The sequence below is a fragment of the Tamandua tetradactyla genome, chromosome 21 (assembly GCF_023851605.1).
Source record: "Tamandua tetradactyla isolate mTamTet1 chromosome 21, mTamTet1.pri, whole genome shotgun sequence".
In the NCBI taxonomy this organism is placed as follows: domain Eukaryota; kingdom Metazoa; phylum Chordata; class Mammalia; order Pilosa; family Myrmecophagidae; genus Tamandua; species Tamandua tetradactyla.
The window spans coordinates 37,886,044-38,025,185 of NC_135347.1; the positions used below are offsets into that span (position 1 = coordinate 37,886,044).

The window sequence follows — 139,142 nt, forward strand, 5'->3', positions numbered from 1 at the left end:
TGTGCATAATCTCATTTATTGTGAGAACATAAAAAAAATGACCAGTAAGCATTTTTCTGTTATAAAATCCACCAAATCTAATTTTACTGTAATGCTTCTCCTAGACAAAATTTTCCCAAATGTCATTTTCTGTGTATATAGATTTATAATACTAGATACAGGCCACCCTGAAAATGGGCATCATTTTATTAAACCCTAGAATTGACACATGACTACCCATACTCACCACTGTTTTATTTCCTGTTTTTGGGTTAACCTAATGATAAATTTTATTTCATTTGGCCCTTTAAAATTTTCATAAGTTGTTTCTTTACTTGTACACAGAATTGCGTCCATAGCAGTTCATAAAAATTATGAAAGCTTGATCTATTTCTCTTCTTTTTGCCAGGAGCAATTGGTGACAAATAAAATAAGGTCGAAATCTTAACCATGGCTCTTTCACCAGCAGAGGAACCTGAGGCCGTATCTCTATTATCTGTGTGTTCTCAAAATTTAAAATACCAAGAATGACTGGGGAAAATTTTTAAGGCAGGAGATTCTCTTTGGCTATTGGACATGCCAGTGCATTGGCACCTGGAGGCCCAAACTAGATCTGCTTTTGTCACAAACTGTGTGACGAAAGGTATGAGCTAAGTAAGAGGGAGGAAAAAGACAGGCTGCCTTCCACTGAGGCTGGGAGATGAGCATGGGCCATTAAGAGGGAGAACCAACCCGAAGAGGAGATTTGAAGTTGAACAGGTCGTTCAGAACCTGCAGGAGAAAGGAATACTGAAGAAAACATGGAATCCGGTTTAAAATGAACAGAACAAAACAGCTGCATTCCGTGTCAAGGCATCCAAGGGCGGTAACCTAGGTGGACATTGTCATTGAGGCTCTATATGGAATTGTTGATTAATTTTGGAATTGAGAATGTGGTTTTCAACCACTGGACCAGACTGATACTGCTGAAAGCTGGACTCACCAGGTCATCAATGCCATCTGGAAAGGAATGTTTATGCTACTTCTTTTTTTTTTATTTTTCAAGAAGAACTTTGGTCTTGGGTTGTTTTTATTGCATTTAAGTGGAATATTTTTGTATTTGATATCTCTTTCTTGATATGTAAAATATCTGAACCATGATCTCAAAGAACTTAAAACCCTTTTCAATGCCCCTCAAAAATATAGCCTAGTCCTCAGTTGTTTATGGTATTGGGACACAGTGGGTATGGAATATTTCAAACCTGGAAATGCTTGAGAGCTCAGATCTAGGAGGAATCTGAAAAATGGGATCTCCTAAATTGTTATCAAACTGAGATGGGGAAAGAATCAGGCAGAGCCCCGAGGATGAACAGTTAAGAGAGATGGACACTTACTACTCATTAATTTGGTAGATTCTTCTCCAAGGTACAGTCAGATGGAGAGAGTAAATAATGTCCATTTCTAAATGTGTCTATAAAGTACAGGAAATACACTAAACCCTGTTATCAGGTAGCTTTTGCTGTATGACAAACCACTCAAAACCTGTTGCCTTAAAACAACAACCGTTTAGTTAGTCCACGATTCCGTGGGTTGGCAATTTGAGTTGGGTCCAGTTGGGCAGCTGTTTTGGTCACTTTTTGGGTCTTCCCTGGGGATGGCTGGTCTGGGGAGGTGGCTCAACTGGGCAGTTCCACATGGTCTTTCTCTCTCTTCAGCAGACTCACCCGGGTGTGTTAAAGAGGTATGCAACGTCTGTTAATGCCTGCGCTTGGATTTCACATGGTGTCACATCTGACATAGTGTAGTGACCAAATTAAGTCCCAAAGCCAGGTCAAAATAGACTTCACCTTTTGATGGGAGAAGCTGCAGAAAATCATGGCCATTCTCTGCAATCCACATTTCTTCTCCTGAGCATTTCTCAACCCCTAGCCCAATTTTCTGCTGTCATATCCCCCCACATTTGAAATCAGATGCACTCCTTGAGTAGGGACTGTGTTGGTTTTCCACGTGACCTGAATAATGAGGAGTCCGTTGAGATAGGGGATTTCAGGGAGAACGTGCCTGAACCTCAGCGTGAAAGGGCTTCAGAGGTAGAAAAGACATTCAGATGCAGAAAGGAATACGGAGTGAGCATCCTCTTATACTGGGCTCATTTTCTGTGGAAGATAAATCATGCAGGAAAGCGGTGGAGTGAAAATATATAATGGTAGCGGTGTTTCTGACGAACTCGTAAATGTATGTACCTTTTCTGAAAGCCTTAAAGATGGGCCAATGTTTTTTCTAGTCCCGGTACTGATCACACTGTTAACAGGTAAACTTTTGCAAGGGATACTGCCCACAACTCCTGTATTTGTGATGTAAAATTTATTGGCTAAAATAACTGAAAAAGAATCATAGAGCTGAGTGCAGAAATGCCTGGGTACAATAGTTAAATTAAGTCATCCGTTAGGCTGTCTCTCTCAGTTCTGTTTCACTGTGTTGAATTTATCCTTGACCCGGGTCATGTGGCCCATCTCGGAGCTGCTGAGGCCCAGGGGGTTGAGACAGGGCTCACATAACTTGTACTGAGATAGGAGAGAGGATTCCCCAGAGGAAAATCAAGCTATTGTTCTTAGAAAAGGGGGGGAATAGAGTCTAAGGCAAGGTAAAATAACAACCCCACAATGTACCATGGCAAATTGGAGTTTGAATTGAGTGTTCTTGGTTATGCATTCTTTCTATATTTTAGAAGAGTTTTCTTTTAAGCTTACTCAAGGCAGGTCCCAGGACTCATTTATCACTGAGCTTCACCCCTAACTTTCAGCATCTAGCTTATTATACTGTATGCACTAAGGACTCCACTTTTGTTTATGTCATTTGATTGTTTCTTATGAGTCAAATTTCCCTGTTGGTTATGGAGAGAATTTTATAAGTAGTGTTTAAAATGAATTTCCATGGAAATTCTCTGGAATGCTGAAGTGAGGATAAATTACATCCAGGTTGTATCTCTCTCTTCCAAGAGGGGTCAGGGACACAACGAAATAGATGCCTATCTGGGTACAAGAAACATCCTTTATGACAATTCAGAAAATGCCATTTGCTTACTGCCCAATAGGAAGTTGGGATGTAAAGACAGAGATCACCAGATTGTTGTGTTCTGGCCCAGTTTTTGGCAGCAGAGAATCTCCTGGAAGGAGTACATGTTTTTGTTAATTCCCTTAGGACTACCTGACAAAATTTAAATGACTTTTTTTTTCTTTCTGGGGGCAGATTTTTCTTGATGTCCTGATCTTATTTTTTATGCAAATGTCCTAAGAAAAAGCCTGATCATAAAACCATTTCTTCCTTTTGCTTCAAAGTCTGATCAGCTGCGAGGATGCATCAAGGAAGGGAAGTTTGTGGGAATGGCAATTATCGAATAGTAGCATTTAAATACATCCTTATTTTATGGGTTGTGTTTAGATTCCACTTCCTTACACTGTCGATTTTATTAGTACTTAAAACTATGATTTAATTTCCCTGTTTCTTGGCAAGTAAAGAGTGGAATCTTAACTTAGCCTGATTACTTTTTTTTCCCCACTGCATTTAATATTTGAAGTGATTATTTCAATTTCATTAAAAAAAAGAAAACAGAACAAAAAACATGATATCATTTCCCTAGCGTATGTGAACCTCTTATTTGGCTCTCTTTTAGGGAAGGATGGACAGTCTTCTACTGCAGAGTCTGAGTTGCTGACCTTGTTTGGAGTAAACCCTTAGCGGTTCCTCTCAGAGATCCTTTCTTATGGTTCAGAAATAATAGGGCAGTGGCTTGATTCCTGCCTTGTCCCCTTGCAGGTAGAGGACATGACAACATGTTTTCCAAATTTCAGAAAGAAGAGAACAGTAGTATTTGTTTCCTATTGCTGCTTGTGACAGGTTGGAGTTATGTACCCCTGAAGAGCATGTTCTGAATCTTATCCCCTCATGTGGGGGTTAACACGTTGTAAGTAGGACTTCCGACAAGGGAACTTCAGGTAAGGTGTGGTGCAGCTGAACCAGAATGGGTCTTCCTGCTACTACTGGGGGCCTTATGGAGGAGGCCACAGAGGGAGAGAGCCACAGGAGAGGCAAGAAGCTGGAAGTCAGTGGAACGCAGAAGAGAAAGGAGAAGATGCCGCCCCATGCATTGCCATATGATAGGACAGCCAAGGACCACAGATGGCCAGTAGCCAGCCCCAGAATGCCACAGTCTTCATGGATAAACAGCACCTTGGCTGCTGCCTTGGTGTGAGACATCTCCTTGCCTCAAACTGTGAAAACTCAGATATTCCCATTGTTTAAGCCAAACTATTGCATGGTATTTGTTTTAGCATCTGGGAAACTAATTCATCACTGAAACAAATGACCACAAACTTAGGAGCCAAAAACAACACAAATTTATCCCCATATTCTGGAGGTCAGAAGTCCAGAATGAGTTTTACCAGGGTCATTTCAAGGTGTTGGCAGGGCTGTGCAGCCCCTGGACGCCCTAGGGGAGAATCCAAGTCCTTGCCTTTTCCAGCATCTTCAGATGCATTCCTTGTATCCTTTGGCTCGTGGCCCCTTCCTCTGTCTTCAAAGCCAGCTGTGAAGCACCTTCTTTCCCTGACTGCGTCTCTCTGCTCTGTCTGCTTCTGCTACACGGCCTTCATCTCTTCTGTGACCAACTCTCTCCCTTTCCCTCCATCTTATACTGACACTGGCGATTCCAGTTTGGGCCACCTGGATAATCCAGGAAGGTCTTTCCATTTCATTTAATGTAATCACAGCAGCAAAGTCCCTTTTTACTCTATAAGTTGACATGCACAGGCTCTGGGGATTGAGCCTGGGTAATTTAGGGGGCTGCTGTTCAGTCTACCACAACAATCTTTCAGCCTCCCTAAGAATGTAGTAGGGAATGAGTCGTGTCGTGTTGAGAGGTTTTTTTTTCTCTCTATTTTTTAGCTTTTGTGAAATGTTAGAATACAAAAATAATTGTTTCAATGGGGGGAAATGGGTAGTTTCCAAATCACACACAGTTGTTTTTCCTGAAGGAATTTTAAAAAATTAAGTGTTTTTATAGTTATAAATGAATTGCTGCAAAAACTAATCATCCCCAAGATAATCCAACTTTGGGGAAATAAAACACGTTGGTTTTACAAAGGAGGAAACTGAGGCACAGTGGGATCACATAACTGGCCCTGTAATCACACAAGCTGCTGGTGATGGAATTAGGCTCTGTGTTTTGTCTACTATACCAAAATGAAAAGGATAAGGCGAGGCTCAGTGCTAAGGTGATATATGGGGCTAAGAAGGTGTTGGTATAGATGGACATGGGAAACAGTGCTGGATGCTAAAATCAGAGTCATAATCACATAGGGTTCGAAGGAAAGTAGATTTTCCCACTTCCTGTGGGAGGTGGTATTTCCCAACTTGGCATGTCAAGAACTCAGAATCCTAAGTATGTTAGTTTTTTGTTGTTATTGTTATGAATAACAGTCATAGACTGTTAGAAGTCAGTCTGAAGAAGAACTTTGGAACACAAGGCTGGTGCCTGCCAACAGAAATAGAAGTCACTGAGGTCCAGACACCCCATCTATTTCCACCTACTTCAGATCTTCTTCCGCACTTTTCACTTGTGTCATCAACCCCTCACTCTGACGTGCTCCTTGTGTGCAGCCTGCAAACTCGTCTTAAATCTTCCCCCCCGTCTTACGTTATTTTTTTCCTGTGGCATAACCTCCCCATCATGTGATTTTCCCTCCTTCAAGTTATCACCGCATTTCTTGAAAAAAGAAAGGTTGACTCTTGCCACATTTATTTCCTTCTGTGCCACTCACTTCTCTCATTAATCCGGTTCCTACCTCATCCCTCCACTAAATCTGCTTCCAGCCATCATCGTCATCTTCTGAATTGGCAAGGCTACTGACCAATTCTCAGTTCCTATTTTCAGTGACTTCACTGCAGCACTTGGGTATACTGATTACCCTCTATTTTTTAAAATTCTCATCTCTATGTCTATTCCTTCTGAGTCTTTTCTTCATTCTTTTTAATTCGTTAAAAATTAGAATATTGAGTGTTCTGTTTGTGGTTCTCTTCTCTTATTGCTGCAACCTTCTCCCTGAATTCTCTCATTTACTCCTATCACTTCAGCTACCATAAATGTTTTGAAGACCTCCCAGTCCAAACCTGCAGCCCCACCTCTTTCCTGAGTTTGAGGCCCTTACATCCAACAGTTCCCTTGACACCTCTCTCTGGATACTTCTCCCTGGATCCCTACAGAACTGCAGACTCAGCTCAGTATAGGGCTTGGTGTCTTCCCTTCTCAACTTGTGCCGCCCCTTTCATTTTTTTGTCATGTTTCATTTGAATACTGTGTATCTACTGTAGTGAACCAAGATCCTTTGAGTGATCCTTTCTTTCTTCACACTATTAATTAGCCATTAAATTCTATCTGGCATTCTCATTCTCGCTGCCTCAATCCAGGTCCTTATTTGTGCCATTTTGATTATAATAGTCTTCTAATTTGTGTCTCTGCCACTAGTTCTCTTCCCTGCCCAGCCTTTCTCAAAAGTGATCTGCAATCTGTTATGGTCAGGAATGCTTTCTGCCCGTCACAAAGTCTTCCCAAGTTCTCCAGCCCAGCTGGAATGTCCCCTTCTTTGTGGAGGCGGAATTGGTTGCCCCTCATTTGAGTCTCTACTGCACTCAGTCTCAGTCTCTGTCTCTGGCCTGACCCCCTCTCCCCACAATGGATTGAAAACTCTTCAAGGGCAAGGGTTTTGTCTTGGCATCTTCAGAGGCTGCCGTGGGACCTGGGTCCCAGGAAGTGCTCATGAATGTTTGCTGGACGATTCGCAGAAGCCATCACGAGAAGACTGATGGAGGCATCGAAGGTTATGGCAAGAGGTTATGATGTTTTTCGAAACGAATGAAAGATTTTTCCTATGTCATATTTCCTTTCTTTTCTAGTTTCGGTATGGACTTTAGGGCTCATTGACCCAGATCATTGCTTTCAATGTTATGTTAAGGAATAAAACCTTTGGAGAAAAAATGTGAGGTAGTTAAATGAAGAGTCCCCAACAATTTTATTTCCTAACATGGGATTAAACTTTTCAACTGATAGTACTCTAAGTTTTCAGAAACTCTCACTCATACTTTGCAAATTGGGAAAAACATTTTAACCCAGATTCCTGAGAATTCACTGGTGGTTGGGACTGAGTTTTTATTTTTATAGGCAGGGGACTTCCAAAGCACTTTTAAATATCAACTGAAGTCTTCTGTTAGAAATTTGAAATACATTATAAGAAAAAGGAGGCAGGTGTCAAGAAAGAAATTAACCTATAATGACTCCTAACTACTTGGCAAATGTTCTTCTAAGAGTTTTCACAAACATCTCACATCTCAGAACAACTTTGCCTGGAAGGCAAGACAAGACCGAGATGTGCACCCAGGGTTGCTACCTTCAGACTGATGTTCTCTAAACATTCAGTCATATTTATATACAAAATAGGCTGGGTGCTGCCTGTGGGAAGGGCTGTGAGAGAGGATGTTGTGCAGCTCAGCCTCCTCCTTGTTGTCCCTGGCAATTCAGCTCTGGCAGCAAAAAATAAAATAAAACCCAGCATTACTTAAACCTCCATAAACAGTGCATTAGCTAGGGTTCTTTAGAGAAGCAGAATAGCAGGAGATATCCATAAATATAAAATTTATAAAAGCATCTCACATAACCATGGGGATGTAGAGTCCAGGTTCTGTGGGCAGGCTACAAGGTGGCAGCTCTGATGAGACTCTCAGGAGAGGCTGGCTGGCTGAAGCAGGAAGAGTGACTGTCTCTTCTGAATCCTCCTTAAAAGCCTGCTGACTTTTATATTAAGTGTCACTCATCGCAGAAGACACTCCCCTTAGCAGATTACAAATGCAATCAGCTGTGTGGATGCAGCCAACATGGTCATGATTTAAGTCCATGAAATGTTCTCATAGCAACAGAGAGGCCAGCGCTTGCCCAACCAGAAACCAGGCACCACCACCTGGCCAAGTTGATGCATGAACCTGACCATGATAAACAGTTTATACCCAGTCATTATAACTCAAGGGCACCTCTTGCAACCTCATCCCACCCTGCATGGCATGAGTTAATTAGAATATAGGTGAAATTAGTGTAACAGAGACCCCAAATAGCAAAACAGAAGTTTATTTGCTTCATGGCCGTCCATCTTGCAAGTAGTCCAAGGCTAGTATGGGAATTCCATGATAACTAGGCTTCTGACTCTCTCTAGCTTGTCCTGTGTCATCCCTAGGGCAGGAGTTTCATATTTATCACCCAAGATAGCTTCCTACCTGCCCATATTCCTTCCAGTGTGAAGAAGGAAAGGGAAAAGGGGAAGGAGAGGCCACTCCCCTTCTCTTTAAGGGTCTGATCTGGAGCTGCCGATATCATCACTTCTACTCACATGCCGTTGGCCAACGCTAAGTCAAATGATCACATTGAGGACCTGTTGCCTGCCCAGCCTGGTCAGGTAGAAGGAAGAGAGACTAGATATTAGATATCAACTAATTTCTGCCATAGGTTTTGATAAAACCTATAGGTTATCATAAACCTATGTCAATAATGTATTTTAAATAAATATACTACCCTTCATGAAAGGTGTCCTCTCTATATATGTTTCTCCTTCTAGTTATATTTTCAGAGACTTGGCCATGTCAGGGAGATTAGTGTCTCCTTTAGGTTAGAACCCCTGGCAACTGCCAAGATAGCCCATCCCTTTAGCAGACTCAGCCTGTAGCTGGTATACTCCGAACTCAAAGGTGAGATGATCAACGAAATGGGGTGGTTCATTTTTCTCTGCATTTTCCCTGCCTCTCTCTTACCTTAAAAAAATTAGCACAGTAGAGGATTTTAGCCATTTGAGGGAAAGTCTCAGATCTTGAGACTAGATGGCCCCTACATTGCACACTAAGATGGCATACATAGCATTAATATTGTGTGTAGATATAATGATGAGCTTGTTTTCCTGGAGAACATTTTAGCGGCTAATAAAAATTAGGGTACTCTTTCTGTTACCACCAATTCATCTTTTTTTTCCCCACTGATTCACCTTTAAATTTAAAAATTACTTATTTTTTTGGGTAGGCATTCAATCTTAGTCAGTTGTTCTCTTTTCTCCTTTACTCTTTATCACCGTCTACAGAAAAATCCTGAGTTCAGGACTCTCAAATAGCTCTGAGATGAAGCAACTGAAGAAACAATTGTGTCATCACATCAGATGGCAACCCCTGCCACCCTGCCACCCCTGGCACCCCCCAATCCAGAGACACCAAGATCAGACTCTACCGAATTAGGGGCAGCAGTACTTGTTCCCTGCTTCCTCTCTTTGTCCCAATTCTTTGTTTCTTTCTTTCTGTTTCAGAAGGAAAGAGCAATCTGAAACAACTTTTTATGTGCTGGCACTATTCTGAGAGCTTTACCTCTCTTAACCATTTAATCTTCACCTATGAGATAAAAACTGTTAATACTGCCATTTTATAGGATAGGACAGTCTGGCACAGAGAAGTTGAGAAACTCGTCCAAGATTACACAACTGGTGAGTGGCAGAGCCAGGACGCAAAGTTATTATTTTCCCCATTCTATAAATTTAAAAAGCTAGTTACACGCTTAAATAACTTGCCTGCGGCTGCACAGGTAGCAAGTAACGGAATTGGGATTCAAGCCCAGGTCTCTGAATCCGGATCTTGAGCTCTTAAAGTAAGCCACTGAGTAAGAAATACAGTTTCACAAGGCTGTGGTCACCAAATGGGGTTGTGGAGCTCCTTGTCTGTTACCTGTGATTCTCCTAAACGCCTCCCCACCCCCACCCCTGGCCGGGTAAATTGATTTAATCTCAGCCATGCAGAAAGGCAGCTGTTGCACATATGCTGTAACATAAGGCGCTTATGGAAGTATTACCTATATTTCATATCCTTGTTCAAATCTCCACTCTCCCATTCACCTGCCAGCATAAGGAGTGCAGTTTCCCTTTGCAAGGGGATAATCTGAAATGCTACTTTTGCATCAGAAAGCGATGAGGTTCATATATCCTGCCTGGATGGGAATGTTTTTCAGCCTCAGAGCCTATAAAAATATTGTGGCATGAACGGTTCAGGTGAAACAACAGAATGCTGGGAAAGTAAATCTGCAAAATGCACTTGAATTATTAGTCCTTAACACGGTATAAAAACGCCGTCCACACAGTGCAATGCTAGTGCCTAGGAGCTAAGTACACTTGCGCCTGCAGGAGCAGGTGGTTATTATCGGTTTGTATTTTTACGAATCTGTAACTACTCAAACCCAGCTAATAACATGAAGATTAAAGATCTCTCCATACTCCCTGCTTCCTGATATCCCTTGTGACAGAAAATACAGAAGTGTTCTAATATTGTAAAGACATCAGAATATAAATATTTTCAATGTGTTTTCTGTTTGTAAGCCAGTGATGCAAAAGTTTGTTTTAAAATTATCCTAGAGACACAAGGTTGTCTGACTACTCTTAGCTTCTATAAAAACATTTAAACTAAATGTGTAAATAGAAGAGATGCAAAAATATTAAAACTTGCAGAAGACATTAGATTAGGTATGTTGTGGAGAGGTAGATTGGGTAGGGTGGGGGCTTTAATTCAAAATGATGATAAAAAATCCTTAAAAAAAAACCATCTTGATAGTTTCAGCAGAATTTCAGCCCAAATTGCCAAGGAGTTTTATTATTAGGGAGACTTCTCCTAATCAGTTTAGGCAGCAGCCTCAGATTCTGCCTCTGCATTTTTGGCTGGAGGCTTCAGTTTTTACAAATGCATTCTGGTACCTGGTGAACTATTCCCCTTTTGCATTTCAGGGGAGTCACTGCATGGGTGCCTGGCTGGCCAGGGTGCAGTGCAATAAGAACCCGGTTGCCTCTCCTCTCAGGCTAATGTGGGTGCTCTCTGCAGCTTGCAGTGGGTGCTCCCTGCAGCTCGCAGCAGCTGCTCAGGGGCCCCAAGTCAGCCAATGCCTATGGCACGACTTGAAACCTTACTATAATAATGGATTCAGAGAGCTTGAGTGAGCTGACAGCGTTGCATTTACAAATGCAGTCTAAACACAGGGGATTGCTGCTCTGCTTTAATTAGCAGCCTCATTGATCCTCGAACTTCCCACGTGTTCTGCCCAGGTGGAGCCACACCTCATTTTAGTAAACGGCTCCTTTGCAAGAGTCACTTGTCAGCCCTGCGCATTTCCCCGATGCCAGCAGGTTGGCCATTTGTCAAGGCATCAGCGTTTTGGTGACTGCTGGTAATGGATTTTCGTGTTTGTTTTATGAAGAGTTTCATTCAAATACTTTGAAGAACTTTGGCAGCACATAAGTGAACACAGCTCAGCGTGCGACATGAACGAGGGAGCAGCAAACGGGCTCGCGGTGCCAGCAGCCTGCTTGCTGGCTTCCCGGGGTTGGTGTTTATTGAAATTCCAAGAGAGCTGGGTCTGGCTGATTGAGCAAGAAGCTGTCCTGTCCCACCAGGGGCAGGAATGGCTCTTGGACATATTCTGGTCGTGTGGATGTGGCACGATTTCAAGAGACCTGGGCTCAGCCGTGCTAGAGTTGCCGAGGGGAGGATATTTCCACAGAAGCTCCAGGTGTGCTGGGACCAAAATGATGTCCAACTCTCAGAGGCTTTTAAAGAGTCTGACCTCAGACCTCATGGCTAAATATCAGCACCGGGACTTGCTCTGGTGCATCTCGATGTAAGCCTGGTTGAGGGAGTGAGCACTGGACCCGGAGTGTCCAAGGGGCTTGCGCCCGGAACTCGCATGGCTTTTACCCGACCATGTTATTTTGGCTGAAAATGCAGCAGAAGGACCCAAAGTTCTTCCGGTAGTTGGTTTGGGGAATCGGGAGCAGAGTCAGCGGGTGAGACACATTTGCACCTTCTCCAGCAGCTCATACATGAAAGCGCCTGGTAGCTGTGCCCACCCTGCACTTCGGAAAGCACACGGAGGGACTTGCACAGGCAAGGCAAGCAGGCGAGACCTCATGGAGTGTGACAAATGAAAAATTTTCAAACGACATTTACTTTTACAAGTCAGACATTTAAGTGGGTACTTTTTATGGAGCATTTTCAATTTTTATATCACCTAAGAGACTTTGGCGTATCTTACGATTCTTGGGCACGTTAAAAATGAATTATCGTCTCAGCCATTTTAGAAAAGAATTTTGGGGAGTTTGTAAAACAGACAAAGGCCACATGTGCCCTGAGAAAGTTCAATCACCGGAATGAGTTTCTCCCCTTGATTGATGTACTAGGACTGGTGATGGAGGAAAAGAAATAAAATGCCAAATTTTAGTAGGAACATGGTATTTGGGATCATTCGTAACTATTTTTATGGTCCTTCCCACTGTTTAATGTGTTTTTTAATGTTTGTTTGGGGAAAGTCACGTGGACAAATATTAAAAAACAGCGGAAGCTCTGACAGCTGCGCTAGGTATCCCAGGCATCATAGCTACTCTTTAGCAAGGGGAGGGGGGCGGTAACTATTTTGCGTGTTCTAACTCATTTAACCCTATGAGGAAGACAGTGTTTTGAGCCTGAGGCTCTGAAAGGTTAAGGGACTTACTCAGGCTGACCAAGGCTTTCAGACCCAGAGAGAACCCTGTGTCTCCTGCTCCCTGGCAGCACCCAGGCTGGCCCTCGGTCTCCCCTCTGGGTTCTACTTCACACGGTCACCGCCCACCTCACAACAGGCTCTGTAAACGACGCCATTCAGTGTAAGTTTCTTGAGAATGGCATCCAGGTTTTGCTCTACATCTCGCAGGTACCGATTTTCTATTTGCTGGATGATTGAATCGAATCAAATGGTTTCATCTCTCCGCAAGACAGACTTTGGGGAGGAAGTTGAAAAGGCCACCAGCTTTCTTCCACAGCCTGCAGCACTCACGGGGGGCAGCACCTTGCCATGGTCCATCTGAAAGCATCCGATGTGAAATTTGGTCAGCAGATGGCTCGTGTAGCCAACGGCACTGGGCGCAGTAAGGAGAGAAGTCTTGATTCTGGATTTATTTAGATCGAGGTATAGTTGCCTGCAGCTCCTGTCATCAGTGCCTAAGCCAGTTCCAAAGTTTTTTTCCAATACTGTCACATACCTCACCAAGAGCATCAACAAACTAGAAAACCAGGAAGATGAAAACTGCCTAAGAGGAGTCTGGAAATCACGTTTTGTGAGGAACAGTTGAAGGCAGTGGGAACATTCACTTCGGAAAGTGAAGACTTCATTTGTATTTGTCATTCCATAATTTGTGTAGTCTTTTATGAATGGGGAAACTATTTGTACTGGTTTGATGCTATCATGTAACCCAGAAAAGCCACGTTCTTTAATCCTCATTCAATATTGCTGGGTGGGATCTTTTTGATTGTTTCCATGGAGATGTGACCCACCCAGTTGAAGGTGTTAAGTTGTAGGCTTAACCCTTTGATAAGATGGTTTCCATGGTGATGTGTCTCCACCCATTCATGCTAGGATTGCTTACTAGAGCTCTTAAGAGGAAATCATTTTGGAAAAAGCTACAGAGTCAACAGAGTCCAAACAGCCAGAGACCTTTGGAAATCCAGAAGGAAAATGCCCCGGGGGAAGCCTTAGGAAATAGGAGAGAAACCTAGCAGATGTCGCCATGGGCCCTCCCAGCTGAGAGAGAAACCCGAACTTCATGGGCTCTTCTTTTGGAGTTAAGGTAACTTTCTCTGGATGCCTTAATTTGGACATTTTCACCGCCTAAGAACTGTAAACTTGCAACTTAATAAGTTCCCTTTTTAAAAGCTGCATTTCTGGTATATTGCTTTTTGGTAGCTTACAAAACCATAACACTATTCAATGGACATTTTGGGGACAAAATACCCTTAGCACAGTTTTATTAAGAAGTTAAAAAGCAAATACTACGTAACCTATACTAATTCTCTGTAATTCAGGCAGAGGAATTTTTTTCTCTTATTCACCACTACGTTTCCAGCACTTAAAACAGCACCGGGCCTTGTTCAGGTGCTGGAAAGTATTTGCTGAATAACTATGAATGAATGAAGTGTGTAGACTGCTTAAAAACACTGTGAGTTCTATATGCCTTCTCGACTGATGCTTTGTTTTAGTGGTTTTAAAATTTAAAAAGAGCTACACTTCAAAAAAATGTAATCTTATGTAAAACAAATACATAAACAAAAATATTTTTATTCAGTAAGTTCAAATTTGTAAATTTGCCTTATATTACAGTTAGTCAATGATAACAATGAAACTGTTGTGTGGCAAACACAAAAATGTGAAATCCAGGGCTCTGAATGTCAGTTGCAGCCAAATAGCAGTCTCAAAATCCAATTTATTTTTGTCTTCTATTTGTTTGCCTGATATCAAGAAAATATTGGTTCACAGAAGTTGTTTGCCTTGCAATCTCAGGGTACTCTTCAATGAAACTGATTCAGGAACTTAAAAGAGAACTCATGGAAAATGTTTGTTGAATCATTAACAGTGCAATATATATTGGCTCATAAACTTTATCATCAATATTTCAAATCAGAAGTTATGCCAGCTGCACACAAGTACTAACAGTATCTACGCTGTGGACACATGCTAAGCTTTCATTTGTTCCTGACCACTAGTCAATATTCCATGATGGGCAGGTGTCATTCAGGCTTGTTTGATCCTTGCTTAGATCCCCTCTGTGGATAGCGTATTAGGACACCTGCAGGACCCCTGAATGTTCTTGTATGCTTGCAGAACCTTGGCAATCCAAAGAATATAAAGTGTAACTTTTATTATTTTGGGGGGGGGTGGGTGGGTAGGTGGGTGAGGAGGGAAGGAGCTAGACAGCTAGCAAGAAAACCTTGGTAACGGACTGGCAATATAAATCTGACCACTGCTTAGTGAATGACAACTTTGTCCGAATTAAGCCTTCGGTCGTCCATTCATTTCCACATATTTGTTGAGTATTTACTGTAAATAAAATTCCTCTCTTTAAAGAGCTTAAAATCCATCTGTAGATGAAAATGAGGGATCCAAGAAGTGTAGGATAATATAGTTCAAATCACTTTGAATGAATCCAAAGAGAGCAATTGGCATATGGTGGAGGTGGTTAATGAAGTTTTCTCTAGTTGCTCATTCTTTGAAATAGTTAGGAGTATGCTAGGCATTCATCTGGTTGTACTCATATATACATTTTACAGATTATCTTAGTTTCCTAGAACGGCCCTAATGAAATATTACAAACCAGGTGACTTAAAACAACAGAGATTTATTGTCTCACAGCTCTGGAGGGTAGAAGTCCAGAATTTAGGTGCCAACAGGCTCGTACTCCCTTGGAAACCTGGAGAGGAGAATCCCTCCTTGCTTGTTCTATCTTATGGGTTTGCTGGCAATTCTTGGTATCCTTAGCTTGTAGATGCACTCCCTCTATTTCCATGGCCTTCTTTTTTCGTCTCCATCTTCACCTGGCAAACTCTCTGTGCCAGTCTGTGTTCTAATTTCCTTTCCTTGTGCACACACTAGTCAAACTGAGTCAAGGTCTGCCATAGCCCAGTTTGACCTCAGTTGAACTCATCGTAGCCTATGTTCAAATAAGACCACATTCACTGGCCCTGTGGTTAGGACTTGAACATATCTTTTTTGGGGACACAATGCGACTCACAATACAGATTCACTGTTTTTCAGGAAGGATCTAGTTTTACAAACTCTGGGAGATCAATATCAACATCAAAGAACATTCCTTGACTCAGCTCTCTTGGGTTGGGTTTAACTGTATGCTGTCCAATAATGAGTACTCAATTTAGTTGGGTCAAACTGGAAACCTAAGTTAGGTCAGTTGTTTTTGTAAAATTTCTATTCATTATGAGTGCTTTGAGTTTATGGGGCACACTTTAATTTATCCAAGAACTCCAGGTTTATTTGAATTTGAATCAGTTGCCAAGTAAATATTTAAGGTTGAAAAGTTGGAGCTAAGGAAGCTCGCAGCTCCTGAATCAGTTGCTTTTTCTACCCTCACCGCACCACCCCCTCCGCTTTCCCCGAGTCTCGAGAATGCAAAGATGACCTGGAAAACAAGAAAGAAAAACTTAATTGAAAATAGAGTAAAACATTTTCAGATTTAAGAACATGAGCGACAACCCACCTTATTGTGCATGGTTTAAGTTTTGCACAGGGAAGAAAACACTGGAATTTAGATCCTGTCTATCCCCCTTCACTTCCTAGGCTATGAGTGTATCACCATTTCCCAGATTATCATGACTTTGAGGAGATGGAAAAGAATCAACAATCACTTAATTATTAATCAGCTATAATTGGAGCTGTAGACTATAAAATATACAGGATGAGAAGTGAGCAGATTGGCAGAATGGGAACGGAAGTGGGGCCGTGATAACCGCTCGTTAACTCTTTAGTAAAACACCTGCATTGTTCTCACCTGGCTCTCTCCCTGCAGCCTGGTTTCTCGCGTGCCCCTCTGCAGAGAGGAGGAGAGATTCCCAGGCACACTCAGCCCTGGAGAAGGGTCTGCCTTTTCCTGGTCTCGCTGGAGGCCCAATTCAAAGCGGCAGGTAAAAGGTCAAGTCAGGTCAATAGGACCCCGCCTAGGGAAGCAGCGGCTGCTCTATTGCCTCGAGTGCTTTTTAATTTAGAAGAACGGAGCAATGCAGCTTCTCTCCGAGTCATTGCTTTCCCAGGCTTATGAATTTCAGAACCTCTCGTACTTTCCAAACACGGTCATGTTTCAGGCTTCCCTGCACACAGATTGCAATGATGTGGGCAAACAATTTTGACAAGCTCTGCAGCTTTGAGAGCAGAGCACTCCGGGCTTACGGGAATGGGCACTGCGGTAGACCTCCTCGTCTGGGCGGGCCCGGGGAGCCGCGGTTTTAAGCACCTGAGAAGGACACTCAGGTCTGGAGGCCCTCGGAGCCGTGGGGCCCAGGTAGGCAGCGAGCTCGCCTGACTTCATCCTGAGATTTGTAACCAAGAGACGGTCATTTTCTGTCTGGGCTCTGGGAAAAAGAGAAAATAAATCTCATTTGAGGTTTTCTACTCAGACTTCTTGCATCCGAGTTCCAAAAAAGCATGCTGCCAGCCACATTTGGTGAGCATCAGCGGTGTAAAGAAGGCTGCAGGGAAGGAGGAGGAAATTGAAGGCGTTCGCTTTGTCTGAAGGGAACTGTCATCTGCACGGGAGCTGCGAGCATGTGGAAGGTGATGTAAAAGTTTATGCAACAGCGGAGAAGGGGCAAACGCATACTTCAGTAAAAGAGGGGGATGGAGGGGCTACTCTGTGTCCCTCCTTACTCTGATTTTCCAGGCTGCGGTTCTGTGGCTAACTTGCCTTTCTTTTTATAAGGATTAATTTTTTTCTTCCCCCTCCTCTGGCTAATCTTGTTCTGCTTTAGTTTCCTTTTGTGCGAGGATGGGGGTGGGATCATTACCTCTCAGCTTCCACGCCTGTTGCCTTCAAAGAGTAACTCCTTCAACCCAGGTGGGCCACAGTGGGGAAAGGAATCAAACAACTTTAAAGGAAAGCAAAGGGAAAAAATGAAATGAATTTGGGTTTAGCGCTTTGACAATAAGAAAGCAATAAAGTGATGTACTGTCTGCTTTTAAAATTAAGGGCGCTATGTTATAAATGTGCATAGCATTCTACTTAACACATATGGCAAATGATGAAATACATTTCAAGAATCTGTTTTGGCCCGTGAGAGGAAAGACCGTAGACGGGATGATTAGGGAAGGGAGAATTTAGAAAAGAAGCAGATCCAACCGTGATGCTTCTCAAAATCTTGAAAAAAAAAATTTTGCGTAACAAGGTCGTATGTGTGTTTTTTGCATGGGCAGGCACCGGGAACGGAACTCGGGTCTCCAGCGTGGCAGGCGAGAACTCTGCCCCTGAGCCACAGTAACAGCCCGTTATGAGTATTTCTGAGGCCTCACAGTCCCCAGGGAAAGACCATGAGTTTTGGGGCCAGAGACACCTGGGTTCCACCAAAGGGACCTTCTGGGTAGTTTTGCTAGAAATGACTTAGCCATTTTCAGCCCCAGATGCTTCTCCTTTGATAATCAACAAGCGGTGAGAATATTGTGCCTCAAGAATCTGTACTAAGTTGCTCCTCAATAAATGTTAAAAACAGCGCCTCATTTGCTTTCTTTTGGAATCCAGAGGCGTGTCAAGATGGAAATGTAAGCCCTTAGGTAGAGGATTGCTTTCTTGTGGTAACATCTCCATTAAAAAATATTGGTTAAACAGCCATCTCACTCATTCCTGACTGATGAGTGATGTAACCCTGCAGAGAACCTCTTCTGGGTGTCCTCCGGCCTCTCTGCTTGTGGTTTCCTGCTTTTTATTTTTAGGTGCATGCTCTGGGAGTCGAACCGGGTCTCTGGCATGGAGGGTGAGCATTCTCCCGCTCTCCACAGCTCTACCACCGCCGCGTCCTTCTGCCTGTGGTTTTGTGGCGAGATGGAAGGAGTGTGCATTCTGGAGCTAGACTCATGTGGGTGTGAAGTCTGACTGTGCAGCTTATGTAGCCGAGTAAAGCTGACCTTTCTTAGCCTTCATTTCATCTGCTGTATGAAATAACTAACTTTGTAGAGTTAATGTTGATGTTAAGTATTAGATGATGTATCAGAAGGCTGTCCTCCGTGAGTAGTATCTACAGTTTTGTCATCGGGAGTCCATTCCTTTACTCAGTGTCCTTCTTGGACATACCCAGTGATGAGAAATTGCCATGAAAAAAGGCAACTAATTTCATTTTTTGGTTGAGTCTTACTGTAAGAAATGTCCTCCTCCCTGCATTTCAAATGAACCAGGCTGAGAGAAGCTCTGAGGCTGATGGGGAAGGAAGGGAAGCCAGGGCAGGTGGCACTGCAGCTGGTGTGGGAAGGGTCTCGGCTATGGGGCTGGTTCCCAAGAAAAGATGAATGGCAGGCTAATGCCCACTGTCCAAAGGTCTGAGGCTACTGTTGATACCTTAGATGCTCCAGTACTGGGGAGGGCTCATGGCAGCAGAAGATTCTAGTCCGGGCTGACACTCGAAGTCAGGTGTGCCAGTGTCCGTGTGCTTTCGCTTAACCTCTCTTAGGTCTATTTTAGTTTTATACCTAAAAGGGTTCGATTAAAGCATTCAGTTTAGCCATCTTGACATTATCCTTTAGAAATAATATTCTTCTATTTTCCCTCTAATTTTCCTTCCTTTGTTTTTTTCTTTTGTGCCTACTCCTTATAATTTTCAAAGTCACACCCGCTTTTTGCATTACATCCAGCTCTGTGGTTAGATTTAGACATTCCTGTACAGAATTCTCCTCATTGCCGATGTCAAAATGTCAGCTATTGTTCTCTTAGTCAGGTTATAACCTTTTTGAATTTCATCTTTGTCCCTTGTCAGAAGTCACTGAGGCATCATAAACAGGGTCCAGGCAAAAGTCCTATTCTTTGTTGGCCTAAAGATTGACTGAATCACAGAGCTGGAAAGGACTATAGAGCTTTTCTAGATGTATGACTTCGTTTTATAGTCAAGGAGACCTAAGACTGGTGCAGTTGAGTGATTGCTTGACCTCATTGCTCACTTCTGCTAGGTTCCTTTTCTTCCATAGCCACTAGCTCTGACTGGGAAGGAGCAGTGAAACTGCCATCTCCTCCCCAATCCCTTCAGTTGTTTATGGAGAATGCTAACACCATCATGTACACATACACTCTGAGTTCCCTTTGACCACATCATTTGTAGCTTAATGACTTAACCCACTCCACTGGGGGCAGGGAGTGCTGGCAGCTTCTCACCCACAGCCAGCAAGAGGGCATCATACCACAACTGCTATTTGTTGTTCAGAAAGCCTGGAGTTGTCTTTTAGAAGGAAGCATACTGCTTGTAGAAATTCTTCTCTTTCTTTTTGTCCAATTTGCCAATCATATGACACTGCTTCTCCTTTTCTTGGAATCTTTGGCCTGATGTTTCTTTCCCCCCAGATAACTTTCATCTTCTCTAATAAACTGAAGTTATTGAGGCCTCTTTTAAGTGATACCATTTTATTTTATAGCCACTTATTTATAAGTTCTGTGTCCTTGGTAGTCACCCTCACCACGGAGTCTCTGTGTACTTGTCTGGAAAATGAGAAGATTACCTATCTATTGGGATGTTCTAAAGATTAAAGAACATTTACTTGATCCCTTTAGGTATAAAGATAACCTCACTTTCACAAAGACAATGAATGGAGCATGGAGAATGGGTGAAATCTCCAAGACAGAAAAGGTAGGAAGAGAAGGTGCCGAGGACCGAAGCTTGGAGAATGCCCACATTTGTTGGGTAGAAGGAAGAGCCAGTACCGGTTAGAGTGATCTGAGAGGCAGGAAGAGAACTATTTGTGGAACATTAAGGAAGATACATACGGATAGACTCAGATGGAATTTATCTGGCAAATGAGAAAGAAATCAAGAAAGGAGAGAGGAGAGAAGAGGTAGATCTTCGAACATAAGAAAACAATCCAGAATTTGGGCATCTGTAGTAATGATAGGGCTGACCATCACAAGTGAAAGAACAAGCCTTGGGCAGCGACAATTGTAAGGATCTCAGTGCTAAAGGTCATTGAGGGATGTATGGTGGGCTTTAAAATCACTTTTAAAGTCACTTTAAATCCATTCTTGCCTTTTTTCAGTGCACATGGCTGCCTATCTAAATTTCTGAGCCTCTCTTGCAGAGAGGATGCGTGCTTAAGTCTTGAATGTGAAGGAAAGTAGGTTGTGCAACCATTGCCTCACTAGCTGAGAAAAAAAAGATTCAGCCCCAAATTTCCATGTTTTTTATTCCTTCGGGATGGATACTGATTTGGAAGTAACTATGCTTGAACCATGCAGATAAGGACAATCTTGACGTGGCAGCAGGGTGGAAGAGCCAGGCTGATGGGACGGTGATGTCAGAGAGACCTAAACTTCTACTGTAATGTTAAAAAGAAGCTGTAATAATGACTTAGTATTTATTCTAACTAATATTGGGGCATTGAAAACATTTTCTGCTCAGTCTGTTCAGTCACCAGTTTCCCGGTAGAGCCAAAATTCTGGGACATCAGCTCCTGGGTGATGCAGGAACTGAGCTGTACACTGCAGATCATCTGCCCTGGCCGTCCAGCTTTCATGATGCCCCCCCTACCTTCACAGGTGTGTCAGTGCCAGGTCGCAGTGACAAGGTACCTGTGGTGGCAGCACCATGGGAAGATATGAATGGGATATTCTAGCCTAGTGTTCCAGTGATGGCTAAAGGACTCCTTCTCAGGGGTGCATATCTCTTTGATGGGTGTTAATGCTCAAGAGGGGTGTCAGCGTTGGCATCCCTTGGCACTTGATATTGCTTTTTAAAGAGTGTCACAGTTGGTGCTGTCAGAATGATGCTAGGTAGTGTTTACTGCCTATAATAGGGAGAACGTGGCTACCTAAATATATCCATGTTCTGATTTCTAGAACCTGTGAATATATTAGGCTACATAGCAAAGGGAATTCCGGTTGCAGAAGGAATTAATACGGCTGGTCAGTTGACCTTAAGATAGGGAGATCGTGCTGGATTATGCAGGTGGGCTCAATGTAATCTGCAACGTTCTTGAAATACAAGAAGGAATCAGAAGAAAGAAGAACCAGAAGATCTGGCTAGACTTTGCTGGCTTAGGGCATGGCGAGCCTGGGAGGAGGTCACTTTCAGAAGCCGGAACCAGAAAGGACATGAATTCTTCCCTAAAACCTTCCAAAGGAATGCAGCCTGTAATACACGTTTATTTTAGCTTAGGGAGACCAATTTCAGATTTCTGATTCCTAGCACTGTAAGATAATAAATAAATCTGCATTTTTTTAAGCTACGAAATCTGTTGTCATTTGTTACAATAGCCATAGAAAGGCAATATGCTGTCCTAAGATGGCACTCTGTGCAGAGGTGGTTGTTGATATACAGAAACTTAGTTCTTGGGATAGATAATTTTCCAACGGTGAGTTCTGGGAAAGGATCAGAACATGACCTACAGCATGGACATTCAGTGGACAACAGGTAGAGACCAGACGCAGTAACATTGCAATGCGCATTTTCCACATTGTTGGGAAAAAAGCTTTTTTCCTGACCCTAATTTCTTCCTCTTTATCCTTTCTGCTAGTCTTTCTCTGTCTGGACAGTGCATCACAAGCCTTTCATGGAATGGTATGACCTTTATGTGTTTCTATTCATGAAAGTGTTATGGGGTGAGAATTATTAAAATATTATGGAAAACATAAGTTTGCATGGCTTGGGATTATTCCAGCAAAGATTGATTTACTGAATAAAATCAGAATCAGTCATTTACTATAAGAACATGAAAAATAAAGGTATTATGTGGTAACTTAGATCTTCAAGCACAACCATTAAGAATATTTATGCCATTAGTGTTAGATATGAATATAGTATGCAAAACTATAAAACCACAAATTTGAAATCTAATTTGAATGTCCACCCCATAGGGTATAGTTTATTCCTTATTTAGGAGTGTGCATTATCTAATTATATAAATATGATGCCTTAACAGATGCATTAACATCTTAAGAGCTAAAATAGATGTTTGAGTTAAGGACAACTTCCATTAGTCAAGGTTGTTGTTATATTTTTAAACTTTAGGCTTTTCAAAGAAGAATGAGAAATGAAATAGCAGCATTTGGTTTCCTAAGTTCCAGACCTTCTAGTAAGTAGAAATTAATTGAGCTTATTTATTATTTAGGTAAGCAAATGAGAAAAGTAAGAAGAACTGGTTTTTAATATCTAGTGAATGAAGTTCAGAGAGTTAGTCAGAGATGTATGTTCAAGAACAATACAAGTGTAAAACCAACACTTTCTCCCCCAAATTTGCAGCAGGTTAATACAGAAAGCTATTTTTATTCTATAAGATGAAGCATAATAGTTTTGAGAATTTTCTTAAAGAACATTCTAGAAGAAAAGGCAAACAGTGTATAGTGCTCTGTATTTAATAACACAGGCACATCTTTAGTTCTTCCTTGACTTGGAATCTATCCAACTTTGCACACATTCCAGAGGAAACAACAGAATAAAAGTGACGAGTGCAGATTTTGAAAAGAGAGAGAATTTAGGGAATTAGAAAAGACAACAGCTCATGCCCAAAGGTGCAAGGGTAATCACTTATAACCATTTTAAAATGTGAACTCTTAGAGACGTAGAATAAGTCAAAGCAAGAAAACCAAAGATCCTATTCTAGCAATTCTTTAATTACTTTATAACAAAGCCCATTTTTGAAACTTAAGCAGCTTTCACATGCTTTCTGTTTGTATTTATTGAGTTACATCTCTTCGTGCAGCTCTAGGAATATATTAACGTTTTCAGGTCATCGAGGCAATGATTTCCCATATGATACTCTAAAGTCTGGAAAGCTAAAGTCATTTGCAATGTTTATTGATCTTTAGTTACTACAGTTCATCAGGAGTTTATGGGGGGAGCTCATGGGCCAGTGGCAGGGTTGTTTCACTCTGTCCTGGTGTATTAGACTAAATCTTCCCATTACATCAGAAATTACTGTTGCTATTATTTGGATTGTTCCGGTTTCCAAGGAAGAATTTATATACCAGGAAACCCTAGATTACCCCCTCTAACATTTTACTTCATAGACCATCGGTGTGTAAATAGAAAAGACAATAAAGAGAAGATAGGATTTAACAAAGGAATACGAATGCTGACTCATTAAATTGAGATCTCTCTTAGTCTCCAGTATCTTAGAGCAGCTAGAAGTAAAAACCTAAAATCGTGGAACTGTAACCCATGTCAAACTCTGAAAATTGTTCTACAACTAATTGTGGTGCTGTGCTTTGAAATTTATTGCTTTTTTGTATCTATGTTATTTTTCACAGAAAAGAAAAAAATAAGTTGATTGTGGTGATAAAAAAATATTTAAGCTTCCTAGCCTCCTATATTGGGGAGCAGCTAGAAGGAAAAATATGAGAGGACTGCATAGAAGCCTGTGACAAACTCTGGGATCTGTCCTGAAACTACTTGTTGAAGAGTGCTTTGAAAACGATCGCTTTTTCATTTCGTTGCTTTGTATATATGTTATACTGCACATTTAAAAAGTTAAAAGAAATAGTGAAGATAAGGAAACATTCACTGATGTGAGATAGATCAGGACCAATAATTTAAATTTTAACAGAATATCTTTCTAACTTTGGGTGCTCCCAGCTCATTTGGATTGCATTATTTTGACACCAGTAAATACTGTTTTATTTTAAATTAAGACCAGCATTAGGAGGGGTTTGTTTGTTCTTTTTCTCAGACAGTACTCTTTTCAGGAAATGCCCCTGATCATCATCAGTGTCATCAACCTTTTCTTAAAACTATCGGGGTGTATTCTGATTTTGTTCTTTTGCTGTGGTAACTAGTGTTTTTGTTCTCTTACCATCTCTGACGCCTTCCACGCCTACTAAATATCTCCTCTCGGACATGACTCCAGCATCTGAAAGTCAATATATTCAAAACTGAACTTCTCATTCTATCCCGAGCCCTCCAACTGTGCCTCTTTCTGGGTGGTCATTTGCATCACCCTAGAAGGAAGCCTGACAGCCTCGCCCCTTTCTCCACCTTCCATGTGGTGGCTAACCCTCGTGGGTTCCAGCCCCTCAGTGTCTCTTGTTTCATCCCTCTTCTCACAGAACTCCTTTGCGCCTTGTTTTAAATCAGGCTGGCATTTGTTTTTTCTTGATTCCTTCACTGGTTTCCTTATTTCCCTAGTTTCAGTCTAATCTCGCTCCATTCTGTCCTCCACCTTGATGCCAGACAGCTCTTTCTAAAATGCAAACAGAATCACATTACTCCTGTTTAAAATTCCCCAGTGACTCCCGATTGCCTATACAATTCTGTTTCCAAATTCCTTTCTGGAGTAAACAAGGCCCTTTAGGATTAGCTTTCAGTACTCCTGCCCCACACCTTGTGGGAGCCATCATATGGTACTGCTTATAATTCCCTGAGAGCATCTGCTAATATACACCCCTGGACCTTTGCAATCACTAGTTCTTCTGCTTGGAATAGATGACTCTGTCCCAACCCCAGGGGGATTTCTTGCTTTTATGTCACCATTGAACTTAATTAAAATACACTGTATTCAAGGTATTGATTTCTATGTCAGACTTCTCTATCAATTGATTGTCTTTTAAAAGTTTTATCATTTTGTCTTTCTTCTTTAATCCACCTGGAAAACCATTCTGTGTATTGTATGATACAGAGGCTCAACTTCATTTTTCCCCCCTCCATATGGATAAATAATTGTTTGGCAACAGTGATTGGAAAAAATCCACTCTTTCTTCATTGATCTACAATGCTCCTGCTTCATAACTGAAGTTTATGTATAGGTATTTGTCTACTTCTAGATTCTATATTTTATTCCTCTCATCTATTTTTCTATATAGGGCAATTCACCTACCTTGTTATTTATCAAGAGAGAGACTTGGTTGTTCTCAACCCTTGACCTTCCAAGCAAATTTTATAATCAGCTTGTTGAGTTTCACTAAAAAACTTTTGGGAATTTGATTAGAATTTCATTTAGTCTATAGATTAATTTGAAAATAATCGACATCTTTATAATATTGAGTTAACCTTTCCATGAACATGGCATGTCTCCCAATTTAAGTTTTATCTGATGACTTCCCAGAATGTTTTATAATGTCATACATGAGAATGTTGGACACCTAAATTTCTAATTGTTTGGGTTTTCAATATACTCATATTATCTGTAAATCATCAAAGTCTTGTTCCTTCCTTCCAAATCCTTTTAATTTCTTCTTCTCTTTGAGAGCTTTGATACGGTGTTGAGTAGACGTTATCATACTGGAAAGCCTTGTCTTGTTCTTCATCCAGATGGAATGTTCCCAACATTTCATATCTATGTACGATGTTTTGTACATATGCATTATCAGGTTATAAAAGTTTCCTTCTATTCCTTGCTTGTTGAGGGGCGTTATGTTTATTTTTTAAAGTACCAAATGGGTATGCATTTTATAAAACACACTTTCTGAGTCTTTTGAGGTGTCATACGATTTTTTTTTTCCTTTAGAATGGGAGAAATGTGGTGAATTGCAACTGATTTTCTAATATAAAATGAAACATTCATTTTGATCAATTAAGAATAAGACAAAATAAAGTACTTTATTTTACCTCGATTTATTCCTTCTCTGATGCTCTTCCTTTCATTATGTAGAACCAAATTTCTGATGTGTATTATTTTTCTTCTTAAAGATATTCTTTTAACATTTTTCTTAAGAACAGCACTGCTGGCAATGAATTATCTCAGTCAGTCTTTATTTCTCCTTCATTTTGAAGGATAATTTCACCGGATGTAGAATTCTAAATTGGTGGGTTTTTTTCCCTTTGAATACTTTAAATATTTGTCTCCACTCTTTTTTCTGTTTTCTTGGTTTCTGATGGAAAGTTTTCTTTAATTTTTATCTTTGTTCTTCTATAGGTAAGGTGTTTGTATTCTCTGGCTTCTTCGAGAATTTTCCTTTGTCTTTGGTTTTCTATAATTTGAATATTATATGCCTATATGATATATTTCCCCTTTAAAAAACTCCTGCTTGGTGATCTCTGAGCTTCTTGTTCTGTGATTTGGTGTCTGTCATTAATTTGGGTAAGTTCTCAGTTATTATTACCTTGAATACTTTTTGCACTTTGTTCTTTCTGCTCCTTCCAGTATTTTAATCACATACATATTGCACTTTTGCTATTGGCCCCAGTTCTTGGATGTTCGGATCTGTTTTTTATTCATTCTGTTTTCCCTCTTCTCATTTCAATTTGAGAAATTTCTGGGGCCTATCCTCAAGTTCACTGACTCTTCCCTCAGCTGTATTGAGTCTACTGATGAACCCATTAAAGTCATTAACTTTTGTTTCTGTATTTTTGATTGCTAGCATTTCCTTTTATTCTTCCTTAGAGTTTCCATCTCTCTGCTAATAGTCCTGTTTTTGCAGGTTTCTACTTTTCTCCTTCAGAGCCTTTGATATATTACTCATGGCCATTTAAAATTCCCTGTCAGCTTATTCCAACACCTGTAACGTTTCTGTGTCTGGTCTGATGATTGCTTTGTCTCTCCAAACTGTGTGTTTTCCTTCCTTTTGGCATCCTTATCATTATTTTTTATTGAAAGCTGGAAATATCGTTCAAGTAACGGGAATCGAGGTAATAGGTCTTTAGTGTGAGGATGTGTGCTCGTCTGGCTAGGAGTGGGGCTGTGTTTATGTTCGTTGTAGCTATAGATCCCTAAGGCTTTATATAAACTCGAGCATCCTTGTTTTTGTCTCCTTTCTTTGCTCTGGAGCTTCCTAGGTAGCAATCCTCAGAGACAGCCTGTGTCTTGTGGCTCTTTTAGCTGTAACCCAGCGTAAGGCACTGAAGCTCTATTGGTGTGGTGAGGAGTAGGGAAGGAAAGTGTTCTATAATCTTCCGATGAAACCTCTGTCTGTTAATGGATCTGATTCTTGTGGCCTTCACAAATGTTTCTGTCCATCTGCCTACGGCTTGCTTTTATTTCCTCCTTCCCCTTCACTGGCTCCAGCATTCCTAAGCTATATCCTTAAAGCTCTGTTCCTGTTCACTGTGGCTTTTTTGTTTAGTTTTGATTTTTTTTTCTCTTTTAGGTGAGATGAGAAGGAAGGAAGGAAGGAGATGTAGTGGGAAGGAATTCCTTTCTCCTTGCTGGGATAAGGTTTCAGGATTGCACTAAGGCCAAGTCCTTTGCCCTGGAGAGAGTATGTCTCTCTTTTTTTATGCAGAAGGTTCTGGGGTCTTCTGTACCGTCTGCCAGTCCCTCCGTGGAATCTTTCTCCCATCAGGATCCTTAGCCTGAGCGTCTGCTGAGATTCCTGGAGGGAGAGAACTTGAATGTCTGGGGTGTCTCCAAGGCTGTGGATGGACCTCAGGAGTTTCTCTCTCGTGTTAGTCCACACTTAGCCTCCAGCAATTGTCAGAATTCCCATTTAAATGTTGCCAGCAGTTTATGGTACAAGCAGCTTCTGCTTCAGTTAAGCAAATCTCTGTCACTGTATCACTCTAGGTGTGCCTCTCTCCACGTTTTGGGGTGCTGGTTTGCTTTGTGTCCTCAGTTCTCTGATGGATCCAAGGAAAGTTGTTTATTTTGTAAATAAACAACTGGATTCAGTTTACTAATATTTTATTTGAGATTTTTGAATCTATATGCATGAATGAGATTGGCCTGTAATTTTCCTTTCCATATTGTCCTTGGTTTGGTTTTGGCGTCATGTATTTCTAGAATCATCTAAAATAAATTGTCCCCCTTTCCCTGCCTTTTCTATATGCCAGAGTTTATATATGATTGGAATTATTTGTTCCCTACAAGTTTTATAGAACTTGCTTGTAAAATTGACTAGTCCTGTTGTTTCCATTGTGGGAAGATTTTAAACTCTACCTCAATGTCCTTTATAGTTATGGGGCTACTTGAATTGTTAGTATCTTCTTGAGTTTATTGTAAGTTATAGTTAGTTATAGTTTTCTAGAAAATCATTACGTTTTCCTTTTGGTATATTTACTGTTCTCTCTTCTGTGTCTTGCTCCTGGAGAGAGGGTCAGAAATGGATCGGTGAGAATTCCCTTTAGAATACTTCTCTGCAAGGCCAATATGAGAGTAGATTAAGGCTGTTTTTAGAAAATCTACCCCCCTGCCAGGCTCCAATCAGGGCAGCCTCTTACCAACTCCAAGAGCTGCGTCAACCACCAAATCTCTTCTATCATTCTGTGGCATATATTGAGCCTTGTCCTAGACTATGTCTGGATCTGTATATTTAAAATGGCTATAATGATGGATCTTTTTGATGTCTTAACATTTGATGAAGATCTCTGCAACCAATTTGGCTAGATTCTGCATGTAGCAATCCAATTCAGAGGCTGCATTTAGATACAGCCTGTGAATCCAAAGTAACATGAACAAAGTTCTAGTCACGCCATAGTTTGTGGCTGCCAAAATGTGGACATGAAAGCAGTTATTTTAAAACTTGATAAGTAACACAGCATTTTGCAGAACTGTGGAATAAAATGAATATTTCTAGTTGCCCAGTTGGAAAAATGTTTGCAGAATTTTTTACATCCTAATTATTGAATGCCCTTTACCTGATCATAAGATGTATATTTTAGGTAAGAATTCCTTTTAAAGGCATGATTTCTATTTTGGGTCAGATAGTTTTTTCAAGCAAGATTTATGTTCTAGGGACTTTTCTATGTTTGGTGTTTTATTCTGGAGGGATTTAGTAATCTTTTTGTCAAAATGAGGATATATTTATTTTTTAATTCCTCTTAAAAGTAATATTTATTATCATTTGTACAAATATGCACTATTAAATGTTTATCTACCTTTCGATAGCTAGATGCCTTAGTAAAACGCCCTTGTATTCTTTTTTTCTTCTCTTTTTTTTTTCTCAAGGGGGGGTATAATTTATACACAAGTTAAATTGGGAAGTTGGAAACTTCTTCAGTGCTCATGTAATGTTTAATTTAAATTATTTCCAACCACAGCCCAAGTCTCATGCTGTATGGACAATCTGTGTTTCTTGGTATATGTTCCAACATTTTATTTAACAAAATAGAAATAGAAGAACAAATATAAAAGCACCAAATGTGAAGTATAGCTATAGTTTGACAGACATAACAGCAAAGCTACTTCATCTTTACAGCATTTGATTCAGGGACATTGTAACTCAAAAGGTTTCATCTTTAAGCATTTAATTCTGTAATTTAAAGAACTCAATACAACATGAAAGGAGAACCATCCAGTTCAATCCTCATGTACATAAATTCAACAGTGTGAAGTGACATCAGCATCAAATTCAATCTTAGTCTGATTTTGAATATTTCCAAAGAAACCCCTCCTAATCCCTCCTGCCAACTTCTTCATTTAGTCAGATTCAAGAATATTAACTCAGCCTAGAAAAATGGTTATTGATGATTAAAAATATATGGTACTTTGATGAAGTATGGTGTTGAGGTCTTGAGATCCTCAGGCACACATTTATAAATGAAGTGAACCACAAAGAAAAACAAATTGCCCTCCAGTTAGTGGTTAATACAGAGACATTAGACATTAAGAAAAAGCTGTCTGAAATAATGCAAAAATTTGTGTAGATTTCTTTCCCACACAGTCCCCTACAGTCTCAACCAGTTAGAAGGATCAGAACTGTGCCTATGCGAATAAGCTGGGCCAGGCCAGTAAATTTATATCTTGTGATTCACCTTCGCTCATCTCTTTGGGAAACAGGGGTGGGAAATCACCTGACTTAATTATGTGACTATTCACATAATTAAGAAGACCTTTGGTGAATCAGACTGAAAAACTCTTTAGCGTTTCAGCATACCCACAAAAAGCACAGCATAATTAAGTACTTAAGGAGCTCATTAACCCTTTTAGGTCTCTGGGAGACCATTTATTACTTAAATGGGAGTAAGGGAGGCTTTATGATATATTTAGCTCAGTCCAAATGAATGATCTATGTCAAAGAAATGTATTCAAGTATTGAATAAGTAGTTAGACTAGATGAATTTTGAAAACCAAAATTTCCCTGAACTTAGAGAGAGAATTTATTTTCCATTCTCTTTATATAAATTCCCTAGAAAACAAGAGATAATTGCTAATGGCCTCTTGGGGGCTGTGGTAAAAGTGAGGAAAAATGGAAAGGAAGGAGAAGAATTAAACCCAACGTGGGACACTGTGGACCTGGTTGAAGCTTCACAACAAAATAGATTTGGGTGTTTGGCCACTTAGATTGTCTCCAGAAAAGTTGCATAGAACAAGTGTTGGAAGAGTCCACTGCAGAATTATGGAGAAAGCATTTATCTGCTAGCTGTTTCCTACCTAATGTCTTTTATTGATATAAATTAAACGAATTAATACTTGGGAAATTCTGGGTTGTGTTATCTGGAGGGTCTAAGACAGCTGTTGGGGAAGCTGGGGTCTCTCCTTGTTAATTGGTGCTTTACATGAAGGTCCCTGATCTTTACCACCATAAAAATGGCCTAAATCTTTGCTAGGGCTGCTCCCAGCAGGAAGCAAGGGGAGTGGTAGAGGCCACGCTTGGGAGATGGGCTGGAAGAAGAGGCAGGATTTGGGACAGTGGTTAAACTAGTGTATTAGTACACTCATGAAAAGAGTGTGTGTGAATGTATATGAATGTTTGCGCAAGCGATTAGTTCAAGAATATACATGGCTATGATTCCCTAACAGGGACTTATAAACAAGGGCTATGAATGTATGTAAAAGTGGAGGACCGTTGTCATGTAAGACATCACAGAGCCAAAATGAGGAACCCAAATTTGTGTCAAAATCAAGAATCCTTTAGAAGTTTCTTTGGGAGAAAATGAAACTTAAGTGTAAGGCCACAGTTTCTGGGTGGCACTAACTATACTGGCATGAACCTGGGAGAACTGTAGCTGAAAGATGCTTGTGCTGTAAAGGGTTCCTTGGTCAAAGTTGGCTGGGGAGAAATGTAGCCAAATGCCCAAAATCATTATTGGGGCAATTCCCTCATTCCTTCCCAGGTCTCAGTGGACAGAACTGGTCCCACCTCGGTCATTTTCCACTTACTTCTGATTGGGTTTCCAAATCTTATTCTTATTCACCTCCCATGCAGGAATCTAGGTCTTTCAAGAGCCTTAAAGATGTGGAATTGCTCTTAATCTCTTTGGTCAGCGAAAACAAAGGCTCCCTCGGGATCACCACACACAGAGGACCAGGGAAGGAGAAGTCAGGTTCAGCAGCTGCTTTGTGCCTCAGTAGACCAGAAATTGCCTGATGATCTGAGCCGCAAATGATGAGTGCAGAAAGGCAATCAACTGATTGACCAAAACAATGAAATTTCTCTCTGTTCGTCCATCTGGTTTTTGTCATATAGACGTGTTTGCTGCCAAGAATGTTATTTGGAGCACTGTTGCAAATGGAAGGACTCTTTGTGTTCAGCACTCTGCTTTTGTTTTTGTTTTTTGTATGAATTTGGAAAATTTCCCAAATTTTACATCTGGCTGTCTGCTTTTAGAGGATATGCCCAGCCAGGTTCCTGGTGAGACCGACTAAGTTTATTCCCTGGATGAGCAAATAGGCCTTCTTATATGACATTTTTGAATGAACTCTTATGGAGCTCTTTATATTTAAGCATGTACTAGCTAGTGATTTATAGATTAACCATCATTATTATCATCTACAAATGCTTACTAATTTCTCATCTATACTATGTGGAGACTCTATTTTGCTCTATGAATTATGGATCTGCTTATGGAAGACGATTTAGAGTTCTTGGGCCCATTACTAAATTGAGTCCAGCCTGTTAAATGCTAAAACATTTAAACCGAGACCTTTTCTACATAGTCACATATTTAAATATTTTAATAAAAGCATTTTGGGGGGACATTTATTTCTATTGTTTCAAATTCTTAAGGACAAGTAAAAGATTTTTTCTGGATGAACATGGAAAATTGATATCAATGGTTTTGCCTCCATAACTGCAAGGTGTACAATTTGGAAGTGCCACCTTAGATAAGTGAGAGTGAACCACCATTTTTCAGAGAAAACATGTCAAGCATCCTGACAATTGCCAAATTATTGATACTACCATTCTGAATTTCAAAAAATGTTTTTGGACGATAAGTAGTTTTAGTATGCTAGCTGCTGGAATACCAAAGAAATGGAATGGTTTTTAAAAGGGGGAATTTAATAAGTTGCAAGTTTAGAGTTCTACAGCTGTGAAAATGTCCAAATTAAAGCAAGGCCATAGAATTGTCCAGGGAAAGATACCTTGGTTCAAGAAGGCCGATGAAGTTCAGGGTCTCTCTCAACTGGAGAGGCACATGGTGGACATGGCGATGTCTGCTAGCTTTCCCTCCAGGCTTTTTGTTTCATGAAGCTCCCCTGGTGGTGGTCTCCTTTTTCATCTCCAAAGGTTTCTGGCTCCATGGGCTCTCTTGGCTTTTAAGCTTTATCCAAAACGATTCCTCTTTTAAAGGATTCCAGTAAACTAATCAAGACCCACCTGGAATGGGTGGAGTCACATCTCCCTCTAATCAAAGGTTTATGCACACAACTGGGTGTGTCACATCTCCATGTATATAAGTTAATCAAGCTTCCAACCTATAGTACTGAATAGGGATTAAAAGAAGTGGGCTGTCTCCACAGATGGATCAGGATTCAAACATGGCATTTCTAGGGAACAAAACCCTTTCACACCAGCACATAAGTGTATAATCGTTTGTTGAAATGAAAGGAGACCAGAGGCTGCACGCTGGAACTGAAACGAGCCCCCTTGTCCACTTGTTAATTCCGACCTGCTGGGGGTGGGGGTGGAGGAAGGTCTGGGTCATCTCTACCTTTGCATGAAATATCAGGCAGGTCCCATGACCTTTGCAGTCACTTTCAGAAAATTAAAATCCTTCCAGACCCTTTAGTCGTAGAATCAATTCTCTTTTAACATCCCAAGTAATAATGAAACTTCAAATTTCATACAAATTAAGGTTTCTCCCCTCCACCTAGCTTGGACCTGCTAAAGCTGGAAGTCTGCAGCGGCAGGGAGATGTGGAGAATTAGTCTTTGTTCTTAGCTTTCATTTCTTCTCCTCCTACCCACCCTATTTGGCTGCCCTTGGTTCTCCCAGGTTGAGAGGGTGAAGGAAGAGAGATGACAGGCAGAAGGTGCCGTGGTCTGGCACTGGGGTTCTCTGGGCTTGGTTGTTGTTCAAAACTGACTCTGTTTTGAATGGGGCACTTTTTAATAAACGTTTTTTTATTGTGAAATATAACATATAAACAAAAGGCAATACATTTCAAAGTACATTGTAACAAGTAGTTATAAAACAGATTTCAGAGTTTGGTATGAGTTATAGTTCCACAATGTTAGGTTTTTCCTTCTATCTGCTGCAAGACATGGGAGACTAAAAGAAACATCAATATAATGATTCAGCAGTTGTACTCATTTGTTAAATCCTATGTTCTCTGTTATTACTCCTCCTATTCCTTTGATCCTTCTCCCAGTCTTTCAGAGGCATTTAGGCTCTGCCCATTCTAACTTTTTCATGTTGGAAAGGGGTGTCAGTACATGGGATGGGAGATGGAACTAGTTGATATTCTTGGAGAAGCTGGCCCCTCTGGGTTTCAGGACTAACCTGGCCTAGGAAACATCTGGAGGTTGGAGGCTTCTGGAAAGTAATCTTAGAGCGTGAAACTTCTGTAAAATCTCAGCTAGACCCCTAGGCATTCTTTAGGATTAAGAGGAATGGTTTTGCTTAGGGTTTGCCAAATCATGGTAATTAGCAATATCTAGCTGAAGCTTGCATTAGAGTAGCCTGCAGAATAGCCTCTTGACTCTATTTGAACTCTCTTAGCCACTGATACCTTATTTGGAACTGAATGGGACATATTTATGGGTCCTTTTGAAAATTCCTTCATTGGGCATACCTAAATAAACTACCAGTGGCATGGGAAATGTGTCTTCTAGCTGGCTGTTTACAATGTTTCCCTCCACCTCAGGGCACACAGTCCATCCTCTTCATCCCGGGAAGAGTCACACCACCTTTCCATGGAGTCCTCTTGAGCAAAATTTGTAATGACCCCAGGATGATTTTCTCCTGTAAGGACAATGATTGGTTCATGAGGAACACTTAGCCATCCTTGCACCATGATTTCCCCCCACAGTTTGTTTGCAATTAAGTTTTCTTTTTTGGCTGTCCTTGGCTGCTTCAGCCAGATTCTCCCTTGTGGACTTCAGTTGTTTTATTCAACTGTCAGTTTGCTGGGTCCTTAACCTCACACTCAGCTCCTCTCATCTGATTTGAGGTGGTGTGGGGGGAATATAATGTCTTCTCTTTCCTCTGAGTTAGTGGGAGGGGAATGCCAAGGTTTTCCAAAATCTTTCTCTAAAGACATTCTCTTTAATAGCTTCTTTATTCTCAAACTTTTTATACCCTCCATAGGTGTTGGGCTAAGGGCCACAAAATTGGCTTTGACCCCTTCTTTTTACAAGTTATGCATGAGCAGTGGAGTATTTTACTTTGGACGTGCAGAGTGTTTGTGATCTGTGAACGGTGACCATTGTTCTCTAACTTTTAGGATCCACAGCAGAAATGAAGATAGGAATGGTCCATTTTAACTCCATATAACTTCTTTGCTGTGAGTTTTAGGATGAGAGACTTCTTTTGAATTCTAGTTTGGAATTCCAAGAACTATCTCTCCTTTCCTTCACTACAAAATGTGGTTGGTCCTTGTTGTGGTCAGGTTCATGGGTCAACTTGGCCAGGTGGTGGACCTATTTGTCTGGTTGGGTAAGTGCTGTCCTGTCTGTTGCTATGAGGACATTTCATAGAATTAAATCATGAGTACATCAGCTGCATCCCCAGCTGATTCCAATTGTAAGCAGCCAAGGGGAGCATCTTCTGCAATGAGTGATGCTCAATCTAATCACTGGAAGCTTTTTAAGGAGGATTCAGAAGAGACAAGCTCTCTTCCTGCTTTAGCTGGCGAGCCTCTCCTGTGGAGTTTGTCCAGACCCTCCATCAGAGTTGTCAGCTTCACAGCCTGCCCTGCGGATTTTGGACTCTATGTTCCCACGGTTACGTGAGATACTTTTATAAATTTTGTATTTATGGATGTTTCCTGTTGGTTCTGTTTCTCTAGAGAACCCTAACTAATACAGTTCTGGTTCACGTAAAGCCCACGTTCTTACAGGAGTTGGGTGAGTTGGGTACACTTGGAAATTAGTAATGCGTTAAACCTTAGTATTGGTATGAAAGAAGATATCTCTATGGGTCAGTTTCTTCCAAGTTTTTAGTTGAGGGCAATGCATCTGCTATCCAGAGAGAAGAGAACAACCTGGGCATGTGGGCTGTGTGGTCATGTGTATGTGGGGTGCTTTTATGCTGAGGTCTGTCCACATTAAAGTTTATGTTCTTTTGTGTCACAAGGCCCTCTGAGAATCTTTTGAAATGGAGGCATTCTCTTATCAAATGCCCATATGCAGAGTTTTACATAATCTTTCAGAGGGTTCCTGGATGCCTTGAAACCCATCTATGTACATCCTTTTGGTACTATAAAAATAAAACATTCAATATAGTCTCATAAAAGAAAGCTTACAGAACTACCTCCAAGGGAAAAGTGCACTGGAAATATAGAGGATAAAATTTTAAAAGTATATGTGTCCAAGACATACAGATAAAAGCATAGAAAAATAGGAGTGGATTTCAGAAAAAAAGACCAGAAGGATCAGGAAGAATCTATACAAGGTCTGTGTATCAATTTAAAAGAGACACAATGGAAGAAAACACATCCAACTTGTAAATGAAGGGTCTTAAATTAATGGACCAGAACTCTTTAAATTTTCTTGCCTGTAAGTAGGAAAATAAAGAATAGGCATTTAGCCACTTAAGAAGTACCGAAGAATTTATAAAAATAGTCATTTCTCATGGGTGAGTAAGGAAATCATTTTTAAACTTTTAGAGCTCCAAATCAATAAGTCTGAATAATAAGCTATAAAGAGAGTTGGCCATTATTCTTACTTAATCACTGATAATTATTTTGAAAATTAATTTATAGGCCCAGTGATTGGGATTTATGCAAAATAATTATATTTTACATTCTACAAGGGTCTAATCTTTCATTTATTTGTGCTTCTTCCTAAAAACTCTGTGAGATCTAATTGTCATTGATAGTGAAAATACTTAAACCCTGGCCATGTGATTGGCAAAGTTACCTGCTTGATTTCAGTCACATTGAAGCTTAAGTAAATCTGGTTAGCTATCTATACCTCCTATATCAAATTAATGCAGTTAACTGAATACTTTGTAGTGAGTAGCTCCAGTGAATATGGAAGGCAATAAGTGTTTTAGAAATAGGCTATTGAGTGGGTGCTGTTCAGAGATGGATTTAAAGATATCAGACATATTCAGAAGGAAAATCAAAATGTGATCACCTTGGAAGAGTAATGTAAATCAAAGTACGTGGCTCCTCTGTAAGATAATATCAAAAATTTGAGATGCACGTGTTAAAACGTTACATTACACTGAAACCTGGAGTAATCTTAGAGGGTAAGTTTGACCGGCACTTATACTATAAGTAATTGCCCCACTTAGTGTGGGTGGTTTCAGGATCTGGACATCTTGGGGAGATGTTTCCTTATTAGACTTTGGGGAGTAATTGAGAGTATAAATGGTAATAGATACCTGGAGATGGAGATAAGGCAGAATCCATGGGCAAGTGTATTGTTGAGAGGACAATGACAGAGAGGCTGATATTAAATGAGGATGGAACTGATTACAAATCTGAAAGCTATCATTATTTTTGTCTATGAAATGGAAAGAATGGACAAATGTATTTGTAGCCTGATGTGGTGATTAATTACGTCACATATCAAAACATTCCTAAAGATCAGGAAAGTTGTGTTCAAAGCAACATGTCCTGATATTTGTCAAGCAAGTTAGATTATGAATTTCTATCTCTAATGCCAATTGTTCAAACAGAACCAGAAACATCTGCCAAAGGTTTTCATTCTACTCTTTTATGCTATTTTTTATGTTTTATTTCCGCTAAACACAATGATAGTTTTGCTGAATGTCAATAAGGAAATTCTTGATGCAACACTAGGAATATTAGATTTCTCCAGTAGCTATCGATTTGGTACCAATTATTTTTGGGTCCACATATTATGATTGGGGGGTGCTTCTGGATGATAATCTTTGTCTAAACAGTCTAAAATGTCTTCATAATTTTTTATTGTTTGGATAGCGAATGAAGTTAATCAAACTGACCTTGAAAAGATATATCTATTATACAAATTATTACACCTGACCATATTCGGTAAATTGAAGCATCTCTTTCTATGTAATTTTAAGCATAGCTGTCATATTAGAAATGATGATAATCAAGCCCTTGAAAAATATTTGGTAATTTTTCTTTAATATAAAATGCCTACTACTTTAGGTAAAAATTGAACATATTGGTTATTTGAAAATCTTGACATGTTAAATAAACTTTTGTTGAAAGAGTTTAAAACCATGCAACGATTTAATTAATAGACTCCTTTGTTTTTCTTAAGCAGAAACCTTATTTACTCAAGAATGATTGAAATAACCCTTATCTATGTAATGTCCATTCAGTTTGAGTTGAAATGCCATTTGTCAAATATGAAAAAGTGAAAACAGTATCTAATAATTGGGAAACACTTTAGTGTTTAGTGAAATATTGAATCAGAACAAACTTGCACAAAATCCAGAAAAAGCCCAAAGCAAAATATAGTTCTTCAAAGGAAACATGGGACCCAGACTGTCCATGCTTGGTGGCAATCTCATCTCTCTTTTGTTCTGCTTTTTCCCCAGCCAGTGATTGTCCTTAAATATAGAGTTTCTGTGGAAACACTTAAAAGTTTAGATATAGTCAAAACATTAAGAGAAAATATTCCAAGTCAGTCTTGGATGGGTAGGTGTGAGGTAGCAATTCTTGAACCGCAGGATGACTTGCTGATTCCTGGTCCTTCAATAATTAACATGGGGACTTTCAAATATTCTCTTGCAATTAAGCATCTACATACTCTGCTGCATGTATAAATCAAATAAGTTATGAATGCCCCTTAAAGCAAGGAAAGTTCACATCCTTCTTCCTCTTATAACTGTGAGCATGATTTTTCTTCTTTATGGAGAAGAGAAAGATCACTGAGCTAGATTATAAAAAAGTTGAAAATTCTCTTTGCAGCGTTATTTTTACACTTTAGAAGTAACAGGAGGTGGTTAATTCTGAACATTTATCTGAAACTCTGTACCAGTTTTGCCCTGGGCAAGTCTGCAAGTCTTCTTTCCTGCCATTGGTTCCTCCTGAGGAACTTCCATTTGCAGAGCCATATGTGCAATATGGGGTCACCCTGGCAACCATATGGGGTCACCCTGGCAACCATATGGGGTCACCCTGGCAACCACATAGTCCCCATATTCGAAGCCACAGTTGTGCTTTGCTAATAGGTGGGACAAAATGGAGGATCCTGAATACAAAGCTGAGAATGAGGGAATAAAATGGGAGAGAATTTTGAAACCAGGTGAACTGATTTCACACCCTTCTAGAAGGATTTTTGTTTAAATGAAGGTGATCTAAATGGAAGTGGAATAAGCTGTTTATTGTAGCTCTGTGATGGCTTGTGATGAGGAGTATAATTAGAAATGCAAATATAAAAGGTTCACAGTAAACAGTATACATCCAGCATAGGAATCTGAATTATCCTTGTTTTAAAGAAATCCGTTTATTGTCCAGGAGTGGCAATGGCAATTTAACAGTCACCCTTGCAAGCATTGTGGAAATTGCTTTCAGGACTAGTTTTCAATTTTGCACGCTCTTCCATACCACTTCTTTTCTGTCTTATTGTGTTTCTCTTTCTCTCTCTCCCTCTCCCCCCTCCCAACACACAGATGCGTGTACACACAGAAACGCACCCAGGCTCTCTCTGTTTCTCTTTCTCCCACTTGGCAGATGAAACAAAGCCGTGAAGTTGAAGGGGAAAAATCTTAAAACACACAAAAATAATTTTTTCTTGATTGTTATAAGGACATTGGAGAAAAATATATTTTGGTTCTGAGTAAATACTGTTTTACCATTCACTTTGGCATTTTGCCTTGTTAATATAAACTAGCACCCTACAGAGATCCATTTATCACCGATCAGGAGCCGTTCTTTCAGTCTGAGGAAGAGATAGTTGACATTCCTGATTTTACACAGAGAAGGACATTTTTTGTAGACTTAAAAAAAATCCCCTTGACTCAAAAAAAAAAAAATAGAAAGAGAGAAATTATAGGAATCTTTGATTCTAGTCAAATAATGGCCCAAACATTTATGTCAGCATTCAAGTAGAGTTTAAGGTATATACACAATCAGAGTTATTAGTCAAATGTTTATTTTAAAAGAGAATAACCTAAAGTATTTGCACCCACCCAAATGGAGACTGTGTCTTTTTTGTGAACAAAAAGGCCAACGGTATTCTGCCAGCAGGATATGTGAAAACACATGGATTGGTTGTAGGGCTTAGCACTATTTAAAACTGAAATGATACCTCCGCTAATGTTAATCATAATGAATTGAGTTTGAAAAAGGTTCTATTTCAGTCACTTTTGTTCTGGTTGAAATGCCCGAAAGAGGAAAAAAAAATTAAGGTGTTTGCGCCTGTGTGCAGGGAGCGGTGTAGCGTCCCCAGGTCGGATCACATCTTCTGACTCTGCCCTCATTCCCTGCCCTTCTGTCTTTGGAGAGGGGTTGGAGAGGGTAAAAGAAAACTAGGAAAAAGAAGAATTCAGAAAGATGAGGGAAAAAGGACAGAGAAAAGAAAACAGAAAGTTTGGGCTGAGGGAATAAATAAGAGGTACAGTTGCCCGTACGTCCCCAGTTTCCTTCTTATACCACATCAGACAAGCTCCGCAGACTGCCAGAGGCAGGGAAAAAAAAAAAAAAGACAAAATCCAAAAACCAAAAGGTCATAGAATGCTGTGTGGCTTATCTTATTAAGGATGACCTAAGTTTAGTTTCCTGTACAAGTTCGAAAAGCTCCTAAAATGCACAACTCTTTAGATAAAATTCCTTAGCAGTTGCCACTGCAAATCTTTGGATCTTATCGTGTCTCTGAGAAACAATACTATAAATGCACCTGCTGTCAATCACGGGAGGCTGCCTCAAGGTCATGGCAGGTGGGCTCTGGAAACCCGGGGATCAGCCAGGGAGGTGCAGATGGCGGGGTAGGTGGCAAAAGTGAATGGGGAGAGCTTGAAATTTATAAGCTACTGTCACAGGAAGATCAGGGCTAAAAGGCGGCATGCGTTTGAAATAGAAAAGTCATAGTGGAGGAAAATGAGGAAGTAGAGAACCAAAGGAAAAACGGTTGTGGTTTTATTAAAGAAAGTGTCTCGAATTTAAGGAGTCAACAGTCAACTTAAATATAATGTTAAATTTATAGCACCCATAGTACTTCCTTATACCATGACCACTTTCCTTTCAAATTCCTCTTTTATTGCATCCAATCTGCCTGTTTCACAAGCCCTTGCTGTGGTTTCTCTGATTGAATGGTTTCCTGTGTATCTCAACCACTTCCCACTTTTCTGTAAGGAATTAAGGTTTCCTGTCCATCACAACAGATTGTGCATTATTAAAAAGGATGGCAGTTAAGTCACCCAAAATATATACCTTTGACAGGAAAAAATGAATTAGCATGTAAATAAAACTAGAAAAAGAAGAAAGGAGGTCAGTCACAGCTTTCAACTTTTTCTGTTTCCCAATATCCCTTCCTGACTCCTGTAGGAAGCTCTGAATTCTCCAGTGACTCATTGTAAATGATTGAAAATGCTTCTCTAACAACCCATTTCCAAGTTTTCAACATATTTTGACAAATTAATAAGCTTATACTGAACTCTCACGACACTGTACCCAAAGATGATAATTTTATGCTCTGTAGATTTGCAGAATGCAAATACTTTATTTTTTAAATCATGAAGAACATTTCTAGCAATTAAAAGAAATGGTATTTAGTATCTCCCTTCCTTCTCAATGAAACAGTTATCAGGATTCTTCAATGTCAGTTGAGAATGGGTGTGTATAATTGACGCAGTTTGATATCTCTATTTTTAGGGTAGAATACACCTCAACAAAATGTCTTCATGTTCAGTAACTTAATGGCAGAATTGTAACCAGATCCTTCCCAATTTAGCTACCGCAGAACCCCCATTTTAAAAAAGATTTGAAAGAATCAAAGATTTGATTCACGTGACTAAACCTAATCAGTCATCCTTTGGGACTGAAACAGATAAAATAACATCGATAATAGAATGAAAAATGTCTAAAATCTATATAAAACATTATTAGCGATATTTTTCTTCTGTCTGATATGTAGAACAGTATAATCAGTCTATTTGAAATATGGAACAGATCATTTCTCTCATGTTACTGAAATTAAATGGGTCTAAGACTATAAAAATGGAAAGCCTTGCACTGTTTTATATCCAAATTTGTACGACGGAGCCTCAGAGCCAATCCTGAATGGTGGTCGGCACGGGTTTATTATTCAGAGCTATCTTAAATTAAGATGCTGCGTTTCAGTATTTTTAACCTGTCTTTATTGTTTTAGAAAAGTCCCAGGTTTTCTGGAAAAAATAGCTAACCCCTTCTTTGCCTAGATAGTTGGAAAAAAAGTAGAAATTTCTAATTTTTAAAATTTACTGAATGCTAGTGGCAACTTAGAGTTAACAAAGGCAGCAGGTATCAGAAATTTAGGAAATTGAAGCATCTTCTTAGAACCAAATACCCTCCTGAGTTGCCTCACAAATGTAATTCACTTGATAGCTGAAAAGGGTATAACTTAAGAATGGATCAACTTTAAAAAAATAATTTAGGACTATGGATTCCTGGGAGTTCTGAGACTGAGGAAATTTCCTTTTCTTACAGAAAGGAAAGGAATTATGGGCCTTTTTGATACCTTCTGCAGAAGAGTCAGGCAGATCCTTTCTTTCCTGAGCATCAGTGACCACATGTGCTGGGGCTTTTCTTGCTTCATTTCTGGCTGTAGCTTCTCAGCTTCGTTTGTGAGCAACCTGCCTCACTGTGGCCTTAACTGCTGATGTTAGCAAGGTTCTGCTTTAGGCCCTCGTCTCTTCTCACTTCATCCACTCTCCTTGGGTCCTTCCACACATGACTCTGGTTACCCTGTGCAGACCAAATAATTCTCAACTGTTTGTCTCTAGCCAGTTCTGGCTACTGAGCTCCAGATCTGATGATCTGTTGGGCCATTCCGCTTGGTTGTCCGACTGGCCACTCACAATCTGCATATCACTAACCGAGCTCATGAAGTTCAGTTTCTCCACCCTGCCCCATCTCCTGTGTTCTCTCTCCACAGATGGTACCGCTATCCATCCCGTGGCTAAGAGAGAGAGCTGTCATCCTTGATTCTGCCTTTTCTCTCTCAGTTCCCACAGCCACTTAACCACCAGGTTCCATCAATTCTCCCTCCGACACATCTCCCCATTCTCTCAGCCCCCTGACCATCCTCCCTGATCTGGGCAAATTGTCATTTCTCTCATAGAGTAGTGCACTGATGTTCTAATGTGCCATTCTGCCTTGGGTCCTTCAATCCATTTTTTAATTTTTACCCCTACAGTGACTTTCTAAAGTCCAAATCAGATCTTAACTCTTTCCTGTTGACACTCTTTAACGGCTCCCCAGTGCTCTTCAGGTTAAGTCCAACCTCCTTAAAGAGGGTCACATGACCCTTCATGATTTGACCTCTGATTGCTTTGCCAGCTTCCCTACCTGTAGGAAGGCTATTTAATGTTGTAGTTAAGAGTATGGGTTGTGATTGAATTTGAATACTGTCTCCACTATTTCCTTGTCTTTAACCTTCTTGTGCCTTGATGGTGATGATGGTGTTAGTAATAACATCTACCCTTCAGGGTCATTATGAAGATGAAATGAGTAGGTAGTGCTTAGAACAGTGCCTGGGTTCTAGTAAGCATTCAATAACTATTAGCTGCTAGACTATTGCTTCTCACCTGATTAGCTATCATTTCACTGTAAAGTCTTCCCTGAGCTCTTGGTTCTGGTTAGGTGCCCTTTTTACGTTCTTCATGTACTCTTGTGGTGGAGGGTATCACATTGTACAGTAACTGCCTTTCTTTCCTGATCGACAGTAAACTTCTTAAGGTCAGGATTTTGTGTTGCTCTCCATTGCCTTTCCAGCAACTAAAACAGTGTCTTATCTTATACGAAGTACTCAAAAAATATTTTCTGCAAGAACAAAGGTCATTTGTAATTGAGCACCATAGGCAACTCAATTTCCACCTAGAATAGTTTTGCTTTTCAGAAATAAGGATTTTCAGGAAAAAAGACGAGATTCAACCTCCCTGTGTTTTGCATGTTCTATCATGGGAATGTATTTTAAGGAAATATTTATTTTTAACTGTGATGTTATGTTGAACCAAGGAGATTATGATGGTTAAGTTCTTGTGTTAGTTGAAGACCTTAAAAGGAGAAGTAATGATTTCAGAAGTCAGAGGAGAGAATTTCCATCTCTACTTCAGCCGATCAGCTTCTTCTGGGAATTCATTAAAAATCTTTATTTGAGTTCCCAGTTTGTGGTCTTCCATTCTTGCCCTGTGGAATGTGGACTTACCCAGCCCTGCATGCACACTTCTTATAAAAATCTCATAATATTTGCCATATACATATATATGTATGCAAATCTCCTGTCAGTTCTGTTTTCCTAGAGAACCCTGAATAATACAGAAGTGTTCAGCTATTTGGACACCTCTCCTGTAAACAACAACAACAACAAAACAATAAGGAGGCAATTATAAACAACTTCCCAAGTATAAGCAAAGCCTGCGTGAGGTTACTGATGTGTTGTGGATAACATCAAGAGTTTCCAACTTTCTACAAGTCTTACTAGAAAAGGAAAATGGAAAGAGTGCATGTTTTAAAATGTAAGAGAACTAAAGAAGACTTTGGGTATAAAAAGGGCAAGGAATTGGTTATGAGGAACTAGGAAAACATCACCAGTGTGAATCAGATTCTCCTTGTTTCTTGCTTGCTCATTTCAAGACCAATCTCTGAGCTGCTGTCATTCTATCAGTCTTTATATCTGTTTTCATTTGTCTTCCTGGGCTCGCCCCTGCTAAGCCTCCTATTGCTGTCTTCTTACTGAATTTTAAAAGCTATTGGTTCTAAGGTGATTGCTGCTAGACCACTTCGACTCTGGACATACTTTAAACCTATAAGATAAAATGTTGCTTGAAGATGACATATTTTATTTCTTCATTATTTTGTGTGTTCTAATCTAAATAAGCAACCAAGTCAGATTGAGATGAACACATGCAGAAATAAATAATACTAGTTTTGTACGGAATGGGGCAAATGTTAAAGATGCGATACCAATAGCAATCTTTACCATTGATCAAATGGCCAAAAGAGTAGGCATTTTGAAGGTGTAATTCATGTTCCCATTGTTAATGACCTTAAATATTTTCTAATGGGTGGGTCCTAATAATCAGAAGGAGCACCTATTTATGGAGGGGGGAGGGGAATATATCCAACATGTTTGGTAGAAATAATTTGCTACTAATGGAAAATTAAAGAAAAATGAACAGATAGATGAGACCCAATGGAGAAAGACACAAAATATAGAGGAGAAGTTTGTCAAGGTCTACAATCTTGTGACCACAGTTTGGAGGCAAGCCAAGTGACCCATGGAAAACCAGGTTCACAGTGAAGCATTAATTGTGGCTGCACCATTTAGGAAAGTACCCCATAAATGCTCTTTCTTTATTTTTCATTTTGAAAAATTTCCAACATAGAGAAAAACAGAGAGGATAGTGTAAGGACCCGCCAGTTATCTGTTACTCAGCTTCCAACAATGATAAATACCGTGTATTTCATCAGGCATGGTCTTGGCAAGAAAGAGATGGCACACTTAAACAGGAAAATTTGAGGAGTATTTAATAAAAGGATTGTGTATGAAGGTGTGCGTGTGGTTAGGTGGCCCAAAGGGGTGGTGCAGGACAGTGGAGCGAGGTTGCTGGAGAGGTCTTACCATCCCTTGGCTTGAAGGGGCAAAAGGAAGGAGCAGTTATTGAAACCAGAAAGGCTGCTTGTCAGCAGTAGCCCTGGTAGACTGCCAGGGAGAGAACCAGAGGAATAAATACTTCAATCTTCCTCTCTTTCTGCTCTCTCACTGGCACCTTTTATTGGCCAAACCCAAGTGGATGTCAGAGGTCAAGGTCATTCATTAAAGCAGTCCATAAAGGGGTCAGCCTCCTGGGAAACAGAGGAGAGTGGAGAAGAGTGCAGGATGAATTCGCAGGATGAAAAGAAGACATCCGGCATGCCGCATGTAAGAAAACAACCAATATTGTAAGGCAGAGAAACATATGATCTAGCTTGTTGTTTTTCAAGTATTAGCTGTGACCCATTAGTGTATGGTGATTAGTTTGGTGGGTAGTGACCAGCATTTTTAAACAGAACATAATAGTAAATATTAGAGAGTCTCTGACGAAGAAAAGGTGTGTGTGAGTGTGTGTGTGTGTGTGCTCACGCGCATGTGCATGTTCCTGAATGCACACTGGGGATATATTTCTAACTGTGGGTCACAACAAAAAATATTTGGACACAATGTCTAGGAGGCTCTATTTTGGAAGGTCTGGGGAAGAATTTTTGAAGTAATAAATGATAAAATCATGAAGAAAATAATTTGTATTCTCTATAAAAAGACATGACTGGGCTGTGTGTTCAGAAACATCTTGAGTACTGCAGACCTGACCACAGGCTTCTGACTCCTGATATCAGTGTATATAATAAACTAAATGTTTGTGAACCTTGCTTGCCTTGTTTAATGTGGTCCTTGCTCGGAAGGACACTCTCAAGGGGGCACTGAGGGTTCCTGAAACCTAGCCAGTAGTAGAAGTATCAAACAAACATGACAGCTATTAAATGTATTAACTTCTCTGCGCTTAGTATGGTGTTGGAAGGATAGATATTGGTCATGCGTGGCAAAAATCTCATTTTACAGATGAAGAAATCGAGGCTCAAAGATGGTAAGCTGCTTACATGCCAATTCCTCATAACACACAAACTCATATAAGTGGGGTTGAAGCAGACAAAAACATTAATAGTTCTTAACTTCAGCTGCACATTCTTTGAGTTATGTCTGACTGGAAATAATCATGGGGTAAAGGCATTTTAAGTAACAGGAATAAATTAGTTTCTGGAGCACAAATATTAGAAATCATCCTATTCTTGTTGAAAGTGGTAGGCGGGGAGATCATAAAACTTTTCCAAATTTCTTGGGGTGGGCCTGTTTGTTCAAAACATTATTTTAAATCAACTTTATTGAAGCAAAATTAAGATATGATAAATGCATCCATTTTAAGTTTAGAGTTCAATGAGTTTTGACAAATATATATGTACCTATAAATCACCACAAAATCAACATACAGAACATTTGTGCCACCACAAAATTTCCATCCTATTGTATGGATGTACCACCATTTGTTTATCCATTTACCTGTTGAATAATATTTGGGTTGTGCCTGGTTTTGGCTATTATGAATACAGTAGGTATGAACATTCAAGTAAAATTGTTTGCAGGGGCATATGCTTTTGTTTCTTTTGGTTAATTACCTAAGAGTGGCTTGCTGAGTTGTGTATGCCGTTGAACTTTATAAGATGTCAAACTGTCTTCCAAAGAGTTTGCATTTTTCATGCCTGTCAGCAATGTCTTGTGAGCACTTAGTATTGCTGGCCTTTATAACTTTAGCAATTCTAGTGGATATGTAATGGTTCCCATGCTGGTTTTAATTTGCATTTTCCTGCTGACCAATAAGATTGAGCATGTTTCCTCTTGCTTATTGGTTGTTCATATATTTTCTTCTGTGAGGTGTCTTTTCAGAACTTTTGCCCATTTTTAAATTGGGTTATTTGTAATGTTATTGAGTTGTATGGTGAATTGAATGGCGCATCCCAATGGGAAAATGTTCTTACTGTTGGTTCACATTCTAGAAGTGTGGACCCATTGCAAATAAGGTCTCTTCAAGATGTTATTTCAGGTAGGATGTGGCCCAACTGAATCAGATTACTGGAGTTCTTTAAAGACAAAGTGAAGTCAGGTGGAGAGAGAAGCCTGGAGAGGCCCAGTGGACCGCCATGCGACAGAAAAGCCAAGTCCCAAGGATGGCCAGCAGCCAGCCCCAGAACGTCACAGTCTTTTGGAAAAAAGCGTTGCCTTGCTGACATCTCTATTTGGGTTACTTCTAGCCTCAAAACTGTGAACCAATAATTTCCCATTTTTAAAAGCCAATCCATTAGTTGATATTTGTTTTAGCAGCTAGAAAACTAAAATAAATTAAGCATTTTTTATTCACTCAGGCTATAAGTCCTATGTATTTCTCAGTTTCTGCCTGGCTTGCCTTCCCATTTTCTTAATGGTGTCTTTTGGAGAATTTCTAATTTTGATGAAGTAGAATTTATTAAGTTTTTGTTTTATCGTTATTGCTTTTTTGTGCCTCATTGAAGAAATCATGCCAAAGTTGTGAAGTTTTTCTCCTATCTTAGAAATTTCAAGGAGGACTTTTAAGACAAGAATTTAAACTGGAGTAATGGTATGTATATTGAATATAAATAACAAACATAGCAGCCAGATCTAGAACTAGGGTTAATGGTTATATGGTGAAGACAGTGATTTGAATAATTTTGGCATTGGAAACAGAGGTTACCAAAACCAACCTCTCAGTTGTATAGAGCGAATTTCCCAGTCTATCAGAGAACCGTGTGGGCTATGTCTGGAGCTGAGCTTGTGAGGGCACTTAGTGAATAAAAAATGATCTGAGGATAGAGGCAAGCCAAAACTAGCATCAAGGCCAACATGGCACAGATCTGAGCAAGAGCTCTTCTAACATGGGAGTGGCAAAGGATAGTTAAAGCAAAAGTACATTATTTGTAAGTTGCATGTATATTTATGCTCAGTTAACTTTAATCAGTTGTTTATATTTCACTTTAAAACATTAGTTCCCATCCTTTCAACTAGTTTTTGTTTTCCTAATTAACTCCCATTACTGATTTAGTCACTCCAGGCAAGAAGCAGAGATACCTGAATCCAGCGGTGCTAACCAACTCTAAGCATTATCCTGGCAGAGTTCTTTACAAAGGCACATAAAGAGCTTTATATGCTACTAACATGGAACTTGGCATTGACAACTATGAAAGCAGAGGGTAAATCATGGTGTTTCTTTGCCATTCCAGGGTTCTGAAAGAGTGAAGGAAAGAAGAACCCCTTGTCCATTTCAAAGCTAAACTTGAACTGAACATTTCTTTACCTTCTGAAATGTTCAGTTAAGTGTTTTTGCACTTCAATTTTCCAGCCTGGACCAAGACCAGAAATGCCAAAATGATATGAGAAAGGCTGTTCTTACTGTTTTTCTGGCTGGGATTGGAAGAGAAAGTGCCAGCAATCTTGTGAGAAAGCCTGTTCTCTAAAGATCTGCAACCCAGTTTGCAGAATCAAGGGGTTTGGATAGTTTGGATGAGTTTGGCTGAGTGTCCTGGTGTGCTCCTCTGAATCACACTCTGCAGAAAGCATTTTGCCTTATCGAAGTCAACCACAGAATACTTTGTGTACTTCCTTAGACATCTTAACCATTGCGGGTGCCCATCCAGATAAACCGCTAAAGGCTAGCTGAACACTGCCAAGTTGAAATGTTTGAGTATGAACCCTCCAGCTAGGTTTCAGATTTCGACCTGAAATAATGAAAATAGTAATCACAGTGATAATTTTATAAAATGCTCATCGACTTGCCTCCAAATTGCATCCTTAGTCTTTCAGCTATAAGAGGCATTAGAGATGATTTAATTTAACTCCTCATTTTACACTTTAGAAAGGTATATTTCTGAGAGGTGAGGTTATTTGCCCAATATCAAACAGCGAGTTAGAGGCAGAATCCAGCCTGGAAAATAGGATCTCCTTTGCCCTAAAACTCACCATGATATATATTGGAGTGATTTTCTTTTTAACATGTATGAGCCTAAAAAAGGAAAAACAAAAGTAGCTATATGGTCCTGGTATGGCACTTAAAAAGGAAATTACTTGAATGTGCTGAAATTGGAGACCACTACTTCGATATTCAGGTCTTGCGAACAATATCTTCAGACTCTTCAAAATGCCTGGTTTTAGTACGCATTTTTTGGTAATATTATATATTAAATTGTTTTCTCAGTAGTCATTTGAAACATCTTGCAAGGAAGAAAGTTCTTGCTTTAGTGACCTAAATTGGGTCCTTATTCCTTCATAGACACCAAGAATCAGCAGTGGATGCAACTGGGTGTCCTGACCCCACTATGTGGAATTGGGAAGGACCAGGCAGCCTAGCTGAAGACAGAAGATGTGGAAGCAAATGTTCTAGGTAAATACACAGAAGGAGATTGATCAATGTCAATCTCCCTGAATGAAAATGCCGGCCCAAATGGACATAGTGACCTCACCCTCAGGCAGCTTTGCCGGCTCATGGTTATCTTCAGGAAACAGTGCATTGGTTCCCTAGTTGTTTCTGCACCTGATAGCAGGTAAAGCCTACTCACTCTCAAATGTTGTCAACCCCCCCCTGGAAAAAATGCCTGTTTCCTGTTTTTTCTTTCCATTTCTATAGCCTCCACTTTTAAAGAGGTTCTACTTAGCAGGGGGATTCACCTAAAGATAGCATTTTAAAGCACATGTAATTGTAAATATAATTATTGACTTAGTTTCCTCATCTGCAAGAAGAGAACTTGGCCACTATAATCTCAGGTCCCTTTTCATATTTAATATGTTATGATTCTATGAATTGGGGTCCTCCGTTACGCACCTCCTGTTTCTCAACCAGACAGCCAACCAGTCACCCTGAATCTGTACCACATGTGACAGCAATATTATGGGGACCTGGCACAAATGATCATACATTCTCAATGTGACTGTGTCACATCATCTCAACAAACAGAGAAGTATTTCTATATGTAGAGTACCTACACTGCAGAGTTTCTATAACATTCAGCGCTTTTAAATTATGATAAAAATCAGTGCTGAGACAGACCTGAGGAACTCTGGTGACTGCCGCCAGTGGAGCCTCAGCTTGCTGGCACCGTCTAGCCTTCCCCACCCAGGCTAAAGACCCCCCTGCTGGAGTAAAGGAAATGAATTGGTGCTTTTCCCTGTGGCAGCCAATTCATTCTTAAAATAGTTAAAAGTTTAATCCCTCATGACTATTGGTTTGGACAACGTAGGCATAATGCTTTTTCAAAATACTATGGAAAGTAATGATATTTATAAGATGATGGTAGCACGGTTGATTTTACTCATTTTATTTACTATCATTGGTTTTATTTAGCAGATGTCACAGTGTAGGCAATTTCTATTAATGGGAGTATTGAACACTTTGAAACTGGGCTTTGAAGTGAACCAGCTGGTTCAGAAATGCTATTTATGGACACATGTGTTCTATGTGATAACAAACCTAATTCAAAATACCTACTTTTCCCAATGTTGAATCTTTAATTTTCTGCTCTTTATTGCTATCCATTTTACTGTGGAAATGGATAGCTATCCAATGGATATCCATTTTACTGTGGAATTAAAAAAAGGCCTACATGCAGGACAATCCCTAAGTACTAGATCTTATTATGAAACACAGTACATATTAGAAACTCATAAGGCTAAATAGGAGCGAACTCCTTGTGAAGCGAACAAAGAGCAAAGATTCAATACTCTCAGGCATTTGCGAGCTAGGATCTGTGTTTTGAAGACAGCAGGAGGCATGATTCTCTCTAGAAGCAATGTGGTTGCACCCAGCAAGGTCTTGGGCAAAATATGAGATGGACCCTCTCACTTTTCCTTCTTTGCCTTCACCTCTCTCTTCTCTGCCTGCCCACAGTCCTTTCCTTCCTAGACACTTGAATATATTCCTCTCTTTTTTTTCCCATCAGTCAAAAATGCCCATCCCTCAGAAGATTAGCCTTTAAGAGATTATGGGATTAAGGTAATATACTCTGAGTTTCAAGATACTGTGTGAAATGTTTCCAGTATTTGCATTTTGGAAAATCAGATTATTAAGCCAAAGAAACATGAAATTAATATCAAAGTAGTTTCTATGTGACAAGAGTCTTCCTGGTATGTTTTCTGTATTCTGACCTTGAGAGACATCAGTGTATTTCCAATAAATTTTTAAAAAATATGTTCAATGAGCAATAATTTTATGTACAAAACTTTTTGGAGTATTCTCCTGGCCTTCAGACACCTAGTAAGGCTAGGCAGTTGTGTCTTCAGATGCCAGGCATAGGGCAATATATAAACTAGACAGTTTCGTAACTGCTTAGAAGCAGTTGTATTTGAATGTTTATTTAATTTTTAAATAAGTACTACATTCACATGGTTCAAAATTTTAACAAGGGCAAAAATGAACATAGTAAATTTTCCTTCTCATCCTGGCCCACCACCTGCTGGTTTCCACCCCTCCACCCAAACAAACAAACTCTGTTATTAATTTCTTGAGCAGACTTCCAGAGATTAAAAAAAGTATACATGCAAATGCTAACACATATTCTTTTGCTCCTTTTTAAACAAATGTAGTATACTGTACACACTGCTATAACTTTGGTATCTTTTTCCCCATTTAATGTATCTTCACGTATCTTTACATATCACTTCTATAGGACTTTCCCATTTGAATTTTTTTTTTTATTATCCTGTACAGTTTTCCATTATTTGGATATGCCATGATTTATTTAAACAGTCCGCTATTGAGGGAATTTTATTACAAGAAATGCTGCAATAAATAACCTTGCACATTCATGATTTTGCTTGTGTGTGAGTATATCTGTAGGATAAACTCCTAGTTGGAACTGCTGAGTCAAAGAGTATATGCATTTGTAATTTCAATAAATATTGCCAAATTGCCTTCCAGAATGATCGTACCTATTTACACTCCCACTAGCAATGAATCACTATTCCCGTTTCTCTATATCTTGCCAACCTAAGGGTTGTCAAATTTTTGGATTTTTACCAATCCAATAGTGAAATATGGTATCTTGATGTAGTTTTAATTTGCATTTTTCTATGTAGGAGTGATTTGAGCATCTTTTCATATGTTTATGAGTCATTTGTATTTCTTCTTCTGTGAACCATTACTCATTTTTCTAATAGGCTTTTTTCCCCCCTTTTTGAATTGTAGAGTCTCTCCATATATTAGAGAGATTAGTTCTTTGACTGAATCGTAAATTGCAAATATTACCCCCACCCCAGACTGATGTTTGTCTTTTTACTTAAAAGGGTTGCTTTAATGACTGAGGGCTGTAGATAATGGCATCAGTGTTTCAGGCCATCTTGCCTCCACACAGAGTTATGGATGAGAATGTTGATGTAGATTTTCTTTTTTCTTGGAGCAAAAATAGTACCGCACAAACAACCCATGCATCTGTACACCGGTTCAGTCCTTCGTGTAGGCAGAGGAAGCATGCAAGCACATCATCCAAAAGAGGTTCAAAAGTATTTGTTGGGTCGCCTACTACACACTATGCCCTGGCTTTGGCAGTAGGAATAGGAAATGACTGAGATGCGGTATTTTTACTCTAACAGTTCACGGTTTGGTGATAAGTGGGGAGAAGGATGTGCAAACAAAGCAATACAGTAAAGCAGAAGGCATAAATAAACATGTAAATAAAGAATTATAATAAACGTGTATATTAAGAATGAGCACAATGAAAAGGGACCAGGAGGATGGAATGGTTGACTGTAAACTGTGTACAGTGAATGAGTCAAAGTTTATTGCAGGAAAGAAAAACTGTTCTAGGTATTTCAAGAAGAGAGGAATTTAATACAGGGGAATATGAATTTATTAAAGTATTGGGAGAGGATGGGGGAGTGGAAGCCAGGGAGTGACCATAGGATATTCAATTTCTGGTCTTTCCTCTACTGCTGCGATGACTTCTGCGGTAGCTGCGTCCTGTGCAGGCAGCTGGTGAGTTGTGAAACAAAGTCCAGCCACAGCCAGCCTGCGTGATGGTCAGAGTTTGTTTGTCCAGGGTGACTGCCGCAGGAAGACAGCTTCTCCTACCTTTTTGTTTCAGATTTGTCATGAATGTATCTCTTTGGAAGAATCCAGAATGTCCCTAGAACTCCAACTACAAGAGAGCCTGGAAAATGTAGTTTACGTTTTCCGGCACCTGTAATTCAAGGGGTGGGAATGATGTCAAAAGCTCATACATAATTCCAGTCACTTTGGTTATGAATTTATCAGATTAGCAAGCATAAAGCAGGTGACTGAAGAATGGATACATAAAATTGATTATTTTTCCTGCATCAACAAGATGCCTGAGAGGATTCTAGAAAATAGGTTGTATGGGGGGGGGGTCTATCTGGAAATGGGAAAATTGAGGACACAGGGCTATAAAACATGAGTGTATTGGGGAGACTTATGAGAAAGAGTTGGGGGTGTTGAGGAAAGATCAACTGTTTTTCATTGGTCTATAAGGCGTAGAAAATGATATTAGCGATTATAATAAAATAACCAATGATATGAAGATTAAATGAGATAATGCTGTGAAAACCTTTGATAAACCATAAAGCCTTGGCTCTAAATAATACGGTGATAGATGTGAATATTCTTATTTATGTACAAGAAAACAAGTATAGAGAAGTTAATAGCTTGTCCAAATTCACTCTACTGTGTATTAGAACTTGAACCAAATTGTCCTTTCTTCCTCGCTTCCATGCTCCCTCCCTCCCTCCCTCTTTTTCCTCTTCCTTCTTTGCTGTAACTTCCAGACCACCTGCTATCTGCTAAGCTCTTTGCTTAGATGGTCAAGACAAAATCTTTTCCCTCAAGGAAGCAGTAGTCTTCTCGTTTGTCGGCTGTTCATTGAAGAATTTTTTCATTACAACAGATGCCTCCCAAAATTATACTGGGAGCAGTGGACTCTGTCAGGAAGCTAGCTGCTTCTATCTCTATTCAGCACACAGAAATCAAGGCACAGGCCAATTCTAACCATGGTAAAGTAGAATCTAAACTCAGAGCTTCAGAGCTCAGTTACAGCAGCAAAGTGTGACTTTCTTGGTGGTTAAAGGGCTCTGTGAAGTTTATGTAGAATTGCCCACATGTGTAAGAGCTGTAGGATTTGACTCTTGGGAAACAAGAAAGCGAAAGACTGAAAATGGTTCCAAGCTATCTGTAGGGTATTAAAGTGACGCTAACCACGTAAAGGACACATGACATTTGCCTTGAATAGAGAGACTGAGAATTTTGGTTCTTATGCTAGTTTTTAGCTGTCAGTGATTCTTGTGGCACCTACCCAAGTTTTCAGGACACTACCACATTTTTAAGTTTCCCTAATGAATTATAATAACATTTCTGTAGTTTACATCAAATTGTGTTGAATGGCACTTTTAGCAAATTGTGTCATTTTGTGAATTTCCAAATTTTACAAAGTTTCCCATGCCAAAAAATAATCAGTGAAAATGATTTTGTGTGAAACTTTCTGAAAGCCAAGTTTAGCTGATTTTGCTAAACAGCACAAGCAAACAATTTATTCAATCTTTCTCCAAGTCCTCTCTCTGTGCCTTGTTGTCTGCTTGCAGCCCCCCTCCTTCTTCCCCCTTTCTAAGCTTCTTTCACTCTGTTCCCTGCCCTTTGTTTCTGCTCCTGGCTTGTCTTTCTCTGATATCATCAGCGCCCCCTCCCTGCCCCATTCTCCTCAATCCCTGACTATACCAAGCCTTAGGCTACGGTTTTGGGTTGAGGGTCACTGAGGTCATGGATTTTCCACTGAAAGAAAGAAATAAAAAAGAAAGGGAAAAAAAAGGAATGGTCCCTTTTGCTGTCTCTTCGCCCCTGGCACAGAGGAAGTCATCTGAGTGCATCCTGGCAAGCCTTGTCATTGTGGGATTGAGACAAAGTACTAGCTGTAAGGAGGTCATGATAACGTCGTTTATGATAAAGAGATTATATTTATATATGCTCAGACTCATGTTTTGAGATCTTGGCATGTGGATTTCAGTAGATTTCGGAGCTGTCCTTCTGAACTACTCTGGCTCCATTTCCCGAAGAGAGAGACAATAAAGATGAGTGGAAACAGCACACTTTGGAGTCAGAGTTCCTGTATTTAGGCCCTGTCTCACCAGCCACTTAATCCCTGAGTGTCAGTATCCTCTGTTACAAAACAAGGAAACCAATAACTGATGTAGCAATAATTAAAACAATAGTTACTGGTAATATGTACCAGGCGCTCTGTTAAGTATTGATATGCGTCATCTCAAACCCCTCAAAACATTAGGCAGTAGCATTATTATCCCCATTTTAGAATGAGGAGATTGGAGTAAGGAGGTATTAAGATACTTGTTCTGGGCCACTTAGCTAAGAAGTAGACCTGGATTTGAATCCCAGGTTTCTCTGATTCCAAAGTCATTCTTTGAACCACTATATGAGGTAGACATGAGAACTAAATGGTACAGCATAGAATATATATGGTGAGTGGCAGTTCTTTTGTTTTGCTTTGAATTGTTTCATGTAAAGTTAGAAATTCCAGGAGACATAAAGTTCCTGCGTTGGCTTCTTCAGAATTTCCTCTACTTATTACATTTATATGGGCATAGACCAGACCAAAAGGTGGTGACTAAATTCTAAGGGTCCAAATTATGGCAGATATCAAGGCACCACCAGCCCTATTTCTTTGACCTCTTTGAAAATTTGGTAAACCGTCTAGAAAATGCCGTGACACACTACAACTGAGGCATTGTCTGGTTTCAAATCAGAGATTGTAGGAGGGTGTTGTGTGGCGCTGGAATGGCAGAGGGGGATCGGATTGAGATCAGAAACATCCCACCAATTACTCTTTGCGGTATTCCTAATGGAAGCCACAGAAGCTTATGGTGACTATTGCAGAAAAGCCACATAATTGTAGAATGGCACTATATTCCAGCCTCTTGTGGCTTCCATGTGTGTTTTTGTGATCCAAGGCTGTAACTAGCCCACGTGCTAATTTCTACCTGCTGAATACAATTTGGTTTGCAGCAAGTGATGCTTTCAAGAATTTTCTTAGCAACTCATCTCCAGGCAGGATTCTTTTCTAAACCTCGTGAAGCCAGAGACTCCTCACAAACATCAGATTGATATGTCCTGCTTAAGGAGAATAAATGAGTCTTCTGCAAAGAAGATAATAAAGCCCCTAAATTAACTATGGCGAATGCTTTGGGTATGTCTGTAAATTTGGACTTCCATGAATTTCATTAGGCCTTTCAGATCATGGTTTGTGAAATCAGTGTTATTTCTGAGGTTGCAGGAGGTCTTTGATTATTTTGTGACCTTTTCCCTAAAATAGCACTATTACTTTGATACGAAAATCTTTGAAGTGCTTCACAATCTTTAGCTATTCCCTGGGGACTGGGTCAACATTCCTATCATCTCTATTTTAAGATGAAACACAGAGAGTTTAAGTGACTTGCCCACAGGCTCCCAGCAAGTCGAATGAGCTGGACATAAACTTCTTAAGCTTTTGGCTTTAGATTAGCTGACTGAGCCACATATTTCCCCCAGCAATTATTTATACGCATTATGCCTCTGACCTGGATATGCTAGTGCTTATTGCGCATTTGCATAATGAGAAACACATCAGACATCCAAAGAAGAATGTTTTCTCAACCCAAAGAGCTGAGTCCCTCATGTGGACCTGGCTTTATGGGAGGGTCAGAGAGGGGGCTAATCCAGTCCATAGTGCAGGCCTGGAAAGTGAGAGCTCTGGATGAGGTGGAGGCAGTGGGCTGGTGATGCGTCCTGGCAGGAAGGCAACGGAGACATTTTCTCTCTTGGGTCTTCCTAAATATGAAATAAAAAGTAATCGTGAAAAGCTGGAATCCTTTTCCATCCCTTAGGCTACTGGAGAGGGGTCCTCAAAAATACTCTGGATGAATGAAGCTTATGTTTGGGTACAACAATAAATATGGGGTAGGGGTGAGGAGAGAAGCTTGTATTTCTCGCACTCAGAAGAAGGGACATATAGGAGCATTTTAAACAGTGTGCACACAGAATTAAATATCATGCTTTATTAAGCTATTTATTTTTAAAAATAACTTGTTAATCGTTTCCCACAAGTTACTTTGTCCTGTTCTAAGTTTATTAACTAACTTAAAAAAAAATAGAGAAAAAGCAGAGAATAAAAATAAAGCCACTCTGAATTCTACCACTCAGCAGTAACCTTTGGTATTTTTCACTTTTTTAATGGGCTCATTCTCTTTCTTTACACTTGATATATATTTAAATATATTTTATCATTCACTACTTATAATATATATGTATATATAACTATGTGCATATACATGTGTGTAGGGTTGTATGTATAGGATTATACTGGGCACATTGACTTATAATCTGTTTTTTAACTTAGTATATTGTGAGACTCTGGTTTTTAAATAGTCCTCTCCAACATCGTTCCTGATGAATGCAAAATATTTCATTGTATGCTGTGTCATCATTTATTTAACTAATTCCTCATTGCTAGACATTTATGTTGTTTCCAAGTTTCTTTTGCTATAAACACACTATGAGGAACGTGTAAATCTTATTTATAATGACATGTGATCTTACATTTTATTTCTATTTCTGGAAGACCTAAACCATAAGGTGGAGAGACAATCTTACTGCTGTACTAATATTGAATTAAAAATTGAAATGAGAGACCTGCTTTGAGTGTAGCCAGGGTTAAAGTGATAATATTCCAAAATGCTCCTTCCTACTCACTAGAATGCAGATAAACGAACTAAACTAAGAGCTATATGTGCTTAAGAGAAACATGATTCTCATAGAACAGATATGTAATGGTAGAAAAGCATTTCATTAAGATACTGAATACAACATTGAGAAAGTGTTAAAAAGAAGCTCATTTGAATGAACTTAAGACATAAATGAGCTAGTCCAGTCTTCTTGATGCTTTTTTTAAAAACAATTCTAAATCCAAACAAAAACCAAACAAGCACAACTCTAAACTCCCAAATACCGCCACTACCAACAAAAACTAAAAGAAAAAAACCCAACCATTGTTTTATTTCACTTGATGCCCCAATAGCTAGAGCTGATTCTGCCTTTTTGAATTCTGTAGCTCTCACTATGTGTTTTTAGAAAGATTAAAGTTGCTTTGTGCAACTATCTTGCTAAAGAAACATGCCTAAGTTTTCTATTATTCAATATGAGCTAAAAAAACTTTGGTGAAAAGTAAAGCGTCCATTTAAACCCCACCGATTCTTACCTCAGCAATCTTTTTGCCCTGCTCTTTCTGTTTTAAACACATACAATTTCTATGACTTTCAAGCCAGCTTTGATGCTATCTTGACTGGCAGACATGAATGTCTAGGCTGAGGGGACATGTGATTTTAGCAAATTGCTACAATTCTATAAATGAAGTAATCAAAAATATACATTTTTTGACTTCTCAGATAATTATGGTTTGTATCTTCTATACCAGGTCTCGAAATGGCATAATGATGTCAGCCTTTTCCCCAGATAGTTGGGATGGCTCTGTGAACATGGCTAGAGAATAAAATGTTTTGTTTTCCTTCTTCGGGTGACCATTGTCTTCAGTTGGCCCTGTGTTCGGTGAGTCATTAATTAAACCCAGAATCTCTATTGACCTGTTGCAGAGCTGAGGTTTCTTCCCAAATTCTGCTTCCCTGAGTAGTGTTTGTTAGTGCGCCTTGTTTTTATTTTAAAAAAATTTTCTTCATCTTTACTCACACTGTGAAGATTCATTTTTGAGATGGAGAGCAAAAGGCTAGGTTACAGAAAACACAGCCACCTCCAGAGTGCAAAAACTGCAATAAACCCATCACCTCTAACAACAGCAGAGCATGAAAAGATAAAAAACAGCCTGCCAAGAATGTAGTAACCACCCATTCACTTTTAAATGCTCTCCACACTTCACTGCACAGACCTAATTACTTTCCTGCATTCCCAAATCCACTTTGCCTTAGTGCAATCAGAAACCTGGCGTTAAAATATTTTAGACTTGTAGGATCAAGACTAATTATGGGCCTTAGCTGCACCTTTTGGTTTTTCCTCTCCCCCGACCCCTCCTTCTCTTCTTTGGGTTACTTTAAAGCACGCTCCACTGGAAGAAAGGCTGCCCAAGTCCCAGTTGGGGGTGAAGCAGCAAGAGAATAAAACAAAGAACAACTCAACTCAATTCAGTAAGCTTCAATGAGGCTGGTATATTTAATGTGAGCCCAGGGTTAGCCCACAGAATTGTGGCAGAATGCAATATTCTCAACAAAAAAAGATGTGTTTAAGGTCGGGTAAGGCCCCATAAGGCTGTTGTTGGTGTTTAAGCAGTCCACGGAGGTATTTAGCACCGAGGGTTTCTAAACATTCCAGCTGAGAATTAAACCGCAGCTTTACAGTAGCTGCTTAAAGGTTTGGGGGACTGGGAGGGTCCCCTCCCCCTTGCATTGAAAGGTCAACAAACAGTAGGAAAGATCATGTCATAACAAAGATGAAGTCACCTATTATGGAGGATAGCGACAGCTAATAGCACTATCAGAGGAACTAATCCAAGGTATTAAATAGTGTAATTGTTAAAATAATATCATGGTTATTAGAACACCCAAGCATGAGACATTTTTCATTTGACGTCACATGAAAGCATTGCAGGTGAGCTTAGCCTTCTCATGACAGCCCCTTGTTATAAATATGTAAATATTAGAAAATTGCTTCAATGCTGCAATTTTCCTGCAGCATACAGAATGCATTTTTGATATGCAGATGTTATGTTTCATAGCATTTACTGAACTACTTTTGGGTAATTTTGCCCAGAGTTACTCTCTTAAAAAAGCTTTCATTCACATAAAACAATTTACTGTGAAAGGTGGTGCTAATGTTTTCCTTCGTTGAAGCATTTTTAGTTTCATGGATTTAATAAGACGAATGCTAACACAAAAAGCCCAGTTTCTCGAAGATTAAGTCCTGAAACATCTAAGGGAGGCTGAATGCTGATAGACTTAAATTTATGGAAACTTCGGTTCGAAGTTGGAATTCTGATAAGTTTTATGAGATCGGATCTGGGTATAGATAGCGTTAGGTTTACATCTTTCTTTTTTAGAATATTAGAAACAAATGTGGTCACCTCGAAGAGGTATAAATGTCACAAAAAAAAGAGGTAGCCCCATCAATAACATATGAACCTACCAAAATGTTTCCTTGTTCATTCAGTTCCCAGAAGTCAGGAATCCAGTTGTCAACCTCCAGCTGTATTGTGAGAGATGGTTTTAAGACAATAAGGCATTTCAGAGGGCTGGAGTTTGCAGGGGACTTTAAAAAATAATACAAGAGTCATCAAGGGGCACACACTTTGGTTCACAACTACCAATTAACCCTCCTTGTTAGATAGGTAATTTATTCCACTCAGAGGCATCAAATATCAGAGAAACCATGGGCCAAAACAGTAATTATCTGCAGGAAATTCAAAGGCTTGAAAGCCAATAATTCCAAAGAAATAAAAACAGTCCTTTTCACAGTATAGACTTCATCTTAAAACCTGTAATAAGACCCAGGCTTTGGCTGTGAACCTTTATACTTCAAGGTGGGGGAAAAAAAAAAAAAAAGAAAAAAAAAAAAAAGAAAGGAGGCTGCAGAAAGCGAAGGCAATAATCATGAGGCTTTTCTGCATAAAACTGTCTGGAAACATAGAGGTCAAAGACCAAACATCCTGCGCACTCTCTATATCACACTGAATCCCGATCCAATGTGGAAATGAAGGGCTGGACCAGCCAGAATGGGGACGGAGGAAATATTAAAATTCTGAGCTGAGGAAGATGACAAGAAACTCTAGGTAAAAAGTCAGCACTTTAATTTAACTACTTAAAGCTTGAATAGAATAAAATAATCCTTTTAGGATAAAAAAAATCACAGAATTTCCTTAACTTCATGACAAATGCTCCTTAAAAGCATTTGTTCATAATTTTTCATCTCCTTTATGCTTCATACATTTGAAGGCCTGGTCCTGGAAATCTACAGCTAATGGATCTGGGCACTGAAGAGTCAATCACTAAACTCTTCCTTATGTTGCTGTATGCTCATTTATTTTTCACCTCTTTCTTAGGTTTATACTATATTGAAGTAGAAATGGAAGCCCAAGCCCGAAGCCATAATAAATCATCTGAGTAGTCTTCTATGTATTCCATGTGGGAATGGACCAGCATTTGGCATATCTACCCTCCTGCACACATGGTTTCTTAGTAGTCTATAGGGGAGGCCTTGGCTTTAACACATTTACTACCAATTTCACAGAAATTCATGGGGGTAACACCTACTTTTCACTTAACAAGGTCAAGACACAAATCCACATGCTTAATTCAAATGATTCTCCTTTTTTTTCTCTCTCTTTTAAAACATCATTATAAATCTGTACCAGATGTGAGGGAAAGAGAGAAACAAGTCCACAGTTCTGCTGCTCTGACTGCTCTGAGGATTCTGCTGTAGACACGGGAGGACCGAGTTGCATCTTCTATAACCAACTCTCTCCAGAGTCAGGGATTCTGTTTTTGCCTCATGTTGGGTTAATGCTAGGATTGAACACTGCTGTGGTTGACAACAATCTAAGGTGTGAACCTGGTCACTTTGCGGACTGAATAAAGTTTCTTGAGGTGACGTTTGAGTACTGTTGACAAGATTTATGATCAGTCATAATGTAGCCCAGCTGTCATCCAAAAGCACCTTAGCCAACACCACTTGGTAGGTTGTCCAAGGGATTCCTCATTCCATGGCAGGTTGGACTAGGTCACTTCTATGCCGCCCTTCAATGCTTACGATTCTGTACAACTTAGATCAAAAGATTTTATTTTACTTAAGGGAGTACTTTATTTTCTGTCTTTAGGTTTTGCAAAACTTTTTTAAAATTACTTTTATCTTGGTCATTAAAGATAAAATTGCCCATATCTGTGTGGGCAGGGATATTCAAATTCTTATACAGCCAATGCCAAAGTTATATTTTTAGCATTTCAAGTTACTTAGCATATTTTAATTCTCACATGTTCTTTTTTAAGGGATTTCAAAGTGAAAAGTAATGGCCACTCTACAAAAATGGGAAGCAAATGCATAGATAATGAAAATGCCCTCACATCATTTCTGCACCTCAGAAGTCAGATGATGAATATTTTGAAATGTCAACCAGGAGACAGAAGAACAAGAGGTAAACAAATTCAACACCCTCTTGTGACTCAAGGACAGGGTGGGCCACCTCAGTGGTCATTTGCTGGTCATTTGTGAAAATTATTAGCCAAAATTCTCTACTTTGGAATCTTGGCCTAGAATTTTCCAACAAAACACGTTAAAGCTAGTTCAACCTTGGAATGTGAAAATATTGAGAGTATAAACAAGCAAACAACCAAAAAACCACCTAAGAGTTAAGTCCTATATAGAGAAATCTCACCTACACCAAATTTCTTGGACAAAATGCTTTCACCTTACATAAACTCTTGGACCCTGACGTAAATACATTTACTGATGGTTCATCTCATTTTCTTACAACTAAATATATCAGTGGAATATAGATAAAATAAAGTTTTGAATATACCGTAACGCACCTTTCCACCTAGAAAATCTCTTACATAAATATAAATATAGTTATATTTATATAAGAGATCTACCCATCATGTATTGGTCACTCTTTCTTGGTTTTATACTTTTATTTAGTTATCAATCTTTTTATATTACTCACTGTGGGCCAATTGTTCTAGCATTTATAGATATTAATTTCCTTCTTGGTTACTAAGGTCATTTTACTGATAAGGAAACTCATGGAGGGGCTGAGAGACTTGTCCAAGGTTGCACAGCTAGGGAGTTTGGAGCAGGATTTGAACACAGGCATTTTGCCTCCAGAAAACCATATTCTTCAGCATATGTCTGGTGCCCCCTTTGAGCCTTTTCTTTTTTCATACTTGACTCTCTTTCATCCCACCCCTGAATAATAGCTAGCAAAACTCTAGGTTACATTAAATATTAATCATAGTAACCAAACTCTGCTCTATGCCTAGCCCAGTTGGATTGGAGGTGGTGCTGTCAAACCCTCAGAGGGAAAACCTTCACAGGTTTATGGGGTAGGAGAATGAATTAATTTCTCTCTTATAGGATGGTAGGGATTATTCCTCCTACATATGGAGACATTCTGCTTTGCAGTAGAGATTAAGAAATGAAGGGATGATCTCATTATAGCCATTTTTTTTGTCACTGCCAAGAATTTCTACGTGACTGTAAATGCAGTGTTCTGACAGAGATAACACATCTCAAATTGCAGGGGCAATAATAGATAGAACATTCTATTGGATTGGCTAGTTTACTTAATTATATTTTGCTAGATACCGAACTGCACTTTCTTGGATTGTAATTTTAGATTTGAAGCCGCCTGGTGGTTCCTGAGGAAATGACTTAAAATGGTCAATAAATTTGAATGGTCATTTTTCTGGAGTTTGTCACTTTTAGAAGGTCTTTGGCCATCACGTCATTAGTGTGATCTGATTGAGCAGGAAGGTCAGATCTTACCCCCTTTTTATGTTGGGATGTTTCTACTTGCTCTATTGCACAGTAATATGGATGTTGCAATTTATCTTACAAGTGCCCAGAGAAGTTATGATGACTTCTAATGGTGGTTCAGTTTAGCATGTTTGTGATACTGCCTGATGTATCATAACACACCAGGACCTGCTAATTTCTGGTTGGTCTTTGCAGTCATATTTTTATATTCACAAAAGAAACTAGTTCAGTGAGCTAGCTTCATTTCTGCATGCAAAGAATTTCGTAAGAAAAGAGAAATAATTTTAATGGTAAGAAGGCCTTTAAGCTCCATGTAATTATTTTACAAATGTAGACTCAACTGGCATTTTAAAAGTCATTACATTTGCTAAATGAATTATTGGTAGGTTCTCAGTTGAGGTGTACACTGTCATTCTTGTCTTCTTCCTAAAACTGAAAGGGGAACACTGGCACCCTCCCATGCCCTGGGCACGAGAAGGCCTTTGCTTCTCTGAACTAAATAAGTTAGTGAAATCGGAAGGTAAAATTACTATTATTAAGAAACATAGAAGAGGGTATGATTGCCAGTCTACAGACTCAGATGTGCACGAAATATCACATTTCTTTATTGCTTTGAGCCAACTAAGATCCATCTAGAAGCCATCTTGAGGGCCTGGAAGGAAATTCAGTTCCAAACTTAGGGCTGTTTCTTCATCCTGGGATTCGGCCTACACATTCATACTGGGATGGGTAAAGGTCCCAGACCTGAAAGCATGGCCAATCCTTCGCCATTACCGATTTTCTTAGTTTGCATGGGTCTTTCTGGTCAGGAGACTTAGCTGCTTTGCTGGCAAATCCAGTAAAGTTTCCTGTCCCAGAGCCCTGTGTCTGTGGCTCTGTCCCATATGCTGCACTGAGCCCTCCCTCCCCATTCATCCTGGGCCTTGAGGATCCCATGGCCCACGGGAAGTCCTCAGGCTCTGACCTCCTCCCACTATTTCCCCCTTCCCTTCTCCTAAATCTCCCACTCCTCTATCTCTCCTCCTTTTTCTAGGATGCCTGGCATAAACCCCTTAATGAGTTCCAGCTTTTATAAAAGACATGAAGTGCAATTGTCTCTACAGCTTCTGCTTTCTGCTCTGTTGCAAACCATCCTTGAGTCAAGATAATGCAAAACTCAACTCCTAGCTACAAATGGTTTGTATTTGTGTGTGGAGTGTGGGGTGGGATGGGGTGGGGTGGAAATAAAAGGCGAATAAGACTAAAATAATTTCTTGGTTAATCATCCAACCACCTACTATTTAAATCAATAAATACTCCTGTGCTAGGTTCACCTTTACATGTGGGATCTCATAAAACCCCACAACAATCCCACAGGGACAGGTCGATTACGTCCATTTCGCAGATGAAGAGTTGTTCAGAGAGGAGAAGGGCCAGCATGTGAATTCAGGCCCATCCGACTCCGAAGCCGGTGTCCTCTTTCAAAGGGAGCCACAAAGGTGAGACCTCACCAAAGTTTTCTTTCTGTTCTTTTCCTTTTGAAAGAAAGCGCTTCCACCTCCAGAGTGCTTCTGCCGTGTCAGCAGTGCAAACTGGATCTGAAGGTTTCTTTTGCCTGGGCTTCTGCGGGTGGCCCCCCTGCCTGAGGAATCACTTAGAGCTCCTTCAGAGGTTTGTCTTCTTTCTGATTCCTTCAAGGCAGATTTCCCCAAAGGATGCTTTGGGAAGGTGTGTGTGTTCTTGAAATGCAGTGCATCAAAATCCCCTGAAGGCATGTGAGGACACCGGTGGATGGGCCCCAAGCCCAGAGTCCGCAATTCAGTCAAGTCTGTGGTGGGGCCTAAGAATTTTTTTTGGTATGCTGTATGCTGGGGGTCACATTTCATTATTTTTCTACATGAGTATCCCGTTATTGCAACACCATTTGTTGAATTTTTGTTTGTTTGTTTTGCTTGTTTGCTTATTTTTTGGGAAGTACATGGACCGGGGAATCAAACCTGGGTCTCCTGCATAGCAGGTGAGAATTCTACCACTGAGCTACCCTTGCACCCCTGGGGCCTAAGAATTTGTATTTCTAACAAGTTTCTGGGGGATGCTGATACTACTTGTCCAGGGAACCCACTTTGAGAACCATGGTTTTAGGTCGTAATGGCCTCTTTTATTGACCTAAATTAAGTGAGCATGTGCAGCTTAGGAGAGGCAAGCCCAGAGCATGCCTCAGTTACTCAAGTGATTTGTCTCAGCTCAATTTTGCTAACTGCTGTTGAGGTTAAGCATTGTCCAGTTAAAAAATTTTTCTTAGTCACATATTATTTAATCTATGCTCATAATGAACTATTGTTTAAAGACAATAAATATAAGCAACAATGATACTGAAATGCAACAAGTTTAATTGGAGGAGGAATATAGAAATAACAATTCTGCAAGTGTTCCTCAAGATACCCTTTAACAATTGCACGAGTTTCATTCATCTGGTCAAACTTTTGCACAAGAATCAAAACACTTAAAAACTAATGTTAAAAGAGAAAATATAGCTGTCCAGTTGACTTTTCATCATGATAGACTACCCAATGTAATTTAGTTTCTATTTATATCTTAATATACTTAAGCAAAACACATTACATTAAAATTGTATTAGTCAAAAAGGTCATATTTTATATTATACAAATCGAAGTTATTCACACAAATCTGTTGTCAGTTGTGAAAAAAGTAAAAAGAAAACTACATAAATCTTTAAATAATCTATTAAAATGAATTATATACTTACTATTTAATAAATTAAAAATCTAAAATAAAAATACATCAGTTTTTATTAGATAACATACAAAAAATTATTTAAACCTTCCTAAGGGTTTTCAAGAGATTAAATAATACTTAAGAAGTAGTTCGGGAGTAAAAAAAGGAATGGGGATTGTGCACTAGGGAGATGGCTCCAGAGCCCCCCATATTTTGTGTGCTACTGTTCCTCCCCTCTCTTCCCTCTGGCTGGTGTGATGAGTGAGGCCACAACCTTCCAGGACATGTCTTTACCTTTAGGAGGCCTGATGAGCACAGGACACATTGAATGGATTTTCAGTTGAGGTAGGCTGTTGGGAAAAGCAGTTTCTCTTTTCATGCCTCTTCTTTTGGTCAGAAGGCTAACCCCCAGAGGTTAGAGATCTGGCTAAGTGGCCCACAGCCGTGTCTCACTGTAGGCCTTTAATGAAGGGACAAAAAAGAATCCTCTCTGTTTATCTATGATTCAGACCTGTTTTATCAGGATGGGAAGCCAGATTGGGATTTGAGACCAAATTCCAATGAGATGGATGTTGATTTGGAAAGGCTTCCATGCTTGAATCCTGATCAACATCAGGTGGCCGTGGGACTCAGGATTCAGGATGGAGGATTTTGGAATTCTGAGCCTTCCTCCTTTACTTCCTCAGCAGTAATGACCAACTGAACCTGCTCTTCAGAGTCCCCCAGGGGGTGGGCTAATTGTGACTATTATCTTCACCCCCAAGCAAAATTTGTTGTTGGTGCTCCATTGCTTATTCAAATAATGGCCACCACCTCAGCTGGGCATTGCAAATACTTATGATATGGTTCAATCGGTTTTCCCGGGTTTAGTCTTCCATGAAACGTCTCCGTTTCTCTCTGTTCTGTTTACCAACCTGTGCATTTTTCTTTGGTAACTTCTTGCCTCTCCTGGCCAGGAATGCCAATCTTAGCTATTGTGTCTTTCAATTCTCTTTCTTTTATGGGAATGGATATTTCCCTCCTCTGTTTACTGTTTCACTCTGATGTACTAGTTAGAGTCTGCTGCGATTTGTGTCTGTTTGTGTACATGTGCATTTCTGCCACTGGATCATGAGCTCTTTGGTAATCATCTTTGTGGCCTTCCTTTCTGAGATAGCCAGTGTTACACTTTTACGGAAATGGAGCACCGTCGGGTCTATTATTTCATTTAATCCCCACGGCAATCCTGTGAGTTTGGCTTGTACTGAAAGCAAAATAACTAGAAGGAATGTCAAGATATATTGAACAGTAGCACTAAGCAGCATTGCAGAACTAATAGGAAATCGTGGCATCAAGCCAAAACAAATTGACGAGCAAACTGTGGGTACAGGAACAGGCTTTGCAAAATGCTTGTTGCTACAAAACTAGGGAAAGATCATTCCTAGCTTTGGGGTGGGGAAGTTTTCTGGCTTATTAATGCTTTGGAGGGTTGTACGTACAGATGGAGATGCCATGGTTAGTAAGTCTTCTATAATCCATGAGGAAACCTGCCCATTATCTGAAGAACATTTCCTGATCTGTAAATGGCCAGATGGACTCTGAACAATCATGAAGGGTTGCTTATGGCCGTTTGGAATGGGATAGTTTAATTAGGATGACTAATGCTAACTTGAGTTAGGTAGAAACAAAACCATACAAATAGGCAAGTAGAAAGCAAGGCACACTAATTCCATTGCATTAAAAATTGAACAAAGCAAGACTCTCATTGTTTACATTCCTTTCTTTCTAATGCAGTGAGAGGGTACTGGCAAGAGCTATAGGTGACCCTGACTTTGTGACTTGTATGACTTTGAATAAACCTCTTCCCCAAGGTGGATTAATGGAACCTGCCCAATGTGTGTGTGTGTGTGTATGGATCTTGTGAGAATAATATGAGGTAACGTATGTTAAGGTACTTGTACTTAGTGCACTGTATGCCTAGGACCTGGGATAGGAGCGTTGCCTGCACCTCTGCTAGAAGCAGACAGTGGGTTTTGCTTGGGTTGCAAAGTGGATGGGGTTTTGTGCTTCTACTATACCAAAGATATCCTCCTTCTGGTCTCCTGCCTTGCTCCCAATCTTTCTTGTGAGCATCTGGTAGAGAAAAAAGCTTGCAAGAGAGGTATGTTAGGTTATACTAGGCCTTTAAAGATTTGCTAAAATTTTAGCTGTGTTTTTTTGTGACTCAGTTTCATGGTGGCCACATCTTCCTGCCATGATCTGCCAAAGGGGAAACAGTTCATTTCCTCTGTTTCTCCTCAAAGGGCCTGGTCCCCCTTCGAAAAGAAGTTCACTTGTTTTGCCACATCAGGTCTCTGGCGGGCTGTGCGTTACCCAGAATTTTCTCATTTTTAAAGTGAGAGTGATTGTTTCTTGTAGCTTTTACACTCTCAACCTTAACCCCAAAAAGCTGCATGCCTTCTACACTGAGTGTAAAATGGGAAAGGAAATAGCATCTTAAATAAGGGAATAGCAAGTGAAAGGGTGTGGTGGGATGAGAAAAAGTTTTTATATACATTGGAATTATTTTTCTTTTCTGACTTAATTTATAGACATTATTCCACAACCATCTTGACTGGTCCATGTCTGTTCTATAGTGAGAGGGAAAGTAGAGTTTTTTTTATTTAGAACTCTATTAATAAGGACATTTCTGATTTTCATTGATTTGGGGGACTGGGTGAGTGTGGAAATGCTGGGTATGGTTTGTGGAATCAGTCTTGTCAGTCATATCAATTATGCTATAAAATCATTTCCAAAGATCAAATTGAGATTTTGGTGAAGCACATAAAGGCATTTATACTCTTAGGGCTTAAAAGTGTTAATTTGCTTTTCTATGTTGCCAAACCATTTCTTCTTAATCCAATTCAAACAAAAAATAAACAAAAAGACAGCAACAAAACTCCCTGAATCCAGTCTCTCCTTTTTATGTTTGTCTTACTCTTAAATTTGACATGACAGGCCATAAACTCCAAGATTCACACTGTGTGTTCCTGTATTTATGCTTTTCTATGAGTTCATTTGTCGGTTATTCTGTATTTTTTCTGGGAATATTGAAATTTGCCCTGAGAATCTTAGTATTTGGTGGTTCCCAATAAGGAAGTGGGATGGGATGTTTAGTCTTTGTAGGAAAATTTATTAACAACACAATTCCATATAGAAATATTTTGTTATAGCGGGTTGAAGGTGGCCACAAAAGCTTTGACTTTCTTCCTATCAGGAGGTAGGTCTGAGCCTTCTAGTCTTGAATCTGTGATTGCTTTGATCAATGGGACGTGAAAGAGGTGCTGCTGTGCCCATTTCCAGGTCTAGGCCCTAAGAGATATGTCTGGTCTTGTGGAACACTCACTCTTTGAGTCCTGATCCACTTGTAAGAAAAATGACCACCTTGAGATGTCCTGCTGTGAGGATGCCTGAGCTGGCCGTGGGGACCGGCAGCAGGGGGACAGACCCAAGTGGGCCAGTTTCCAGCCATCCCATCCCAGCTCCAGGCATCTGGTGGAGAATTGAGCTCGGCTCTGAGTGATTCTGGTGAGACCATATGAAGCAGAATTGTCCAACTTGAGCCCTGTCCTAATTTCCGACTACAAAATTATGAAAAAGTAATAAAATGGTTTTGTTGTTATCTACAGTGTTTTGGAATAATTTGTTATATGCAGTAGATAATTAGAACTTATATCTAAAAGACTTATATATAAGGATGATAACATATGTAAGGATTAATGTACACTTTTAAAAAATGTTTATTATCATCTTATAAAATTAACCTCTTGCAAAATCTAGACCCTTCTAACTTGAGTGACTTAGGCAAATTGAATTGTTTGAGTATTTTTAACTCTTTAAGAAGTGTATCAGTATGCTGTATCAAGAACAAATGTTCTTTTAAAATGTGTTCATTGCTCTCTTTTAGAAAATGAAACCAAATGGATTTCAAATATTGAAGTTCTATAATTTATCTTTCAGTAAAATTAAATGTAACAATGCTGCAGATATAGAGCTCTTCATTATATGATTTGTTTGAATGAAAATGGTAATAATGTATATGTGTGATACAGAGAATGTGGATAAGAAAGAAATGTTGCCTTTTTAAATGATAGTGCTTTGGATTCAAAGGGGATTAATATGTCCATTTTTTATATGATCATTTTATAAAGTTAAAATATCCAGACATGTAGAGAAAATAATGCTCTCGAATCTTCCTCTTGGAATAGAAACATGATGTATTAAAAATCAATTGATGTCTGATGTTTCTATCAGTGTTTATAAATTAGGATTTAGTCTACTATAAAATTGAAACCTCACAAAATATAGAATAGCAGTTTCATGTGGAATTGTAATTTCCCTGTATTCTTCTTTAAAAATTTATTCTTAAGCACATAGGAGCTAATCAAGATCTGTTTCTATAATTAAGCATTTTTCTCTTTTCTTTTTCTGATGTCTTATGTCAATGGTAAAGAATCCCCCAAATAAGTTCGGTTCCTTATCGTGTGAATGTGATTCCAGAGCACACTCCTCTGTCTTAATCACTGAAATTATTTGGTTATCAAAGCCATACACAGTTCATGATTTGACTTTCATCCTTTTCAGACTTATCCATGATATTGCTCTGGCCTTGAAAATGTTGAAATGGCTTTTGTTTGATATTCAACTTGCAATTTCAGAAAGACGTGCTCATTTTAAAAATTGAGACCCAGTGTTAGTGTAGCAGAGTATCTTAACAAGTCCAGGGGATGGAACCATATTTTCTAAGGATGTGTATGTGTGTGTGTATGTGTAGGGGGGGAGTGAAACGTGCAAATCATAAAATAGCTGAGAGTACACATGTGTGCATGATTGTGGCATGTGTGTGTGAGTGTGTATGTGTGTACATTCAACTCTCTCCCCTATGGTGAGTAAAAGACATTCTTTAAAGCAGCGACTATTTCCAAAAGAAATCTTTAGAGCTTTCCTTAATGGAATTATTCTAATTTGGGTAGTTTAGAAAACGTTCCTTCCAATGAACTGTTCCTAATAAAGAGGCAACAGGCCATATGTTCTATGACAAATCAGACTTGTTTTGGTAATGGGTATTTTATAACCTTGTCTGGATTTATCAGAATACTACAAGATTGCATGTCACCTGCCCTTAGTTAACCTACTCCTTATGTGTGAAGACATTTTTCTATGTTAAGTCCATACAATAATAACACGATTGTATGTTTACAAAATAGAGATTAAGTTACTTTCTGATAAGTCGGCCCAGGCTTTCACACTGCCTTCTGACATCATCAGTGAGTGAATACTTTTTGTGCAATTTCTGGAGATGGCTTCTTCCACAGAAGGAGTTGTTGGATTCACTTTATTTCTTTTCTTGCCCTGGGTATGGCTAGGGGGTGGTGGAGCTGGTGTGGGGTTGCTGAAGGCAGGGGAATGGGCTGACTCAGGGTTTGGGGCTCTAGGTAATCCTGAGCTGGGGATCCTAAATAGGCATAGGTCCTAGGAGTGGGTGTTTTTCGAAGACATCCATCATTGCAGGTGGTTCTAGAACCTTCTCTAGGGGAGATACTAGTTTAGAGGTTATTATGCTGTTCACTTTTGCCACTGATAAGACCTTAAACAACCTGATGTGGCAACAAGCTTTCTTCCAGCCGCATTGAATAATGAGTTTAATAGTGTTTCAGAGTATGAAATTGGTAGATCTCCCCATGGAAGGACCCAAAAGGCAAAACTCAAATACTTCATTCATGATAAAAAAAATCTCTCTTGATCTTTCTCAGAACCGTTCTATGAATATTCGTGTTAAAATAAAGTTCTGAGGGCGGGCCGCGGTGGCTCAGCGGGCAAAGTGCTTGCCTGCTATGCCGGAGGACCTCGGTTCGATTCCCGGCCCCAGCCCATGTAACAAAAACGGAGAAACAGAATACAATAAAACAAGAAAATGTTTAAAAATGTTTCCCTTTCTTCCTTCCTTCCTTCCTTCTATCCTTCCTTCCTTCTCTCTGTCTTTCCTTTAAAAAAAAAAAAAATAAAAAAAAAAAAAAAAATAAAGTTCTGATATTTGTGAGTGAAATACTCTGTCATTTTGCATTCGTAAGAATGCCTGCCTAAAACTTTCATTTCTGATAAAGCTCAGTTAAGTTCACATCTCTACTAGGAATCCATTAAAAACACCCTCGCTTGATACACCTCTAAGTGGAGAGTCGGTGAAACTTCCTGACTCCCAACTGCATGATTGCTCCCTGCCCCGTTCTATTTTTGTGACTTCTCTTGTGCAGTGTCACAACCTGCAGCCCCCCTGGCAACCCCCGGCAGCTGGAGTCATGCAGGTGGCCACCGCAGTCCAGTCTCGTGCCGTCAGCCTTGCGCTCAAGGGACCGGGGACACTGAGGAATGTCTCAGGTCATGTTCACTGACTGAGAAAATGCAAGAGCCACGGCTGGAAGCAGCGGCCTGGCTCTGCTCAGCACGGCTGCAGCATCCGGTAGCTTGAGACCCAGTCAGAACCGCCATCCCTACGGTCCTGATGGATGTAGGAAGAACAATCCGTGCTCTTAAACTTTATGTCCAGATCCCCAAGAACCCCAACCATCATTTTTTCCCTTTAGCTCTTTTGTGAGGTTGTGGAAACTGTGTTTCTGCTTTGGAAAATACACAATTCTTTTAAAATGATTTTCCACAACATAGGATGAGGCAAACGGCACAGTGAGCAGAAGGTGGGTTCTCTTACTTCTTGTTTGCAGTTTCCCACTTTGATAAGAAAATCAGCTAGAAAATGGGGGACAGGGGCTCATTCCTTTGCCTGCCAGCTGAGCCGTCATCTCGCCTACCAACCCGCAGTGAGCTCGCACTTGCTGGAGACGTTTTAATGTCTTAATGAAAGGACAGGGAAATTATCACTCCCTGATTTGTGTTTTTAAATTTGGAGTTTCTAAATTCAGACTACTTAATGACACAGGCATGCCCATTTCCAGGACTGGGTCTGCGGCTCCTGCATTTGATGTGTAACCTCGAGGGCTTCCCGGGAGGTAATTATCATGCCGGGATGAGCTCATCTCCCATGGAATAGTACACCTGCCTCGTTCTGCTAACAAATAGGCCCCTGCCTTCTAAAGACTGCCTGACCTGACTTATTATATCTCCCCCATCAGCAGAAAGACTCATATCATCACTGGGCCAAAGGTGAATTGCCTAGAGACAAAGTCGGAATGAATTTTTTGCAGTCCCATTTTGCCAGACATTCAAACTACTTCATTCTAAGAGTGGAGACCTTTAACTCTGTCACATATTTATATATGCTTATGAGGCCAGGGAAGGGTCTTTCTGCAGATCTGCTCTGGATGAAAGTATCAAAATAGTCTTCCAGAAGAAACTGTGTCTGCCTCCCAAACCTTTGTTCCACAATATTATTACTCCGAGGAAAGAGAAATACTGTTGCTGGCATTGTAGCTTGCTTGCATTGGGATATGTGCATGTGTATTTTTGTTTTCCATGTGGCTGTGGGCAAAGAATTCCAAGTGAAAACACAGTACGGAGCTGGGCTAGGGGTGAAGACCCCATGAATGTCCATCTAACCCCCTACCCCACTGCCCAAATAAGACTTTTTAGCTGAAGCCTATTTCCCATATAAAATGTGACTTTGCTTTTCATAGTTTTTCTCAGTCCCTACAGCAAAAGAGGCTAATATTCATTTAAAACCCAATAACAATTAAAAACCCCAATAACAATTAAAACCTACAATGAGCAACTGCTCTAGCTTTGTTTATTGCATGCATAAATAATCATACTTCAATGAACATGTTAGTATCTATGATCTCTTCCCAGATTAAGGCTGCCTCGAGACTGCATGCTTTGGCTACTGTAAATGTGACATGAATTACGCTCAGGAAAATGTGTCTAACATGCTGGGTTTGAAGTAAATTATTTTCTTCTAATATACCTACACAACTGTCACAAGGAATTACACTGCAGATTTAGTGATGTTAAGTGTCAATTGTAATTTGGTGACAGCCATTTTATTGGCTGTGCAGACTGCTCTGCTAGGGCTGCTTCTCAGTATGGAGGCCACCGTATCATTAAAAACCAGTGATCCTTCACTGATGACATAATTTGACTGGCAGAGAGAGGAGCAGAGAGGGGCTTGCTTCCACCTGCATAGAATCTGCTGTATGTCAGAGATGAATTTGCCTTCAAATTAGAAACAGCACCGCAGATGAGGGGCTGTGATTTTGCTTGAGTTCTTTTAAGGCGTTTTTCTGGAATGGTTACTGAGCAGCTCATAGAAGTCTCCTTTAATATGTCAAACATATATATTATGTAGCCGGTAAACATTTCAAATATTTTTAGTCATGGCTTGCAGTGAGTTAGCTATGAAACAGTTTCAACTGAATTGAACCACATGTATCTCTGCACACTCATCTAGCCATCCTTTTGTCTGTAACTCCATCTTGGGCATGGGTTCCGGGAATAAAATTGATGTGATAAAGTGGTAACAAAAAAAAAAAACAAACCCAACAAAACAAAAGAGAAAAAAAAAAGTCTACTATGAGCCCAGAGTTTCAGCAGGTAGGATAAATCATCTGAGCTATGTAAAAATTTACAGTGAGAACAGAACTATAATCATACATTCTGAAAATTTTATAAACTGACAATTCAAGTTATGTGCTTTATGCTAATACACATTGTGGTAGGTTCTAATAAACTGTGACTTGCTCATAAATAGCAGAAAGCTGACGGTGCTCGCCCACCGAGCACATACAGAGACGCATACACGCTATGTACTTATGCAGGAAACAGGAAATAGATTCCAAGACTTTCTTAGCAAATTTAAATCAATATAGCTGCATTCCATTTTCAGTATTTAAATTACATTTTTTGCTGCAAGGCACTGTAAGGAACAAAGCAAAGTACCTTAAAAGAAAGTGTATCGCTTGTAATTTTACCTCATTTCACACCTATTTGACAGCTTCTCTTAGCCAATTGGTTTCATTGAAAATGCTGACAATCCTCACCTATTACAGCCCTGCCCTTCTAGCTGACCCTTCCTCTTAAACATTTTAACTTTCAGCCTCGAAATATAACTTTCCCTCCTTATACTACTGACACCTGCCACCGTTTCCCCCTTCTCTTCACGCGGCATTATTTATTTATTTATTAAGAAAAGAAACTTTCCAGAACAATAAATAGCATAAATTATTCAGCCAATTTCAGTCCCGCTGCATAAATCATACTCAGGCAGACAGGCTACTTATGACAAATGCTTTGTCTAAAAGAAATACACCACTGAAGGTTTAATCAGAAGCTCTAAACATTTCAGACTTTCCCATTTTTATTCTTGGCCAGAAACCCTATTTCTCTATCTACAGAGCCTCTTGAGAATGCTCTTTTTTTTTCCCCATGAGAATATTGAGGCCATTTTTATCCACAGTAGGGAGGGAAGAGGGTGTTAATAAAAGTGCACTTCTCTGAAGAAAAATTCAAATGGGGGTTGGCAAATCTTCTAAATTCTTGAAAGCATATTTCAGGGCCAACTGTGGATATGTTAATAGCTTTTCACATGATGGGCCGTCAAGGCCTACGTTTTGAGACTGGTCAGGGTGTTCCCACATTGACCAAAGAAAAAGCAAATGGAAATTTGAAGCAGGATGAATCCAGTTTGCCTGGCAGGGTCAGGAGATGCTGGTTCCTCTTTTGCCTTGTCATTGACTCCCAAGGCTTCTGGACTTAACTTGTGTTTTTTAACTGAAGCTTCCTTCTTTACTACCTAATTAATATAAATGGCCATAAAAATGCTTGATTACAGCATGGCAGGCTAAAATATGCCCATAAAAATCTTTTTTTTTTTGGCAAACTTCAAATAATGGTGATTTTTTTTTTTCAGTAACTAGTCTTAGTTCCCCTAATACTTTGTCAACTTCTTTCTTTAGTAACAGTTAACTAATTCCTAGACTGTCAATGACTGAAAGCATATATATTTTTGGAGTCATCAGATATTTGGATGGCATGGAAACTTAAATATATTTGGTGGATACTTGATTTTGATAGCCATTTACACTGAGAGGAAGGTTTCCACTCTGCTAAAGCAATTACTGAGGTTTTCTTGGTTTGTTTTATGTTTTTTTTTTTTTTTTTTTTTTTGTCACCCACTGAAGAAATGGTTGGATTTCTGGTCAAAGATGAGCAAAGAATAGCGTTTCCTCACCCAGTGTCAGGCAGGAAGAGGACTATGTTAAAACCTTTAGGAAAAACCAGGAGGAAGCAGGAATAAGCTGGTGGTAGCAGCTGAACCAGGGACTGCGGTTGGGAGTATGAAGGCAGGAAAAATATTGTGAAAGTTGTCCGCACCTATGGCCCCCCTCTCCCTGCTCCCCGCCCCATGCTCTGCACCCCAGTCCCCCCAGGCCTTGTGCAGAGCCAGCCTGGGCGGTGCAGGGTCCCTGGTGCATGGGGGCGCTCCTCCAGTGGAGCCAGACGGCAAGGCACGGCCTGGAGCCCAGCGCCGCTTCCCTCTGGGCCTGTCGGCGGTAGTTTCTGGACTCAGCCCTGCTCGCCCGACCGGCTCCCTGTGACCTGGGGCCCGAGCAGCTGTGGCCGCGGACCACGTGTCTGCGTGCTCCTCACAGATGCACCTGCGGCTTTCTGCCCTGAAAAGGTACAGCCCATGGATCTCCCGAGGAACATGCATCAAGTTTATTTTCTGACTAGTAAATGAATAAAATTTTTCTGAGTCGGGTTGGGAATGAAAGGAAAAGAACCTGCCTTTGGAGCTATCCCAAGATCTGCTTCCTTTGGAGCAGTTCATGCAATTTAACAAGCACCACCCAGTCACCAGAGGACTCCAGGGTAAGTATGCCACCAGCTATCAGCCTTGTGCTGAGGGGCTCTGCATGCACAGGGGATCCAGATATCCTACTCTGGATAACACAGAAGTAGGTAACTTTGAGCAACGTTAGAGGGGAGAGAATTTGGCTCAGAGAAATGTCATTAAAATTCCGAGCACTCTTTCTAGACAAGTTCGTTTAAATCTCTAAGTTTTTATGAGATGATATTATAATGCACCGTTAGAAATGGTTTGGTTATGATGATTGTGTTCTCAGAGTCTGGGTCCTCTTGATTATTTTTGTGTCTTCTACCAGAGCCCTGGTAAGTAAATAAGAAAATTGGGGAGAATCTATAGAAGCTTAGTGCAGATGCTATGGAAGCCAAGTGTAAGGGTTGGAGCTTTATACCAACACAATTTTTGAATTTTAAATCAAAGGAAAAAAAGTTGTTCTGGTGCAGAATTTTATGACGTTTTCAATGAACGGCTGCTCTTTCTGCACTTAAATTTCCATTAGACCAAGTTATCGTCATTCCTCAGTAAGGTGAACCTATGTCCCAGTTTGTCCAGGATAGTCCCCATTTATTCATTTATTCCTGCCGAGTAGGCTTAATTGTTAATAATATTTCCTTTTATTCTTAAAAGCGTCTTGTTTTGGGAGGTAAATAGTATAGTTCTCATAACTGTAAATGAAGCCCCCTTTGAAGTTAGTAGATTTGCATACAAGATGAAAATGGAAACATGCTGATACAGGTTTTGAATCTGGTGTCCAGCAGACAGGATATATGTAAACCAGAGCAAACCACGCGTACATGAGAACACACCCTGGTCCCTCCATTTCCCCGCCAGCCACTGTCCTTTTGTCCTATGTTTTTCTTGCCTAGGTCTTCTCTGAAAGCCTTTGAAATGTTTTCAGATAAGCAATGTAGGACTTCAAATAAATTTCAAGAACTTTTCAAGTTCTATTTTTGAGGAAAAACCTCAACTGATTTTCATGTAACTTGCTGAAAGTGGTTAGGGAGTTGTGAATGGAATCAGTTTTTTTTATACTTTATTCCATTGTGAGAATTATCTTGGGAAGTGTATTAGAATGGGTGCTAGTCTTATGAGAACAATCAAAAAGGAGTTCTAAGTAGAATATGACCAATGAATTCAATTTGTGTATGACGTAGGAGAGGTTCTGGCTTTGCCAAAGTTAAAAGAAACTGCCAATGAGCTAACATAGGAAACAGCATGATTACAAATATTTGTAAACATGGATGCTGTTTATTTTACAATATTCAAGCAAGATTTTTCATAAAATTGAAAATTTCAATTAATCATATCACTTATGTTAATTCCTTAGAAGTTAAAAATTGCACTTCATTGCCTGACAGATTTTTTTGGCTAAACACATGCTGGTAAATGTGAGGTTGCTGTGAATAATGTTTTTTTTTGTATTTTTCTTAGCAAAGTATGCATTAAATGAATTACTTTACAAATGTATACATGAAGTGATATCGTCAAGGACTTAGGGGAAAAAAGGAAATGTAGACTCTACTGGTGTGTTTTGCTAGGAATATTATCTTCTATTTTGGTTTACTTATTTTTTGTGTAACAAAACTCTAAATTCTTAATTGAGGAAACACCTGTTTTACCTGATTTTCTTAGCTGTACCGGATAGATATCAGATGACTTGCAGCAAAACTCTCATAAACCAAGGATCCTATGATATGGACTACAATGGCTGAATTATTGCATCTAAAATAATATTATACTAAAAACCTTGCTGCATCATGATCCTCAGGAGCTTTGCTATAAAATGCCTTGCATAGCGGAACCAGTTTATAAAAACATATTCCTAATGCTTTGGGATTTTATGGAATCGAGTGAGAAGAGATGTTCTGTTATTGATAAGGAACAGATTTGAAGACAAAAACAAATAGTAAGAACAAATCAATAATTTCTTGGAGTGAAAAAAAAAGTAAAGCACGCACTGTGTAGAGTCCATGAAATTTACCTTCTCAGTAAACTGCCTGGAGAAGGTAAGATGATAGAAATCCCCATACCTGGGCTGTGGTTTTCTTGGGTCAAACAGCATATTGTATTCCTGTGGTCACAGCCATTAGTGTGTGAATGGCATGTGACCCAAGCCAGGCTAATCAGATTACTTTGAATACTGGAATAGAACTCTTACTCTGACAGAGTTTGCAGCTCATTTGCAGCTCAAGTCATCCTACTACCTAATGAGTCTTAATGGATTCTCTTTTGATAATGATACTGAGAGGATTGCTTGCGGATTGAGTGAGGAGATGGAACATTGTGACATTTTCAAGTTTATGATGACTGAGTTAAAGCCTTTTGGTCAGTGAAAAGCTAAGCTACAGGACAGGTGACAGGAAGATTTTATAATGCCAGTAAAGTACACATCACAGTTCTTGTAGCCTAGCGGGGGCGCAATAAATATTTGCTTTCTTTCTGCATTGGTGAGCAGTGTCTGCTCTGTGATCATGTCTCCACTTCAACCTTTCAGTTTAATGAATGGGTTGGTTTCCTTCTAGCTTCCATGGCCCAATGCCTGAGATTTGCCTACCTATCTTATCTCTCTACCAAGGGGTATGGGAAGACCCCATTATCAACCTTCACAGGTGATTGTGGCTCACGAGTGAACAGTACCCTGCTATCCTAAGTTGTTAGATAGGTCAGTTTTACCTAATCACCGAGTAACTAGACATTCCAATCATTCTTCAGTTACGTACAAATTTCCTTTGAGCAAAACCAGATTCAGGGTCACAGGTTGTGGCAGATCATAAATCCCAAAAATGATAACAACAATATTTTCCTTCCTGCATGCTTTCCTAGAAGGATGCCATCTCCCTAGCAAGAGGCAGATTCTAAGTCTTGTCCTTGAATCTGCGCAGGTTTTTGTGACTGCCTCAACCAATAGAGTATGGCAAAAATGATGCTATGTGATTTGCAAAGCTAGGTCGGAAAAGGAGATAGAGCTTTTACCTGGATCGCTCTCTGGGTATGCCCATCCCTAGAACCCAGCTGGCATGCTGTGAGGAAGCCCAGGCTACCCACGAGAGATGAGCTGGTGGAGATGACTCCTCTCAGCCAACAGCCAGCACTAACTCGCCAGCCACGTGAGTGGGCCATCTTGTCTGCGGCTCATTCAACCCTTGGTGGGGCTACCCCTGCTGCTGCTGCATGGGGCAGAAATGAGCATTTCCTGCCAAGCCCTGCCCAAACCGCAGATTTGTAGGCAAAATGAATGATTATTATTATTCAAAACCATTGTCTTTGGTGGTTTATTATGCTGTAGATAATGGAAAACAGGTAATAATCATGGTTCATTTTTAATGAGTGCTACTTGTCACCGAGACAAACATACTCATTTAATCCTCATGGCCTTATGAAGTTATGCCACTATTATGTCCATTTTATACAAGAGGGAATGGGGGCATCAACAGTCAAGTAATTTGCCAAAAGCACCCTGGTGATAAATGGTAGAGGCAGATTCCATAGCCTTTCTCATGGTGCAGCCTCCCAGCGAGGACACGGCACTGGTTTATCAGTCACAACTCATAGGAGGGGTTAGGGTGGGCGCTGGAGACAAACCACTGGGATTCGAGTGTCCAAGGACTGCTGAACACTGCTGTAGATCCTGGAGGCAGCAGCGAACAAAACAGGCATAAATCCCTGCCCTCATGGAGCTTACATTCCAGGGTGTGTGTGTGTAAGTAATTTGGAGCCCTTAGCCTATAAAGCATTTAGAGTATAAATATTGGTGTTGGAATGATTATTGTCCATGAAAAGACTATGATTATCATCTGTGACCCTGATAATCCATTTTCATGGCTACGTTTCAGTAGCAGAGATGGGAAATAATATTTGATTTGTATGAGCAGAATACAAGTTCGGAATTGACTGAAACGATTCTAGCAAACCATGCAGTCCTAAGTGCTTGCTATTCAGAAGTTATATGATGAGCTGCATCAGAGGAACCTGTGGACTTATAAAAAGAAGTCAAAAGGCATTATGAAACTAAATTCATAGGTACCAAAAAAAGAAACTCCAACAGAAAAAAATGAAAGTAAAATCTTGATTATTCGTGGTGAACTGTAGACAGGGAATGTGTTGATAATCGAAGACAACAGAGAGTCCCCAGCTTCCTGGATCAGCAAACCGTTTCTCAGAGCTGGTAAGTACCAACACTGCTGGTAGAAATGCCACTTCCTTTTATTGCTCCCGTGGAGATGCTAATGAACAATAGACAAGGGGAAGCAGAGAACCCAGGTAATTGGTCTTTTGTGGATGTTTAGAGCTGAAAGAGACCACAGAGGATCCTCTGGCCCAATCACTTCATTGACTAGTTTAAGAAACTGAGGCTTGGAGATTCTGTATGTCCCACTGACACATGATGGGTGAGTATTAGAGCTGCAACAAAATCCCAAGCCTTTGACTTTTGCCCTGGATTTGGTTTATAGTGTTTGCTGAAGTTTACTTTAGCTTCCTACTTCAGGCCTCCCTCATTTCCTCCTATCTCTGCTAATCACCTGGAGCCTATGTACCAATAACTGAGTTAAACAGGAACAAGGATTTATTTTTCAATATTGTGATCGGTCATCAAAGGACTGGGAGAGAGGCCTTGACTTTCCTTTAGCCAGAGACTAGGAATTCCAGCCTCTGTACATTTGCTCAAGTGATGGACAACATCTAGAGTGGAGTGCTCTTGTGCGTTCTTTATTTTCACACCACTGCCATGAAGCCATCCCTGACTACTCTCGCTGAGCTACTGATTTGCTCCTTCCCTCACCCATTTTGTATTACAATTCCATATAGCAGCTTCCATTCTAAACTGCAAGCTCCTTTAGGGTAGAGAAGTACTAAAGTGAGTGAGGCAACATAGTATCAGTACGACAACCTGCACAGGATACAATAAATATCATATATTCTTTCCCAGTTTGTTAAGAAGTTTAAGCATGTCCTTTTCAGTACTTTGTAATTAGCCACCTATGTTAGGCCTTTAACTAAATTCCATTCGGTGGCAAATTATATGGTCATATTTTCAGAGTGTTAGTGGCCAGAGTAATAAAGTAATAGGAGATGAATACTTTTCAAAGAAATATTACTAATATTTGGCTGCCATTATAAAATGATTTAATTTATTCAATTCATAAATATTTGTTATCACTTTCCAGGTAAAAGGTAGCATATTAAACCCCATGTTAAATAAACAGCTGAACACACTTATGTAGTTTATTCTAATAGTGTATTGGAATATAATCTACTATTAAGGTGTCTGAACTGTATTTACAGCAATTCCTTTTCTATCCCTTCCCATAAGGAGATAGGAGTAGAACTGGGTGATGATGAGGTAAGTCATTATAGTTTTCATTCCCCTCTGTAACCGTGTTATGCTGGTGTCACCTGTAACATATGTAATCAGGATTAGGAGCTGTCTAGTTAATGTCTTTCTCTTTTCTTTCTCTGGCCTCTCTGGGCATCAGAACCTTTATTTCAGTCAAGTGGGTACACCTGCCTCAATATCTATCCAATACATTCTTTGAAAGGGTCTATCTTTGTGTATATAGTAATTTATAATTTTTGAGAAAGATGTTTGAGTCAATAGATTGCAAATAGAGTAAAAAAAAATGCTACCCTACATTATTTTTGCTAGCTATAGATTATTTTCTTATAATTAACATTCTATTTATGAACTAAATATTTAGTTATGTAACTTATGTCTGAATGTGCCTATGAAAAGTGATCTCTTTTTTTGTATAGGATTTTTGTTATGATGCTTGACAAGAAATCATTCAGGAAGTCTGCTTTTGTAATTCTTAGTTAATGTCATTTTTAAAAAAATTCAGTATTTTGTTGTCATTTGCACTAATTATAAATGTGAGTTATATTAAAACTGAAATATGAAAATCCAAAAAAAAAAAAATACAAAGAGATAGAGGGAAAAGAATATATAGATCTGGCAAAATAAAAAGGATAAGATGATGGAATCAAGAAACACCTTGTCAGTAATAACTTTGAATGGTAATGGACTAAACTTACCAATTAAAAGATACAGATTGGCAGAATGGATTAAGAAACACAATCTAGCTATATGCTGCTTACAAGAGACTCATCTTAGACACAATGATACAAATAAATTGAAAGTGAAAGAATGGAAAAAGAGTTTCCATGCAAGTTGTAACCAAAAGAAAGCAAAAGTTGCTATACTAATATCAGACAAAACAGACTTAAAAAAAAAGAAAGGATTATTTAACTTGGACATTTATAGAGAGTTGAAAGGCTTACTTGAATAAATAGACCCAACTCAAGTATATGAGTGTGTGTGTATGAGTGTACAATGTATGATCAATTTTTGAGGTTAACTTCCAATATTCCCCCACTAGGAATTTGTGAACTCTTTAATAAAATACAACTTAGAGAATTTTTTCTTTTCTTGTACAGTCTGAATTTATTTTCTTCTTTTTTTTTGCTCAGATATATTAATCAATTAGGTTTCACATAGACTACTAAAGAGGTAAACATGGAAAAAGCCATTTCAATAAAATATGGTAAATTCTACAGTTGAGGTGTACAAGAGGTACATTAGGGAAAGGGGCTGTAATTTGATCTGGGGAATTCAGAGACACTTCTTCCCAGAGCTTCCCAACTTTTGGTTTAATGTTGAGGATGAAAAGGAGTTTTTTTTTTACATGGTCTAGTGGAAGTAGGGCATCTTAACTGACAGTGTGGCATTATTTCAGATACTCATCCATTGAACAGTCACTTTTTGACCATAGTTTTCAACTTACGTGTTGTGGTAGGTGCTGGAGGCACAAAAATGAAGGCATAGTTCCAAATACCAAAGAGTTACTTGGGGAGAAAGTCACAGATATATAATTGTAAAATAAGGTTTTGAGTGAAGTGATAGAATTATGCACAGAACTTTATAGTAGTAAGCATGAAGGTTGGAAGAACAGTGCATGTACAGGAAATTAGAAATATCATTGAAACTTCAAGAATAGATGAAGGTAGATAGAAGTTAGCCTGTTTGGATGTGAATATACCAAATTATGAAGAATTCTACGTGAAAGCAGTAGTTTCCATCTTGTTTTTGATAGGAAATCATTGAGCAACTTTAAGCTGTTAAATTATGCTTATTTATTTGTTATGTCACTTACAACAATATGAAGGCAAGTGACACAAGTTACAAGATGATTGCGAAGATTCAGGTGAGAGCTAATACATGCCAGGACTGGAATTGCAGTGAGGACAGAGAAGACAAGAGCTTTGATTAACCTATATGATATGGGTATTAAAGAAGAGGATAAATATAGGATAAAATCTAGGTTTCTAAGTTTTACAATGAGTGGGGGATAGAGCATGTAGGCCAATTACAGTTGGAGGGGAAGATGATGTGTCACTATCCTTTGGCATATTCAGAGAGTAATACTATGGGCAATTTAGGTTGGGGAGACAGAGGAGAGATGGTAGTAGAAGGTGGCGTTGCTTGGGGAGAGTGCTCAGGGTGAAAGAAAAGAGGCCAAGGATAGAATTTTCAGAATCTTCAGTACTCAAAATGTGAGCAGGAGAAGGTGAGCATAAAGGATGCTGGGAAGAAATAATCATAGAGGAAGAAGGAGGAGAAATAGGAGAGAATTTCATATAATGGAAATCACAGAGGAAAGTATTCCAAGGAAGAACTGGTCAACAATATCAAACTCCAGAGAGATCAGGTAAGAGAAAGACTGGAAACTATCTGTTGGATTTGAGAGGTGGGTCATGGCTGGGTGTGGTGGTAGATGCCCCTTCCGGCGGAGGGGAAGGAACTAGGCCACACTGGGTTAAGGAATCAACAAAAGGTGCAAAGTTGAGATTTTTGAAAGTAGATTCTTTTGTACAGACACTTGTATGAACAGAAGAACATTAAATATATTAATGATATTCATGGGTTTATAATCTGAGGGGAAGGGAATTGGCGAACAAAGTAAGATAAAAGATGAAAGGAGGGTTTGGGATAACTGATTGAATAATATCTCGTGAGGAAGAGTTCAGAGAGAGGCGGAAATGAGGATGCTGATTCTTTTTTGTCTGTCCTGTTCTTGACCCACAGCTGAATGAGTGGGGCGAGTTCCTTGTAAAACCCGACTGTTAACTGGGTCTCCATAAGGTCCAGTCTCTGTGGTGTTACATTCAAAGTGACGCAGTTCAGCCATCAAAGGAAGTAAATTTTTTATTGATGTCTCTTGAAAAATACCTGCGGAATAGTTGTAACATTGAGCAAAATTTCTTAAATTTCTTTTTTGACATCTCTTCCTCCTTAATAGGTATGTTTCACTTACTACAAATTTTTCTCAGTATATCACACAACAAATAATCCTACAATCTCTTTAGGAACAATCTCTCCCTCTCCCCATGGTCCCACACTTTTGAAACCTGCATTAAAAATCTCTGCTGCTACTACTCTACCTTCTGAAAGTTGTTTGTTCTTTTTGAGAGTAACGACTTGAAGACAGAAGAGAGGGGAAGAGCACGTTGAAATAAAAGAAATTGAAGTTGAAGAACTAGCCCGGTAGTTCTCAGACTTCATCATGCATCAGAATCCCCTAGAGAGCTGATTGAAACAGGATTGTTGGGCTGACCCCCCAGAGTTTCTGATTCAATAGTTCTGGAGTGGGGCCCAAGAATTGCATTTCTAATAAGTTCCCAAGTGATGCTGATGTAGCTGGTCTGTGGACCACCCTTTGAGAAGCACTGCAGTAACTAGCAATAGTGGGTGAGCTAAGACTAGGAGCAAATAGAATGCTATTACTAAAACCAGGATAATTACTAAAACCAGGATAAGAGGAAGACTTTTATTAAAGGGAAAAACGCAAGTCTGGTTAGCAGACAGATGGAAGGCAAGGTCTACGCAATGCTGAGCTACTGAGCTACTACCAGGTTCTTTACCCCTGACACGGATCTGGTTGGTTTCTCACATTTGGAAGAAAGAATGCAAGTCGGGGTGGTGGCTGGGTGGTTCTAGGTGGTAGGATGGAGACATTCAAAGGTAGATAGCTAGGCAGGGTTCGACAAACTAATTTTATAAATATAAGGTCTTTTTTTTTCCAAAGGAGTTTCAAGAAATTTTGGTGAGTCATCCAAATTTAGTTCTGCAGGCAGAATGAAATAGGTTTTCTGACCCCCGGGCTGAGTGTTCGTTCAAACCAGAGAGTTCCTCAAAGTGTCTATTGGAAGGCGGCATCTATGTGGAGCTGTTTAATTATCAGTCTAATGACTCCGCTAGCTTTGAGACTTGATAAATCCCCCAAAGCATTTCTTAATCTTTATAATCATGCATAACTGTGGTGAAATTTGAGCCCTATATTTCCAGTTCAAGTTAAATAATCAAATTTCCATATTGTCGAATAGCTAAACACATTTTGTACTTAAGATAACCCTTAAGAACTTGTTAATGTACTTTTTACAGTGTTGTGTTCGGCAGAAAATGTTGACTTATGTCCAGTAAACAGATGCCAATGCAAGAAGGAATATTATATGAATGAATATTTATTTTTATGAATTTTGATAGACTGTTAACCCAGGAAAAAAGAAAAAACCGTGTTCCATTTCCCTTAAGATCTATCTTTTTAAAGCAAATAATATTTAGAATTCCTCATCATGTTGCTGCATCTATTGTGCAGTTGAGCAAGTTAGATGGTAAGGAAATAAATGCATTTGTGACAGGAGAAAAACAACTGACACATAATCACCTTAACTTTGGACAAACCTCTGAAATGGAAGCCAATATAGCAATGAAACCACAATGAAATTATAAATTTATGGAGGAAAAGCTGGGAGGTTAATTTTACCCTTTAAAACCTCAATGAAGCACAAAATTCAAGGGAAAAACTAATAATTATGACTAAGAATTGTAAGATTTGGAACATCAACTCAGCAAATGAAGACATTACCACATGGCAGGCGTTAGCCAATAAAAGGCATCCAATCACTCTAAAATGAGCTCATAACACAAAATGTGAGCACTGTGGTTTTCCAGTGGTGCATTTATAAAAAACTCCGTTTATTACTTTCTGTGACTGAGCTCATTCAAATCTGCATTTCCTGAGCACAGACAATGGCCTGGCACCTCATGTGAGGGGCGTAGAAAGACTAAAGAATCAGTCCAGTTCAGACCTGACCTTGAGGAGTTTATAGTTTAAGCTGGAATGTGTGACTGGAGGGAAGAAAGAGGGACAAGTAACTATAGGATGAGGAGAGATGCCAAAGACCAAAAGAAGTTGCTACGAAGAGACAAAGAAGGGCAAGCGAGGGATCAGCGAGGAGGGAGAATTTAGGATGTTTTGCTCTTCTCCTTCTTCCCATCCGTCAAGCGTGATTTGGGGCAGGGAAAGAAAAGCCAGGTTGCAACAGGCTGAAGCTCAATAGGAGATAAAAACGCCAAGACTGTGAATGCGGTCTATTTATTTGGAGCTATATCCATTACAAGCCAAATGGTGAGGGCTAGCACTCATGGATGAAACAGTTTCCAGAACAAACTACTTTACAGTTTGCCAGAGATCATTCAAAGTCTATGGTATCTTAACAGTGCTTGCTGCAGGATTATTTCCTCAACCCCAAACATCTGGGGCTGCTTTGTTGGTGAAGAATGGCACACATCTCCAGAACATAAGTTAGTAGTTATTCGCTTTGCATGTATTGTAATGTGCTCTTTCCTGATGAAACTTGGAAGTTTGAGTTTGAAAAATGATGTGTCTAAAAGAGTATGGACTAAGCAATTTTAGATATGGCAGAGCAATAAAAAACATACTTGCCATGGATTCATTGGAGGTGCAAGGACACAGATTAACCTTGGAAGGTGTATTATTGCATTTATTTTTTTCAAAAGAAAGGAAAGATTGGGTATTTAAATTCTTGCCCTCATTTGAGGGAGGAAAAATATAAATCTTCAGAGGTCTGAAAAAATATTAAAATGTTCACGGAATTAACCATCAGTGATAATATCAAATGTCACATTTCTATTTCATCACATACAGGGAAGAAACTGAAATATGTAACCAAATGGCGGCTGCTCAGGCTCTTCCCCTATGCATTATGGTGTGTAAGATTCCCTACCAAAATTGCTGGGTGTAAATATGTGTGTGCAATTTTGTTTGGGGTTGTTGGTGAGATAATTATCATTTGCAGTTGGATTTAAAGTAAAAATCAAGGAATAGAAGTGATTTTGGAATATAAAATGTAATAGTATTTATATCTCAATGGTGATAGTATTTTTCTCAATCCTCATTTTGCATTTTCCTTTGTTCTTTGAGTTTAAAAATGATTCATTTTGAGAGAGCGATCAATTGAATGTATCATTCCTAAATAGTAAAAATTAAGATCAGAGATGTTTCCATGGTATCTAGATTCTGAAAGAGCAGTTTTATATCTATGGCATTTTGTTCTTTCTCATCAGTTGTAAAAGAGACATGCATTGTTCCTGGGAAAAATAATTGAACTTATTTCTACCCTGATGAAAATGCAGAGCATCCAGCTATTTATTTTTGGTACATTTTCCATAAACAGGCACAGAGTGACCAGAGTGGAAATTGTGCTTGTGCTATAGCTGTGCACAGGAATTTTTCCCTATCATGCATGACTGGAGTACTACTCTCTAGCTGGTTTTGGAGATATCACTTTGCTTTTGAACCTGGTCCTATGAACTGAGCCCTTTCCTCTCTGTTTCCCTGTCTGATAGGTGGAAGACAAATGGACTGAGCCTTGCTTTATGAGAAAGTACTGAAAATGTTAACTTAGAAGAGAGTCACTCTCTTCTGGACTTGGAGTCAGGAAACAATAAGATTCTTTAATTTGTGTTAGACTGATTAGAATTGTGCATTCTTGGACAAGATATTTAACCTCTAAATAATTAATTCATTCCTTAATCCATTAACTCATTTGTCCATTCATCTACCTCTTACTGAAAAGGATTTATTGAGTTCAGTCTATTAGGCATATTCTATTGAGTGTTTCCATTGTGCATGTGTAGGTACAGAAGATATTGAGAGAAAGATCATAGGCACTTCCTTTGAGGAGATCACAGACCAGTTGGGCAGGTAAAAATATTCTGATAGGTATGGGAAGTATTATAGTAGAGACAGTCGTCTGTAAATGAGAAGGTAGGACAATATGATTTCTAATGTTCTTTTTTACTTCTACAACTCTATGGTTCTAAGTCTATAAAGATCTTAAAAGTTACTCACATTCCTTTGGTCTTTGGAATAAGCAAGAGTAAAGATGTAAAGATAAAGAATAAACCTGTTGCCTCCATTTGGCAGGTCCCTTGCTGGAGAGGAGAATGGATGAGAAATGGCCCGTGTGCGAGCATGGCGTCCTAGGACCATGGCACTCCTCCATCACCATAGGTGATTCATTAATCCTCCCACGCAGGATTGCAATTTGTTCGAAGGAAGAGGGATTTGGAAGTCAGTGAGTGGCAGAACCTGTGGTGCTAGATGGAGGAGAGGAAAAAAAGACACGACTTTGTAATTCTCATTCCCATATGTGGTTCGGAGAGGTAAGGGAAGTCTTCTAGAAAGAAAGCAACGAGACTCTGGGAATGTAGTTGGTGCTCCTTCCTAACCCCACAGAACATTTATAGAGTATAGACAACCCATGATTAACAGAAATATATGCCAAATAATTGGAGTCACAGTAACTAATGTTTCCTGTTCTCTGCCTTAGATACCGTTTAGGCCCTGCTAGAATAATTACCTTGTAATAGTAAAACTTCTCTTTAGGCAGTCATGATGGTTAGCCAACATTACTCTGAAATCCTTTTCACCCATGGTAAAACAGGTAGCAAGCCTTCAGTAGGTAGGCTTTAAGTGTAACAGAGATCATATGATTGACATGTGGCCTGTAACGGTCAGTGTTTAATTAGATCAACAGAATCCACATGAGGAATTTCAAACAGAGTGAATTTAATGCATTCAGTTGGTTGCAAAGGATTGGAAGGGCTGGGGCACTATTGGGTAAAGTTACCTAGAGAGTAGCACCCACATTAAGCCACTGCCACCTTTAGGCTTGGAGGTCCAAAGGACAAATGATGTTATTTCAAATCTATGGTCACTGTGCAGCTAAATCTGATGTTGTTGGAACTGAATTACCTGAGTAAAACCTGCTAAAATTGCTGCTAATTTTTTAGCACTATTGCTGCAGCTAAAATCGCCACTAGAACCTGGGAAAAATGCTTTTTTCTTTCCTTCAGTTTCCTGCTAGTGCTTCCCAATGGCAAAACCTAACAGGAAGTCAGCTGACAAGGGAGTCTGGAAAATATATCCTGCAGGTTTCCTACCCCTAAAGTGAAAAAAAAAGCAAGAGTAGAGAAAAGAGCAAATGTGGACCTGAGAGCCAATATATTCTCCAGCACAGTTCCAATGGTTTTCCTCTCCTTGACAATAGAGTTTATTTCCCTGAAGCTGCTCTACCACTATAGATCCTATGAAGGGGAGAGTGAATTAAACCAAGGGAAGGAGGATGATGTAGAAAGAGAGGGATACTGGTAGATCTGAGAAGTGGGAAGACAGAGCTGATATGAATGGTAAGAGTTCAGATGAGAGTGTCCTTGAATTCATACTTCATGGAGTTCAACCCTTTGGGTTGGGGTGAAGTGAGGACTAGCAGAAAACTCCAAATACAATTGTGGGGTTCACAGATTGGGAATTAGGTTAAGCTTGCTGCTTGCTTCCAGGTTCTAGCCTGAGAAAATTTCAAATTTCTTGATGAAACCCCATGTGCAACACCGATATGGTGCCACATGATTGGCAGATTAGAAATGATTGAGGGAAGCAACTAGACAAGTGGAGCTAAATAATACCCCTGGTTTCCCTTTGCCTAAGAAGGCACCTAGGAATGCCATAAGTCCTTGAGTCCCCTCCCCTATTACTAAGAGAATCAGTGGAATGGAAGTAGCTTGGGGTCAGGGCAAGGACATTACAGAATAAAGGGACCTTGCTACAGGAAGTTATAGTAAGGTTTGAGGACTTTGGATAGGTGCCAATATGACATATTCCTCCCCCACCCAGGCACCAAGGCGTATAAAACATCATACATTGGACATCAGGACAGGGTGGCAGCGGTTCAGTGACCTGATACAGTGGGGCCAGATACAGCCCAGTGGAAGCCAGCAAATAATATGCAGATGCTAGTACCCAGGCCAGAGACCCTTCCCCAATTTCCCTGCCACCATGAGGACATGATAGCATCTTGGGGAAGAGAGAGCGAGGTGATATCCATTGAAAGGGAAGAATCAGCCTTGATAGGTAATCTTAAGAAGTCTTTTCCAGCAATCGTTCCAAAGTTCAAACTGGAAGATGAGTGCTGCACAGCAAGATGAGGTGAGTTACCCCTTGGGGGAAATGCAGTCATTATTCTTTGGAATATCATGTTTCTGATATTATAAAAGATGTAATGGTCATAATCATTTACAACACATAATGACAAAATGTTCCCAGCTGAACCCTTTTTTAGAAAAAATGTTTAAAATTTCAAACTTTCCATGATATATAAAGTAGAATAGTCCCAGAAAATTGGTTACTTTTGTATCATTAGTATTTAGTATTTCATGTGATATAAAATAATTAAAGCTAATTTTTAGGAGAAAGGTTTTATTTTGTAAATATTCATTGTTGGTAATATGATGGGAAGGTCTATGTGGTATTTTTAAGAACCAACAGAAAATATGATCTTTTGTTCTGAGATGGTCCTAATCTAAAGTGATATATTTATTTGTAAAGATAGGGTTATTGAATGAACAAAAGGATAGTCTTTATTAAAGTTTATAAGCCAAAGGAGATGAGATTGTTTCCATTCATTCCCATCTTTCCATAATGCTTTTGTAATGGGAACAAATATTAAAATGATCCATTCTTGTCAAAATGGGATATATTCAGATTTGGACACCTTAATAAATAACAGAACCACTAGGCTACTCACTCATCTATGTATGGAACCCTGAACCCAGATGTGCCAAACCATCTTTAAGTAATCCAAGAGCTCATATGCTGTATCTTTCTATATATTTTTTATGTTTGTGGGAATTACAACATTAAATTACATCAATAACTACTTAAGTGAATAGGATAATAATGTAGAAGTAAAATTGTCTATGTTTGTGTTTAATCTCTTATAAGTAATCTGCAGACTAGGTATTTGGGTTCATAAATGCATGATGATCTCATAATGAGTTAGCTTATAGTCTTATGCATGAGCTTCTCAGACTGCTTGAGTATCATTTTCTACTGACTATCATATTATGGGGTCACCATACTACTAAACTCTAGGACACTTTAGCTGATAATTCCTGAAAAGTGCTTACTTTTGAAATAAAAAGCAAAGCAAAAAAAAAAAAATCAAGCTATAATGCTGACTGAAAAAAATATTTATATTTATATTAAACCCCTCAGCTAGATTCTCAGACACATCACTGCTTAAAATGCAGTCACCTGACAAAAACAGTTCTAATTATTACCCCCTTGGGCTAGCATTTTTCAGAGTGACTGGCTAAAATGCACTCCAGCTCATAATTTCTGACTCTGACAGTGGAAGACATAACCTAGTTTCCTCTAATGCAAAAGTCTCTAATCTAGAGGGCAAGACCCTGCTCCGTATAACACTGAAGGGAGAAAATGCAATTTGAGCACAAGGAAATTGCACACATAGTTTGATAGTTCTACCACTCGCAGAATTTTTTTCCTCCTCGGGTTTAAATGTCTTGTTTTATTTTATACTAAATTATGACCTGGCTGAAATTGCTATGTTTTCTTTGTCATATTCCAGAAACCTCTTACTGTAAAAGTGAAGGTTATACTATAGTTCCATACTTTCATTTATTCGGGGGGTGGGAATGTTCGCATTTTGACAGTTCAGCAGTGAAAACATTAAAAGTTCCTGTGCTTGCGACGGCAATATTTTTTCCATGTTGAATAATAGCTCTTTTGTCTTGGCAAATGGGGCATGTATACTGCACTTAAAAAAAAAAAAGGTAATTAAATCGTGTCGAGATGACTAAAGTGCAGATTTTTGACTCGGACTAATCAGTAACAATTTCATTGTTGAATCTCTGAACGCACAAACTTTATGATTGCTGGGAGAGGTGAATTAACCTCAAATTGTTCTGGTTCACTTCCCAGGCGGTGGCGGAGAAATACATTGCTCTGAAACTGATAAGCCAGCAGGCTAAAGAAGTTTCAAGGAAGTAAGTCAGAAGTCTTGGAAAGGATGCAGCTATCAGTGCACGTTCCTGGGGATTTTGATTAACAATTTTTATTTCTGTGAATTGGAGAGACTTCACCTCCCCCTTCCCCCCTCCCCCCGCCTCCCATCTCTTTCCGCTGACAGCTGCTGCTTAGCACCTTCCTTCCAGCTGGGAGGGCAGCCGGCTGGCTGCGTGTGCAGCTCATGCCAGGATGGCTCCTTAGCGAGCAACCGGGGCACCGGTTTCCTCCTGGAGACTGCACATGTCACCTTCACGTCTCATGCATCTTCCATCATTTATGTGAATATATCAAGAGCCCTAGTAGAAGCACGAGGCTATGAACGTGCGGTCTAACCGGCTGCTGAGAACAAAGACCGCCTTCAGCTACGAGCGATTTGCTACGAGGGTAAAGAATAACTTCTTTTTTCCTCCCAAATGATGTTAAATCCGAAAGCGTCAATGAATAGAATTCCTTACTCAGAAAATAAAAGGGAAAGAAGGCACAGGGAAATGGTCTTTTTAAAACTGAGTTTTGATAGACATTTATAAAATTACTGTATACGAAGACTTGACAATATTATAGGGTGAAACTGTTACATCGGGAGTAAGGTTTATCCTCAGTAATTCTTAAACACACCACTGCAGCTTGTCTCCTCCAAATTCCACAATTTCCAAGATATCGCAAGCTGATTAATCTCTTATTACTAAATAATGGGTTCCAGTTTGGACAAAGTTAGGGTCAATTATTTAATTAGGTGATGTGACTATAATCTAACAGTTAGGTACTTTCAAATATTCTGTGTGGCTCATGAACCTGCTTAAACCACTGGGTCAATTTGCAGGTTCTATAGTTCATTTCTAGAAAGCAGAGGCATCTGTTTTATTTTTTATCATTAGATTATTAACATGAAAATGATTTTAAAAAATGTGCTTGTTTCCTAATGCCCTATATCATCTATGTCCTTGAGAAGAAAATAAGAACAGTTAACAGTATTGGGAAACCTTTTGTGCTTAATCATAACACCCTGGGATGTCAGTGCAACAGCCCCAACAACCTCCACCCCTGGCCCATTTAGGAAACTGACTTCGTCTGGACCAAGGTAACACTGAAATGAGAAGCAAAGATGAGTCACACTTGATGTTAATTCACTGAATGCTACAGAATGACATCCTGGGAGAACGCAGTTGTCAGCATTTGCACACACTGGGCAGTTTCTTCTAGATATTAAGGTTATTCTAAAAAGCAATTTATTTGATGTACTTAATAATTAATTTTGAAATTAAGTTGTCATTAGAGGATACTATTCGATCCTGAACACAAGGTCCTAGAACTGTGTTTGGGTATTAAAATGATCTTCATTAATACTATCTACAAATCCACAGGACTATGTCACAAGCTATTCCTTGTTGGGTTTTAACCTGAACAATGTTCTCCCTAAGAGAATTTTAAAAATAGTGTATAGAAAAGCTTTGTTTCTGAGTGATTTATTCTGGTCTGTCTTTCAGGATCTTAATAATCTGTAAATATTTCCAGGTTGGGCTGCCTAATATTATCAGAACAATTATGAAATACTTCTGGTAATACTCCCTCAACAAGATCTTTGATGCTTTTAAAAATACACTACTAACTGCCTTAAAACTATAGAAAATCCTCAAAAGAATTAAAAAATGAGCTCAACCAATCTTTCCGGTGCTAGTTTTATGCATAGCATTTATGGAGGGCTTGCTCTGTGCCAGGCATTTTTGTCAGTGTCATTCACATATTATTTCATTTAATCCTCTCGGAGGCCCAGTGGAGAAGTTACCATTCTTAGGTCTATTTTATTTTATTTTTTTGTATGCTGTATGGTGGGGGTCACATTTCATTCTTTTTCCATGTGAGTATCCCATTACTGCAGCACCATTTGTTGACCTTTTGTTTGTTTTTCCTCTCTTTTGTTTGCTTACTTGTTTGTTTTTGGGAAATGCATGGGCTGGAAATCGAACCCGGGTCTCCCGCATGGCGGGCGAGAATTCTACCACCACACTACCTTCGCATCCTACATTCTCAGATCTGTTTTTATAGAAGAGAAAACCGAGGCACACACAGGATACATAACTTGTACAAAGGCACAAAGCTGGCAACCAGAAGAGTTGGTATAAAAGCGAAGGCAGCCTGGTGCTGGGTTCTTTGCTCTTGTATTTTATTATATTGTCTTTTACTAGTTGACATTTGATTTAAAAACCTATATTGAGGCCGTCTTCGTTAAAAAGCAGGAGTATCAAATTCATGGATAGGAAAAATAAAGATGCTTCTGTAAACCAATGATCACAGCCTTATCCCTCTCCCCTGCAGCCTTGACCTTGAAGCTTGGTGACATGGGGGTAAACTTCGCATCTTTATCAACAGGGTTATGACAGCTGCCGATAGCGCTGTGAGAATGCTGAGTATTAAGGCAGAGAAGTAAGTGATTAAGTAGCTCCACAGATAACGGGTAACTTTCTTTTTCTTTCTCTGGCAAATTAGTGAGATTTCTATGTTAGAACAAGTGAACATAATTCATTTAATTAAAACACTGACCTACTAACATCAAGGATAATATTATCTAATGAAATTACATATTAAAATTGATTTTTTTTGAGAAATGAAAATCGTGATTTTTTTTTTAATATCCACTGGAATTTCACTTCTTGATTAAACTAAAAACGAAATTTTCAGATGAGAATTACTTTGGTAAGACTGATTTAAGATGTCATTTCAACATTGAAGAACTATGTGAATCATTAGTTTTCCAGGAAACATTTTATATTGACCCAAATGATAGCCAATATTTCAATTTAAACCTCGATGTATTTTTAACATAATGGAAGCACTGTGGCCTCTCAGTTTGTTTCAGAGAGAACACACTTTGTGAGGAGGCCTGTATGTAGCAGAGTTAGGCTACAGGAACAGGGCTAGCCTGAGGTCTCGTTGGTCTACTCCTGCAGTTCTATTTCCAAAGATCGAAAGCAGAAAAAGTGAATTTCTTCTGAATGGACTATTTTCATTTACAGACTCCATAAAACCCCCAAAGTTAGCAGAGGCAATTTCTATCCTTGATTCTTTTATGGCAATAACATGCGGCAAATAAAACCTTGTTAAAATTTGTGTCAAAAATTAGAAAACACGTAACATGCAATTCCATTATTTCTCACATTTGTTTTTTGGGAAAAAGCTATTATTACATTGTCATTAGAGCTTGTAAAATAAACTCCCAATAAAAATGCATGTATGTTAAATCGATGCAAACCCATAAAAAGAAAACATTTGCATAAATATACTATTAATAGGAACCAGTTTCCTACAATTCCAAATTCGTATTTTTTTCAGTGAGTTTTGTTGATCCTTCCTATTAGATTTGAATGGTCATACTTAGGAATATATGCTTTATAAATAGATGCACACGTACAACCAGAAAGTGGTTTGGGTTTTTAATTGAAACAAATGACGGAGACCAGCCATTACTTTTTTCACTTAGCATTTTACTTCTATTTGTGTTTTCTACTCACTTCCGTACAGACCACAGTAAACATTTGGAAGGCATTTTGTATGGCAAGTTTGTGTATTGCAATTTTTGAGCAATGCAAACATCCCCCTTAAATAAATGAAAACAGATCCCAGAAAGGGTATGCTTCCAACACATTCCCCAAAGATCTGAGGGCCGCTGTGCATTCTTGCTCAATTTAAACAAACTAAACTTCAGTTAGTCTCCCCTCCCCTAATGGGCATCCCCACTGGGAACATTGTTAGGTTACACCATGGACAAGGCCTCAGTACAGCTGGATATGTAAACAAGACCATAATCCCCATGAAAGAACTCTCAGAGTTTTGGCAGCACTTTCAGTGTTGTTAACATATTGTGCCAAAGCAATAACAAAGCCATCATTTTTAAGTTTGTTCACGGATTTGTATTAATCAAGAAATTTTCCAGAAATTGCTTCTAAATGAGGAAACTTCCAGAAAGTTACCATTCGGCAAGAAGGCTTCCAGATGCTTTTTTTTTTTTTTTTGCTTATCTGAAACATATTCTTCCAAATAAATTACAAATTTGTGGAAGTTCAGTGGAGACAGAAAACACATTGCTGCTGTGTTGGCGGAAGGAGGTTCCCTTCAGCTCACTCCCTGCTTCATCAAAGCCTCGCTGGTGCTTAGATCATTTTTTTTTATTAAGGAGGAGGTGGCCAGGCCTCTAACTTAGCTTTCTGGCAATAAACATTAAGTATTGATATTTGGATCAGAAAAGCGATTATTAGATTACAGTCAGAGCTGCAAACTAAGCACTTAGGAAAAGGCCAGGAGAAGGCTGTTGGGTCCTTGTCGAAATTTAGTTGCTGGTTTTTATTGACGTATTAGGCGATGGATTCTCTCAAATTCAATTTTTGTCAATTTAGACCCTATTTTCCAAACTTGTGCAGAAGTGAGGCAGGTATTGTGAATTATGATGACTATGCTATAGGAAAAAAAGTCAGGGGAAAGTAGGAGGTATAAAAATGCAATTAGGGATGAGTAAGGACACAAATGTAAGATTTTGTGTTTTTTTCCAACATTGCTTCATTCCTTGAATGCTTATGATAGGGGGTGCAAGGCAGCTCAGTGGTAGAATTTTCACCTGCCGGGTGGGAGACGCGGGTTCGTTTTCTGGACCCTGCACTTCTCCCTGCCCCCTGCCCCCATCCTCAAGAAATGTTCATGATAGTGTTTTTTTGTGTGAGATTTTTATACAACTTAAAAAATCTGGGTAAGATAAACCTTTATAGTGTGCTCAACATTCAAAATGCTGGTGGGTGGCTGCTTCAGCCTTCTCCAAGGGCCCATGTGTGACTCAGATGACAGGGATGCTGCCTATAGGCTTGTAAGACTTGATGTTGGGAGTTAATGACCTATACAGGGTTCCATTGCCAATAGCCGTGGGAGCTATGTGCTAGCTCAGGAGATGCAATAATAAAATTGTATCATTATACTTCAAGAAACAAAAAGGCCAGGTGAGCTCTCCAGGGTCTTCCAGGGCACCAGCATCCTCTCCATAAGATAGATACAACTTTTTTTCTAGATATCTGATGATACATTTATGGTGGTTTATCTCTGACATGTTGATGCTGCTTTTTTTTCTGTGTGTATACAGTTGTTTCACTAAGGAAAATTCACCCAATTCTGCAAGAATGCCTTCACTTCAGAAGAAAACCCTTTTTCTACTGGTTGTGAACCTGTGATGTGGTGGCTTTTGTTTTCCTCTCATTCAGTCAGTGGCAAAATCATGGTAGACATGGCTAAGTAGGTTTAAATCTCTCAGAACAAATATTTATAAACATTTCTGTTTAACTTTGGCTGAAGGTGAAGTAAATCGACAGTTTGGAAATTATCCTCTCTTTGGTAGCAAAAGAAGCTTGGTTTCAGCATAAAATTAAAAGCTACTTTAATATACAAAATAACTGAATACAGTTTAATGAAACTGTTAATTTAATATTTGCAAAAAAGGATTCCTCTAATCACATGCTTAAAACTCTTTCACATGATACTTAAATTCTAAACAGAAGCCACTCATGATCAAGATGCATCCTGAAGGTGAATTCAGGAAACAAGCTGAAATGAGAAACAGGACACACGTGAACACTAGTGATGGAAATTACACTGGTTGGATATATCCCAAACTGTGTGGAGCTGAGGGCCCTGGCCGAAAATCCAGGAGGGGCCTCTCTGTGCCCTGGGTAGGTGGCAGTGGAGCCAGATACCACTCAGCATTTGGATTACAAACCCTTTAGGTTGGCCACCAGTTTTAGGTCAGATCTGTTGTTTACTAGAAAGATTCATAAGAAAATTAATAAACATTGTTCCCAGTCAACCAATATTAAATTAAAGAAATTCTTTCCACTAAACAACATGATACAAAAGCAGATGTGAAAGCCTCTATTGGTTTCTTATGTATTCACCCTGCAAAAACGAGCCCTGAAAGCTGAAAGCTCTAACACAAACTAAGTTAACAGACATGATAGCAACTTCCTATCTGAGCTATTTCTGCCCACAGGACAGCCAGGATCCCTTCGCAATATTTACTTTAAAACATGTTTGGGAGAGATTCACTTTAAAAGTGATAAGTATACCAAATATTTGTCTCTATGCTCTCACCATGATTTCGGGACAGTTTTCCATTCAATGGATTGCACTGTCTGGTGAAAGCTATAGAGAGATTCAAGAATCTAATAGCAAGGTCAAGTTGTGGAGGAAAGTCAAGTGGGGATTATGGATAGTGATTAGGGGTGGTGGCTGGGAATGAAATCAGGAAGGAGAGAGAGCTCTGGGTAACAACGGAAAAGAATAACATCGATGACAAAACAAACACATGTACGCACACAAACACACATGGACACACACGATGAAAGCGCCCATTCCCTTCATGTGGCCAGTGGAGGATGAATTTTCTTCAGGTGCAGGAAGGAGAAGTCCCTGGAAGGAGGGTTAACAGCACCAAAAAGATGGCAGTTTATCTTTTGTTCAGGCAGGGAAGGCAGCCAATTGCAGAGCTGTAGGAGGTGGGCCAGCTGATACGTTGTTTGTGTTATCTATTTTTTAATCAGTGTGGTCATCTGGACATACAAGGTCAAGTTTCTAGTTAAGTATTTCTGTGATAACTCTCCTACCTTAAGACCTTAAATTCATTAGTAAATGCCTATTATGTGCTGGGTACTGCATTTGGGCAATGATGGCCAAGACAGAGAAAGCCTCTGCTGTTGCAGAGTAAATTGTCTAGTAGGGGAGCTAACAATAAATGAATAAGTATTTTGTATTTAATCATAAGTTGTGATAAGTGCTAGCTTCTTCATCTCTGATTTAATTCTCATAGTCTATAAAGCAAGTAGTACTTGTTGGGTCAAGTTATTTTCCCCCCAGTTCTTATTATTGTCTAATATTCTTTCAGCACTTATGAATACTGGGCTAAATGCTTTATGTGCATTATGCTCTTCATTCTCACTATGAGTTAACAGTACATACTCTCATTATCCCTTGTGTATATACAATTTATAGTAGGGTTGAATAACATTTCCAAAGATCAGCTGCTAATTAAAAAAGGGACTGGATTCAAACCCCGGGCTCTTTTGTCTGCAGAACTTCTGCCTGGCTGCACTGCATCTCTGATTGGAGGAAAGCGCCTGGGATCCAATATGCTAATATTTCCAGTTAGTTGACATTTTTTGTGCATATTTAAGTCTATGAACAGGCTTAAAGACTCAATCAAGGGAAGAGAATTTCTCCACCCAAGGTCATACTTACTATTTTATTTCTTGCATCGTGCAGCTGGGCTGGAATGTTGCTACAGAAAATCACAAAACCATTCTCACTGGATCTGTACAGAGTCATGGTTTCTAATTTTACGGCTGTTCACAATTCTTTTGCTGACTCCCTATCACATTTCCTACAGCAGCATTTCTACCCCATTCTCCATCTCAGCAGAAGCCTTTACTTCTGGCTTGGCAGAGATTGATGTTTGCAAGTGTGCACTGTTGGGGGGATCCTCAGCTTGGTCCTCTTGGTTTCCAGCTTTCATGAAATGATCCATTCTGGAGTGGTTCTTCTTTCTCCCTCCACCCTCGCTCTTATGATTTAGCTGATTTTTGGTATGGGTAGAATTCGACATCATAATGATATGTTCCTTTATCAAACAGCTTGGATTGTTTCAACTGTTTCCCTTGCCTGCCCTTCCTCTGTGTCTTCCAGAGTAGCCTGCTCTCAGGGTGAATGTATCCTCTTTTGTCCTTCCCCCGACAACTTAGTGGGACAGGCACAGCATAAAAAAGCATCTGTTTATTCACACAAGTTGGCCTGTTTTGGTGTTCACACTTTTTTCCTAAAATGAGGTCACTTTCCAAACAGCTTGGTGTAGAATAAAGAACTCTGAGTGGTTGATATTGAGAAGTTCAGGGTTTGAGTCCCGAGTCTGCTAATTCTCTAGATGTGAATCAAGGGCACTCTGCCCCTCTGTTCCTGAATTTCTTCCTTTGTGAAAAATAGAGATACATTTTTTTTTTGCCTACTCCAGGAACTTTGGAGGAGTCACGACGTGAGAGGGAATCTGTTGGCTAGGGTTCTGAACCAAAATGAGCATAGGAGCATAGATGAGAGTCCCCGGAGACAGACTCTGAGCTGGAGAGTTGTGTGCCAAAGTTTTATTAGAGTGCACTTGGGAAATACATTTCCAAAGAAGTAAACAAGGCAGTATTGGGCAGAGTGAAACTTGAATAGCAGTGCTGTTGTAAATAATACCTTGGCTGCTTCTAGTGGGAGCTCTGCATTTGGGTGGCTCTTTGGAGTTAGCACAAATTGAAGCAAGGGTGTTTCTCATCATAGAGTCATTGGCCATGGGTTGGCCCTGGGGAGGTGCCATGACCTTGGGCAGGGCAGTTCTCTGCTGCTGAAAGCAATTCCCAGCAAGGGGTGCAGCAGCTAATATTGATGTTCTCAATGGCCAGGGACAGGTGCATCAGCTCTCAAGAACAGATCTGGGCAGAGCAGCAGAGTTTCCACTAGAAAAGCCTACAACATGAATTTTCCTACCACCTCAATGATACTGTCTCCTGGTGCTTGTTTCTGCCCTTCTAAGTAGAGTGTACACCATTCATCTGGTCTTTTGCTCCCCGCCTAAACTGCGATTGCAGGACCATGTCTTACGTCTTTTGAGTTTCCAGCATCAAGGAGAATACTGAGCACTTGAGTATACGCTCAAGCTCCACAATTAATGTTCAATGTTGGTGATGTTAATGATGCTGATGATCTAACAACTCCTCTGCTGGGTCTTATGCGATCTGGAAAAGAAGATAAGGCAGGATTCTTTCTATTTACTGAGTATCTAATCTTATATTAAAAACTAAGGGATGTGAAAGAATTAATATAATTTGCAAAGTATCTTACACGTTAAAAAAAAGGGGGGGCTCAATATAGTTTCCTAGCGTGGATGAGTGAAGGAATGAGTAAGAGAACAATGAAGGCTGTTAGCAGTGCCCCTGATTTTGAACATAACTCAGCATATTCTTGAAAGGAACAACTGTGGAGTATGGGCTGGGATGATGGTCTTGAGCTGGGCTTGGAAGAATGAGTGGCATTGAGATTAGAAGAAGGTTAAAGAATTCAGTGGAGCAGCCTGAGGAAATATTTTCAGGCAGGAAAAGCCCGGGCGTGAGGGTAAAGTTGGGTCTTCACATGGCAAGAGAGAACTTGCTGGTTCCGGGAGGAGTGTGTGCGGGGCAGATTGCAGGAAGCAAGGCTCAGCGGGGGGATTAGAGCAGATTGTGAAGGGCTAGAGGAGTTGACAGTATGGAATCACCCTGGGGTCCCGAGCCGGCGAGTGAAAAATGGCAAAATGTATTTTAAGTAGCTGCCTGGCAGTGCTCAGAATGGATTGGAGGGAAAATCAATTAGAGACAGAAACTAGACAAGAGCTTGCAGCTATGAATATGAGTGATGAAAACCTGAACAAGGGTGGCTGAAGTTAGAATGGGGCATTGAAGTCGAGTTTAGGAGTTAATCCACAGGAGAGAAAAATAGGATTTAACAACACACTGATTTCTCCCTCTTCTTTATTCCTTAAGCCCAAGGGTGTTGCTAATGATCAGTCAAAACGAAGTAACTTTGAATTTCCAAAATATCTATTATAAAATAAAGTAACTTTGAATTTCCAAAATGTCTGCCATCTTTTTAAAAAAAATGAATGCCATTATCTACGTCCAGACTTTACGGGCGTTAAGACAGCTTAAGTCTGACTCTTTTGACTGAACTGACCAGGCTAGTTAATTTCTAACTTAGTCACTACAATCAAACAATAAGCCAATTAATACTTGCTTTGTATATAACATGTTTCACTCTACTAAGCATCTTCACATTTTGAATTAATTTGGCCAGTTAAAAACAATGACTTGGGGGTACAAGCATAGTTCAGTGGTAGAATTCATGTTTGCTGTGCGGGAGACCCTGATTCAATTCTTGGACCATGCACTACCCTCCCCCCCTCCGCCCCAAACAAAACAAATAAAACAAACAGACAAAAAATTCAACAAATGGTGCTGCAATAATGGTATACTCGCATGGAAAAAGAATGAAATGTGATCTCACACAGCATATAAAAAACAAAAACAACAATGACTCAAACCGAACTGTATGTTATAGATATATATATACACATATCAGAAAGACCAAAGAAATCATTTATTTCTCAATCTAATTTTGCCCTGAGTTGGTCTTAAGGCAAGTACAATATGGCCTGGGGGGATGGAATGTATTCCTTGTAAGATTAAACATGTATGTATGATTTACATGGTATATATCATTGGTATGGGAATTATGACATTATTTTAGAAATGCAGAGTATGTTAGACTGATTTCATTTTTGTTTTGTTTTTCATGTCTCCTATTTTAAGTTGCTGTGTAACTGAATGGAAACAGAACACATGAATTTACTTAGGCAGTAACTAATCTTAAATGGGCACTTAATTTTGGGCTACATAGAATCCAAAACCCATTTTTCAGTGTAAAAATATGCACCCATTAATTAATTTCATTTTTTTGCTTTTTATATTATTGGTATATTCTATTATTATTTACATAAAAGTATCCTATCTTTAAAATTTTTTAAATGTGCATCAAAATACAACCCTTGTGATTTTTTTTTGCTCATATATATTGCTTCTTTTAAATCTAATTTGTATGAGGAGAAGTTGTAGGCTTACAGAAAAGTAATGTAGAAAATAGAGAGTTTGCACACGACACCCCCTCTCACATGCAGTTTTCCCTATCTTAGCATTTTACAATAGTGCGGTACCTTTGTTACAACTGATGAAAGAATATTATTATAATTGTACTATTAACTATAGTCCATAGTTTACTTTAGGGTTCACTGGTTATTGTATAGTCCTATGGGTTTAAAAAATTTTTATTCTAGTAATATATACAAACCTAAAAATTTATCCTTTTAACCACATTAAAATATATTGCTTCTTTAACACTCCCAAGTCCCTTTCCATTTTATATTGCTAGGCAGATACTTTGTAAAGCCACAACATAGTTTTCCTTATTCATGGTTTCTTGATATATCTTCTCTGGGTTTTCTTTACTAAAAGATGCCAGCCATTATGTTGGCCTATTTTTTTAATTAAACTTTTTATTTTGAGATAATTGTAGATTCACACACAGTAGCAAGTAGAGATCTTGTGTATCCTTTACCCATTTTCCCCAAATGGGTAACATCTTGCAAAATTATAAACAATATCTCAACCAAGATATTGACATTGATATAATCAAGTTATAGAACATTTCCGACCCTATGATGATCCCTCATGTTGCCTTTTTATAGTCAACCTACCTCACTCCTGCGTCCCACTGCCTCTTTAACCCTGGCCATATCTAACCTGTTCTCCATTTAAGAAATTTATCATTTCAAAAATGTTGTGCAAATGGAATCAAACAGAATGTAACCTTTGCTTTTTCACTAAGCGTAATTTTCTGAAGATTCATTCAGGTTGGTTCTTGTATCAATAAATTGTTTCCTTTTATTGCTGAATAATGTTCCATGGAATGGACATACCACTGCTTGCTTAACCATTCACCAAGTGAAACAAAACATTGGATTGTTTCCAGTTTTGGCTGCTATAAACATTCAGGCACAAGTTTTTCTGTGAATGTAAGTCTTCATTTGCTGGGATAAATGTGATTGCTAAGTCATATGATAGTAGCATTTTTAGTTTTTTTTTTTTTTTTTTCAAGAAACTACCACAGTGTTTTCTTGAGTGGCTGTACCATTTTATGTTCCCTACAATGATTTATCAGTGATACAGTTTCTCTGCATCCTTGCCAGCATTTGGAGTTATTTTTAATTTTAGCCATTATGATAGGTATGTACTGATATCTCATTGTGGTTTAAATGTGTATTTCCCTAGTGGCTAATGATGTGAACATCTTTTTCATGTGCTTACCTGCCATTTGTTTATTTTCTTCAGTGAAATTTGTCTCCTTGTCCTTTGCCCATTTTCTAATTGGATTTTCTTTTTTACAATTGAAGTTTAAAAGTTCTTTAAATAGTCTAGATTCTAGTTTTTTGTTGAATATGTGATTTGGAATATTTTCTCCAATTATATAGATTGTCTTTTCATTCTTTTATTAGTTCATAGCTTTACCTAGTTTTTTTTCTTTTTGATGACTGCCAAGTCTATAGTGATATCTCCTGTTTCATTCCTGAGACTGGTAACTTGTGCCTTCCCTCTTTTATCTTTGTCAGTCTTGCTATACGGTTGCCAATTTTATTGATCTTTTCAAAGGTATGGCTTTTTGTTTCATTGATTTTCTCTATTGTTTTTCTATTTTCAAGTTCATTGATCTGCTTCTAGTCGTTAATATTTCCTTTTTGTGCTTGATTTGAGCATATATTGCTGTTCTTTTTTTTTAGGTTCTTGAGGTAGGAGCGAGATTATGTTTGAAATTTTTCTTCTTTTATTGTATTTAGAACTATAAATTTCTCTCTCAGCACTACTTTAGCTGACATACATTATTCAGAACGTATAGCTTAGCTCCCAAGTACTTGGAGATTTTCCTGTTATCTTTCCATTATTGATTTCTAGTTTGATTCCATTCTGGTCAGAAAACATACTTTAAATGACTTCAATCCTTTTAAATTCACTGAGGTTTGTTTTATGGCCCTGAGTATGGTCTATTTGGAATATGAGCCATGAATACTTGAAATCCTGCTGTTGTTTGGTGAAATGCTCCATAAATGCTGATTAAATCCTGTTGGCTGACGGTACAGTTGAGTACTTCCACATCCTTGCTGGTTTTCTGTCTGGTTGTTCTATCAGTTGAGTGGAGTGTTGAAGTTTCCAACTATTCTTGTGGATTTGTCTATGTCTCCTTCCAATTCTATTAATTTTTGTTTCACTTATTTTGCAGTTCCATTGTTTGGTACACACATACATTTAGGATTGCTATGTCTTCCCAGCAGACTGACCTTTTTGTCATTGTATGATGCCCCTCACTGTCTTGGGTGATTTTATTTGTACTGAAGTCTACTTCATCTGATATTAAATAGCCATTCTCTCTTTCCTGTGATTAAAGTTGGTATGATGTGTCTTTTTCCATCCTTTTACTTTAATCCTGCCCGTCTTATTATATGTGAAGTGAGTTTCTTGCAGAGAGTATAGAGTTGGGTCATATTTTAAAATCCACACTACCATCCTCTGCCTTTTAATTGGTATATTTAAATAATTTATATTTAATGTGATCACTGATATGTTAAGGCTTAAGTATGCCATTTTATTTTTTGTTTTTTTGTGTGTCCCTCTTTTCTCTTTTCTGCTTTCTTTTTACTACCTTTAACCTGTGGGCTACTTGAACCTGTTTTGAATTCCATTTTGACTTGTCTACAGTGTAATTAAATCTCTCTGAATAGATATTTTTAGTGGTTGCTCTTGGTATTGTATGATGTATACATGACTTGCCACGTTCTGCTGGAGTCACATTTTATCAGATCAAGCGAAGTATAGAAAACTTATCTCCTTTTACATTCTTTTGTCCTACCCCATTTATAATATAATTGTCTTAAATATTTCCTCCAAATACATTTAGAACCACATCAGAAATTGTTTTAATTTTTGCTTCAACCATCAAGCATTATTTAGAAAACTCAGGAGCAATGATGCATGGTTTCTTTTTTACTCCTAGATCTTCTTCTTGTTTCTATTTCCACTTTGGACTGCTCTTAATTGAATTTACTATTTCAAATTCTTTTCCAGATCCATAAGATTTACCATCTTCCCTTGCTACCAGCCACCACTTATTAGCTGAATTTCCTTTAAAGCAAGCTATGTCAGAGTTCTACTCCACCTGCTTCTGGAAGTAAATGAAATATAATTGTCATATTTTTATGCAAAGATAATACACAAGGATAACAAAATTATGAAATGTGAAAGGGAGAAGCAAAAAAGAGCATTCTCAAAAAGCTCAAAGTTTTAAGACACACATTTGATGTGCATACAGGTCTGCAGCAAGATCTTGACATGGTTGTATAACATTAAGAATGCAGAGTAAAAAAAGACAGTGTTTCCATCTTACACTGGTTTTTACTAAAGGATAGGCCTGAATAAAAACCAACTGAATGTATGCCAGTACCCAGGCATATGCGCAAGGAATTGCACAAGTAAAGAAAAGGAAAACACTGTAAATAGCATGGTTGAAGTAGTCAGACACTACAGGTGACTGTGGCTTTTATTCTGAATAAAAAGCTAACAGTACCTCCATTTGTATGCCATCATATCTTATGTTTTTCCAGCTTTACATTCTCCAAATTCAAATTACATTGTGAGTTTTCATTTCCTATATTATTTCATCTCTCCACTAATTGATTTGCTGGGAACTTCCATCAAATTGTAAAATGAAAAAAAAAAAATTGGTTCAGAATTAGTGTCCAGCAAGTTGTGTGGGGTATAACTGTCTGATTGTAGAATGCGATTAGAAAATCTCTGGGGCTTGCTCTGTCTTCACTGGTCTTCCATATGGTAGCCCTTGCCTCTCTGGTGTATTTCCCACATGACATTTTAGTTTATTGATGTGTTTTTTTCTCCATGAGGCCGTGAGCTCCTAGAAGATAAGGTTTGGCATCTTAAATGCTTGTTAAACGTATTATTAAAAGGGATGATTTTTATTCCAAAGTTTATTTATACTTTTATATATGGTAACTTTAGAAAAAATGAATCTGTTGCAGCTGTTAGCAGGAATTCTGCTTTATCATTAAGGTGAAGTGGAAATGAACTCTAATGTTTATCAATCTGTTAGTCGACATGTATTTGACACCTCCTTTGGGCTCTGAACTCTACTGGTCACTGTGAAAATGGAACCACACTATAAGCATAGTCCTCTCCTCTCAGGAATCTTTAACTGGTTGGTAAGATAAGGCTAATGCAGAAAACGACTTGAGTAAATCTAAGTTGGTATACAGCATGGGCCTAGACTGAGGGGTGCAGAGTCCACACACTAGAGGTTCAAGGCAAGGGTGATCACAGAGGACTGGAGGATGAGGGAAGGGTTCTAGAACAAGTGAGAGTTGAGTCGAGTCTTGCTGTATGGGTGTTCTAGTTTGCCAGCTGCCAGAATGCAACACATCAGAGATGAATTGTCTTTTAATAAAAGGGGATTTATTTTGTTAGTTCTTCAGAGGAAAGGCAGCTAACTTTCGACTGAGTTTCTTTCTTACGTGGGAAGGCACAAAGCGATCTCTGCTGGCCTTCTTTCCAGGCCTCTGGGTTCCAACGTCTTTCCCCAGGGTGATTCCTTTCCATATCTCCAAAGGCCTGGGCTGAGCTGCGAGTGCTGAGACAAGGTATGCCAAGCTGCTTGGGCTGGGCTATGTTGAGCTCTCTCATTTAAGCACCAGCCAATTAAGTCAAACATCATTCACTGCAGCAGGCACGCCTCCTAGCCGACTGCAGATGTAATTAGTAACAGATGAGGTTCACGTACCATTGGCTCATGGCCACAGCAACAGAGCTAGATGCCTTCACCTGGCCAAGTTGACAACTGAATCTAACTGCCACAATGAGGTATAGTTTGGATAGATGGAAGGAAAGCATCACGGTTTTGAAAGAATGAGGAATTTCCTAAAGAAGGTGATTTTAAATGAGAAAACAGTTTTTAGATCATGGAACAGAAAGAAGGGGTCTCAAGTACCGCCAAATCTTTTGAGATCTGTGCTTCCTCATAAGCCAGATTCCTCCTAGGGATGTTGAGTGACATAACTAATGAAAGAGCTTTGGTGGTGGTGGTGGGGAGGGGATTGAGTGTTTAGGATAATGGTTTTCCAAAGCTGATAGGCCAAGTTTCATTTTGATACTTAGAAAAAAGTCAATGAGCAAAGACTAAATGTAGAAAAATCAGAGACTTTTGGAAGAGAGAAAGATCAACAAGTAGAACTACCCCAGGACCGTGTTCGTAACTTGAGGAAGGAAGCACAAGGGCAGCGGCCTCAAATCTTTAACCAATGGTCTCATTAAAGAAAGGATTCTGGTTAAGGGTTTATTTTTTCCCCAACCATTGCTGCATACATGGACTCCAGCGTAAGTAAATGTCTTTAAATTTGAACAATTATGCCCATGTGTAAATTTAATACATAAGCATTTAATTATGTAAGTCATGTATTTTTGGTATATGTTTTGAATATATGATTTATGCAATGTTGGCTCTCAGAAAATTGGCATGTATACCTATGTTGAACAAGGTTTGGAATTTTTATCAACATAATTGTATATAAAATATATTTTTTTATATATCCCGGTAGTTCTATCAATCTTTCTAACACATTTAAAGGAGGAAACCTGCTTTCACACTGAAGGTCTCAGGAATAAGTAGGGAAAAAAAAAACCCATAAAATATAATTATCTAGTTTTCCCTAGAAAATGTTCTCTCTGCTCCATATGTGCCTTGAATATTATAATTAAACTCATGCCTGGACCGATGTCATCTGAATTTTAAAGGTTATGTACATAGAATGTCAAAACAACCATTTAAAACACATCAGTGAAGTGAAGGATCGGCCAAGATGATTTCTAAGGTTTCCACCACTCTCAACATTGTCTGAATCTATGAACAAGAACCACTCTATCTACTGAAAGGGTTTGGTTTACACTGCTCAATGAGTGGGCTGGCTCGCTTTCTTTATTGGGTCTCCAGAATCTTTGGGAGTGCAGACAAATGCATGAGAAGCAGTAACATCCTATAATACCAGCTCGTGGAATAATGGTAGCAAAGCAACGAGAGAGGCAGCTGTCTCACTGCCATTTATCTGTGCACCACATGTTTGCATGAAAAATTAGTAAAGTACTTTATACTTGGAGCTTGTTTTGTCTGTAACTTTGGGAGCAAGAGAACTTTTATCGCCAAATTTAGAATGGCTTTGAACGTTATGGCTTTTTTGATTTGTACCCAAATTTGTGTCAGCTGGATTTCACTTTAGTCATGTTGGCAACATGTGAATTTCTGGTTTGAGACAGACTAATTAGAAGTTGCACAGTCATCACATTACTAGCCACAGATTTTAGGGAGCTAAGTGCAAATAAATCAAAATCATATGAACTGAATTTTCTGAAAAAATACATATAAATTTAAAAATTAATGGAAAAAAATCACTGCCAAAATGACCCATTTCTTTTCTCAAAACTCGAAACACTTAAAACTTTATTTACTGGACTTAAAATTCTAGTTAGGCTTGTCGTTTCCTATTGGCAAGAAAAGAATCTCAAGATGGCAAAGCACTGGACAGAAAAGCATTCCAACCAAAAAAACAAAGCCAAAATTCTATTTTAAATGTTATGTTTTTTTTCTTTTACGTTATACCTTACATTACCTTTAAGATAGAATTTCTCTACCTAGAATCAGGAATGTAACGTTAGGACTGGAAGGGTTTGGAGGGTTGTTTAGTTATGGCATGAGGCTTGAAACTCTGCCACGTGACTGTCAACTTGTGCTTGGACTATCTCTGTGGCAAAGAATGCTTTATTACTTGAGGTAGCACATTTCACATTTGATGGACTATTAGAAAGAAGCTAGTCTCTCTGGGGCTTCCACGAATTGGTGTTTATCCCTCAAAACTATACAAAACTGGTTAATTAATTTTTCTCGGAAGAATTTATTTTTAATTACAAGGGAAGAGACTCACAAATCACCTCAAGAAAAATGGAGTTTATTTTAAGGATTTATATGAACCAGAACCAAAACAGAGTAGCTAACAGGAACAGAACCAGCTCTCTAGTACTTCATTCCTCTCTCTCTCTCTCTCTCTCTCTCTCTCTCTCTCTCTCTTTCTCTCTCTCTCTCTCTCTTCCTTTCCTCTATCTCAGCACTTTGGCTGCCTTCTGAAGTCTGCTCCATGTTCTTCTCTCTGCTGCTGTACTTTTTCTGCTTGTAATGAGTTTTGTTCCTTTGTCATTTTAGTTTACACATGGCCTTGTTTTGCCATGGGCTAATCATATCTGCTGGCTTCCTTTCAGCTTTGGTCTCAAATGTTAACTGGTTCAGTCATTATTTTCCAACATAAATTTCCATTTAGGAAGAGTTAGGCCAGGCCAGGTCATCCTTCTTTTTTTTTTTTCACTCCACCTTCTTCTGTTTTAAATTTTAATTTATTATTATTATTATTATTATTTCCAGTTCATCTTTTTACTCCAGGAGCTGGTATAGGTGGTTGACTTATGGACTGGCTGCCTTTGAGTCACATGTCAATTTCTGGTCAATTATCCCCAGTTGAAAAGGGACCATATGATATAATCTAGGCCCTCATGTGGGTGTGTAGGTTGTTGGACTATGGTAGAGGTAATATTCTTGCAATTGCAATGGGTGGGTGGGCAATAGCTGACACCGCCAGTATACATTCCTTATATTATTTGAAGTTTGTGTCTATAAACCTTTCAAGCCTTTTATTCTCCAGGTTAAAGACTCCCAGGCTTCTCAATTGTTGCTCATGGGACATCATTTTGAGTATCATTGCTTCTTCTCCTTTCTGTACACATTTCAGTTGATTTATATCTCTCTTAGTATGATGCCTGGAAGTTAAAAAATCATTCCAAATTGACCTGACTCTTGAGGCTTAGAACCAGAGTACCACTTCTGTCATGTTCTAATATTTTTCTTCAAGAAATGCTGCCCAAGCTTTTTCTGAGAACCATCTCATTTTGTTGACTGATAGAACTTGCTGCTGATTAAAATGTGTTAAGTCCTTTTTGGCACGTGCTGCTAGAACAGTTCTCTTCCCATCTCATGTATAACTGGTTCTTTTTGGTACTCAACTTCAAGACTCTGTATTTATGTTGCTTTAGTTTAATTTCTGTTAAGAACAAAAGCATAAAATAAAACAAAATGTGCTCCTGTTCTCTAAGGGCTTACTTTCCCCTCTGATCCTATCTAGCACATAGAAAGTCTTTCACAAATTGCTTAATGGCTAAATGTGAAAAAAATAATTATATTAGGGTTTGTCTGTGCAATCACCTGTCTTATCTTTTTTAGTTTGATCCTTAAACTATCTAGTATTTTTACTCTTAGACTCATGGGTAATGGTTATTTGATCACTGTCACTCAGGCACATTTTTGCTCTTTTCTTTTGCTGTGCTGTGCTCTTGAGCATAGAGAGCAAACCTCTGAAAACTATGCTTTCCAGGCTCCACTGTTAATTGGCTTCTAGCTAGATTGACCCAACGAGTATACTTAAGGGGGATGGAAGGGCAGAGGAAAGGGAGAAGCCAGGCTATGTCTTCGTATCTCTCTTGCTTCGGGTATAAATCATCAGGTCGGTGACTACTGTTCTTGGACAGCTGCTCAGTCCATGGTGTCACTTATCCTACCCAAGTCTTCTAGCCTTTGTAATGCCACCTTCTCTGTTTGGTGTTTCAGCCCAGAGGTGATGCTAGCTTTCTGATTCTTGCTAATTTCTGGATGGCCTCATTGTTCCCTGTTGGGTTTTTCAACACCTCATGTGCTTTTGTAACTGGTTCCCTACATGACATTCTTGAATGAATGACCTGGAGTGTATCCAGTCTTCCTAGCTTGATCCTGACTAATATAGAATTAGAGGGAGCAAAACTAAGGTGTATACATACAGAGCATGGGAAAGAGGACTTGTGGGAAAGATATCCCATTAGAAGTTCACTGAAAAGGATACAGTGGTTCAGCAATGAGAAGAAGGGGCTTTGGAACCAGACTCTCTGGGTTCAAATCATAGATCGACCATTTTTAGATATGCCACCTTGTGTGTTTATACTTTCTTAGTTTTCTCATCTGTAAGGTAGGAATATTAAAAGCATTTACCTTGTAGATTGTTGTGAAATTAAAGGAAACACTTTTGCTTGTCTGAAATGCTTTGGGCCAGATGTGTTTTCAAATTTGGAATTTTTTCTTTTTTTTTTTAGATTTTAGAAAGTAATATAGTATGTGTAACATATTTAATGTAAGATATGTTATATATCATATATTTAAATAATATCCCCAATGGGATCTGGGACACCACTTAGTAATCAAATATTAACATTTCTGCAGCTAAACCTATGTATAGCCTTACAACCGTTCAGATCAGATTTTGCTGCCAAATGAGTTTGGTTGTGTTTTGCTGCCGGATGAGTTACAAAACACTTGATTTTCAAAGGGTTTTTGGATTTTAAAATTATGAGTAAGGGATTATGTGCATATGGTATGAACTATTTAGAACAATACTTGCTACATGGTAAGCACTAGATAAGTGGTAGCTATTACTACTGAAAATTTCTTCTAGTTTGGCACTGATTTAGCATTCTTCACCCAACTTGATTAAAAAAAAAAAATCTATTTTGGAGGAAGCACCACCGGCTTTTCCTGGATTAAATACGTCCTATCCTGGCACAAACCTATCTCTAATTTTTTAAATTCAGGAATGCCAAGTCTTTTCACACATTGAATATTTCGGCTCAATAGAAAATACCAACAAACATGGGAATTTTAGCACATCATCCATTGTGCCCACGAAGGTAGAAAGCTAGTTCTATTTCATCAGGATGGAAACATCTACTATGCTGAATGCTGAGTGCCTTTTGAGTATAACCCCCTACAGCATTGAGAAAATATTGGTCTACAATTTCAGTTTCACTCTGTATGTGAATCACTCAAGGGCAGTGACTCATTCCCCAGAAAATCCGAAGTGGTCTTCTGCAGGCTGCTGATTTCTCAGTCAAACTGATCAGTCTTCCAAAGCATTCCTAAGTATTAGCAATTCTGTGAGTTTCCCCAGCTTTGATGGATTTAATGGGCTGCACTTGTCTTGGAAATTTGAGTTCTAAGGCAGAAACAGAATTGATAGTTTTGTTATTAAAGTTTAAGGTAAAATATTTTTTAAATGCCCCTCAAAGGTAAAGTATAGGAATGCCTTTCATAAATTAAAAAAAAAAAAGGGATTCTATCTGCCTCTGTTAAAGTTGGATTGGTTAGGACATGGGCCATGGATTTCCATTCTACCCTTTCTTTACTTGGACCATCACTTTCTGTGTTCATACCTGACTAATGTAGAAAGTTTGTAGTGAATATCCTTAACTAATTTCATGAAAGACTTGGAGAGAACTAGCAGCATTCTTTTAAAAATCTCATTATTTAAGCATTGCAATACCACTGAAATTAAAATCCTTTGAAGGAAATGCTGTATTCTCAGCAAGTTTTCCTTTCAATATTCTCTATGGCTCTGCTGGAATATTTCTCTTAGAATTGCTTGTGAAGGCGTGTTCTTCTCTTTTTTCCTTTCTTGTTCCTTTTTTACATTGCTCATGGAGACTTATTTCTTTTCAGATACCGATAATTGTAGCAACACTTCTCAATTGAGCTATTCAAGTTGCTGGGGGGCTCAGCAGACTGAGACCAAGCTTGCTAGAGCACAAGCTTTTGGTTCTTCTGCTCTCCCCCTCCTACCGGGTGCACCAGTGGCCCAGCAGCCGCAATTAGGGACGGAATGTGCCAACCTGTCAAAAGCAAACTTGCATTCCCCAAACCGAGGCATACAGCGGTCTCCCCTACTCCTGGGGCACCTCCCTTTAACCCCAACCTTACAAAACTTCAGAGTTGTGGCTTAAGCAAAGGGCATTCCCCTCCCCTCTGCCACCTGTGCCATTTCTTATGGCTGCTATAAACGGCCCTGTTCTAGTTTGCTAGCAGTCGGAATGCAATATACCAGAAACAGAATGGTTTTAAAAGGGGGAGTTTAATAAGTTGCTACTTTACAGTTCTAAGGCCGAGAAAATGTCCCAATTACAAGTCTATAGAAATGTCCAATCAAAGGCATCCAGGGAAAGAAACTATAGTTCAAGAAGGCCGATGAAGTTCAGGGTTTCTCTCTTAAGTGAGAAGGCACATGGTGAACACAGTCAGGGCTTCTCTCTCAGCTGGAAGGGTACATGGCGAGCACAGCATCATCTGCTAGCTTCCTCTCCTGGCTTCCTGTTTCATCAAACTCCCCAGGAGACATTTTCCTTCTTCATCTCCAAAGGTCACTGGTTGGTGGATTCTGCTTCTCGTGGCTACGTCGTTCTGCTCTGCTCTGTGAATCTCCTTCATTCTCCAAAATGCTTCCTCTTTTATAGGACTCCAGAAATTTATCAAGACCCACCCAAATGGGTGGAGACATGTTGTCACCTAATCCAGTTTAACAACCATTCCTGATTAAATCACATCTCCAGGGAGATGATCTGATTACAGTTTCAAACAAACAATATTGCATAGGGATTATTCTGCTTTTATGAAATGGGATTTAGATTAAAACATGGTTTTTTAGGGGACATACATCCTTTCAAACCAGCACAGGCTCCTTGCACAGTTTCCCTTTTCAGTCTCTGTCCAGCTTATTTCTGGTGCATTCCCTCAATGAAATTCTTTGACTTATTTCAGAATCAACTCAGAACTATAGCTGGGAAAAAGTCTCACTTTTTATTTGAATTACTAAAGGCGTTGGATGTTGTTTCTGGACCTCTGCTGTTATTAATTAATTAACTATTTATTCGAAATCCAGTTTCCTCTCCACTTTCCTATGTGTCTATCTCTTGTTAATCTATCAATATTGCTATCAGCCTTGATATATGTATGTATATTCATATATCTATAAATCTACACATATCCCTCCATATTTGTATCTATCATCTATCTAGTAGATAGGCATTCAGATATATGTGCATGCTGGAGAAGTTAGAGGACCTATGTGCTCTTTCTAGAAACTATATATAAGCCAAGGTCATGGTTCTATTTAAACTCAAGTGAAACTATCAATATTTGAGAGAAGATGGTAATCATTTTGCCTTAAAAATAAAATCCCGGCAGGATTAAATAAGTTTTGAGGAAGTATCAGTTTCTTGCTAAGTAAGCAGAAAAGTTCAGATTCAAGTTAAAAACCATTATAGGAAACAGAACATATAGTGATAATGAAGCCAAAGGTAAACACAAATACTTAGAAATACCTATTATTTTGTGAACCAGTTTCAGTTTCTAATAATTCCCACAGGAAGCACCCAAATGAGACAATACTTAGTGGAACAGCTTCCTAAAGGCATACAGACTCTTTGAAATACATTTGTATTATTTGCATTGCTGACTTCTGCTCTTCTGCTGCTCATACCTTGGCCCAGATTCTCATCCCCCAGGGCTGGGAGCACAGGTTAGCAGGTCTCCGGGGGGAAGGCTTCGGGGATTCTGGAGGTGGGGATGGGCGGTGCCATGCGGGACGCCGGGCTCAAAGCCCGAGGCTCGGTGCTTCCGATTCCCGCAGGCCATGGACAAGAAATACATGCACAGCCCATGCGATTACTCCGAACACTCAGTTTCTGAAACTCCCCAGAGAGAGGCACGAAGCTGCTTCCGAGATGGCTGCAAAGGGGGACAGCATGCTTGGGAGAAAAGGGGGGACGAGAGAGGAGCCTGAAAGGGTGCATGCCGGAGAATCGAATGTCATCAGCCTTTTCATTTGTCTATTACCAAAAGTGAATGGAAGTGTACAGATTGGGGGAAAGTTTAGTCTCTCACTGACCTTTCTTGCTGTTTTGCTTGACAGAGTCTGAGGGTCTCTCCATAACATTGTAATGAGGAGCATATGCCCAGGAGCAAGCATTTGACTCTGTCCTTTATTAGCTGTGTGGTCTTGGGCAACTTATTTAACATCTCTGGGCTTGCTTGCTCATTTGTAAAGTGGGCTAAAGTTAATAACTACATAATACTGCTATAGTGAGGATTATATGAAGTGATGCTAGTGAAATACCTAGCTCCATTCTGTACAGAATGCATACTCAGTAAATATTAATTGCCCTTGATTTTATTGTGGCTGCTGCTATTGTTCCTGCCTGAGTTTGAATCCTGTCTCTACCATTGACTAGCAGTGTGACTTTCAGCAGTTTGCTTAACCTCTCTGAACTTCAGTTACTTCATCCCTAGAATCAGGATAATACTACCTATCCCATAGGTTTAGTTATGAGGACTGAATGAGCTAATATCTATAAAATCCTTGGAAGAGTGCCTGGCACATGAAAAGTCCTACATTAGTGTTTGTTAAATAAATAGCACTCTCACCACCATTCTAATCCAATTAAAGAGAAGTTCCCCTTCATGAAATCCCAAACCAAGAAGTTAAGTTCCTGTGCAATATGTTTTTCAAGGTCATGGACACATCATGGAAACAGTTAACTATTCTGCAATCAAAAACAGGATATCATTCTATAAATTTTGGGACAACTTTATTAATGCAAGAATCTTGGTTTTTTAAAGGACAAAATATTGCATTAAATTCATAGAATTGAGATTTTCATACATAGTAACCTATGTCTTAAAACTCCCACTGCATAAAGCTTGCAGGCAAACCTTCAGGCGATCAAATGATTTGTCTCAGCAAAATCTAAAATAATAATAAAAAAGAACATTGGACTGTGAGAACTGACTTCATATGCTGAAAATGGAATTATGTAAATTGATATTCAAGCTTCAGGAAGTAGAAGCCACAATATTCAGACAAAAACCTCCATTCTTTATTCTCATTGTGCAGGACGACGGAGCATAGATTAGTTGGGGGGACTCCAGCTGCCTCCCCAGCCCGGTGAGGAAGGGCTAGCTGCTGGCATGGATTTACGGGTCAGGGAGAGAATTTAGGCAAGATGGTTAGGACAGGAGCACTTCATCTTCCTTTGGGTCACATACTTCTTTGAGGATCTCATGGAATCTGTGAACCATCACCCCTAAACAGTGCAACATTTTTTCAGAGAGAGTCAAGGACCCAGGTGAGAACCGTCGGATGTCTTTGAGGAGACCTGGAATCCATACCTTGCAATGGATACAGAGTATGGAATCGGGACATTGGGCTCTTTGGGGATCTCTGGAAATTTTTATTATATTGGATTTTATCTGTAAAAATGTGATGATGCCCCCCCCCCTTTTTTTGGTATGCTGTATGGCACGGTCACATTTCATTATTTTTCCGTGTGAGTATCCCGTTATTGCAGCATCATTTGTTGAATTTTTGTTTTGTTTTATGTTTGTTTGTTCTGCTTGCTTTTTGGGAAGTGCATAGACCGGAATTGAACCTGGGTCTCCCGATGGTGGACGGTAGGTGCCTGGCAGCTGTATGCACTCATCTGTGTATTGGAATAAAAACTAACTACTGCTGCTTCTGTGTACTTGGTATGAACTAAGTTTTATCATTTTGTCCTCTTAACACCTTGAGGTAGATATTCTAATTTTTTCCAGCTTGCAGATGAGAAACTTTAGACTCAGAGGAGGTAGGTAGTCAAGTCACGTACCTGGGGAGCCAGGGTTTGAACCCTGTGCTTCGCACGTTTACTCTTCTTCTTATATGGGGAAGGGGCAATTCTTTTCTCCATTCCTAGAAAGTTCCTTTGAAGACCTCCATACATTTGATAAAAGGACTTTTCAGTTTGTGGAATTTATATTCACTTTATATGATTAAATATAATTTTGGGGAGGATTATTATCTCCTATCTTATTTTTATATAGAATTCTTTCATTGTAAGCTTTCACTCTATAAGTTAGTGTTTTAGTTTGCTAATGCTGCTGGAATGCAAAATACCAGAAATGGATTGACTTTTATAAAGGGAATTTAAGTTACATGTTTACAGTTCTAAGGCCATAAAAATGTTCAAACTAAGGCATCCAGAGAAGGACACCTTGACTCTGAAGAAAAGGGTGGATGGTGTCCAGGTTTCCGCTATTGCTTAGGAAGTAGTGGGGTGGCTGGCCTCTGCTTGTCCTTTCTGAGCTGCTCTGGGGCACACTTTGGATTTCTTCTCTTAGCTTCCCTTGGCTTTCTCCAAGTTCTGGTTTTTCGATGCTATCAGTCCTAGCTTAGCATCTCCTGAGAAGGCACATGGCTACATCTGCTGGACTCCTCTCCTGGCTTCTGACTTCAAATGGCTCTCGCTGATCCCGGGGTGTCTTCTAGTGTTTCCCTCTGCATCTCCAAATGTCTGTGTCTGAGCTGTCTCCCAAATGCTTCCCCTTTTAAAGGACTCCAGTAAACTAATAATCTAATCGAAAGGGTCACACCCGTAATTGGGTGTGTCACATCTCCTTGTAAACCACCTAATCAAAAGGTTCCACCCTAAACAATAGGTCTACCACCACAAAATTGGTTCAGGATCAAAGGAACATGCTTTTTTCTGGGGTGTGTAACAGTTTCAAACCAGTACAGTGAGAAAGTAACAAAAATCCTAACTTGCATGTATTTGATAATTTTCTTTTAAGGAACTCAGTGGATGTAACTTCTGATAATTAAAAACTACTTTAGTGACTTGAAAAGTATATTGTGAATGGTGAAGGCAAATCATAACTCCAAAGGGTTTTCTTTACTTATCCTATTAAGGAAAATGTATTTCATTCATTTATGTTAAAACAGTAAACAACCAACATGTATTGAACACCTACTATGTGTCAAGTATTATGCTAAAGGACTTGATGGAATGGTTGAGTGTGCTCATTTTTTTTTTTAAATAACAATTCTATCTAAACCAAATCTAAGGTTACCTTGCATTGTTTATAACAGCAATGCTCAAAATGCAAGGTATGACAGGAAAGCAGAAATTGAGTTGACATTTGATGCTCACTATCCTGGTTTTTATCAATTTACCCTCTAGATATACTCTCCACAATTCTTTGCCCTGTCCTATTCTTCAAGGTGTGTGTGTCTGTGTGTGTCTGTGTGTGAGTGGTGGGGTGCTGACCTCTGCATAGTGATGCTTCTCTTTCCTTCTGACTTTTGGTTGGGTTTGGCCAATGGATAGATCAAAGGGAAGCCAGAAGGTGGGAGGGGAAAGAGCCCATGGTGCTATCCCCACTGTCTCCTTCCCTTACCATGATCTGGCAGTGGCAATCTCCTTTCCTACCCTGTGCCCTTTTTCTGCCCCATTTTCACTGCCCCACTCTCCAGGCTCTGTTTATCACTGTGTTGTCTCCTTGTGCCATCAGGCCTAAGACTGGTACTGGCTTCTCACTGTTGCTAGTCCCTGGATGCCTTGCCATTCCTTCTTGGTTCCTTTAACTCTGCCCACACCCCTGTAAATAGTCATTTATTTTGAATGTTCCATCTGTTTCCTTCAGCATCCTGACTGATACTGCCAATTAATCTGTGCCAAGCACTAGGCTACAACTTCTACTTGGATAATTTCATCTAATGCACACCTACCCTATGGGTTAGATCCTAATATTACTCTTATTAAAGAAAACCCAAAAACTTCTTTGAGGAGAATTCAAGAGAGTAAATTACCCAAGATAACACAGCTTGAAAATAGTGGGGCCAGTATTCAAACCCACACAGTCTGCCTCCAGAATTTACTCTCTTAGCTGTGCACTCTATGTCTCTAGTTGGGTTCCCAGGAAGGCAGATTTTGAGATCGAAGATTTGCAGGTCAGATTGCGGGGCGAGTGCTTTCAGCCTCAACAACCGTGGGGGAGTGAAGCAAGCAGGACTGCATAGAAGGAAAAGTTGAACTGCATAGTGTCACCAAAGGCTTAAGGTGATCCCATGAAGAGCTCTGGAGCTGGGGTGGCTCCCAATTTGGGGTGAGGGAGCTAGGCTTACTGATCACTGAATGCAGCGCTTTAATCTTGGGCTCTCTTCAGCCAAGGCAAGTCCAGAAGAGAGAAGCGGTTGAGATGTGGGTTCTGCGTCCCCCAGCAGCTGGAAAAATGAGGATCTAGTCCTGGAGGGTAGATTTGGGTGCCATATCACAGCACCCACAATACTGGATGAAATGTATGAGACACATATGGAAGTAGTGAGTTAGCAGCCTGCTCAAATCATGTGTAATCTTTGAAATATATTAGACTCATACATATGGCTGATTTCCTTAGCATGCACACACGTGTGTGTGTATGCATGTGTGTGTGATGATTATAGTGGAGTTATTTGATAGAGTGTAAAACACTGAAATAGAAGTCAAAAGACCTGGAATCTAGCTCCTGCTCTGCCACTGGATACGTGACTTTGTTCAATTCACTTGACGTTCTGGATCCCAGTTTCCTTATTCATAGATTCAGGAGCTTTGATAAAATGGTCTCTAAAGCTACTTTCGGCTATAAAATTCCATGCTCCTATTAATTTATTAGCATTCTAAAAGCCAGAAATAGCAAAAGCAAACAAGTTGGAATGCTTTTTAAATAATGCCGGAGGTTTTATCTTGCAACCTCCGGTTAGTGACTTTCTCAAGCTCTCTCAATAAATCAAGATGAACTTCATGAAAATTCACACAGCCCCAGTATCACCCAATGTTCTCTGAAGAGCAGAGATGTCCCTCTTTCCCCCAGAATGTCTTTATTTGGTATATATGAGCTTTTAGAATGCTAGACGCTTCTCATTCTTTTTGACCATAGCTCATACAACTGTTTTATTTTAAGAATTGTTTTGAAACAATTGCTTTTGCAGGGTCATTGCTGCAGCTTGAGCAGGAATGATCTTAATTTGGATAGATCTGTCTTGATCAAAGGGAAAAGGAAGTGAAAATGCCATCAGCTTGGGGTATAAAATAAAATTGATTCTCAAAATATAAAAAGGCTAGAGAAACAAACAAATGAACAAAAACTTGACAACAAAAAGGAGAATGGAAATATTGATAATCCGATTAAAAAACATATTGAACGTGTACTTAACATTGTGAACTTTAATGAAAACAAAGGTAATTATATCTTAACAAAGAAGTAAAAACTTAAATATAGAACCAGGTAAATACAGAAATCCTTTAAGATTGATTTTTCTGAGCTGTAGTGAACAATTCAATGAAAATAGAAAATAACTATCATTGTTGGTCATGTATGGCCCTGCTTATATGATTTCCCAATGTAAGCCTTATGGTTGAAGCTGCTTGAACCATAAATAAATAAATAGATATACCTTCACTCTGGCTTCCTTACCTGACTTTTGTTAAACCCTATCAGCAACTATAGAGGGCCAAAGAAGCAATTTCAATAAATATTTCATTACATGGGAGCCCATTTGCTGGTATTTCAAATAAATAAGTACATTTTCTCACTCAGTGGACACTGGAAGGGGAAAACTCTCCAGTTTCCATTTTCAGACTTTCTTTTACTTTCTGAGGAGGTCAGTCATTTTCGTTTTCTGGCGTACAACTCGATTATTTATTGCAAGAAAATGTTTTAAACCTAGAAAAGGAAAAAAAAAAATTCCAACCAAATAATTTATCAGAGACTGTCTCCTGGCAGATTAATCCTACCACTTGGCTCGGGCTCATTCCAGAGTGATCAGGCTGGTCAAGCTTAAATTGTGTGTCCACGAGATGTTGCATAAATAACCCCAAATACTGTGAACCTCTTTCACTCAGCCATCTCCACGACCTTCAAAGAAAATGTCAGAAAAGTAGTAAGAAAATATATAGCCTGAGATGCTCTAGTTATGGTATTTTCTCATAAATAACAGCCTTTTTGGTTCCTTTCATCTAAACACATTTATCAGTTAAGACACATATGCTTCTTCCAGGTAAGTGAGTAGAAATGTTGCCTTTTCCTTTATGGGTAACCTGGAAACACAATTAAATGTATGCTAAACCATGCTTAAGATCTATATGCAGAGCTTATTTATTTTCTTGTTTTTATTAACCTGATCATTGCCTTTAGAATATTCTGTGGTTCATTTTTAATCACCCCCTCTGCACCCCCATAAAGAAACTATATGGGGGTGTGGTTGAAGAAGGAATTTCCTGCAAAGCTTCAGCTTCCATACTGTTTATCCAAAAGACAGGTCTTGATTTATGGCTGTAAAGCGATGAGAGCTGTCCTAGTTAGAGAGTTGCCTGCTCACTTTTTACCCAACAATTTCAGTTCAAAAACTGAAGTCGTATTCTCTTCCAGACTCTTTTCCATCTTTGATTTTTCAATTTGGCCAGAGACATCACCAATATTCAAATTTCCCTGTCCAGAAATTATAAAGTTATTTTAACTCTTCTTTCTAATTCCTTTTAGCTAATATGTTATGTGCTGTTGTTTCTTTCTCAATATGTCCCTTAGATCAAACATTTCCCCTTCTTAATTAAAAAGTTCTGAACTTAGAAACAGGAGATCTGGAATTCTGGGATTCCAGCTCTGCCATTTACTAATTGTGGCACTTGACAAGTTACTAAGAGTTTTAGTGCTTTCACCTGTAAGATGAGGAATACTCATCTGTGCTGACGATTTCACAGAGATGCTCTCATGATGAAATGAGTGATATAAATTGTATATTACCCAAAGTTATGTGGTGGAAAGAGAAAGGGATAACCTAGTAGGAATACTGTATAACTTTGGGTGCAGAACCCAAAATTTCTGCTCTTCTGTCTACTATCCACTCTCATGTGCTTGCCCAATTAAAAGGCTTAGGATGACTTCCTTATTGCCACTTCTTGCAGATACCCAACCCTGATCATGAGGTTTTAAGCTCCTAGAAGCTGCTTACCACATTCCTTACTCATGGACCAAGTGAAAACGCACATGCTGCCTCATATCATTGTCACAGAACTTTCCTTCCAGGCTGCAGCTGAGTCTACTTGTGCTGAAATACCCATCATCTTTCAAGAATGTGTAAAGACTCAGTTCACGCTTGTTCTCCTCTCTATTTTCCCTGGTACTCTCATTCACTCACTTGCCCAAAACAGCAATCTGAGGTCAGTTCCCTCTCACCAATATCTACTTAAATGCTAAAATCTTTTGCACCTATCTTATATAGGTGCAAAACGTGTGTTAATACTGTTCATTTTTCTTTATCCTCATTGCTACCTACCCTGTTTCAAGGCACCACCATCCCTTGTTTGAATTACTCTCAGAGCTTCCTAACTTGTGTCTTAGCCTCTACTTTTCCCTTCACCTCCTTCAGTCTTTCTCCACATTCTAGACATGAGGGCTTTCACTCTAAAATATGTCTGACCATGTCATCATCCCGCTGAAAAAACTTTCAATGATTTCCAATTGCTTTCAGGTTACTGTCCAAATTCCATGAATACTGTATGGTTAAGTTCTGTATTGCCCTTAGATTCCCTCTCCCCTATGTATGAACAGATTATAAAATCTAGTAATCACTTTTAGTTCCAAGAATGTGCCATGAACACCTTCTTGACTACGCTATTCCTTTTCACTTGAAATAGCTCTTCCCTCTCTCTTTGCCTGGCTGACTCCTAGTCTTTCTTTGGATTTCAGCTTAGATGTTGCTTCCTCTGGAAAGCTTTCCCTGATTTCCTAAGTCTGGGGGATCCTCCCATGAGTTTTGAGAAAGAACACTTACCTATAAGAACACTTACCACATTGCTTGTACTTTTCCCTTTACCTACTAATTTCCCTCACTAATCCCACAGAAGCAAGGATTATGTCTGGCTTGTTTACTACCTTATTCCCAGTACTTAGCACTGTGCTTAACACATAGAAAACTCTCAAATATTTGTTGAATGAATGCATTAATAAAATGAATACCATCTTTGTTTATTTTCCTAAATAAACAGAGTGGTAATGTAAAAAAAATATATGTCTACCAGGTTTCAGAAGTCCTATGTCCCAGCCCCACTTCCTAAATAGGGTGCATATGGATAAGTCATCAAAGCTCTCTGTAAAATGGAATTATACCTCTCTCAGATGACTTCAAGAGTTGTTTTAATATTAATGAGATAATTCACATAGAAGCTATTTATAAAGTTCCTTATTAATTAAAACCCTCATTATTATCACAATGGCTTTGTTTCTACTGGCATGTGCATGTATGTATTAACCATCTCAGGCCTATCATGTGAATTCAGCCATTTTACTGATTCTGTACTATGTGTATCAGTTAGCTATTGCTGCATAATAAACATATCCCCAACATAATGGCTTAAAACAACAACCACTTATTTAATTCATGATTCTGCAGGTCAGCAATTTAGCTGAGTTCAGATGGGCAGTTGTTCTTGGCTGAGCTCTGTGATCAACTGTCATGTCATGATCTAGAATAGTCTCAGCCAGGACAGCTTGTCTTTGGTTCATGTGGCCTGTAATCTTCCAGCAAGTTAGGATGGCTCGTTCACATTGTGAAGGCAGGGATCCACGAGTGTAAGCTGAACGGCGTGGGACCTCCTGAGGTCTAGGCTTGTAAGTGGCATTTTATCACTTACATTGCCTTTTATTAGACAAAGCATGTCCAAAGCCAGCCCATATTCAAGAGGTAGGGAAATATATTTCTCCTCTTGATGAGAAGACCTTCAATGATATATTAAAGGAGAGTAGAAACACGGAGGGAAATAACTAGCTGTTTTACAAACAATCTACCACACCCTATCAGTGTCTTCTTTTAATTATTTAGCAAGTCACCCATCTGTGTTACTTCTTTATCTAAAATTATTTAGTCTCTCTCCATTGCCTATAAAATGAAGTCCAAGCTTGTAGCACATGAACTTTCCACGCCAGTCTTATCCATCTTCCTGCTTTATATCTAGAATCTTTCTTATAGTTCCAACAAACCAATTGTACTGTTTTGGGCCTCTTCAATTCATGCTGTTTCCTCTACCCAGAGAATTCCCACCTTCCCTTGGCTGGGTGATCTTACCCATCCTAATAGTAACAATAGCAATAAAAATACCTAAATCTTACATACCACTTGTTATAAGACAAGCCTCGACTATTATAACACTTTATAGATATTATCCCTGTGTGGAAGGTACTATTGTTATTTTCATTGTACAGAGAGGGAAACTGGGACATGAGAAGTTAAGTCTCTTGTTCCAGGTCACACAGCTAAAGTCTGGTTCCAGAATCTGGCACCGGAATCTATACATTTAACACAAGGGCCACTTACCTCTTTAAGACTCAGTTCAGTTTGGTCTGTTCCCACCTGTATCTGGACATTTATCTTGTTCCATTATCTGTTTAAGCATCTGATACCCATCTGTGTTATGAGCTCTCTGAGAGAATAGATCACGCTTTTCCTTTGTAACCATCCAGTATAGCAGAGAATCAGGTCTGCTTTGCCCTCCCCATACTTAAATCAATATGCATCTTTTACACCATTGAAAATCTCTGCTCCTTCTTGGAAGAAAGAATCAGAGTGAAGACTATTAGTCCTCACAGCATCTCCAAGAAAGAAGTGATGAGTGGGAAGCCCTATCTCATTTTGCAAACAGGAAATTTAGGCATGTGGAGATGAAATCACCCAGTGCTGTGCCAGGATTCTTTTTTGGGTTTCCTGATTCCTAGTTTTGTGTTCTATCTACCAAAAAGTGGTATCTGTCTATGAAGTGCAGCTGATGGTTGCTTAATTTTCCCCAGAACAAAGTTAAGAAACATAACAATTAAATTAAATCACCCAAGAGGGATCCCTCCTTCCATTGTAAAGTTTTGAGGGAACAAACTTTTGGGGAAAGTTTTCCCCCTGGGGTATAGTGCTTTCTTCTCTTTTAGCAGAATATATTGTATCTGATGGAGCAAAAAATTGTTTTTAAGAAACTCTGCACCAATCTGTCTGCCCCAGCTCAGACACATGCTCGCACAGAAAATTAAATTCACAGAAATGAAAGAAAATCAAGAGAACCAAAGGAGCATGTCTTCTGTTTCCCAGACTCATTCTCTAGTGTCTTTGGTGGCCTGTTGGGTGACAGGGTGATGAAGGGAAAAGGTTGCTTGAGTGAAACTAATTCTTTATTTTGTTTTGCTTATTTCATCAAGGCACCATGAAAAAGTAAGCAGTATGCACATCATCTATATGGTTTTAATTCGTAGGAAGCTTTATTAGAACTTAGACCGTTAAAGCAGTTTTTTTTTTTCCAGCTTGAGTTTCATGACTACCATTTGCTTCATTAACAGCAGTAACTTCTTGGGTGTGAAGCTTGCTTGAAATGGTAAGTACTAAGAGAAAGTGGAGAGGCGAGGAGAAATAAAAGAAGAGATTTAAGGAATAGCGTCATTCAAACACAATCATGGGAAAGAAAGATTGGATGGTCTCTCTGGCTATTTAAAAGGTTTCTGCTGTGAAACTCTTTTGGTATTTGGCTTAAATTCTATTATTTTCTAAATCATTATCTTCAAATCTCTTTGTAATTAGCTATCACACATATATGACTTTGATCATGCCTTAACTGGGTTTTTAATTCATAGCTCAGTTTTGTTTTGTTTTGGGTTGTTTTGCTTCATAGTCACATCCCAACTGTGCAACTTTCTTCTGGCTTGTGTCTCTCTAAACTTCACTTGCCAATATGGACATACATTTGAGTGCTGGGTTAGAAGCTTCCCAAGGAGGGGGACTCTGGCATGTCTTATAAACCATGCACTTAATAATGTTAGATGAGGATAATGAAGATGCTGCTGCAGATGCTGACCTTTCTAGTAATCTATTTTCCTTGGAATGATCGTATTTGCTTCAGTAACTCAAAATATTCCCCCCGCCTTTTTTTATAGCAGGACCAAGTACTTTCCAGATTTTGATATTTTTCACTCTTGAATTAAGAGTTTGGGAAGCTGGAAGGAAAGTCCCTTAGGTCATTGCCCATAATCGTGAAATTCCATATGAACTGGCAACTAAGATTTGCCAACTCCTGAATCCTGTCTCAGATTCTTCCACCAGATCTCTTCTCACCTCTATTCTCAGAATGGCTGGTTTGTTATGAAACTAATTCTTTTCTAGGCCAAGTTTCCTTTGAACAGGGTGCAAAGGCATATGATCTTGTGGATTAGAAGTGGGTTGTCATCAAAATGATATAGCTCTGTTCTTCTCTGTTCCTTTCTTGGAATGGCTGAGAACAGACTTGCTAAGAGAAAAACTTGTTGGCGTTTGGGAGCTGCCAGGTTTTAGAGAGCCCAATTATGTCTTTTTTGAACTAGCATTTTCTTTAATAGAGTTTAATTTATTTTTTTTTCCATTTCAACATTTCTTATAGTTTTTAATTAAAAAATGAGGAGGAGATGTTTACTTATGGGGAAAATAAAAAAGGGCTGAGAGCAGGATCAGCTGTCCAATTGTGATGGTATTTATTTAGCCACCAAATGGTTCCAATGGTCCAGTAAGTGCCCTTTTTTATTGTCCCAGTCCCTAAAATTCCACCGTTGCTCGTGCCTTTGCTTTAAGCCATTATAGTTCTACTAAGAACACTACTTTTGTTCATGGCTCAGCATCTCTTAATCCTACTTCTAAATACAAGTACCCAGAAGATCCCTATAAAAATTACGCCTCCTCCATTTTGAAGTTGCGGATTCCACCTTAGTTTCAGGGCTGTGCCAACCAGTCTCCTGTCTAGGGGAATTGGTTTCTGGGGGGCACATAGCCCTTATAGGAGAGATATGAAGAGACTTTTTCTGTGGGTTTTTTTTTTTTTTGAGGAAAGCCTTTTGCTTTTACAGGAGCTACTAGACGTTTCATCTGTTTTCCACTGGAGTTGTTGGTGGGAGGATGTGAAAGCTGTGAGTGCAGCCTTTATTTTCTATCACATTCGTCTAGAACTGAAGAGACCAGCTTGGAGCTTGAAGATGCAAATGAATTTGGGAAGGCAAGAAGGAGAGCAATGAATTGGGCCATTGGTGTCGTCCTTTGAATATTAGCTTAAGCCTCACTTGAACTTGGTGCTACCCTCAGACTTTTCAATTTTACATGGGCCAATAAAATCTCCTTTCTGTTTAAGCAAGTTTGAGTTTGTATTCTGTCACTTGCTAAATGAAAAAACAGACTATTTTTGCTCATACGAAAACAAAATCCTTTTTCATCCCTCTGTCACTTTGAATATTCTACTATATGTCTCAATTCTGTTACTGGTTATCTTCCTATTATTACATTATATGTTTTCCTTCCACACTTCAATTTTACTCTCTCTGCAAGACTAGGCATTTAGTATGTTTTTACTCCCCATTTTCTCTTTCTCCAACTGTTGTGTTTTGTTGAGCTAGTTCATAATTTTAATTGTCTTCTAGAGTATGCCCCTTCCATTTCAAGAATCCTTCTAATATGTATGTTATAACTCCCAGTCACATCATTATCACCTATTATTACTGCTGTTTCAGTGCCAGAGAGGCCCTTTGGATTAGCTGAAGCTTCTAGGCCTGCATTATGGCTTGACTTCTCCTGCAACTCAGTTCTGCTTTCTCTCTCCCATGGGTGTGGACCCCTAATAAACCTCCTGCACGGGAAGTCCATCACAGTCTTCTTCCTGGGGACCCTAACATGACAGAGGTAACCCCCTTCAGACAGGCTGATTTCCCATGGGCTCCCCCAAGTTAAAATAAAAGAAAATATTATATTGGGGCTCACTTTTGCACTATCCTTCCGAGAATTCATCTGTTCAGTTATACTCCACGTTCCAACAGCCACAAGGGGGTTGAGTCATGCCAGCAACGGATAGGAAAGAGAGAAAATCAGGGTAAACTGCTCTGTTCTAGGTTCTCCAATCAAGATTGTTTTTTATTTGACATATTTGTACAATCATGGAAGCATCAACACAATGAAAAAAAAGATAATAAACACACCCACCATCCCCGGACGTTTCCTCAGGGTCCTTTGTTATTTTCCCTCCATCCAACCATGCAACCATTGTTCTTTCTGTCACTATAGATTAGTTTGCATTTTTTAGGTTTTATATAAATGGGATTATATATTATCTATTCTTTTTCTCTCTTTCACTCAAAATAATAATTCTGAGATTAATTTACATTGCATATATCAATAGTTCATTCTTTTTTGCTCCTGAGTAGCTTTCTGTTGTGTGGATATATAACAACGCATTTACTCGTTCACCTGGTGATGGATATTTGGGTTGTTCTCAGGGTTTGGCTATAATAAATAAAACTACTATGAACATTTGGGTATAAATCTTTATAGAGACATATGTCTTCATTTCTCTTAGCTAAACACCTAAGAGTAGAAAGTCTAGATCATATGATGAGGGGTATGCTTAACTTTTTAAGTAACTGCCAAATTGTTTTCCAAGTTGCTTGTATCCTGTTATATCCCCACCAGCAGTTATGAGAGTTCTAGTTTCTCGACACCTCACCAACCCTTAGCCAGGTCAGTCTTTTTAAATTTTAGCCACTCTATAGTTGTGTTGTAGTATCTCATGATGGCTTCAAGTTATATTTCATTATGGCTAAAGATGTTAAAATGTTTTTCATGTGATTACTTGTCATTCATACACCTTCCTTGGCAAAGTGCTTGTTCAGATGTTTTGCTCATTTTCAAATCGTGTTACATGCTCTCTTATTACTAAATTTTGAGAGTTATTTTTAAAAATAATATATTCTGGATACAAATCTTTTACCAAATATGTACATTGCAAATGTTTTCTCCCAGTCTATGGTTTGCCTTTTCATTCTTTGAACTATATCTTTCAAAGGGCAGAAGTTTTAAATTTTAAGTCCAATTTATCAGTTTTTTATTTCATGGATTATACTTTTGCTGTCATATCTAAGAAATCTTTGCATAACTCAAGGCCATGACATTTACTCTTATGTTTTTTTTCCTAGGAGTTCTATGGTTTTAGGTTTTACATTTAGGTCTATGATCCATATATTTTAAATTTTTTATATGTTACATTTTGAGTTAATTTTTTTATATGGTATGAGATATGGAATAAAATTTATCATATTTTATTTTTTTTTGCTTATGGATATCCAAGCATTTCAGCAACATGTTGAAATTGCTCATCTAATTTAAAACTTTGGAACACATAACTCTAGTGTGGTCCATGGACTATCTCAGCATAATCATTCATAGTGTTTGTTAAAAATGCAAACTTATGGGTCTCACACCAGCCCTTTTGAATTAAAATTTTATGACAAATATCTATATAATTCTCGTGGATACTAAAGTTGAGGAGCAACTGGCATAACACAGTTGTCTCCATTAAAACTTCCCCCTCCAGTGAGTACAGTCTCTGTCAGAGTCTGAAAAAGCTGTAACTTAAGAAAAATAATTCTCTATAGGATGGAATTAACTCAGACTTGTTTACATGTTCTTTCTTTTTATTATGGAAATTTTTAGACATATACAAAATAGGTAGACTAGTGTAGTTAATTTCGATGTATCATCACCCCATTTCAGCAGTGATTGACATTAAAAATTCTTTTTAAAAACAAGAAGAAAATGCAGGTAAATTTTTGCTATGTGGAAAAAAACTTCCAAGCTTAAAAAATTTAAAAAATGATGGTAAAAATCAAAAGTAGAAAAAATAAAATAAGCAACTGCAAAACATCACAAAATCAAAGGGCAACATTGTTGTTAATGTGAATATTTAAAACCACTGTACCTAAAAAAAAATTTTAAGTGGACTAAAATAGAAATAATAATCTGGGAAATATTTTGAAGGGGGCAGGGGATTAATTTTTAATCTATAAAGAGATATATATGGATTAAAAAACCAGATAAAAGCCCACTAATAAATACAAAAAGGGACAAAGGATATAAAATAAACATTGGGATTATATTGAAAGAGTATTATGCAGCCAGTAAAATGAGCTTTAAAATTAATTTTTATAATGATGGGAGAATGCTTATGATACAATGAGAAAAGATAACAATAAATGTATGTTTCATATGTCTTTATGTGTGTAAAACAATGCTTAGGGGGAAAGAAAAAGCCAATAACTCTGGGATGGTATTTTCTAAATAATCTAATAAGCATGTATATATTGCTGATAAACTCAGAAAAGAAAAAAAAATGAAGGACATATTTTTAAAGAAGAAAAAATCATAAATGGGATATTTCCGTGGCAAAGGCAGACATTGACATAGAGAACAAAGATGCTTGATGGGCAAAGAAAAGGTATCAAGAAGGAAAGAAGTCAGGTTTTGTACAGTAGTGCCTTAAGTGGTGTGCTTGTTTGAATTTGTGTACCCCAGAAGAGCCGTGTCCTTTAATCCTCATTCAGAATTGCTGGGTAGGAGTTTTTTAAAATTATCTATGGAGATGTAACTCGCCCAATTGTGGGCAGTAACTTTTGATTAGATGATTTCCATGGAGATGTGTCTCCATCCCTTCTAGGTGGGGTTGCTTAATGGAGCCCTTTAAGAGGGAACCATTTTGGAAAGAGCTACAGAGCCTGCACAGCTAGAGACACATTGGAGATGAAGAAGGGAAATGCTCCTGGGGGAGCGGAAGAGAAAGCTAACAGATGTCACCATATGCCTTTCCAGTTGAGAGAGAAACCCTGAGCGCCATTGGCCTTCTTGAACCAAGGTATCTTTCTCTGGATGCCTTAGATTGGACATCTCCATAGACTTGCTTTAATTTGGACATTTCACAGTCTTAGAACTGTAAATTTGCAGCTTAATAAATTCCCTTTTTAAAAAGCCATTCCATTTCTGGTATACGACATTCTGGCAGTTAGCAAACTAGAACAAATGGGAAGGCACAGGTAATAGTCAGCTTCCTCTTCTGCAAGTCTTATGAGTGAATGAAAACTGCCTCAACATGGCCCTACAGCTGGGGGTGGGGGGTGGGTGGGCAGGGAACTGGCAGCAGAAGAGGTCAGATTACACAGCACTCAAGTTCAAAGAGCCTCTTTTCTTGACTCAAAAACTGAGGAGCAGTGCTGAGAAAATGACTTGAAGCAGTAACAGCTCTTTCTCCTCGTCCAAAGCCAGACTGTGGATGAGATGTCTGTTTGTTCACAGACTCTAGTATTATTTTGTTTGCATTTTCCCTCTTCTGTGGTTCAGAAACTAAATCCAAACTATTTCATCAAGTTGGAAATTCAATCGTATTTTCTGGGTTTGTACTTCTGAACTGAAAGTGAACTCGGGCACTTCAGTTCATACGATTTTGGAACAATGTGACTTTCTGTTTTGAAGAAGAGCGGCTTTAAATGTCTCATAAATGGGCTTTGCTAGTTCTTAGAGATCAAGCAGCACTTATGAAATCCTTTCCCTAAATTTTAGTGTAATAGTGAATAAATAAATGTTAAAGAAGGAGAAATGTAAAGATTGTACATCTCAGATTACACACAAATTCAGAAATTTTTTTTTTAAAGTATCTGTTCCTTTAAGTCTAGGGCAGAAAAATCGCATCAAGAATTGCAAAAAGCATATTGAAAGTCACTTACAGATTACAAACTAGGACAATACATTAATCTAAAATATAAATTAGTAAGGCTGGTGCAATCTCCAAAATGGCATAAAATTTACTGGAAGAAATTTTTATATTCTGGTTACTTAAATGATTCTACAATGTTAAGGCTGCATGTAATACAGATTAAAATTTTCATGCAGTCTTATTTTACAAAATAATTACCATGCAAGCAACTATTGAGTATCCAAAATATGAATAACATAGCTCATAAACTAAGATAAAATAAATACATTTGCATCAAAATTTTTTTCTCAGCCTGGGTAAGAGAATAATGCAGAGTGATTGTGAATTATAAAACTATGCAATTTCTAAAATAGTAGCAGGCAAGGGTTTTCTAAGGAGGGTAAGAAATAGATATAAGGATTGATCCAAGTTATTTTCACTCTTTTTGTGGAGTCTCTTTTCCAAACCAAGAATTGATACATATTTGAAGATTATCATTCTACTTAAAGGAGGAACAGGGTCTAAGCAATAACTGAAAGAACAGGGCCTGGCAAATATGGGATTTTGCATTGCTTTATATTCCAAAATATAGACTACTAGATTTCTCTGACTTGAAAGTACTCACGCATTAGTTTCACGTACGTAAATGTTTTAGTGTGAAGTATGCTAAAAAGTAGAATAGAAAGCAAGATTGGATGGTGGGATTATCAAGGGAGCCTTGAGCTTTGGAATCCAATTTTCCTAGAGGAGTTGATGTCCTACTGAAATTTCCAGACCTGTAGGTCTTCAGCCTGCCCTGCACTTTTCACTTAGCTTGTTGAACAGTTTATTGAGTATCATGTACTAAGTGCCGCAGATGCATAAGACATGGTCTGCATTTTGCACTGATGATGCTGTTTTTGTGAAGAGGGGCCCTCGGTAGGTTCTGTACTTAGCCCACCAGCATTTTGAGATTGCTTTGATGGAGTGCTTAATAACTTGAGATTGATTTTCACAAATAGATAGTTCTGGGATATTTAACTCTTATTACTTAACAAGTAATAATTAACTTAACTTGTTAAGTAGTTAATTTGGCACCTTCAGAGATTGTACACTAAGATGAACGTTAAGACTGAAAACCCTCATTTGATACTCACGTGATGCCTGTGCTCATATGTGAGCCATTACTTTGGAAAACATGGACAATTCTGTCCCAAATAAGTTTGATTTGCTTGGTTCCTTCGGGTTGAAAAATTATATGGTCTGAATTGTGTTTAGTCTCTAATGAAAGCCAAGGTTATGGGACCTATATCTGTGTGCAAAGAAATACATTAGCTTGTTTCATCCTCACCAGGATGCCAGGAGAGAGAATCATGCCCATGTCATACCTGATAAAACTGAAACAGAAATGTCATGTGCCCAAGATCACACCTTTAGGAGAGTCAAGACTAAAACCCAGATATTTTTGACTCCAAATGCTCTTCTCTTTCTGTTATTCAATGGCATATGTTTTCCCTAATGGTTTTCAGTCAAGAGAAACCATGTAACCATTTTAATGCAGAAATCCCTCTAGTCCAAAGTAAGAATTTCAATACCTTGTCTAAATTTCACTGGCTATTTCAATACCACAGGAGCAGGAAATTATTCAATTCATGAGGAAATTCATGCACCTGTGGATTTCATCTTTTGTGTCAGTTGAATACGAGAAGTTGGATTTGATTTGCTCCATGACTAAACTCTAAAATTGGGATTTAAAATGGATACGTAATCTCACTATGATTCTGTTTCTCCTGTAATGCTGCCTAATGGTTATGCAAGTCTCAGAAATAAATTTAAAGTAATAAAATGTCCTCTTATCCAGTAATGTCAAATTGAGATCTTTTTTGTTCACTTTTGCTAGACCTCTAACCTTTAAAGGTGAGTCAGGCAGCTGCAGAAAACCTGATCTTATTTTCTGCCCCTGGCAAGACTTTTTCAAGTTCATCTTTTTTCTCTTCTCTCAAAATCTGATGAAAAATGAAATGTCAGGAAAACAAGCTCTTGGGCTAAAAAACTCGTGTCTGTCTCTGTGACAGATGTCAGTTTGAAAGGTTTCAGGTCACCTGTCACAACTCACATCGACTGGACCTCACACCAACATCGAGTTCTGCATTTAAAAATATCCTTGGGAAAAAAAAAATCAAATGATTCCAAGTCAGTGCATTTACCACATCTCTTAACTCTGATTAATGAGACAAGGTGGGGTGGGGAGGCAGACAGAGGGAGAGAGAGGGAGAGGGAGAGGCAGAGGGGGAGAAAGAGAGAGAGACTTTTTAAAAGGACAGCTTGACCTTTGGGTGCCCCTGGCAGTGAACCAATCAGCATTCTTGTAATCCAAACACAGATGCCTGGAGCTAAACAAATCCTATACTTGTGAACAAGAATTCAGTTTGCTGTCAAAATACAGCGAGGAGCAGTGCAGTGCTGCTTTTAACAAAATATCATGAATTAAAGTTTAAATGGTTCTGATTAATAGAGAACGGTAACACTGGGCAACGTAATGTCTCGGAGGTGGTACAATTTAGTAACACATATTTCCAGGAAAAATTCCATCAGCGTTCATGTGCTTTAAAATATCCTGTGTCCTAACGCCATCCTGGACATAGCTCCCTAATATTTTATGCCAGAAACATCACTGATATTGTACAAGTCGGTAGTTTGTAATGACTAATTAATGGGGTTGAACTCTGTTCTCTTCCTGGATTAGTTACACAATGTTTGAATTATTTATCGCAGTGATTAAATAAGTTTCTTTTTTTTTGTTTTTTAATGAACCTTTACCATGGCCCAGACAATTTAAGGATAGCAACAAAATAAAAAAAGAAAGGGAAAGGATGGATGCTATTTCGTCAGTTTGGAAGTAATCTCAGGCCTTTGCTCTGTGACCAAGCAGATGAAAAATCTAGAGCTCCAAAGGCAGGTTTGCCAAATCTTCAACTCTAAACAAGACGCCAGATCAGAAGAGATGAGAGAGCCCATGGAATAAGAGCCCCAGAAACTTGAATAGCTCAATAGAGATGTTAGATTTTGTTCTTTGCTTGAAAGAGCTTTTAAGTATATAATCTCTCCCTTCTTTCAAGGGCCCACCCTCAACTCAAAGTGAAGGTGTTTCTTGATGGCATGTTCCTAGGCAGCAGTTATCTGGGACAACACTTATTTTTGCATATGAAAAAAATAGGGATGGGTGGGAAGTAGCGTAGACCTGGAATGCAATTAGTTAGCTTGAAATAGACGGTGGAAAGCTGATTCTGGGCAATGGTTTGTGAAATATATATGTGAATTTAAAAAAAATGCCTTTTACAGCTATGTTTTAGCTCAGTGCTTCTCCAACTTTAATGTGCACACGAGCCACCTGGAGCTCAACACACAGAGCCAGACCAGGAGGTCCGGGCGGGGACGCCTGAGCATCCGCATTTCCAACAGACACCCAGGTTGAGCTGATGCAGGTGCTTGCAGGGGGCCACACACCGGGGGGCTAAGATTTTCTGCGACAATTACTTCTCCATTCTCCACGGGTGTGTGTGTGTGTGTGTGTGTCAAATGTCCCAAGGCACACACGTAATTCTACAGTTCAAGTAAATTATTGTATTTAAAAAATCCCCCTTCTGACATTAAAAAATATATATTTATGATCTCTTTCTATGTGTCTGTGACTTGATCTCTTTTGGGGAGCCTTCCAATTTTAATATGATTGCACTTACAACATCCCACAGTGACCCTACAGTATTACAAAGAAAAGCACAGTACAGTGATGGTGAGAAAGTCAGGTTTTCTCAACCCTGCTCTTAAATCATGAGTTTTTCACTAGATCACGATCTTGCTGGCAGCATTTTGCACTCTAATTCAGCTAATTTCACAAATATGGATATCTCTTCCCTGAGATATAGGGATCTGATTGTTCAAAACCAAAGGGTTGAACGTCTTATTGAGAATGCACTTGGGCTAAGAAGCACCCAGAGGAAAAACAGTTAAAAACAAGAATAGTTGAGAATGATCAGCAGTGTTTAGACCCTGATAACCACAAACATCCTGGAATTTACTTAACCATGTCTGATTTCCCAGTGAGTCATGTTTACATCTCTACATGTTCGTTTACTTTCCCTTCATTTTTTTCTTGATCACTCATGCAGTGGAAAGCGGAAACGAAAATCTTCCTCGGCAATTAAGGCGCCCGTCCTGGTGTTAGCTATCTGTGCCCGCCACTGATAGGGAGACATCTCGCCATTACTCCAACAAAGCTGGATCAGTTTTCTCCTAGTCATTATATATTTATATTAAGGACATTCCTGTGACATATCATGCAGCTGCTTTGGTGGGAAACTAATATCAAGCGAGAGAGTGCCAGATTTAGTTTCACCAAGATAAAACAACACCATATTTAATGCTCAATTTTCATTCTGTGTATGTTAGATATAAATGTGATTGCTGAGATTTTCACACCAGTGTTATTCATAATTGAGTTTTTCCACTACAAGTTATTTTTATCCTTGGTAAAGATCCTTTCTTTCTTTTCTGTCAAATGCTAAGATCATTGGAACATGTGAAAAAATATTCACTAATTTTCTCAGAAGACTCGAGGTATTTTCTGCACCGAGGTAGCCCATTGCTGCATTATATTAGAAGAGCCAAGTCACATGGTGGATTGCCTATCACATAGTAAGGCTTTTAAAGAGCTACTTTATTTTTTCTTTCACGAAAACCTTCATTTTATATTGCCAACTTCCCTTGGTGAGTCAGCCAGATCCTCTCAAGCACATGACTGTACATTAGAACCAGACGCGTAGATTCCTTTATTGCTATCGCACTAGACTCCCAAATAACATTACTTCTAATAAACCTTCACCTATGAGAAAACTGTCTGAACCCTTTTGATGAATTTTGGTGGGAAAACAAAATGGGGGATATGGCAATCGTGAAAACAGATTTTTTTTTTCTGGCTGAAATTAATAATTCTGAGCAGCACTAAAATTAATTACTCTGTGGTTATAAGTAGGCAGTGGATTTATGGTAAATGACAGAGTGTTTGCAAATTTTCCTGATTACTCGATTAGAAAATGCACAAGTGAAGGCGTCAGCCGAGCATGCATTATTTAAGTGCTTGGTGTCTGGCGACAATCTGGAAACTGCAATTGTTGTGGTTGCCGTAGGAAAATTCACACTTTCCGAGAGAAATTCTTTCACCTTTGTGTGCCCACAGCATGGATCTCTCCTCGTGGCAGCTGTAGGAAACACAGGAACTCTGTGACCTGGAAAATGTGGGACAACTGCCACAAGGTGACCCTGGAAGGCTGGGGTAGGCCCAATTAATTTAAAATTTTGCTTGGCCTTGTCTCTTCCAATT

At 39.1% G+C, this 139,142-nt stretch overlaps 2 long non-coding RNA genes across 5 annotated transcripts; one reads left to right on the top strand and one right to left on the bottom strand.

The window, feature by feature from the left end:
- Nucleotides 1-8,117: 8,117 nt before the first annotated feature.
- On the bottom strand, nt 8,118-12,657 carry LOC143665403 (uncharacterized). The gene is made up of 3 exons (XR_013166937.1): nt 12,563-12,657; nt 8,391-8,448; nt 8,118-8,233 (listed from the first exon to the last, which is right to left on the bottom strand). It is a non-coding gene; the product is annotated as an uncharacterized LOC143665403 (long non-coding RNA).
- A 4,122-nt stretch (nt 12,658-16,779) lies between these two features.
- Nucleotides 16,780-90,866, top strand: LOC143665582 (uncharacterized). 4 transcript variants are annotated; one of them, XR_013167094.1, is made up of 7 exons: nt 16,782-17,161; nt 49,776-49,886; nt 62,531-62,676; nt 65,050-65,192; nt 65,373-65,494; nt 88,563-88,623; nt 89,844-90,866. It is a non-coding gene; the product is annotated as an uncharacterized LOC143665582 (long non-coding RNA). The 4 variants fall into 4 exon arrangements; XR_013167093.1 differs by lacking the exons at nt 88,563-88,623; nt 89,844-90,866 and having other exon boundaries at nt 16,780-16,889; nt 17,005-17,161; nt 65,373-72,535; XR_013167092.1 differs by lacking the exons at nt 88,563-88,623; nt 89,844-90,866 and adding an exon at nt 58,960-59,090 and having other exon boundaries at nt 65,373-72,535.
- Nucleotides 90,867-139,142: the final 48,276 nt, after the last annotated feature.